At 51.9% G+C, this 109,513-nt stretch overlaps 1 protein-coding gene across 9 annotated transcripts; it reads right to left on the bottom strand.

Annotated features, from left to right (window-relative positions):
- Positions 1-3,409: 3,409 nt before the first annotated feature.
- Positions 3,410-101,805, bottom strand: CHD6 (chromodomain helicase DNA binding protein 6). 9 transcript variants are annotated; one of them, XM_077187413.1, is made up of 38 exons: positions 101,545-101,805; positions 60,032-60,087; positions 47,571-48,064; positions 43,856-43,994; positions 43,209-43,358; positions 40,366-40,431; positions 39,856-39,914; positions 38,925-39,042; positions 37,692-37,778; positions 37,323-37,472; positions 36,920-37,041; positions 36,051-36,294; positions 35,448-35,624; positions 33,770-33,913; positions 32,762-33,017; positions 32,098-32,308; positions 31,398-31,593; positions 30,712-30,876; positions 30,137-30,316; positions 29,273-29,383; positions 27,783-27,985; positions 27,179-27,381; positions 23,731-23,890; positions 23,058-23,147; positions 22,002-22,105; positions 21,277-21,406; positions 20,978-21,032; positions 20,257-20,314; positions 19,348-19,567; positions 17,213-17,421; positions 14,517-16,073; positions 13,773-13,921; positions 13,280-13,486; positions 12,187-12,633; positions 11,355-11,543; positions 9,475-9,594; positions 8,315-8,419; positions 3,410-6,365 (listed from the first exon to the last, which is right to left on the bottom strand). In XM_077187413.1, the coding sequence occupies exons 2-38, from the start codon at positions 60,062-60,064 to the stop codon at positions 5,475-5,477; spliced, it is 8,199 nt and encodes a 2,732-aa protein (XP_077043528.1). In that variant the 5' UTR covers positions 60,065-60,087; positions 101,545-101,805; the 3' UTR covers positions 3,410-5,474. The 9 variants fall into 9 exon arrangements, with proteins under 9 accessions (XP_077043528.1, XP_077043526.1, XP_077043527.1 ...); XM_077187411.1 differs by having other exon boundaries at positions 20,978-21,038; positions 101,545-101,804; XM_077187412.1 differs by having other exon boundaries at positions 20,978-21,038; positions 27,182-27,381; positions 101,545-101,804.
- Positions 101,806-109,513: the final 7,708 nt, after the last annotated feature.

Here is a 109,513-nt window from a genome sequence, read left to right as displayed (position 1 = left end):
TCCGCAGCGCTGGTTCGGGGATGGGGAACGGGGCTCTGCACCCGCCTGGCACCGGAGGACACCGGGACAGCGTGGGACGGAGAACGCTCGGAGCGCCCGGTGCGGCGGATCCCCCTCCCCGGTACCTGCGAGGATGCTCAGAGGCGCGTTCAGGACTCGGCCCCGCCGCACCCGCTCGCTTGGCAGCCCCTGCCCTGCCCTGACCTCCATCTTACCCCACTCTCAGATCCTGGGGTTGGTTTTCTTGAAAATGCCCTTCTGCAAAGCGCAGGGATCAGTTCATGGGATCCACAGGCTGGTGGGGCCAGTCCCTTACCGAGAATCAGATCAGCTCCGTGCTTTCCAAAACATTACTCTCCATAAAATACAGCCTTAATCCAACATCTAAATCTATGTGGAGAAAGATTGGCCATAAGAGCATGGAAAACTGCCTGTTATAAGCAGACAGGAAATGTATTTCATTTAGGATTTCATATTGAGGCTTTGGGTCCCACAGGCTTATTTATTCCTTCTGGAGAGATGTTTCTTCCTCAAGCTGAGCCAAGCTTTGTTCTTCGTGCATCTCTTCTTCTATCAGAAATCTCTGTCCTTTTCTGGAGGGAAAAAAAGTCACTGGGAGGTTTTCCTTTAAAATTACATTTTTCCAAAGAGTACAGGCAATTCCTGTACAATGTCTCTCTGTGCTATAGCACAACCAGCTGAGAAACTTGACGACCAAGGCTTGGCAGGAGCCCAGAGAGAGGAGAGGCTGGAGCATCTGCCATGGCTCTCACTCTTCGCAGCTGCTCCTGAAACAGGTCCAGGACACTGCTATTTCTTGAAACCCTCTGAAGGCTCATGCTGGGCTTGCCTGAACTGATGTGTTCAGGCAGGCTGGGACAGAGTTCCAAGTTAAACCAGTAATGCCACATCCCATCCAGGCCACTGGCAAATGGAGCCTGGTAGTGGTGCTGTATGGAGTTGTTCATGAATTAAAATCCCACAGGAGGAAGAACAAGGCCACATAGGGAGTGGGACTGATCTTCTGCTGGGCTGAAGATCTTGCATTGTTTTATACCTCTTGAGGTGAAACCTTGATTCTTCAGGAATGAGTGTCACCTATGGCACTGCATCTATAGTCTTCAGCCACCCCTGTGAGCACCATGAAACAACCAGCACCCCAAAAAGCCACATGGGAGGGTGAGGATGATGTTCCTAGGCCTGCTGTCCAAATGTACAGGGCACACTGTGCAGATTGATGGGAATGAGATTGAGAGAGAAGCTGGATTTCTCTTCCCTCCACTTTTCCAGAGCTGCTGCTCTGCAGCACTGGCAGCAGTTTCCTGGCAGCACTGCCTGCCTGTCTGGTGCTCATGGCCGAGCACGGGTGCCATGGGCAACTGGGCACTGCCACACGGGCGTGAAGCATGTGGGGACTTTACCTGAAGTGCCCAGAAACTGCTCTGAGGATGTAAAATGTGAGGAGATTCTTCACATTTGATCTTGTAACTCAGCCCTTGCTCCAGAGCCCTGGGGCTGAAGTGGCTCCTGAAGAGGTGAGGAGAAAAACTGCACTGAAAAGCTTAAGTTTCAATAAAAAACAGATGTCATTAGAGAAACTGCCTTCTGCTCACTGCTGGCCAAGATTTCCAACCGCAAATCCTTTCTTGTAACTGTCAAGAGCCCAGATTTGGGGACATCTGCACCTGGGGTAAGTAAAGCTGCCCCAACCATGGCTCAGTCCTGAGGAAAATTCTTCCCCCCTTTTTGTGACCATTGAGGGAATTAGAGATCCTATCTAAATGTGTGATGAGACTTCTCTGTGTCTGTCAGATAAAAACCAGGCAAGGACAGCAGGGATGTGCAGCTGTGCTTGTTTTACTCCCTTTCCGGGAAGGGGCACTTGTATCCTATAAAACACAACAGGGAGCAAGCTGTGCCCACAGTGCCCATCCTCCACCACATCCACTCATTGCCACCAGCAGGCAGCACACCTTGTCTGAAGAGACAGAGACACTGCAGCCACCACTGATGTGACAGCCCAACGCCAGCACATGCTCGCTCCTCCATGGCTCTCCTGCTGCAACTTCTGCCAGCAAATATCCTGCATCATGGATGCCGAGGTGTGCAAGGATGCAGTGTGTGGAGCCAGATTTTAAAGAGAGACTCTGGAACTGGAAATTCATAGTTCACACTACCATTTTGCCAGTCTTTTCTGCAGGACACCTTCCTCTTTTTCTTCCCCAAAGCAGCAACAAAATACCAAGACAAGGTGCTTAAACAGGGCAGGTGGAGCAGTAAAAGCACTGGTTTTACTCTGTATCCTTTTTCCTGGATCTTGGAAGAATGGAGCTGGTCCTGCACATCATTCTTATGAAACACTGACAAACGCCTGCTTTGCTAAAGCCTGAGATCCTTACACAGAGATTTAGGACAAGCATTTCACAAAACTTGGGGGTGCAGAAAGTGCAGGGAGAGGAGCCCAGCACCCTCAGTAGCCCATCAGCTGGGAGGGGCTGTGCACATGCCAAGGGGTGTAACTGCTTGGAGGGTGGGGTGTGTATGATGACTGTGGCAGTCTCTGGGCTTCCACCCACCCTTGTGGAAAGAGCAGGTCAGCAGAGAGCCCTTGTGCATCCTCTGTGCTTTAAACGGTCCCTGGAGCTTGGGCTGCTCCTGGCATCTTGCAAAACATGTGGAACAGGAGTTCCTTCAGGCTGGCGAGTTCAGCCAGGGTGCTGTGGGAGCTGCAAGCTCGGCCCCTGACAGCGAGCAGCAGAGTAACACACAGGGCACCAGGAGCAGCCTAGAGCAGCAACCAGGCTGCTGTTTTCAACAGCTTCTCATGGGATCATGCTGAGAAAAAGGCAAGTCACGTTTATCACTGAGTCAGGTGAATTAAACATTCACATATATTTGCTGAAAAAAATTATATACATCTGTAGCAAGGCTCTCCCAAGTCTGAAAGATAAGCATCATCTAGTCACTAAATTAAAAAAATAAAAATCTGACTTTTAAATATTTTTTCTTTTTATCCATGTTCAAGAGCACAGACAGTTTATTTTGTTAGCACATTTCGTGAAGGATGTATGCGTGTGAATAGCCATGAAAACCAGTGAAAATTTGGCGTTTGTTTGGGATATGATGGAAAAGAAGAAGCAGCCACTTAGCGCCTTACAGTCTAAATAATCCACAGAGTATATCGGGTTGCAAAAGGGTCACAAAGTAGCAAAGAGAAGCCTAAACACCCAGAGACGTAGCATACATGTCTGCTAAGGAAGAACAAGGTATAGAGCATGCTGGCTAATTAAATAAATTTCACTTTAGACCCTGTTCCTTATGCGTGTAACCCTGGAAAAATCATCCCATAACAAGAAATGGACTCGGAAGAGATTTCTGTATCCATTCACAGTAAGGCTTTGAAGATATATGAAGTTTTATAGCATTTGTATTTTAAGGATTTAGGGCAAGTACATGTTCTTCCACTGAATAAAAACAAAGTTAGTACTTAAAAGGTTCAAAAATATATCAATCGTGACTTTTTTTTTACATAAATAAATTATATTGATTTTGGATTTAACAGCTGAAAAAACCCTTTCTGCTTCCACTGGAGGCAAAAACTGAACAAAATGTTAGTTAAATAGAGATAGCAGCATTTCTAAGAAATCTGTCGATAGTGATACAGTATCTATGCTACAAGAATGTTATTAAATAGAACACAATTATTGGGGGGGAGGAGGATTGCATTATGATTGGCTAAATCCTTTAAAAAAATCATCCAATCCAGTAAACTGGGAATAAATTCTGCGAAAATATAAACCAGCTGGTTTTTTTGACCACGGGTAACAGACTTCTTTGAGATGCTAATTTTAACATGTACATAATTTATAATCCCAAATGTATAAAAGACAATGACAAAAAGCATCATAAATAAATAATGCAAACTGAAATAGTTATGTCAAAACATTTGGACCATCTGATAAATTAGCAAAACTGCAACAGAAAAAAAAAGTAAAAAATACAGTAAATTGTGACAACCAAGTGTGAAACTGATGAGTAGCACACTCCAACTCCCTCCCCGCCTGGCCTTCACTCACTGCTGCACCACTGTGGCTTTATTCAATTCTCAGACCATGAGCTGCAAGTAAGAACCCCAAGAGAAAGAAGAATTAAAGGAGTGAGGGGAAGGAGAAATCAGAAGAGTTGCCTGTGGAGGAATCTCAGTACCCAGAGCTGGAGTGGAGGGCTGGCAGCATTAAAACCCGTCCATTTGAAATGCAGATGCTGAAATCATTTGGAGGACTGGAAATACTGTTCAACAGCAAACGGAATGGGAAGAAGCCAAAGTCTTCTCTTCACAGTCCACCACTAGAAGTAAGAAACTCAGGCTCTGAAAGTCTCAAGGGTCCTTCTCAGAGGACTCCCCAAGGAGGGAAGCTGGCGTACAGCCTTCTCCGTATTTGCTGAAAGAATGCCGCTTCTGGGGTAAGGAGTGGAAAATATAAAAACTCAGAAAGCCTAAGTGTTCATATAAGAGCATTAAAATTGGTGTGGTCTGTTCATGGCTGGAAAAAAATACCTTTAGAGCACCTGTAATGCCATAGCTGAGAACTAACGCCAGAGAGGAGAACTGAAGACAAGCAGAATGATGAAGGAACTGGCTGCTACAAATACAGTAACCCCAGAAAAGTCATGCAAGTGTGCAAAACCTTTCCAGCTCAAGCTGGAAAGTTCTTGTAACTACCAAGGAAAGGGCAACTAAATTCCACATAACATAAAACCAAACGTTGGTTTTAAAAAACACAAAAGAATGTCTACATCATTTTTTCACTCTCTGCAGTTTGTCTCCAAACCTTTGAGGTGGGGTGATCAAGAAATTATATCACTACCAGTTTATGCTTTTCCTTTCAAAGAAATGAATATATGCATTTTCAATTATTAGTTATATACTTCTGTCTATACTACTATTCTAGTAACCATGATAAAATAGGGAAATACTTTAAATCAAAAATACACATTAGCACTTACTATAGCTGTGCTTTTAGCCCAAATATAGGCTTTTTCGTTCAGTGTCGCTGTAGACAGAAATACCCTTGTCTGTGTGTTAGACCAAGAGATAAACACTTTTCTTTTGCTTTTGTTTTTTTGCTGCTTTTTCTTCTCAAAGGAGTGAGCAATTTGCGGGGGGTGACCAAGTACTGGATTTGCTATTGTCAGCTGGGATGATTGACTGGAAAAACAGAATGAGAATTCGGTGCCTCCCATACTAGCTAGACAACACTGTTTATCTAATAAAGTGGCAAGACCCTGCAACTATTAACATGTAGTATGTCACCAGTTTTTTCTGACAGGGAATTAGGTAGATAGTATTACTCATGGAAACACAGGTTTATGAAGGTGGAGCAGGGTGGGAGGGGAAGTAACAAAGAGTTTATGGGATAAGAAACTCACAAGCCACAATCTTTTTGTGTTTTTCTTTCAATGAAACAAAAGGTCTAATCGGTATCGTGAGCTGCTTGGCGCTCCTCCTCTGCTGGTCCGTCCTGCTCCTTCTCTGCCGCCGCTGGCGGGCTCTGCTGCACACAGTTTTGACTGTTTGCAGCTTCTTTTTCCGGCAGTGAGACAGTTTCTGGCTCTGGATTTGCCAATTCCCCTTTCGCTTTCTTCCTCTTCCGCTTCTGGCTCTCCAGGTTTGCCGCCTCCGAGTGCCTGGTTTGCTGGATGCCAGGCAGCGCCATGCCGATGCCAGGGGAAAGGAACATGGAGGGATAGATCAGTCCAGGAGACATCCCTGGGATAAGAAATGGGTTAAAAGCTACAGGACTACTGGTAGTTATTGCGGATTCTGTCTGATTAGAAAATGAACTAGGACCAGGCTTATCTTCAGTGAGAGGTTCCTTTTTCCCATCCTGGCTGCCCCGTTTCTCCTCATTGGCTTTCTCGGCGCTGGCAGTGCCGCCTTTCGTTGTGCTTGTTAACGAAGTCGGAGCAGTGGCGGTGCAAGTTGTGGTCATCGGGGAGTTGAGGAGCCCTCCCACACCGAACATCTGGGGTACGGTCGCCATGCCCGGGAGCATCATGGGCAACATGCTCAGGGTGCTCTTCACATCCTCACCAGAGGGCACTGCTGCAAAGCCAGCAGGAAACCCAACCAGCCCGGTCAGAGGGATCCCTTGCATATTTCTCATGTTCTGAAGTCCCACTAGATCCATCCCTGCAATTAGTCCGTTCATGAACAGTGGTCCCATTCCAGTAGAAGAATCTGCTACAACACCAGGGCCTTTAAGGAGTTCATTCCGGGGCCTCCTCCCTCTCCGGCGTGGCCCAGTGTCCCGGAGCACAGGCTCGGTGAGAATGCGATTGAATTTGTTTTCGGGTAAGTAGCCCTGAAAATGAGACATAACAGAGAACACCTGACAGTTACTACTGCAGCGAAGGAAATCTGGCTTGTCTGTGCCCACATCTGTGTCCCAGATGGTGTTGGCACAGAAATATTTGCCTATGTGATATGGAATTTGAGAGGTACACACAACTTTTCCCCAAGAGATGCTGCCAAATGCAAAACACCCTTGTTCTGCCCTGGCAGGATCCTGCACTCTCTAATGCTCAGGGAGGGGAGGAGGAAGCATGTTTTTACCCTGTTTTTCACCCCAGCCCTCAGCACCAGCTGCTCCCAGCGTGAGAAGCACCAGGGCAGCATGGTGTCAGCTGCCCATTCAGCTCCCTGCCCAGCTCTAATTGTGCCTTCAGCAACAGGTGAAAAAATCCTCTTTGAGATGGGAAGGGCCAAATTTTCAATGCTCTGCAGGACAGCAAAGCTCATGGGATGACACAGAGAGTGGGTGTGCTGACTGAGGACTTCCTGGCCAGAGCTTCACAGAGATGTCAGGGAGCATTCAGAAAGGTCTTCTGACAGAAGAGACATAGGACCAAAACCCAGCAGCCAGAAGTGGGTGAGATCATCTGGTTACACAGAGCAGTTCAGGGGGATCCACAGCACAGCTTAACACTCCCTTTTTCAGCATCCTCAACAGACATTTAAACATTTCCATTTGTGGTTCCCTTAGGTATCAATATCACCACTCTTTGAACTATTTTGAATAATAAATTTAGGTAGGAAAAGTATTTCCTGTTGCCACCTGTAGTGCAGAAACGTGAATTAGATGTGCCTGGCAGTCTGCTCAGCACAGCACCTGCCCAAGGAGGGAGAATCTTCTGGGAGCATCTCCCACTGGCACGTGGGAGAAGCTACACAGAGCCATGAGTGTCCCCAGGCTCTGTGGGCCAGCCAGCCCCAGCTCCTGCTGGCCTGAGCGCCCAGAGCCGCTGGCCATCCTTCTGCATCCCTCCCCTGCCAGGAGGGTATGCATTCTCCAAAAGCTCAGTGTCCATGGGGTGGGAATGATCATGGGATGCAGCCATTGGAGCAGGGCACAGGAGAGGTGCCCAGGCAGTGCCAGGCACACAGTGGTTTCTGTGGCAAAGGGATTGTCCCCTCAAGTCAGGGGAAGGAAGAGCTGTCAGCTCACCCAGGGCTGGCTGCAGAGGTGGGGCCCTGATGCCAGCCTGGACATGGAGCCATTTCCTGGGCAGTGGGACAGACCGTGCCAAATCTCCAGAGCTAAGGAAAAACCAATTTGAGAGCAGCACAAACCTCTAAAATTCACCAATAGATTCACCCTCCAGCCCTCTGCAAGGCTGTCACACAAACCACTGCAGCCCAAAACCAGGCAGCAGGTGAGAGGGACTGCAGGGAGAAGTCTGGATCAGGCCAGCCCACGGGGCAGGGCAGGACGATCTGGCAGTGCCAGGCATGCCGGAGGGGAGAGGCTCCTCACAGGCTCTGCCACACAGCAGGGCAGGGATTGGTGGATGGACAGGGTGGATGAATGTGGTGCAGGAGACTCCGCCCTGCCCCTCTCCCTGCCTGTGCCTGACCCTTCAGGCCTGGTGACCTGTAGGGCTTTTGGTGGGCCCACGGCTGTACAGGCAGAGCTCACAAGAGCTGATGAAAAGTATCAACTAGAGGTGTTTTTGAAAATTTGACCCATGAGAATGTTTTGTCCACACCCTTCCATCCAGCTCCTAGGGCATTCCTCTTGCCCCTGCTACCCTAAGCACGCTGAGCCCTGCTCCCGGGGCCTGGCCCCTCTCTGTGGCCACGGGGCTGGCACTGGCACGGCCCAACCTCCCGCTCTGCAGCCATCCCCTCCCACACACCCAGCCCAGGGCCTGCCTCGCAGCCCCCAGATCCTCACTGGAGAAAGGTTGTGGGGATGGGGAGGGGAAAAAAAAAGATGACATGATACAGATTTCTCCAAAAGCTCTAACTTACTGAAAGCTTAACAATGTCAGCCCAGTCAGCTGCAACAGCATACTCCAAGTTTGCATCAAGCCACCTTGGCAATTCCTTCAATGCTGGTGCCGTGGCTCCCCCTAACTATAAAACACAGCAGAAGGATGACCTCTATTGCAGAGAGAGTTATGTAAAATAATACAAAAAATATGATTACACTTCCCCTAGCTTCTTGCTTTGGGCTGCAATTTGGCTGGGGTGGAGACTCTTGCCTTGCTACACTTGCCTTTCTGCAGGATTTAAAGTGTGCCTGCTGCCTCCAGACACACAGCTCAGGGAGAAAAGGCAGGCTCAGCCTCTGTGGCCCAGCTCACTGCCCTCTCAGGGACCAGTGATGGGGACAGAGCTTCTGTAAAAGCCATATTTAGAACTGGATAAGTCTCCAGCTCACCCAGAAAAGGCCAGGCATGGGGGCAACAAAGGGGAACACAGATGTGGCTGAAACAACCTTTCTGCCTCACTCTTTAGTTCTGCTTTTAGATGGGATTAATGTCACATCACCTTCTGACCTTGTACAGTCCTGGGTGTGTTTAAGAACTAATTTTGGTGCAAAGTACTCCTGAACACCCCTTCTTGTTCAGAGAGGCGAACCTCAGTGCCCTGGAGATTAAACTGCAGACAAGTAAATCCAAGCTCCATGCTCAGAAAGCAAGAAAAAGCCCTTCCAACCCTCGACTTTCTACAAGCCCAGCAGCGGGATGGGTATTGGTGTGCTCTAGCCTGTACCTCATAAGGAGGAACAAACCAAAGGTACTTGTGTGGCAATGTTACAGATTGTGGCATATTGCAATGAACTCAAGGGGAACAACCAAATCTAGGATGGAAAGCACATGACACAGCTGTGCTGAGCGTGGCTTTAAAGCCAAAGGCTGTTTCCCATTGCCACTGAGAAGTCTGTGCCCCCTGGAAAGTGATGACACTCCCACATCCCTTACTTCACACAGACAGTCACTTATTTCACTGGTCTGCATGTCCCTGGGCACACATGTGTCACAGGATAATGTAGATTAAGAGACCTCTTCCAGACTTTTGTCTCATCCATAGGCTTCTCTGGATTAAATCTCCCCCACAGGTGAGCTCAAAGTCTGCTAAGCATTTTGGGACACTGAGGGCAGAGCACAGAACAGGCCTTTGCTTACCCGCCGTCCGGTACCCTTATGTACCACCGGCACCCGCTCCTCTCCCGTCAGAGAGCTAATGTCCAGTTTGTTGGGGTCCTTGCAGCGCTGCCTCCTCTGCTTGGGCTTGTCTGAAAAATTCTGGAGTGCAAACAAGACAATGTTAATGAGACTAGATGGCTTAATGAGCCTGGCTGGCTACAAGCCCTGCAGGAGAGCAGCAAGGATGGGCTCCCAAGGGACAGGGAATCCCTGCAGGCTGGGGCAGGAGTAGCACCAGCAGCACAAACCGGTCCCTGCCACAGGATCAGCTCTCAAATAAGCAAAACTGATTTTTGTAGATATAAAGGGGTCTCCAGTGTACCCCACTTAGAGCGCCCTAGCCCTTTCTAACTCTCCTCCACTCCTGACACTGCAGGTTCTTATACATGCATCTGTAAACAGGACACTGCATACACCCAGTAAAGAAAGAACAGGTCTGTGTGTGCCACTTGTCACTCTCATACAGCCACCTGCTCCTCACCACCCATTTTCACGACAGAGATGCTGCACCATGTTTCTTTGGGATCAGAGCCCTCTGAACTGCAACCTACCGAGTTACAGCCAAGTCACTGCACACCCCCTGTCGATGTGCCTGCAGGGACAGAGCATTATAACCAACAACTTGGAAAGCCCAGATTCCTGAGAGTCAGAAAAAAGCCCTGAGTGCAGTTCATCCTTTGAACTGAACTACTGCAATACCCTAAAGCCTCTCTCAATCCATCCTACACGGACAGAAGAAATCCTGCAGGGCTGGCCTGAGGCATTGGGGCTTTCTGGGAGCAAGAGCTTCACCAGAGGCACAGTCAGACTGGACAGGCTCCAGTACCTCCCCGGAAGGCAAGGGTGTTGGGAAGGAGTGGGAAGGCATCTCCACACCTGCTCCAGTGAGGCCCTGGCCACACAGCTGGATGTGTCTCTGAACTTTGAAAAGAAACGCCATCCTGCTGAGCAGATGTTGGGCTCCTCAGCTCTCATCTCTAACAAGCTTTAAAACGCTCATGTCTTGCCTGTACTTCAAGCTCCAGAAAATCCTCGCCTCAGGCACATGATCCTCCAGGACCAAGATGCAGTCTTTTCTGTTTTACCACCACATTTCTTCCTGCTCTGTTTCATGGTCTGTGCTCTGCCTACCACATGGTCAAACAGCCTAAATAAGCTGAAACCTGTAGCAAACCAACCTGTGAAACCAAGAGCTGGAGGTTTCTGAGAGAGCAGGAAGAATCAGACAGACTGTGCACCTCACTCTGAGCCACTGCTTTCTGAGAGCATCCATGGCCACATGGCCACAGCCTGTCAGCCTCCAACACAGCCTCTTCGGTCTGGCTCTTAAAGAGAGCATGTTTTCCCTTGCCTGGGAACCTTATTTAGTACAACAGCACTGCCTATAATTACCGCAGGTGAAAAAGAACAACATAGACAGACCTTGAACACCTCAAATCCATTTTCTCATTTCTGTCCCCATCCATCCCTGGCCCTTCTGGAACACACTGTGCATTGGGCAGATAGATGCACTGCAGCTGGAGAACCGACCTCGGGTAACAGGGCTCAGCTCCTGGAGAATGCCAGACAGGTCCATGCCCAGGGAACCCTGAGGGTACTGACAGTCCCCCATCTGGGCATGTTTGTGTTCTGGGGGAAAGCAGAGGAGTTCTTCAGCAGCAAGTGCCTTTTGTTGCTGTACAGGGCAACAGTGCTCACCTCTAAAACATGTAATGAATCCCTGAACAGCCCCAATGAACACCACAAACCGTGTTACAAGAAAGAACATAACACAAAGGGCAATGCACAAGGCAGGCACACACAAACACACACAGACACACACACACACACACACGTGTGCCACTGAAGGCCACCCTTACTGTGCCAAAGCTGGGGACATCGAGTGTGTAGTCAGACTGCTGCCGGAGCCAGTCAAGGAGACTCTTATTCGGGACAGCCTTCTCTTGGCTGCCTACAGCTGGGACTGGCTGTGGAGCTGAGGTAGCAGCAACTGGCCCATCAGGGAGGGGACTGTTCTGAGGAGGCTGTGGCTGCTCTTCCTGAACGTCCTGCCATGGAAGGAGGAGCAGGGACAGCCCATCAACAACTGCAGTGATGCATGTGCACCCCGAGAAGCCCAGCTCCCAAAGCAGATCATCTGCTCCCATCACACAGGCTAATCCAGATACGCCCAGTGCCTGTTCCTTAAATCACCACCCATCACCACATTACATTTCCACTCCATCCCCAGCACTGGTGGTAGGGAAGGCACAGAAAGCTGAGATATGCTTCTGAACTCACAAGGAAACTCTCCAATCACCAGGAAGACCAACTTCCCCTCAGATCACTCCTAAAAGTGGTCTAGGGATGCTGGTCTTGCTCTATTCTTTGAGTGGATCCCAGGAGAGAAGGAGAAAGGGAGTAGTAGGATCTTGTCTTCCTCATCTTCCCTAAACCTAAACATTCCCTGAGGTGGGACAGCTGCTTTTAATAATGTTTAAAAGGATTCAAACACTCCAGAGTGCTGTAAACCAGAGGGGCAACTTCCTTTCCTCCCTGTAGTATCTACTCCTACCTGGTCCTGCACAAACCAAGCTGTCCTGGAGGAAGCAGTGCAGTGTCATGGACAGCAGAGTTTGGAGGGGGGAACTGGGCCATGAAACAAACTGCTGACTCCACTGGGTTCATGCGAAAGGGGGAGCATCAACCCACCTGCAGCCTGTTTGGAAGAGGCCTCTCCTTCAAGAAGATGAGGTCCATCCCTTCAACATTTTTCCTCCTGCCCCGTCTCCTCCTCATGGCAGCATCATCTCTTCGGAGGCTGCCATTTACAATCTGTCCAGTGACAGGATGGATTAACCCTGCCTGTAGGATGCCAGACAAGTCCATGCCCAGGGAGCTCTGGAGGGCATTCACGGTCCCCAGTTTGGGCATGTTTGTGTTCAGGGGGAAAGGAGAGGAGCTCCCTGGGGACCCATCAGAGCCTCTGGACAAGTCCACCGCTGCCTCGCGCCAGCCGTTCAGCACAATGGGTGGATGGGCATGGGCTGCTGCCAGCTGCTCCAGGCTCCTCTGTTTGGCATCTCTCTCCATCTCAAATTCATAGGGTCTCCTGTGCTTCTGCTCATCTTTTGCAAAGGCAGGGCTCAGGAAACCTTCCTGTGTGTACCAAAGGCACAGAGGGTTACAGCTGCTCCTACCCTGCCCAGGGACCACAGCTCCTCACACCAGCACTGAGCTAAGAGTCATCCCTGCCTCCCCAAGGAGCCCTGAGGGATGTCCTTTCTGTGGGCATATCATATCTCTTTCCCGGTGTGGGGGTGGTGCAGGAGCACCCTTGCACACACTCAGATATCCCAAGGTGTTATAACCATGGCTGCTCTGCCAGCTGCTGGGGCCCCAGGCCACCAGCTCCTGTCTGTCCAATGTGACTGTTGGGGACTGGGGCACTGGGACTTGGGAGCTGGGGACTTGACAGGGCAGTGCTCCTCGCACCCCTTCCTTTGGGATACCAGTGGGATGTCCCCTTTGACTATGTCAGCCACTCCAGCGCTGACTCTGGAAGCACCTTTAGAGCCACAGAAGCTGCAGAGCTGCCAACAGCAGCTGCCTTCCAAGGAGGGGGGCAGGGCTGAGAGCATGGGGCACCCTCCAGGACCTACTGCCAGGGGACCAAGTGGCTTAAGCCATGTGTTATACACCCCAACTGGCACCAAGGGGCCACACTTGGGAAACTCCTGAGTACTTCTGGGCAATGTCTCACCCTAGAGTTCTGAGCCTTTCACTGCCTGAGAGCCCCCCTCACCTTTTGTACCCGTGACATTAAGACCCCGTTATTGAAGGTGGAATCGGCGGCTTCTGACTCAGTAAAGCTGCTCCTGCTGCCGGTGCTGCTGGCCATGGCTGGGGCTGTCAGCAGGCTCTGTGCCTCAAACTGCTGGCTGGAGGAAGGCCACTTGCCCTTCAGGATGGCGTGGCAGATGTTGTCAATGCGGTTGATGATCACACGGTCCTGCAAACAGAATTGGATGGTGGCAAGCTAAAACTGGAATGAGTGACCTGTATACAACAACAGCTCAGGATTAAAGTCAAGCCCAGCCCAGGTGATCTCAGCTCAGCAGGGAGCTGCTTTGGGGGCAAGCATCTCCACGGCACAGATGCTTGGGAAAAGCATGTTGGCCAGAGCATCCAATGAGGTCTGCAGAAGAGCAGGAGGCAGAGCTGGAGCTGTGTGAGCTACTGCTGGCCAGGGCTACCTAGAAACACTTTGATACAAATTGTGTTCATTTTAACCTCACCTTAGGCCACTCAGAGAAGGAGTAAAGCGTCTTCTCCTGCAGCAGCTGGGCAATGGTTGGTGCCCGGGCATCCTGAAGATCATCAATCTCCCCGGGCAGGACAGAAGCAGAATTCTTGTTCTCTTCCTCCAAGTACTTCTCTGGACCATCTAAAAAAGCAATGGAGAATAGAGCCCACAACCACCCTGCCTTTCTTCCCATCTAGAGGTGGGTATCTCCTTACACATTCCCACCCCAATGCCCAGCTAGCTCCACAAAGGTCCAAAACAGTCCCCAAGTCTCCAAGAGAAGCAGCAGACTTGGACCAGGGCAGGCAGTGCAAGCTACTCAGGAAGGACCATCATTCCCCTGAGCTGACTTTGGGGGGCTTGAAGTGCAGTAGCCCCCATGTGTGGCCATTCCCAGGTGGGCAAGAGGGAGGGCATATGCTTTTCCAAAGGGAGCTGCTCAACAGGCAGTGCTCTGTGCCAGAAAGGGAAAGGCATCCTGCATTCCATGGCATGCTCTTAGCAGAAGGGCTGCTGGAGCTCAGGGTGGAGAGTTCTGGTCAGCTCTACTGGCAAATGCAGCCTCCAACACCTTTTGCTCCCAGTTGCAGCAGCTAAAGGGACCTCAGATCCTACAGATGGGAGGCCACTCCACGGGCCGGCCAGCCCCAAGGTTTGGCTCTGCAGGGAGGACAGCAAGGCCCTCCCACCATAGCCAGAGGTGACTGTCAACCCGAGGGAGTTCTCAGGACATTACCTTGGCTCTGGTTGCTGCTGGCTTTCCCCCCGTCATCTCTGTTCTCACACTCTTCTTGCTTTATGCCCTGAGGCTCAGGGTGCAGGGTCTCTGTGCAGCCTGTCTGCCCCTCAGCATCTTGGCCCAAGGGCTCCTCCCTGACACAGGGGGCCTCTGCCCCCTGAGGCCTCCCCTGAGGCAGAGGTGTGGGCAGGCTGAAAGGCTGGCTTTGAGCCTGGTCCAGTGAGTGCTGCTGCTGGGTGCTCTCCTCATTCAAGCCACAGTCCTCCCTGACCTCTGTCACGGGCTCCCCCAGACCCAGGGACTCCCTCTCGCCATTTACATCTTCTGGGCAAGTGTCCTCTGGTGTGGGGAGACCAGAGCTCTGCTCCTCACACCCCAGTTCATGAGCTTCGGGGTCAAAATCAGCCCTGGTCCTGGGACCATTCAAGCCTTCCACAGCATCTGCTGCTGCCTCAGAGTTATCATCGTCTTCTTCTTCCTCCTCATCTTCCTCACTGTGGCTCTGACTTGGCCCCGACTTTGCCTCCAATCCTTTCTCCTGCAGCAGACTGATGAACCTCTGCTCAGGAGGGACCTTTAGTTCATAGTTATGGAGACTGGGACTGTAGAGCCCCACATTTAGGACCCTTTCCACGGTGCCATGCTCAGGCAGCCCTGCTGCCGGGCTGGCAAGTGCTCCATTCTGTTCCAAGCCTTTGCTGAGTTTGGCTGGGGCACTCTCTGGAGGATTGCTCTCGGGGGTAGAAGGTGAAGGCTCAGCTTCTTCATTCTGATTGTCCATTCGGTCAGAGCCCACCTGCAAACCCTCCAGGAAGGGAGCCTCTCTCATGGCATCTGCATCGCAGCTGGATGGATCCTCATCCCCCTCCAGCTTGCCCTCAGAGAGTTTGGCGACGCTGTTTCCGACATCCGTGCAGCTGGGGCTGTCCCTGGCGAGGGAGCTCTGCTCGCTGGGACAGGCCTTCTCATCGTACATCATGCACACCAGCGAGTCTGGCAGCGAGCTCTCGTCGTAGTTACTGGAAATGATGTCCCGGACTTCAGACATGAATGTTTCACAGTTTGTGTCCAGCGGGCTGCCCCCAGCCTGGGACATGGTGCTGTCCACGGTTTCTAGCTTGATGTGACTCTCAGCTTCATTCTCCAGGGCTTCACAGGACTGATCCATCTGGCTATACATGGGGGAACTGTAGAGTTTGGAGTTAGACTGGTAAAGGCAGCACAGGGTTTCTGGGCCTGGGAGCCCTGTTCTTTTATGCTGGGCATAGTTTCTGTATGCATCTAGAAAGGACAGCTGGGGGTCATTCATGATGTAGTAGTCAGTGCGGTTCAGGCCGTGCTTGGCAGTGCCGATGAGCAGGTCCCGGTCGTGTTTGCCACACTCCCACCACACGGGCAGGTAGAGGCTGGGCTGGCACAGCTTGAGGCGCTCGTGGAGCTGCGGGCACTTGAGCACCTGCTCGCGCACCTTCCGCAGCAGCTCGATGCGGTACAGGGTCCTGGCAGCACGCTCCTCCGTGATGGGCTCCACGTAGATGTCAGGGTCTGGAGGACCTGCAGCAGGGACAGCAAAACCAAGGACACATTATTTGGGCTGGCAGGAGTTCCTCAGAGGCAGTGATGAGCAAGCTGAGTTTTAACCTTGCTCATACTGCAGGTGAGGTGGGGCCAGTGTTTGTAGCCACTGCTGAGGCCTCTTTTTCCAGCCTCAGTACCTTCCAGTCATATCCCACCAAATGGACACAGGGAGTAAAACCCCCTGACTTCAGCAGCTGGATCAAGAGCAGCACCAGCTGCAGAGGATTCCAGAGTCTTGTCTGAGCTCTGCTCCATCATCACCAGCAGTGCTGGAGCTGCCTGAACCTGCAGGCAGACTGGCTCCCAGCACTCTGAGCCTCTGGTAGCCCTTCAGCCCATTGTCAGGGAAGGGCAGCTCGTGCAGCTCTTCTGATGAGGAACAGCTAAGGTACAACACACACACACACACACACAAGGAACTGTGCCTAAGACCAGACTACATGACAGATCTGAGGCAAAATATTTTCTGCTGTTGTTGGAAACAAATCACTTTGTGCCTAAATAGCCTCCAAGGAGCTTTTCATCTCTCATGTCCTGTCCAGTGCCAACGTAGGACCTCTGCAGAGCACTCAAAGAAAACAAATGCCCTGTGTATTGGCAAGGCTTCCTGAGCCTCCTGCAGTGGATCCAGGCTCCATTTACCATGCAGCAGAGCTCCACAGTCAGCACAGGCACAGGCATAGATGGAAAGGACTCTGTCCAACAGAGCAGAGGGATGCTTGGAGAGCAGCAATACAGCTCACCCAAACAACCCCCAGCTCCAGCATGGAGCTGTGCTTTGTGTGTGCTGCTTCTCAACTTGTCTCTCACCTATAGAGGTTGCTGTCTTGGATAAAATGTTGTGGTTTCCTGTGAGAACTCCAAGAGATTTGTGAGAGCAGGGGCACGAATCCACAGGGCTGTTCTACCCTCCCTCTGTGCCAGGGAGGCACTGTGTGGTGGGGACAAGGCAGCCAGAAATGCATGACTGCTGCAAGCCCATGGCCTGCCTGGCGTCTCACTGCTTCCAACTGTCTCTGAAGCTCCTCCCTTGTTCTCCTGCTCCATGAGAGCAGTGGGATCCCTTCTACATGACCTACCAGTACCCCTCCATAGGCCATGCGATTTCCACTCACCATCCTCTTTCCACAAAGGGAGACCACAGACATTCTTGCACATGGCCACAAAGCTGTAGAAGTACTTCTCCAGGCTCTCATCTGTCTTCTTCTCCAGTCGAGAGATGGCTCGGAATTGGGCCCAGTCAAAGATTTTTTTCTCTTGGTCGTAGATAACCCCAAAGGAAGAGACAGTGCGGTAGAAATCTGCCTGCTCCCTCCTGGTCCACCTGTAGAGCAGGAAGGAGAACACCACTGAGACACATTCTGGGCCCAGAACAGGCAAAGCACCAGGCAGAGAGGCTCAGAGAGCACTGTCTAGTTACTGACCAACAGTTTTGAGGGAGCTGTTAGGAGGAGCACACTGGGGAGACCGCCACAGCACTAGATGCTCTGCCCTCTGGTGCACAGGGAGGAGGAGCAGAGGCCACAGGCCCTCTGGCTCTCAACTAATTGCTGAAAAAACCCTCTTGGTTGCTTCAAAAAACCCCTGAGTGCAGCTCTGGGCTGTGCTGCCAACAGTGAGGCACAAACCTATCCTATCTACTCCCTTCCTGCTACATCAAGCTGTTTGACTTCCATAGTAAGGTCAGTTCTCTGTACCAGGAATTACAAAGGAAAGATATGCAGACACCGTTCTCATCCAGCCTCTTCCAGAGGAAAACTGAGACTGGGGCTTGCTGCTGTAAGGGTCCCAGTAACAAACACCACCCACCTTACTGACTCCTGTGGACTCCTGAGTGTCAGCTCCTCCCCAGCAGAGAGCAGCAGTGGTAAGGGAGGAGTTCAGTTACAGCACTCTTAGAATACAACTTTCATGCTGGCTTGGACCCTCTGAGCTTTTGCCTTATGGGGACCACTCAAAGGACGCAGTTGGTGAAGTGTCCTGGGCAAATACTGGCCCAGGCAGAGCCCAGAGGAAAAGCCATAGAGAACAGACCTGGGTGCACACAAGAGTGCAAGAGTAGAAAAAGGGGAGCACTGAGGCCTGAAAAGAGCTTCCAATAAAATCTCAGCCCCTGAATTGCAGCTCTGAGCCAGCACCAGCAAGCAGCTGAGACATGTCAAAGGAAAGTAGACAGGGTGACAACACCCACAGCACTCTCCAACTGCCCAAAATACACCTGGGCCAGCATTGGGGCTGCAGTCATGTTTCATTTCAAAAATGAGAACAACAAGAAGGTTAATTAATAAATATATTAACAATCCGAATCAAGGAGCTCAATGGTGAATTTGTCAAAAGGCCTCAAATTAAAGGCCAGTGGAAAACTCCTGTAAGGCAATCTCCCCTACAAAAAGCCCAGAGAATTAAGGAGCAGGAGATACCAGGCTGCTGTGATGTCTACAGCACAACCATTGATGCCCCCATCTCGCAGAGGGGACGGTACAACTAGAAGAAGTCCAGAAAAAGAGGAAAGAGAAGGTGGCTGGAGCAGCTTCTACACAAGGAGGCCAAGAACAGAGCACACAGCAGCACACATGCCATGTGGTTATGTGGGGTCCTGCTGCAGGGACAGGTTCACTGAAGGCCATCCCATTGAGGGCTGGTGACCACAGAGAGTCCCAGTCCTGGGGTGGCATGGGATACTGGCAGCAACAGCAGCAGCATCACCCTGTGCACACCCTCTCAATGGCTGCAGAGAGCCACTCAGGGTGCTGGGACAGTCCCAACCCCCTCCCACTTACTGGGACACAAATGAAATGGGAGCACAGTGCAACCAGGGTATGTCACCACTGGGCTCCAGTGGCCATGAGCAGGAGGCAAAGCCAGTGCTGTGAGAGCCACAAGGGTTGGAAGGGCATCGCTCATGGGCTGTGACAGTGCTCATCGGTCACCCTCATCCACAGTGTGTTCCAGGGACACAACTCTCCTCTGCTGAGGTTGACTTGACCCTGGAAACCTGCCCCCTGATGTCCTTTCAGTGTCACCACCTGCTACCCACAGTAGAGGCTGCTCCCCGGCTAGGCTGGCTGCTGGAGCAGCAAGGCTCCCATGGCTCAGAGCATGTTCCCTGCCCAGCAAGGACCCATGTGACTCCATGCCCTATGCAGCTGGCAGCACAGACAGCTCTGGTGGCATTTACCTGGGTCACTTCTGGGGCCAAGGAATTCAAGTGGGCTAAATCAGCTTTGTAAAGGCTCCCCTGCTGCATTACCTTTTCTGCATTTCTTTGTTCACCGAGTCCATCTCAGAGGCTCTCCGGAACATCTCATCCTGCAGCCAGTAGCCATGGTTACCGGGCACCAGCATCTCAGCACGGGGAGGCAGCTCCTTGCGGTTGCAGCGCTGGTAGACGGTGACGAGTCGCCGCAGTCTGGCCGTGAGAGCAGAGGAGACAGGCCAGCAGGATCTGTCTGAGTCGGAGCCATCCTGGGCTTCAAACATCAGCAAGGACATTAGTATTTAGCACACACGCAAAGCCACAGGTTCCCACATCCTCTGGCAAGCTCCAAGAGCTTCCTCCCACCTTCTGCCTTCCATGGGGAGCATGTGCAATCACAGTCATGAATAGGGGGCCATGTGACCTCCTGGGCCTGCTGGCTCACAGCCTCACCATGTCTTAGCTTCCTTCAGAGAGTCCAGAGGCTGAGATCAGGGTAGGAATGACGGCTCCAGGCCACACCATGTATGGGAGAATGCAGCTCCCGGCTCAGCAATGGGGCCAGTCAGCCCACGGCATGTGCCGATACTGCCCACTGCAGAGACCTCACATGCTCATCTCATGCAGGCAACTGCATGGAGGAGAGCAGACTAATGGCTTCCAGTCACCCTGGAAGCCTGGGTGAAGCTACCTGAAGCTACCCTGGGTAGCTTTGGCTGGAATCACTCGGAACCCTGTCTGGAACCCCTGCCACAGGGCCTATCCATGGGTCACCTGTGAGTCTGTGCATGAGGGCCCCTGCCCAGGTTGAGCTGCCTCATCCACTAACACAGAGCAGAATGTCCCTCCAGCCCAGCAATGTGTTCCTCCTACCAAGCAGTGCCTGGGGTAGCACTCAGGCTTGGCTGTGCCACCCCAAACCCAGGGAAGCCATGGACCACACTGCAGGAGACATGGCCTCACCTGCCGCTGGCTCGTCCCGCTTCTCACTGGCTTCACCCACCCCAGCAGTCACGATGTCCTGCAAAAGGAAACAATCAGAGAGGGCTCAACCCCACACAGAACGCCCAGCACCCACAGCCTACCCATCCTTGATAGGGTGCAGGGTGGTGGGATGGGCAGGGTAGTGTGTCCAGTGCCCTTGGGCTGCAGATGTTGTCTGTGCTCAGCACACAGGAGCAGAGGTGACAACTCAGAGAGGCTATTTTGGGCCTGGAGGGAAAGATCACCACAGTGACAGAGGCCGTAGTGCCACTGCTCAGGACAGTTGCAGTGTGACTGCACTCCACTGTTCAAACAACCCTTGCACTCTCCTGTGCTGCCTTGTTCCCTGATCTTCCTCTCCCCCAAGGCCATTTCTTTTGGGACATCCCTGACTCCTCTGCCAGGGCCCCATGTGGCTCCTGAAGACTGAGAACCAGCATTCCTGGGCATCCCCAGCCCTCAATACCCTTCAGCTCCCCCCGAAGAAGATGCTGCCCACATCCACAGGCAACAACGAGAAGCACAGCAGACGCTGTGCTCCAGGGAGCAGAAGCAATGCACACAAGATGGGGCACAGACAAGGCAGACCAGCCATGCTAGCTCCCTGCTGCCACGCAGCAGAGCTGATGGAGCCAAGCCTGCACCGCAGGGCAGGCTGGGCAGTATCAGATGTGCATTTGACACTATGAATCCCACTCACCTCCTGTTTTGACAGCCCCTCCAGCTTTTCTCCACTGCTCTCTTCTTTTTCCACACTGCTCCTAGGTGAGAGAGTTAATAGTCCCTGGTAGTGGCAGCACAGCTTCTGTGGCTATACCAGCTCTCAGCACCAAGAAGCAAAGAATTGGCGCTCATGCCACCTCGCCATCTCATACTGGGAACCAGCTCCCTTCTGCCCTCCCCTCTGCGCTCAGAAGCACAGCCTGCTCCCTCCCTCTACTGCACTGCCCCAGGAGTGAGCCAGGTTGCTGTGGGAGCTCGGATCCATCCCCTGCCCACCTTTCGGCAGCATCCTGTGCCCCATCGCTGACGCCCTGCTCGGCAGAGAGCAGCTTCTCATCGGGCATGCCCACCTTCTCCAGGAAACACAGCGCTGGGTCCGCCCGCATGGCGTTGTACCGCTCGTAACCTGCCACAGCCGGGACAGACAGACAGCACAGAGCAAGGCCTGAGTCTGGTTCACAAAAACCTCCTACTCCTGGGACACAGCTCCCCACCCAGCTCTCACTCCCTCTGTTCTACCATGAGAGCAGTTCTCACCCCCAAAAACTCACAACACTTTCCCAAAAGTGGCTAATGGCTCTGCAGCCCCTGGGTGGCAGGCAACGGGAAAGGTCAGCCCTCCCATCCCAGCCAGCAGCAGCACAGCCACCACACAGGGTGCAGCTGGGGCCAACAGCCCTGTGTCTCCTGGAAACTGCACCAGGACTCCATGACGAGGCCAAGAATAGATCTGTGCCTTTCTCCTTGCCCTCACACAGCAACTGTACACTGCTCCTGGGAAACCAGAGTCTATCACGAGATCTGGCATGGCCACCCTGGGCACTGTGGGGTGCCTGTTCCCCACCCAAACTTGCTGCTGGCACCTGGGGAGGGCTGTCCTGGCCCTGTGTGGCTGTGGAGCGTGGCCACAGCTCTGTCCCTTGCACTGACACAACATTGCCTCCAGCGGCAGAGGTGCTCATTCCCCCACACACCAGCACCCACCAGAGCTGGGTACACACCGTGCTTGAAGACGCCGATGAGCAGGGATTTATCAGCTTCGGCATTCCACCAGTCCACTGGGATCTCCACGTAGTCAATGTCAGGCAGCAGCACATCCAGCTCCCTGTGGCAGACATGGTATGAACACCCCTCTCCCAGCCTCAGCAGACACTGAGGGGCACTGGGCACTCCTCAGAAGGGACAGGGGGAGGCAGGAGCCACAGCTTGCTGGCTTGGGCACAGCTAATGAACGCTGGCCAGGGGCCCCACCATGACCATGGGTATACTTCTCCCTGGGGTCAAAGAACTGGAGCCTTGGCTCCACCACAACCTGCTGCCCTCCTGCTCCTCCTTCTCCAGGGCAGTGGATGCCCTCAGCCTCTCTCCAGCCTCCCCACCCAAGCGGTCTCCAGAGGACTGAAGATCCCGTCTGACCTGAACAGCATCTCTAGAGGTAAAACACTTCACACCTACCAACCCCAAAAGAACAGAGTCTTCTCACATACATTGGTGCTGATGGAATTGTGCTGGGGAAGGCAGCAGCCCCTACTTGGGGAAATCAAGCTTTTAAGTTCAGCATATCACACTTCTCTGAGAAGCACTGAGAGCTGAGTCTTTGCAGAAAGGTCAACAGCTGGCAGGCTGCAGACTCAGTGCCATTATAGAGCCTGTGGGTCCCACTGTTCCCAGGACTGGGAGGGACTGCAGGCCACAGTGATGGGGTGTGCTCTGCTCTGAGGCCTGGCCCTGAGACTTGGAGCAGTCTCTGTAGACTCCCAGTTTGGATAAGGGCCCATTTGTCAAGCAGCACACAGAAGCATTTTCCTGCAGGGTGTCCCCCTAAGTCCCCACTGCACCCAGGCTGGTGCTACAGTCTCAGAGTTGCCTCAGCAGGGCTGCTATGGCTGCAGTCTCTGCACAGGCAGGGTGGCTGCCTGAGGGTGAAGTTTTGCCTGAGGAAGACCTGGGATCTGATTCATCTGGAGCTGCAGAGAGCCCAGATGTGGCTGGGTCAGACACCTGTGGCAGCTCTCAAGCCCAAGAAGCCTTGCAGGGGTTCACCATTAGGTCCCTACCTGGCAGGGGTCCCCTCAAAGGCTTTATCCGCAGCCTCCCCCAGCACTTCAGCCTTCAGGTAGTAGAGCATTCGCACCCGCAGCAGAACCCTGTCCCGGGGGGCAGAGAGGTCAGCAAAGCCAGCAAAACCTGCTCCACACCGTGTTCTCCCACATGGAAGGACCCACTTCCACAAAGCAGGGTGGGCAGTGACCAGGCAGTGTCATGCCACACTGCCCATCCCTGTGACCCGTTGGCCGGAGGGTCGCTGCTCAGGACATGGCTTCCATGAGCTGGAGGGGAATGAGGGTGGTCCAGCAGTGGGAGTATGGTGATCTTTTGTGGGCTGTGAGCCCTTCACAGCTCCCTCCCACCCTCCCAACATTAAAGGCCCTCAGTCCACTGTCTCCATGAGCCAATGTGGGTTCCCACAAGGGGGAATGGTTTTAAATTATAAGAGGAGAGATTTAGATTGGATGTTAAGAAGAAATTCTTCACTCTGAGGATGGTGAGGCCCTGGAACAGGTTGCCAGAGAAGCCATGGCTGCCCCATCCCTGTTCAAGGATAGGCTGGACAGTGCTTGGAGCAACCTGGGATAAGGTAAGGTATCCCTGTCCTTGGCCAGGGTAATGTAATAAGATGCTCCTTAAGGCTCCTTCCAACCCAAACCACTCCATGATTCTATGACTCACTTGTTGCAATGCTGTTTGAGGTGCTTCTTGTAGCTGTCATCGTGGAGCACCACCTCGGGGTTGCAGGTGGCGAGCCAGTCTGCGTTCTTTATCTCAGGAAGCAGCATCTGGTTCTTCGTCTTCTTCCCCTTCCTGCCTCTGGGCACCGGTGCTGACAGGCCTGTAGGAGTGAGTGGCAGCCAGTGAGCACCGCGGGCACGGCCGGGCACTGCTGCCAGGCACCTCTGGCACTGCAGGCCGGGTGGGGCAGCAGAGCTGCGAGCTGCAGGAGCCCGGCCAGAGCTCCCAGCTGCAGCCTGGAGAGCCAAGGAGAGCAAGTGCATGGGGCAAACGCAGAGTATGGAAGAGTCCATCTCTGTGAAAAACTTGGGGATCACCACAGAAACCAAACTGCTGTGTGTTCTCAGTGCTACGTTGAGCTCAAATGATAACATGGCCCCATGTGCAAAAATATCACACGGAAAGGAATGAAGCAGGGAAGAGACCTTGGTCCTGGCCATAGCCCTTGGAGACTTAGACAGTACAGGCACCTCTAAAGGTCACTCTATGGGAACAGTTTTTTGGGACAAGAGTTCAAACAAGAAGCTCCCAAATGATCAAAGAGCAGCAGACCTGCTGATCTGCTCTGTAAGGGCTGTTTCTTGTACCATGCATCTGGAGCAGGGCTGGGGGGAAACTGCATGGCTGCAAGGGTGCTAAGGTACCAACTGGAAATGGAATGCAGTCCCATCTGCCTGACAAAGATAAAATGAGATCCAGTGGCTGGAGATGAAAATTAAACAGAGTTCAACCTTGAAATAAGGTGTGAGTTCACAGCAGAACATGGAAACAACTCCTGGTGGGGTCACTGTTGTTTGGAGTCTCCAGAGAGGGATAAGCCGCCTCCCTGGGCAGCTGCTCTTGAGGTAGGAGTTGCAAACATGAAGGGGAAAGGATGCCTGGGCAGTCCCATCCCATCTGTCTGGTCTTGTAACACCAGTGAAGAAGAGAAAGCGTCACTATGTCATCAACTCCTGCATAAAATCTGCACCTCCATGACAGGACAAGGGCTGTGGCCCAGCTGCCTGCTGGAGGCCTGCACAGGCACCAGGCCTCCTGTCCCCAGCACCAAATTGGCCTGATGAACTCTGGGCAAATGCTGCTTCCTCAGCAGCTTGGCCTGTTCCAGGATGAAAGGCAGGAATGGTGCTGGATCAGAGCAGAGCTCTGAGTTGGACTGTCTGGGTGTTGTGCCCACCCCTTGTGATCACATGGATGAGGGATGGAGAAGAGCTCCAGGATGCGCCAGCAAGGGTTTAAGTTTGTTGTTCCTTTCTGCACGTGAGGGATGGGGCATGACTTGTCCAGTCAGTTCTCTGCAGACACGAGTGGTACCTGAGGCTGCCTGGGGAACCACAGCAGTTACTGCTGAAGGCCTTCCTGACAGAGGAAGGAGCACTGCTCTGCCCTCAGTGTTCTGCTGCTTCTGCTCTTCTCCAGCTCCTGACGTCAGGCTGAGGTGTCGCTGCTCCTCTGGCCCAGACAACACAGAGGTTAAACAGGTGTGAAGAGCCATTCTAAGGAGTTGATGGAGAAGCTCCTGGTGGCTTTGCTGGTCAATAATCAATGCTCTTGCACTAAAGCAATCCTGACCATCTGCTGAGACCATGGCTTGTTCATTAGTTGGCATTATCTAAATCAAGTCCACTCACAGCAGTTTATTTGCTTCTGACTCTTGTTCTGCTCTCCACAGGACTCTGAAGCCCACTCCCAGCTTCAGAGCAAGGAAGCAGCAGGGCAAGAGCAGGAAGCAGCACTGCCAAAGTGACTCCCATTGCAGGAGGTGACTGGAATAACTTAGAGCAGACACCAAAAGCCACATCCTTGGAGGTCACACTGCAAAAGCCAGTTGGACACTTCCAAACAGAAGGAAATGATGATGTTGGTTTTAAGCACCAACTATGGTGCACTTGGTGCTCAGCAGCATCACCACTCCAAAACAGCCTTCCCTGTGCTCCACCATCTGGGAACATAAGTCCCAGGTTTCAGCCCAGCTCCCTGATATCAAAAGCAGTCTGGAGAGTTCCAGCCTCGTCACTACTCACCTTGTGCCACAGATCACAAGTACAGAACAAACAGCACATGGCTGCTGGGCTCTGACTCCCTGAGGGACACTGTGGCCTTCCCCAGCCCCACTCACCTGTCCTGAGAGCCACAGGATGCAGGCATTGTGCTGCAAGGTCAGCCAGAGCCCTCTGGCACAGCAGGCAATGACCACATGTCCCAGGCCACAAGCCCAGATGCAGGGAGCCAGCAGCCACTCTGTGCTCACAGATAAAGAGCCCTGTGGCTGCCTCATTCACAGGGTGGGCTCTATGGCTGCCCCAGTCCCAGGGAAGCCTACAGAGAGCAGGCACTGTGCTGCAGGTGGGGAGGCCAATCTGCAGTGTCCATCACTGAGGCAGAGCTAGAGCCAGAGGGAGAACAGGGCTGGGAAGTCTCTGGGTGACCTGTCTGAAGCTGAGGATACACTGGGAACTTCTACACAACACCTCTAGCCAACAGATGCAATTACAGATCTGACATGTGACATGTGAACTTCAGACATACTGCCTCTGAGTAGAGAGAGCACAGCCCGGCCTAGGACAAGGGTCCTGCTACACAGAGTGAGAGAAGACATCTCCTGGGGAGCACTTATGCATTGCATAAGTCTCAGGACAAACCAACACTGCACCTCCACCCATCAGGGCAGGCACTGCAGACCAGTAGGTCAGGGACAAACACCATGACGAGGGGAAACAAAACGGGGGAAAAAAAAGGGAAATCACAAAATCACAGAATATTCGGAGTTGAAAGGGACCCATAAGGATCACTGAGTCCAGCTCTTAAGTTAATGGTCTATATGAGGACCAAACCCACAGACTTGCTGTGAGATGGATGCTCAGCTGCACCCCCAGCTTTCCCTGGTGCAGCTGCCCATGCTGCCCAGAGGCAGAGGCAGGGCCCTGCACCACATCCATGCTGTGCCCTCTGAGGCCCTGAGGAGCAGCCTGAGCATGTCCATGCCCTGAGTGGAATCATCACCTCATCCCTATCACACCCAACATGTTCATACAGTCACTGGTGCTCATGAGCTCACTGCCCGCACCTCCCTGTGCAGGGGAACCACAACAGTATTCACAGGCCAGAGGAGACTTTGCAGCACCTCTGTTCCCACCACAAGGCACTCTCTGCACTTAAAGACAGAAAACAGCCTCCCTCACTCAGCCAGCCCCTGCTGCTGGCTCTGAGGGTCAGTGTGTATGTCAGCTCCATGGAAGCTTCTTTCTCTGCACAGAGAGAATTGCAGTGCTGAAGCACAAACACTTGCAGACTGTTTCCATCAGCTCTGCTTTGAATTCTGCAGCCTCAGTCTCACAGACTGGCACAGGGCAGCGGGTACAGATGCAATGGCAGAGAGAACACGCAATACCTGAGTGATTCTGCAGAGCCTGATTCTGGCCATCCTTCGTCGGCGTGATGAGATCCCAGATAAAACTCTTTATCTTCTCATCCCCCTTGTAGTGTTTGACGCAATACACCAGCAAGGCCCGACAAATCATCTCCATGTCCTTCTCATTCAGGTGCCACTTGAACCGCCCGTGGGTCAGGATATCTTTCCAGCGTCCCCAGCTGAAACAGCAGGAACACAGAGTGAACACTCCTGTGCAATTAGAGACCTTGCTGGCACCTCTCTCAAGGAGCTCCTGTGGGGGCACAGCCCTGCTAGATCCCCTAGACGGGGACGTTTTGCCCACACGTTACAGGAGCAGAGACAGAGAGAGGTTTGCAGGACTGAACAGGGAAGAAGCAGGAGCAGACTCTGGAAGTGCCAATTGCCAGCTTTGTCCTGCTAACTCTTCTTCCATCCCAAACATTCACTCAGAGCCCAGGTCCCACCAGTGGGGTCATGGCTGGAAGGAGGCAACACAGCAAGCAGGACAGGCAGGAAGTAGCTGGTGCAGCCAACGGGTGCACATGGGCACTGGGGCAGCTGGAGGCTGTGGCTGTGCTCTCACATGGGTGAGACTCACCCAAATATGAGCAGGTTCTTCTCCACACGGAAGCACTCAGCCCGCAGGTACCGCCGCGTCTTCTCGTTGAAGCGCCGTGAGCGCGTGGGTCGCTCATCCGAGTCACTGTCCAGCTCAGAGAACTCCATCAGCTCGTCCTCCTCGAAGGAGTTGTAGTGCTTGGTTTGCTTCCGCACCCGGGGTCTGTCGATGACCAGGCTCTCCTGTGATGGACAGAGCAGAGAGCACTCTCAGGTACAGGCAGAAACACTTTTATGTGCTCTTCTGGCTCCTGTCACCTGGGGTCTGCTCAGCCTCTGGCTCTTGGCTTGCCAGTCCTGCGGCTGACCATCACCTTCCCACTAGGATGCCTGCTTCAAGTTACCTGTGTGCAGTTCTGCCTGCACAAGTGACAACTCCTGACCAGCACAAAATTCAGCCTGACTGATGACAGGCTAAAATCAGTCCCCTTCTGTGTCCAAATGTCTGACTGCCAGCAGCTGACTCAGCTCTGAGTCACTCCTGGCCCTCTCTGCAGTCCCTGTGCCAAGCACTGTGCTCTAGGCAGTGTAATCTCTGCATCAGGGGGACAGGTGGGCTGGAACAGGAAAAGCAGCTTCCAAGAAGGTGCAGCAGGAAGCAGTATGAAATTAAATAGCATGTACCTGCCCCCTCTCCTTACCCCACCCTGTTGAATGAATTAATGTAATGTAAATCTGCCTGGATTTCAGGCACATATGACACACACACACACACACACACACACACACTCTCTCCCATCACTCCAGCTTGAGCAGTGAGCTCTGCAGAGTTGCAGGACCTCCCTCCTGCTGCTGTGTAAAACCATCTCTTACAGCACTGCTGCCTTAGTTGGAATTATGGCAGCCTCGGGGCCGCACTGGAGCCAGTGGCAGCACCCTGTGCCTGGTGGAGGAGCTGGGAAGAGAGACCTGAGCTGCAGCCAAGCCCATCACCTCAGCAGGGCCAGCAGAGCACTGGGATCCCATCTGTCCCCTCCTACCTCCTGACAGGCAGAGGCACCAGTCTGCCCTCAGGAGAGAGAGCAGAGGGGCAGGCTCCAATCTCTATTCTCTGTGACCAGGAACAGGACCCACGGGAATGACTGGAGCTGCATCGGGAAAAGGTTCTTTCCCCAAAGGGTGGTTGGGCATTGAACAGGCTCCCCAGGGAATGGGCATAGCCCCAAGGCTACCAGAGCTCAAGGAGCATTTGGACAATGCTCTCAAGCAGAGGGTGAGATTGTTGGGAGTAGCTAGGAGAACAGACTGAGTACCGTGAAAGATCAGGGAGACACAGACCAACATGTGGCTAAATAAATCAGGGCTTTAGCCAGCCTTTGTGGGTCAATCTTCCCTTGCAGTAATTCTTGATGCCCAACACAAACCTCTTCAAGAGCCTAGAGGAAGCATGCAGCACCCTGGACACTTGGACACCAGGCCACATTGTGTCAGATCAGTTGCAGGGCACACGGGCCACAAACTGCATCCTACCTTCTCATTCTTGGCATCTGTATCGAGCTCTGCTATCTTGGCCCACTTCTGCCAGAAGTTGGGGTCATCTAAGGAAATGTCAGTTCTGTTTCCTGATGCTACAAAGCTGGCCTAGGAGAGAAAGAAGAGGAGTGAACGGGGTGCAACCCACCATCCAGGTGTGCCTTCTCCCATACAGAGATCCCCCAATGCCAGTCTGAGTGCACAGTCTTGCTGCTATGGGATGTTACACCCTAAGCTGCTACATGCCAGAGGGTTCTTTGTTTGCCTGAGGGAGCTGAACTCCTCTGTTTTGCAGTCATGCCTGACCCACTGTAAATGGAGGCTGGGTTGTGCAAGAAGAGGAGAGCCCTTAGTGGTCCCAGCAGGCACTAGCCAGAGCATAGCACAGAGCTCTGGGGGTTTTGTCAGGCCCCACAGCACACAGCTTCCATGGCACAGCAGCACCTGGCTTTGGGCATCATGCAGCCCAGCAGCTGGGTCCTGCCACCATCCAGCCCTCATGGCTGAACCCTTCTAGGCAGCCTTCTATCACCTGCCAGGCTGGTGGCCCCTCCTCAATACTCTACTGACCATCAGAGAGACAGGAGACCACACCAGCCCCAGCACAGCCTCAGGTCTCACTGGCACACTGAGACAGCAGGGCTTGGCCACCACGTGGACATGTCTCCATACACAAGTAGGAGGCTGGACAGGTCTCCACACACACAGGTAGGAGGCTGGACAGGTCTCCACACACAGGTAGGAAGTTGGACAGGTCTCCACACACAGGTAGGAGGCTGACTGACCACTACTGCCCTGCATGTTCCCATTCCTCCGCCCCTGAGGGAAATCCCCCTTCCCTCCCACTGGAGCACAGCATACCTTTGCAAATGTGGAGCCCTTTCCCTCAGACTGGATCGTGATGGTCTGTGTCCTGCGCTGGAGGATCTGATCAATGTCTTCCTCACAGAACTTTGACCCCTCATCCTCCTCATCCATGAGTGCACCGTAGGCACCCTTCCGCAGCAGGTCCTCCACCTCCATCTTGGAGAGCTGCTGAACCTGCCCAAAGCACAGGGGCATCACCAACCTGGCCAGCAACCATGACCACTGCACAACAGGAGAAGGCTCCTCCCTCTGCTTCAGAAGAAAGGGCCCTAAGCCAATCCAGACTTGCTGTTGTTAAAGCAAAGAGGTCACTTCAAAACTCTTCCTGAGGGACTGTCAGGAAATTCAGCCCACACCACTCCGGACACAGCATCACATGTCCCCTATCCCCATGGCAGTGCAGGAACAGTCTGGCAGGCCAAAGGGCAGCAGTGCGAGTGTGTGGGACTGGGCTCTCCCTCCCCAAAGGCTGCTGAGTCCCTGCTCTGACCTGGCAATGACTTGCAGGGGGAGGAGGAGAGATGTCCTGCAGAGGCTCCCCTCTGGCCCCGCTCCAGCAGCCAACCTACCCCATTGGTGCTGCCCTTGCGGTTGATGTCCTGCAGCACAGCTTTATCCAGGCCCAGCTTCAGGCTGGCCTTGTCGAACATCTCCCGCTCATAGGAGTTCCTGGTGATGAGGCGATAGACCTTCACAGCCTTGCTCTGCCCAATGCGATGGCAGCGAGCTTGAGCCTGTCGGTGCAGAGGGCACAGTGTCAGCACAGGGAGCCCAGCTGGATGAGGACCATGTGGCTTGTGGTACTCTGCATCAGCATCTACACTCACCCACCTAACCCACAGCACCTCCCATCCACCACAGCACTCTCATTCCCTGCCTGTGGCTGACATGGCAGGGTCTGGCACAGCCTCCACAGCTGTGGAGCAGGAATGAGAGATCCCAGCACCCTCAGGCAAGGACACAGGGTTAAGGCTGGAGCCTTGGCTCTCTACAGATGTGGCACACAACACTGCACCCACTCCAAAAACAGGTATGGGCACAGTGTTGCCTACTCTGTGGCACATTCATCTTTTCAGAGCCACACTGTGATCTCTCCCATGTCTTGCTCCCCCTGCCCACATTCCTGCCAGCCATGCTGACTGGTATCTCCTGCCCAGTACAGCTGGTGCTGCTGCCCTGTTGTCCCTGCCTGGCACAAGTGATAGAAGCTGTGCCTCAGGACCTCCTGACAGCCTGGCCCTGCCCAGCCCATTACCTGCAGGTCATTCTGTGGGTTCCAGTCGGAGTCGAAGATGATGCAGGTGTCAGCAGCGGTCAGGTTGATGCCCAGCCCGCCTGCTCGCGTGCACAGGAGGAAGACAAAGCGATCCGAGTCGGGCTTGCAGAAGCGGTCGATGGCAGCCTGGCGCAGGTTGCCGCGCACTCGCCCGTCAATGCGCTCATAGGTGTACCTGCTCAAGAGAGGGAGAGCTTAGAGCAGAATCACAGCAGGGCCCCAAGAGTCTGTGGCCTTCAAATCCCTTTCTGCTCCTTCTCCCAGGCTGTGTAGGCACACCAGCCAGGACTTACTGGCAGGACCTGTGCCCAGGTGGAGGCGCAGGCCCCATCAACCTGTGTGCACTGTGGCTGTTCCCAAAAGTTGTGCCTCTTATGATAACAAAATCATCATAACCCCATGCATGGTGCATGTATATGGGGCTCATGGGAACCAGGACCGAGGGAAGGATCTACTTTTACCTGGTCACTCTGAGGACTAGCCCTAGACTACACAGAATGACAGATCTGAAGTGCTTAGCTCTGCGGTCTCCACACCCACCAGTAGTACATGGTAAAACAGATCCATCAGTATGTGGGCATGGAATGGCCAAATCCCCACCCTGTGCTGTTGCCACTCCATGTAGAGTGCATGGAGGTACTGTGGAGGAGCCGTGGTGAATGCTGGAGCCTGTACTAACCGTCTCTGGATGAGATAGTCCTCCAGGATGTCAAGGCAGCGCACCATCTGCGAGAAGATGAGCACCTTGTGCCCACCAGCAATCAGCTTGGGAAGCAGCTTATCAATGAGCACCAGCTTCCCAGCTGCCTGGATCATCGCCTGCAGCTGGAAGTCTGGTGCCTCTGGACAGTGTGTTTTGCGGAAGTCTTCCAGGATCTTCTCCTCTGCCCCTGCCAGGTGAAAAGGGGTGTGAGCTCTTGGCAAGCCTGGCAGTGCAGCTGCCCAGGGCAGCAGCAAAGGACCGCATGACCAACAGAATCCATACAGTCAGAGCTACGGAGGCTGGCTAGAGACCTCCTGCAGACCCTCCACTCCTGGGACTAAACTTCTGTAGGGCTCACATCAGCTCTTGGCACAGTAAGTCAGGCTGGGACACTGGTCCTGTGTTGGAACACCCCCAAACACAGTGAGCCTCAGGAGACCCTAAGGTGCCCATCAGCAAGCAGCCCTTGGAGGGAGCTGGGCTGCCTGGGAAAGCAACAGGACAGAGCTCTGCCACATCATCAGCAGATGGCACAAGGCCTGAGCTGGCTCCCCAGGTAGGCAAGCTCTGTTGGGAGTGAACAGTAAATGTTGCAGTGATACTTGTGTGTCCCCCCCACACTTCTGTGCACAGCCCTCACCATTGATGAGGTATGGGTGATTGCAGCACTTGCGCAGCTCCATCATGGTATTGATGAGGTTGGGCATATTGTGCTGGTTGGCACCCTTGGAGAGGAAGGAGAAATTCTTCTCCAGGATGGCCCGGTAGTATTTCTTCTGGATATTGGTCAGCTCCACCTCAATGATGGTCTCCTGCTTGGGTGCCAGATTCTTCTCTACATCATCCTTCAGCCGTCGCAGCATCATGGGCTTGAGGATGGACTGCAGCTTCTTCACCTGCAGAGCAAGCACAGACACTCACTGCCCTCCCTGCACGGAAGCACATGGGCCAGCAGAGGGGTCTGCTAGACTGGAGCCTCCCCATGCTGCAAACCCACTACAGGTGACTAGAGCAGCTGCTCAGCAGCCAGCCAGGACAACTTCAGGGCCTGGGGTCCTTGGGGCAGGCATGACCAGTCCCAGGCTATGAGCTCCACATGCCTCTGCTGCCAGCAGCCTTAGTGTCTGATGCAGGAGAGCTGAGACTTTGGACGGTAGCTGAGATGGTGGTTGTTTCATGTGCCTGTGCCTGCTCCCACAGAATGACAATCTTTGTACAACTTCCACATTCAAAAGGCAGTGAGACAGCCCAGGCAACTAAGCAGCTTCCCATGACCCACACTCAAGGAGAGCTTTGGAGGAAGGCTCTCCAGGGGAACCTGACAAGGGTTGACGCATGGACCTACTGACCTCCCCATTCCCCTTGCACTCCTGTTGGTCTCAGGGACAGACCAGGTGGGAGAGGCAGGTAAGCTGTTCAACCCAAGCATGCAAGGGCAGCAGGGAGTCAGCTGGGAGCAGACCACTGCCTTGGCAGGGGCAGGTCTCCTCTCCCCAGAACAGCACTGGGGCTCTGTCACAACTTTGCTTCTCCTGGTATGAGGAGTCCTATCCACTTCCATGAAGCACATGTCTGAAAGCATGTCTGGTTTGGTCACCAGGTGTCCTAGTGGCCTGTGCTAAGTCACTGGTATCATTACTCCAGGTACCTGCTCCTCTGTCTTCAGGTCTCCAAACTCTTCCAGGAAGGCTGTCTCTGAGGGGAACTGCTGTGGCTCCAGAAAATTTAGGAGGCTGAAGAGCTCCTCTACTGAGTTCTGCAGGGGGGTCCCTGTTAGCAGCACCTTGTGCTCCTGGGAACACAGAGAAAACAGGTTGAGGGCTCAACCCCATTAGCTGGGGTTGAAGATGTCCCAAGAGCACAATGCTTCTTGTCTTCCAGCCTAAGAAGCACTTTGGATGGCCTGGGACCACATACACACCGAGAGGCTTCCCTGGCCATGGTGACAACCCTGACTGAGCCACTGCCACACAACACTGTCTTGTGGCTCCCAGGACACTCCCATGCACACGTGCCAGTCCAGCTCTGTGCAACAACAGCCAAACTCAAGATCTCACACTGCTCCCAGGCTTCAGCCCTGCCCTGGCACAAGAGCGTTGGGTAGGCCTGTGCTGGTGCTGGACAGGGACGCTGACAGAGCCCAAGCTCCTGTGCAGCTGGGGGCAGGATGTTTGTCTTCAGGGCTCAGACAGAGCAAGAGGGAGCACCACAGAGAGCCATGGGACACCGAGGGGCAGCAGTGGCCTGCTGCTAGGGACAGTCTCAGCAGGGTGCTCCAAAATTAGCAGGGACAGGTATGACTGCGCACAGGGAACAAAGGGGAGCTTCTCTTAGAGGTTCACCATGTAGGTACATGTGCAGTAAAAGCAGATGAGGTCTGAACAATCCCCAAGACCTGGGAGAGTGAGGATCAGATGATCCCTCAAGGAGAATGCTCTCCCTCCCATGACTGACAACATGGGCTTGGGCTTTAGGCACCACCAGGTGCTGGTCCTGGGTGCACCAGTTCCTCTGTCCCAGCACTGTCAGAACCTTGGACTCCCTACTCAGGCTAATCCTCCTGCCCAGTCTAGTGCGGGAAATGTCCTCAGGAGTGGCCTGCTAGAAAAGAAGGGTGATTGTAAGGTGGGAGACTCCCAGAGGACTTGTACAAAGGGAGGTGATGGCATAGAAGGGGGACCAGAAGCAGCCCTGCTTTGACCCAAGCTCACAACACAGCAGGGCACTACACAAGATGAATTATTTTCAGAGGCCTGGCCCAGCTACAAGTGAGTGTGATGGAGGCTGAGTACAGCTGGAAGATCCAAAAGGCCTGCTGGTTCTTGGTCCAGCTAACAGCAATGCTGCTTTTCCCAGGGCTGGAAAAGAGCTGGACATCCAAATAATTTCTCAGAGCAGCTCACTGATCCCTTTGTTAACCCACCCCTGGCATGGAGGAACATGTTTGCATAGCAGTAAGAAACTATCTCGAACACCACAGCCCTTCCCAATGTAGGGCGCAAGACACAGTATGGCCAAGGGTATTGTGCAGGGCTGGCCAGCAACTGCCCCCATGTGCTGCAGCAGCTTACACTGGGCTGCAAGGATGTGCAGGGCTCTGGCAGGGAGCACCCCCACGTGGGAAGGCACAGGGGAAGGTAATATTCCACTCTGGCAAAAAGAAGTTTGTGAGGGCTGCAGGGCACCAGTGCCCCATCCATCAAGGGGCCCTCTAGATGGTTTTCCTCTAACCTGGCACAGGGCCTAAGCTGCTGACAGTGGCATCTGACTGCTCAGCATGGCCATCTCCAGCCCACCCTGCTCCCAGGTGAACCTGGGATGCTCACCAGGGCCATGAGCTTCAGCCCCTCCAGGAGTTTGCAGTTTCTGTTCTTCAGGCGATGCGCCTCGTCAATGACCACACAGCGCCACTGGATCTTCTTCAGCTCTGGACAATCAGCAAGGATCATCTCAAAGGTGGTGATAACCACCTGGAACTTGAAGATCCCAGGGAGAGGGTTACCCTAGGGAAACAGAAACCAGAACTTGAGTCCTGCAGGGTAGCAGCACACTGTCAGACCTCCTGCCTGACAGTATCAGCGTGAGTCAGTATCTGACTCTGAGCTGGAATTTCTCCAGAATAATCTCTCTCAAGCATTGGGCAGGTTTCTGCAAGCCTCCTTGATGGCCACAGGCTGTGTATCTCTAAACCAGACACTGCCCCAGGGCAGGCACATAGGCCTGGACAAGAAGCTGCACCCTCACTGCTCTGCATGAGTTGTGCCTGTTCACTCACAGTGCAACCCGAGCCCATGCCAGCAAATGGGGCTGCAAAGATCATCTTTCCTTCTCCAAATGAACAAGCTCCACAGGCAGCTCAGTGCTTCCCAAGTAAAGGAAGGCAGGGCTGGGGGACACATGCCAGGAGGGCTGTGTGCATCAGTCAGTACCTGTGTGTCCCTGTACACCATCTCGTACTGCTGGATCATCTGCCGGCTGATCTGGCTGCCGTGGTACACGATGGCATTCATCTCCGTCCAGGTGCGGAACTCCCTCTCCCAGTTCGTGATGGTGGAGAGAGGTGCGATGATGAGGAAGGGGCCATGGATGCCCATCAGGAATATCTCTGAGAGGAAAGTGATTGACTGGATTGTCTTCCCCAACCCCATCTCATCAGCCAGGATGCAGTTCTTCCTGCAGAGACGGACAGGGTCAGGTCAGGGTGGCTCTTGGGGACAGAAACCACTCTGTCACCAACTCTTTGATGGGATGTCAGGCACACCACCTCTGCCCACACTCTCTGATCCTGCAGCATGGAGCGTGGGGCGACTTTGGTATAGCAGCCCAAATATGTCTGGGTAAGCCAGCCAACTTCTTGTAACATCATGGATTCAAAATCAGCATGAAAGATGCTGTTTTTCAGGTACACATGAGCCAGGGAAAGATGCATCTGATGGCCTGCTGCAGCCAAGAACATGCATATTCCCACCTGCCTGCTGCACAATCAGTCACCAATAGCCTGGCCAGTACCAAAAGCCCAGGTGTACCTTAGAATCATAGCTAAGCCCTACTATCTCCAAGACTCATCAGCATATATACCAGGGAGAACCATTCCTAAAAATTCAATTGCAAAGCTAAAGCAAATACACTGTTTCTGGCAGCTGCCAGCCAGCTCCAGCAGTTGAAGGACTCAGTGGCTGCTCTGTCAGGCCCATTTGTCCACTCTGCTCCCCAGCTTCACTGTTCCCATGACAGCACACACAGGGCCTGCTGCCAGTAGGACTGCTCATGGCAGCACTGGGCTCCTGCCTCTCCTCACCTGTTGTACCAGTTAAAGAGCAGCCAGTTCATCCCCTCCAGCTGATACTCCCGCAGCTGGTTGCTGTTCTTGTACTCCCGGGACTTCTCCAGCTTCTGCCAAGACTCGGACGCTGGGCGCTCCTAGGAGGGGACAGCAGGAACAAGGTCCATGGGAGATGCTAATGCCCAGTGAGGCCAAATCCCACTGCTGGGGATGCACATCAGGGACAACACTTCAAAACAGTCACTGACAGCTGAGTTATAGTAAGGGCTTGGCCTCTGGAACCCACCCTCCAACCTCCAGAGGGGAGGATACAGGGCTTGAACTGCAGCACCTGGGACAAGGTCAGCACTGCTGGACTGTGGCAGAACACAGCCAGTCCCTGCGCCCAGGGCAGAGAGCTGCCAGCTGGGTACGTTACCTCAGGGTACGTTACCATGTGCTTGATTTCTGGAGGGATTTGGAGGGCTTCAAACTCTTTAATTTTCCCTGGGTCAACATCCTCCTCCAGCTCCCAGGTGCTCTCCTCATAGGGCAGTGAGCACCACTTCACCAAGTAGTGAGTCACCTCCTGCAGCACAGAGGGAAACAGGCTCAGAGACAGGGAGAGTCAGCATCCCTCCACCCACCCTGGGCCAAGGGCCCTTGGAGACAGGGAAACCTGTGCAAGGGAAGGCTGGGAAGGCTCAGGGTGCTCAGAGATGACCCACAATGTACACCATGGGGCCGGGCATCCTGCCACGTCTCCCTCCTTCCCTCCATGGGGCAGGCAAGAGATGCAGCCTCTCACCTCCCCAGTGTCAGGGTCCTTTGTGTGAGCCACCTCCAGAATTCGATCTACCTCCACGTAGTCAGGGTTGAACAAATCCTCATCAGGCTGTGATGGCAAACAGTAAAACAGGAGGTAAGTTCAAGGTGATTCCAGGGTTAAACAGATGGGCACAAGTAAACAGCTGCGGGGCATCTGTCCCCAGGATGCTGCTAGCTGTGTGCAACACACCAAGTGCCCTGGACACAGGTACAGACATCTGTCTCTGGGCAGGGAGGATGCAGGAACCTGGCAGAAGGCAAAGCTCTTTCTTTAGAGCAGTCACATGCTCCGTGCTGCCCTTGCTGGGAGGCAGGAATGTCCTCTCCAGCCTATCTGGCCCAAAGGTACAAGTCCTAAGCTGTCTGCTTCAGCTGATGTGCAGCATCCAGAGCTGTGACCACCACAGTGCACAGCACCCAATGAACCCCATGGCTGCAAGGGGTGACACCTTGGTCTCTGTCTCTGCCTCCCTCTTGCCCCACCTGGCATAGTCCTTGGAGAGACATGGCCTTAGGCTTGGGAAAGAGAAAAATCAGGCTTCTACACTCACAACTCCCCAAGCCCCAGTTAGTTACAGGAAAAGAGCATGTGCTCCTTGCTGAACTGTTGGTGGTACAGAGTGTTCCAACACATGCTTTTTTTTTTGCATCCTGAGAAAGACCCCAAACAGACTCGTGAGTGAGAAATTTGACACACACCCCCAGCTTTCCAGCTACAAAGAAGAAATTTTCATAGCCTACTGGCCTGATTTATACTTGTAAGGGACAGTTTGAGGAGATCCAACAACTATCTCTGGAGCAACAAGATAAATTATAGAACACCTTTCATACTAAGCAAGATTAATCTGCTTATAGAGCAGAGCAGGCAGGAGCTGCCCTAAGCCCAGATATTTATAGCTCCCTCTCTCCCACAGCATCTCTGCTCCACCACAGAAGCACCTCCAGCCCTATATGCTGCCCTCTCTACCACCAAGCAACTCTTCCAGAGCTGGCATTGCCTCGCAAGGGACACTCATCACCATGCTCATAATTCCACCAGTGACACTAGAGGTGTCCAGTGCACAGTCATGGACCCTCATCTCCAGCCCTGGTGCCTTTGGCCCTGGAGACAGACAGGTCTGGGCAGCAAGGTGTCAGGGGCAGCTCCTGGCCTGCTCAGCCATGGCACTGGGCTCAGAGTCAGGCACCACTGCTCACTGTGCTCCACTCTCACCTCTGTAAAAATATGTTTCATCTGAGCCTGCTTGTTCCGGAAGCGCTTTATCTTCTGCGAGATCCTGGGGTCCTTCTCCAGCTCCTCCAGAGTTGCCCATTTACAGTGGAGGTAAGAGCTGCAGGGGGAAAAAAAATCAACATGTGACCAAGAGGCCTTTGGTCCCAAACCATCCACCACACAGAGCAGCATGGATCTCCCAGTGATCCAGAGAATGCCCAGTCCATGCCTATGCCTACGCCAAACCAAATTGGGGAAAGCCATACCCCAGGATCAGGCTAAGACCAAGCACTGAAGCTGCAGCAGCTTCTCTGCTTTCCACCACAGCTGGCTCAGGACAGTGGTGCCTTAAGTTTTAGCTTTAATATTTTCCAGTATTTTATTTTATTTTTTTTTATTGCAGATTCTGTACTGCATTAGTATATAACTCTGAACTTCATCGAAAGTGTTAGCAAATTCTCTTCACAGTTTAGTTAGACAAAACAATCCTTTTCCAGCCTGAGAACCAATGACCCCATTGCAGCTTCAGGCCCAAAAAGTGTAAACAGCAAACTGAGGAGAGCAATCTGGGAGGATGTGACTTCATAACCTGAAGCTGTAATTGGACAATTAACCAAAATATATAAATGGACCAAAATTTATAAAAGTGTGAAACTCATGACCCCATCATCCATCTAGGGTGTAGCCTCAGCCAGGCTCTTGAACTGCCCAAGGTGTATCCTTTGAAGGCCCTTTTAATAAATCCCTACTTTATTCCTTTAACACTGTCCAGCCTTTGTTCTAGGTAGCTTCTCAAGGCATCAACAGGGATAGGAAAAAGGGATGCTGGGGCTGCAGCTAGGGATGGGACAGAGGTGGGAGTGCACAGTCCCTGCTCCTGCATGCACAGGGCCCACAGAAAAAGGCACCACAAGTACAACACTACACGTACAAGTTCCTGTACTTGACGTAGAACTCCTCTGTCTCAAATGCCAGGCCTCCAGGATGAGTCTGAAACCAAGGGAAGGAGAGTCAGTGACAGTCAGAGGCTGTGCAGAAGCTGGGGGGGCATTCTCAGCCACCCCCTGCCTGGCCACAGGCTCCAGGGACTGAGCCCCAGGGATGGTGAGGACAGGCAGGCACTCATTGTGCTGCTGCTCCAGAGGTGCAGTAGCCCTGGGGAACACGACACGAGACCACCCTTGAGCATGGGGAACTCCCAACACTTTCTGGGCAACAGCCCAGGCCAGACTCTTCAGAGGCTTTCTGGTGCCCAGGACAGGAGAGGCACCACATTGATCCACAGCTCAGAAAGGTGCCAGTCTGGGCATACCCCAGCACCCCACCACAGAAGCAAGAGCACCAACTGCTGCTGTCTCGTGTCCCTGCTGCACAGGGCAGCCAGGTCCCACCTATCCTCTGCTCAGGGACTTCTAGCCCCACTGACATTTTTGCCACTCACCTCTTTCTGCACCATCCTGGAGGCAAGGATCTTCTCAATGATATTGGCATCATCCTCGGGAGGCTCCTGGGGACAGGAAACGAGAGCTCTGTTTTTCTGGCTCATCACAGACCCCTGGCATTCTCCCAGCACTGAACAGCTGCTTGCTCCTCTCCCAGTCCCCCAGCCAGGCAGAGTTGGCACTGGGAGCCAGGAGAGCTGCGCTTGGGGAGCCCCTGCTGGGTGTGAGGGTGTAGGTGCTGCCAGCCCAGCTACACTCACCCTCTGCCTGTCCTCTTCAGGTCAGCCAGGCCACAGCAGTGTCAGGTTTGCTGTGTGGGTCCTTCCAGCTACACCAGGGCAGCCAGATAGAGTGGAAAGTCTCCCAGAAGAGGAGGGAGCTTGGGCACTTCTGCCCATGGACTCAAGGAAGGAATTATGCCAATATGCACATTCCTGCTCCAAGGCACTCTCTATGCCACATTCTGGTCATGCCTTGGCAGTTATACAGCCCCATAGTATTGTGTGGCCCCAGGGCCCCTGGAGAGCAGGCAGCATGTCTGTCAGGCCCTGCCACATGTCACTCACACGCTGTCATCTGCCCATGGCCACAGGACATGGGCAACAGCACCTCACCCCACCTCTCTCCATGCAGTTCTTCCTGGCAGGCTTGAAGTGCTGCCTCCTTCTCTTTGCAGGCTTCTACCCATAGATACCCTCTGCTGGCACCCAGGGGCTCCAGCACAGCTCCTCTCACTGAGCACAGGCTTGCTGCAGGTGGCCCTAATGCTGTCCTGCTGCCAGCTCTGGGGAGGTGGAGGCTCTCCTGGCTGTAGCTGTGCCAGGATCAGCCCCACCAAATGCCAAGGGACAAGAGAGCCAGACTTGTGCCTGTCTGTGCTACAGAGGAGACCCACAGAGGAAGATGCAGGGGAGATGAGGGACACCAAAAACATGGAGCCTGCTTGAGCATTAGAAATATCAGTTCTGCTTTGGCTAGAAGAGAGTACAGCAGAAGAAGGAGCCAAGTGCAGAGCAGAAAACAGGACTCTGTTCATTCCCTTCTAACAGAGGTAGAGTATGGGCCAAGGCAAAGCAGCCCTGAGGTGTCACTTTGCAGACTAGAAAGTCTCTCAAAGAATGGCATGGGGCAGGCTAGGGACGGACAGACAGGGCACCCCACACCACTCATCCCGAAGTGTCTGGGAAAGCCAAGACCATGCCCAGGGCCACAGCAACCCTTCCATCCCCAGCTCAGAGGTGATTGCTGCCTTGGCAATGTTCTTGAGGGCAGAGCAGGATGCTGAACCCAGCACCACAACGCAATGAGCAGGGAAGAGCAGCTCTGCCTGGGCTCCTTGGCTGCCATCTTGAGGCCCAGAGCAGGATTTCTGCCCTGTCTGGGGAACTCTGCCCTAAACTGGGTTAAGACAGCTGAAGGGAGCATGCAGAAATGCTCCTGCCAGTCACTGTGCAGTGCCTGTTCCCCTATGCTCAAGCACCTGCCCTGGCACTGCTGGGCTCTGCTTGATTCTCCCACAGAGGGTTGGTGTGAACATGGCCATCCAGCAGTGCAGTGCCCTGGAGCTGGGAGCTCCCATGCTGATCCACAGCCCTTACAGAGGCTTCCACTGGTCTGTGGATCAGTGGCTCACTGCTGGCTATCTGAAGGCTGCTGGAGGAGCCCTGCACTGCCCAAAGAGCTGTTTAGGACTCTGGCCAGGGTGCAGGGGGAAAGCTGCAAGACCAGGCCACCGAGAAAGCAGCCCTGAGGCTGCAGCATTCACATCCTGTCCTGCTGTCAGTTCCTGGGAGCAGCCACAGGCAGGCTCAGCTGGGCAGGATGGGCAGGCCTCAGAGCAACCATCCAGCCTGGCTGCTTTGGACATCAGCTTTAATGACCCATCTGGAGCAGGAAAAACTGAGATGAAAGTTTAGGACTGAGAGGAGAACGGGGTGGGAGCATGGACACATGTCAAAGGCAGCTCACACCTGCTGCTTTGAAAAACTCACTTGGAGAGATGACTGCCAGGAGCCCAGCTGGGACACAGCTTCAGGCAGAGCTGAAGCAGCGCTGGAGCATGTTCTGTGGGTGTGTGGCAGCCCCAGGCCAGGCATGGATCATCAGGTCAGGGCTTATCAACAGAGCTAATACCCACCAAAACCTTGGGAAGAGGGGACTAGAGAGGGTAACAGAAACACCATGAAAACAACCAGTGACCATTATTAATATCTGACAGCTTTGTCAGTGACCAGAAAGATGGAAAGAGCTGCAGGATTCAACACACAGTCACAGACAAGGCAGGAAGGAGCAGCCAGCACTGAACCAGTGGGCAGAGGCAGAAGGACAGCAAGGCCCAAACCGCAATGGCACTGGGTAGTCCCTGCCACGCTGCCCAGATCCCTGCCATGCTGCCCAGCAGATCAGCTCAGCTGGCAAGGGTCAGGCTGGCATCACTACACTCTGAGGCACTGATGGAGAGCAGCAATGCGGGCAGAAAATTATGACATGGCACCTACAAAGCCCTCAGCTGGCAGGAACAAAATAATAGAGCAATCATGGACAGGAGCTACAGAGACCAAAGCCAAAGGTGGGCATGGGCAGTGGGTAGAACATGTCCAGCTGCGTCACACATTCCAGAGGCCTTAGTCTCCAAGCAGGAGGGGGACAGTTGGACCAGCATGCCTCTTGTCCATCTCACAGTTCCTGAAAAGCCAGCCTGAACCCTCCCAGACAGTCGCTCTCCCACCCCATCCTTAAGCTGGGACCCACCACTTCCTCAAGCCTCAGCACTGACATTTTGGAATACTGTACATGAGGTAGATCCCCCAGTCCCACACCCCCAGCCCCACCCCAGCACTACCTCTGCCTGCCATGCCAGAGTAGAGGCGGAGAGTGCCGAGGTTCGCCCAGCTCCCAGCACGGCAATTGTCTCGCCATCATCATCCACAACCTTGAAATCCAGGTCCTCATTGTACTTCCTCCTCTTCACCTGCCGTCCTGAGCGCCGTTTCTGTACACAGGAGGAAAAAGGGCAGTGCCAGGAGGCACGGACAGACCAAATACCTCCTCCTTGCTTGAGTGGCAGCGAGAAAGCCCCAGGGCTGCCAGAATTCCTTCCAGGCCCCAGCAGGATGGGGGTGGTAGGAAGAACAGGCACTCCTTGCAGCACTGAGATCCCCACTCTGATCCCCAGAGCCCCACCAGTCCCCAGGACGTGAGGTAGAGGAGCCCTGTAGAGATGCAGGGCATGCAGCCCCCCTGTGCTGGCCAGGAAAGGGAGCTGCCCAGAGCTGTGGTGCAGAGGGACACTCAAGGCTGACACACGCAGGGCCCAGGGAAGCAGTGTGCATGCAACCCTGGGCCAACAGCTGATTTCAGGCTGACAGAAGCTGACCACAGTGCTGAGCATGTGCTCTGATTCCTGTGCACAGAGGCCCTTGTTGTGGTCCCACTGAGAGGCAGCCAGGATTTCACCCACCAGCAGCCAGCTGAGGGCTTTGGACATACCTGGCTGTCAGCTGACTCCACAGACTCCTCTGGGCTCTGTACAGATGGGCTCTGGAGATCCTGATCCAAATCCAAACTGTTCACTGGTATCTCATGTTTCCTCTTCCCTTTCTTCTTCTTCTCCAAAGGGGTGTCTTTGCTGCCAAGGCAGACTGACAGTTAGATCATGTCCTGAGGATCCCACGAGAGAGGCAGCAGGCTCCACACAGAGCACTGCTGCCACTAGATCACCCAGATGCAGCTCCAGGCTCCTGGGACCTCCCCCAGCACTGGGGATCCTCAGTCATTGATGCTCATTAAGCACACCAAATGTTTCTCCATCCAGCTCCAGAACACTGGCATAAAAGGGTCCACCTGTCCTGCCTGATGTGGAGGCTGGATGCTCTCACCAGCCAAGGGAACAACCCCACAGGGGCTGTAGGAGCTGGGGTTCAGCTTACAGGGTCTAGCACAGGCACAAAGAGGATCTCTCCATCACCAAACTCAGTACACCAAGGCAGTAAGGTGCCTGCTCTGATCACAGTGCTCCCAAACACATCCTGTGGTGACCAAAGTCAGAAATAAAGTTCAGCAGCTTCAGAGGCAACCCATGTCCTGGCACTCTGGAACAGAACCTTCAAGTCCAGTCTTAGGAGCACTGGCCACACTGCTGGCCAACTCCTGCGTGTGCCACAGAGCTCTGCCTGACCCCAGTAAATCTTTACACCAAGCCCAAGCTACTCCAGCTCACAGTTTGTGTTCCTGAGTCACAGCACTGAGCCCCCTCCCGAGGCAGCTGAGCAGACTGGTGTGGAGGGAGTTAAGCCCTGTGATCGCCACAGACACAGGAGGATGCAGATCCAACTCCCACAGATGCAATGGCCCATCACAGCAGTCACTGCCCACTCCAAGGGCCCGCTGGGAAGCTCTGTCCCACCAGGCAACTGTTCTCCATGTTCAGGTCACAGAGGGGATTTGGGCTCTGTGCCCATGAATCCCACCACCTTCCTGAAAAACACGGAAAGACAAGCCCAGACCCATGGCATGTTCTCAGGGTAAGGGCCACCTGCACCTCTGCCTGCACAAGGAAACAGGACCAGGGAGCACCACAGCAAAAAAACAACTGCTCCCAGCATGCCAGTCCATCCTTTACCTCTGCAACAAATACTGTTAAAGGAATGGCTCCAAAGAGCTGGTGCATGTCCCAGAGCTGAGCAATGCCTCCTTCCTCTCTTCCAGCCCCACCACTCATCCCCTCCACATCCCAGATCTGCACAGTGGCAGAGGAACCATTAGTTTCAAAGCAATGTCAAGATTTTAACTCCATTTGATAAGAAAAATTTCTGCTTGCCTGTGACTAGTGAAAAATAAAGGTAAAAATCTGTTGTTCAGGCCAAAAATGCCCTGGCCATGCATATATGCCTAAATTAGAGGCCCTGAAAATGCTCTGTGAGCAGTGCTTCCACCAAGCAATAACTCCCAAGATATTGATTTGTAAGTCACAATTAGCAACTGCTTCATTCATGAGTCAGTCATTGACTATGATTAGAAATAATTTAGAAGAAATTATGCCACCATTATCTGCCACTTAAGAGGACTCACAGCAATCATTCCATCTGCACAGAGTACAAACTAAGCAAATCCTGCTGCTCACCTCTCCCCTTCCTGTGCTGTCAGGGCCCCCCAGGCACCTCCCCAGCTCCACATGGCCAGGGGGCACAGGGAGATACACAGCCCTGCTCCCTGCAGAGCTTCCACCCTGACACCCATGGCCATCCCTCACACAGGGGGGTTTGCTGGTGGCTGACCCAGAGCCCAAAGCAAGTCTGAAAAATGGCTCAAAGACGGGCTACAGAGGCAGGGAAGTTGTAAAGAGGACTGCACTCCCAAATCCCATGGGCTGGACTTTCCAAGCTGCAGAGCTGGAACTAGGCCCTCCTGGAAAGCACAGATGATTGGGAGGAAGCACCACAGGCTCAGGCTATACTGGGATAGAGCATAAGGAATGCACAGAGCTTTGTGGAACTCCCAGATTCCCACACACAGTTTCTTCTGGTTGCATGATGTGTTACAGTTATATTACAATGTGTGGTTTGCATTAAGGTGGCCTCTCCCCTGGGGCTCTCCTGGTACCCAGCACAGCAAGTTGGCTGCCCTTCAGTCTCTGGTGGTATGCCCAGAACCTGCTGTGCCCAAGTAGGAGAGCCAGGGTTTCCAAATCTGCAGCTGGGGTTACCCTGCCACAAGCCCCATCTCTGGCCAGGGTGATGTGTCCACCAGCTACTCACAACAGGTTGCACAGTCATGGGCTGCCCTGTCTGTAATGGTCAGCACCATGCAAGGCATTGCTGGCAGCCAAAGGACCTACAAGAGCCATGAATGCCTTCACAAACCTCCATGGCCTGCTCTTCCCCTGGGTTCCCCTGCTTTGGTGTAGTTTCCCCTGCTGCAGGGGCAGATCCCTGTGAACTTCCTGCATGGCAGGTCCTTACTGGTGGAGCAGAAGTGTCATTAGGAAAATCAGATAGCGGCATCCCTCATCCCAGGACCCTTCTTGGGGTGCAATGCTGCATGCACATGGGCTTCATCCTTCCCTCCCCGGCCTGCAGCCCATCTCCTTCCCTCTCCACCTCTATCCCTCTGCTGCAGCCTTCCCTGGGGCCTGGAGGAGCCCTCCCCCTCCCTCACCCTCCCAGCAGTGACCGCTTGATCCGCCCATCCTGCCCATCCGCCTGCCCAGCCCTCTGCTCTGGCTCACCAACTCATGACGAACATCCGCAGAGCCCTGTGCTCGAGGAAGAGCACAAGTGACAGCACTGCACGGCTCAGGGATCTGCTGGGGACATGGCACCCAGCTCTCATCCTGCTGAGCAACCCACACCTCCTCTTGTCCATAACCAGCCCATACCAATGGCACCGAAGGCCACCCCAATGGCAGCTCCACAGCCATGGCCTCTCCAGGATCTGGCTCTCAGTGAGCTCTGAAGGAGGAGGGTTCTGGAAAACCAAACTAAATCAGTGCTCTTGAGACTTGCTCTGCTCCCTGCACACAATCTCCATTAAAAAGAAACCAGAGCTTCTGGCCAACCAGCCTGTTAATTAAAAGGCTGAGGAATTACCAGAGGCAGTGGTGCTGGCCTGTGCAGGACACGGGAGTCCTCAGGCCTCCCTCCACTGCTGGCTTTGACTGTCAGCACAGCTCCACAGCTGCCAGAAGGGACAAGTCTTCCAGGAGAGGGAGAGGGAGAGGGGATGGGATCTGCTCCACCATCCTCCCAAACCCAAGCCAAGGGGAGGCAGGCTGCTGGCCCTGGGTGTGCAGAGTCCCTCATTTGCACACAGTCCAGGGCCAGGTTTTTCTCACTCACATACCCTCTGCCCAGGCCCCAAATCATATATGACAGGCCCTCTGCCACACAGTACCTCACTGTCCCGGTGGGACATCTCCCTTAAGTCCCTTTTTCCCCAGGATGTTCGGCACAAAGGCCAGACCAAGGAGAGGCCAAGACTCTCTGGTCCTCTTATGGATCTCGATCACGGGGCCATATCCCCCAAACAGCACCTGCCTGTCCCATCTCTGTATGGCCAGAGAGCTCATCCTGGCATCCCAACCAGCACATCCAGCCTTCAGACCAAGTTCCTGCACACCCAGTGCTGCTCTCTCCCAGATGCAGCTCATGCAAGCCCACAGCCCTGTCCACAGCAGGCACAGGGAAAGCGCCACACCACCACCTACCTGCTCTTCTTGGATCTTGATCTGGGGGCTGGCTCAGAGCCACTCTTCTTGTCTTTAGGCTCCTTCGGGGCTTTGGGTTCCCGAGGTTTACGGGGTTTCTTAGCCGCCTCCCTCTGCTTGGGCTCCTTCGGCTTCTTAGACTCCTTCACCTTTTTAGGCTCTTTTGGTTCTTTAGGCTCTCTCCTCCTCTTTGGTTTCACCTCCACAGCTGCTTTATCTCCCCCTTCCTGCTCTCCCAGATCCTTTTTCTTCCGTTTCTTCTTCACCCCCGTGCCCCCGCTGTCCTGCATCCCGTTCTGGTTGCTTGTCCGCTTCTGGGCAGCCCCATTGGGCTCCTCCTTCGGGCACTGGCACTGGCCACTTGTGTTTGTGGCTGTCACTGTCACCTGGTGTGGCACCTCGTCCTGCTCTTCACTGCTGGCAAAGGTGTCCTGCGTCCTGCACTCCCAGGCAGACGACATTGGGGAGAGGCTCAGTGCTTTCAAGCTTGGCGGCTGCGGAGAGAACGCAAAGCGCCAGGTGAAGCAAATGGCACAGCTACAAACAGCAGGTGCCCCGGGGGAACTGCAGCCCCACGAGGCTCCAAGTACCCAGTGCAGCATGGCAGCATCCCTCAGCATTTGGGGACCATGGCTATAACAGCCATCATGAGCAGACACAGCTCAATAGATGGACCCCCCCCGTCTCTGCCCAACAGAGGCTGACAGACAGAGGCCTTTTGGCTCCCCCCAGCCCATGCAGGTCCAAGCCGAGGTGGCTGGCCCCAGTGTGTGCCTCAAACACTGTTCTGCCTTTGATCAAACACTCCAGACTTCACTTGGCTAAGTCAAGAGCAACCTGTGCACCCACAGCACTTCCTGCCTGTTGCCCCGTGCCAGAGATTGTCTCAGCAGGGCAAGGAGAGGGAATTAGGGATACCTAGCAGCCTACAGAAACAAAAATAGGGTTCCCAGGTCCATCTGGGGCAGAACTTGAGGCAGAAGAGAAGGGTTAGACTAGCACTGTTCACAGAAGCTGCTGTGTGCCAGGGCTCCCTCCAGGCCAGGAGAGAAGAGCTGTTCTTCCTCCTTCAGCACTTCCTTCATTTCCTGTGCACTTTCCAGCACTGAACACTGAAAGGAATTGAGCAGCCTCCTGGGCATGCTTGGCCACAGCAGCACTCGAGGGCCCCACTCTACTCGAGCAGCATTAGGAGTGCCTGTTGTGAGGACCCAGGCTCAGTGTGCAGCAGCCTTCACTCCAGAAGAGCAGCCCAGGCTGGCAGGGCAGGCAGGGGACAGCCCAAGGAAGGGAGCTGTGGGTGACAAGTCTCAGTGGGAACTGGAAACATCCCTTGCAGCAGCTGCCAGAGCAAGAGAGAGCAAGGGATGCACAAAGGAGCAGGCAGAAGCCCAGCTGTGTGCTGCACAGATGGGGAGAGGAACATGTCAGGCTCCATTTCAGCTGCTCTACCGGTCAGTTTCCATCCCCAGTGCCCCAGCTCCTCCTAACACATGGCTCAACCATGCCCAGAGGGAAGCAGTGGCCACTGCTGGGCTTGCTCATCACTAGGGGGCTGGTAGGGCAGTGCCAGACCAGGCCCAGCGGCACGACCGGGGCTGGAAAGCTGATCCTGCAAGTGGGGGCTGGTGGCTGTGCCATGAGACAAGACATGGGCCCTTCCCACAGCCTGGAGGTGTCAGCTCCTCGTAGGGAACCTGTGGGGCAGCTGGTGAGTGGCCCAGGAAGTGCCAGGCAGTATCTCCTCTGCCTGTGGGTACGAGGGCACTGTTTGCCCTGCCATCTCACATGCACAGCTGCCCCAGGCCAGGGGTACTGCTTCCTTCACAAGCCCTTTCCCTGGTGCTGAGATGGAGGTGCCAGTGCCTCTGGCAGCAATGCCCTCGCTCTGCAGAACCTCAGCACCATCCAGTCCCTCAAGACACCTCAGAGCTGTGGGAGAGAATGCAAATCTTTACAACTTACAGGCTGAGGGCTAGAGCCCATCCAGGGTTGTCTAGGCACAGGGTGCTCTGTAACACTTGAACTTCTGGTTTGGATTAGATGGCAGCATTAAATGAAACAGACTTCAAGTGGAAAGACCCCTGATGCCCCTGGAGCCACCCACGAGTGGGGCTGCAGGCTTGGCTGGTGTTGGTCAAGCAGGCTGCACCACCATCCCTCCCCACATGCAGCCACCTCCAGCCCTGGCTGCTGCTGCTGTCTGCCCCTGCAGCCTGGAATGGGGGAGCAGCCATCCTGCCACATGGAGTAGCCATCACAGGGCACTTTAAGAATTAAAGGGAACCTCTTCAGGACCAGGAGAAAATCAGCACTATTGATGCTGCTTCTGAGACCACTGGCTGCCCAACAGGATCAGTCCCAGCCTTTGCATTCCTCAGCTCTTGCAAGATGGGGACCAGCTGTAACAATTTAGAATCATAGAATGGCCTGGGTTGGAAGTGACGTTACAGATTATCTACTTCCAACACCCTGCCGTGTACAGTGACAACTTTCACTAGACCAGGTTGCTCAGAACCCCATCCAACCTTGACTTGAACACCCCCAGGGATGGGGTTGTTCAGCTTGTCTGAGCAACCTCTTCCAGTGCCTCACCACCCTCACAGCAAAGAATTTTTTCCTAATATCTAATATTATATATATATATATATTTGTGTATTTCCTCCTAATATCTAATCTAAACCTACTCTCTTTCAGTTTGAATCAATTCCTCTTTGTCCTGTCACCATATGCTCTTGTAAAAAGTCCCTTTCCATCTCTCTTGTAAGTTCCCTTTATGTAGTACCCTTGATAAGGACAGTAGAACAGAACAGCATTTTACTCGCTTGATAAGAGCAGTAGAACAGAACAACATTTACTTTTGTCAAGGACAGTAGAACACAACAGCACAGCCTTGTAGAAATAGATAAAGAATGCAACTTAGGCAAACAAAAATCATGTGAAGTGCAAGCAGGATGCCAGCTCAGCTCTACAAGGCTGACAGAGTAGAAGTAGGCAAAACAACGATATTGCATTCACTCAAAAGCAGGGGTTGAGGAACAGGCACCTAAAATGGACACCAGAAGTTGTCCATTTGGATCCCAAATGAAGTTGTCCAAGTGGACCCCAAAGAACCGTGTAAGGACTTCTGGTAAGATGTGCAACTATGTAAAATAAAGCCAAGGAAGCGGGGATATATGTAATATGTATATGTATATGTATATCTATATGTATATGTATATGTATGTGTGGGAACATGTAATCAGTGTGCATGATAAAATCCCTGTTCACCCAACACTCATCCCACTGGAATGGAGGAAGGATCCCCCTGAGTGACCAGCATGCTGCAATAAAGAATGTCTGCTTCTAATACTCAAAACTGTGTTACAAAGTTTCTATCCAGACAATTTTGGTATCACTCTTTTTGGTATCACTCCACTCCTAAGCCCTCCTTAGGAACTGGAAGGCTGCAATTATGTCACCCCCTAAGCCTCCTGTTTTCCAGGCTGAACAAACCCAATTCTCTCAGCCTTTCCTCCTAAGAGAGGTGCTCCATCCCCCTGATTAACCTGGTGGCCTCCTCTGGACTGGCTCCACCAGGTTCGTGTCTGTCTGGCACTGAGGACTCCAGAGCTGGATGCAGCACTGCAGATGCTGCAGGGCCTCACCTGAGGGGACTAGAGGGGCAGAATCCCCTCCCTTGACCTGCTGCCCACACTTCTTTTGATGCAGCCCAGGACGTGGTTGGTTTCTGGGTGCCAGCACACACGGCCGGGCGTGTGCAGCCTCTCATCCACCAGCACCCCCAAACCCTTCACGTCAGGGCTGCTCTCGATCTGCTCCTGCCCCGGTCTGGATCAATACTGGGACTGATACCCAATCTAGATGTCCTTAAAGATCTGCCAGCTCTGTTCCACTTCCTTGTCCCAAAGGGCAGTCTCCCAGGGAATCCCACTGACGATCTCCCTGAAGAGCTGGAAGTCTGTTTCCCTTAACACTCAGTGTCAGCACCTTGGCCTGGGATCCCTGTGGGCATCAGGTGTCCCAGCCTGCCGTGTCCCAGGAACAGTGCTGGTCCCAGTCAGCAGCGACTGCTTCCATCTGGAGCAACTAGAAGCCTCTGGTGCAGGCCCTACCACAAACAGGCCATCAAATGCCAGCCTGTGGGACCCAGGCACACAGCCAGGGCTCACACAGGGAGCACATAGACAGAGAGGCAGGGAGACCAGGCTGCTTCCCTCCAAGTGCTGTCAGCACAGAAACCATACTCCCAAAGCTGGTCTATTTTGAGGGGAGAATGCTTCATGTTATGCTCCTGAAGCCCACAGCAAGCTCTGGCCATGCATGTAGGACTCTGCTGCCAAGTACAGTCTGCAGTGAGAGCCTGGCGCACTGCCACGAGCCAGGGAATGGGATTTTTCTACTACCCCTCGATGAGGTTCAGTTTATCCTGGCTTCTCGTCAACAGGAAAAGCCTAAGAAAGCAGAGCCAGGTTGTGCTCCTGCATGGCTCCAAAACACCCTCAGTGCTCTGCCTGCAGCAGCCTGGCTGCTTCCTCATGGCAGGCAGGAGCTCAGTGTCCCTGTGCAGCTGCTGCTGGAACATCGGCTGCTGTCCCTGTGCCACAAGGGTGCTTCCAAAGGGTGACAGCCTGAAGGGCTGGGATCACACTGGTGGGGACACAGCACTCACTGCAGGGAACTCTGCTGCAGCAGCAGCAACCTTGACCTGAGTGGCCTGAGATGCAGGTGTCCATGAGCCAACAGGCTGCCCACTGCTGTGACTGGGCTACTGGTCACTGTGTCTGCAGCCATGGCCAGCACTGACATACCACCATACTCAGATCCCCTTCGCAGGAGAGGAACACATGCAGGAGCCTAAACCTGGCAAATCACAGCCTTGGGATATGCTGCAGCAGGGTAAGACAGGCTGCTCTGGGTTGCTCCGAGCAGCTGGGAGCTGCTCTGGGCAATGCTGACCCTGAGGGGGCAGGGGTGGGGCAGGGCAGGCAGTATCTCTGTATGCCATCTGCCCAGGCTGGTCCAGCACAGGCTGCACCCACACCTGTAACCCTGGGTGCCAATGCACCTGGGGACATTCAGTACTTTGTAGTACTCATTAGGTAATACTCCTAAGATATTGGGGAAAACCATTAATTTTGGTTAAATCCTGCTGCCCTCCTAAGTGGCTTCTACTTCTCAGGTGTGAGGGGGTCTCCTTGTCACATGCTCTGTACAATTCAGTTTTGCCATTCCTGCAGAGCTCTCTTGGCCCAGCTAAGGCATAGGTGACACGTCACCCTCTCCTCCCAGATAGGCTGTGCCAGCTCTCAGGCCACCTGTCTTATCCTGCCCAGAGCTTCTTCCAACCCCACTGCTTGTGGGGTGGCAGTAGGAAGCACATAGCATCAGAGGTACCACAGAATAGTACGAGGGCTTCTGCTCTCTTCCTTTTCCCTTTACAAACCACGGAATGCACACTGGAACAACCTGTAGGCAGATTCCAAACTCTGCCAGTGCTTTACAGTCTCCTCCAGGAGCAGGGACAGCCCCCAGTGACGACACATGCATGGCTGGTTCTCCCATACTACCAGGAGCATCTTGAGACTTTCCTCAACTTTTCAGCCTCCCTCTCCATTTCAGCAGCTCAGGTGACTGCAGGAATCAACCAGCACCTTTCTTCCCCTATTTGTGCTGTGAAAGCAGCAGCATCTTCCCTGTATTTGGCTTCAACCAGTCACTATTTTACAGAAAGACCTTTAATCAGGACAACACTTCATGTGTTTACAAGCATTTGGTGAGAAACCTCCTCAGATGCTGGTTGGGAGCCCATGAGCCTTGCACCAGCCCAGCCCAACTTCAGCCCTGTGAGCCAGTTATCTTTAAAACCCCCAAGAGATTGCAAGGACTAACTCTGCTTTGCAAAAGTCATGTTGACTATTCACCAGTGTAGTATTTTCAGAAACAAAGTGCTTAATTATTATAGTTCCTAACTATTTACTCAATACCTAAGTGAATCTATTGACCTTTAGTTTCACATTTACTCCCCTTTCCCCTTCCATGGCCCTAATGGGTGATGGCTCCAACACTATTAGCAATTCCCAAATCTCACAGTGTTCCTTTACAATTCCATAGTAAAGACCCTCAAAACAGGTGGCTTATGGGACTTTGTTCAAAAATGTCTTTGCCACACCCTTTAAGGGCAATCTTCTGATGCCTCTGGCATCAGAGATGGCTCTGGGTAGAGAGCCTATTTAACTGAGCTGTTCTGCCAACACTCACTTTCCATGAGCCCTCACTTGATCTCACCCTATTTACTCTGTGACTCCTCTTAAAGACTTTTTAAATCCCAAAGGAGTTGGAAAAAGATCTGTTATTAGACTCCATGTCTTCAGCGATTCCTAATGTGATGCCCTGCCTTGCTACAGGGTTACTTTTAGATTCACAGAGTATGCATCCTTTTTCTTACTATCACTTTCTTAAACTAAATAGAAACATAATTTTCCATTCAACTGCCCATTCTACATACTCATTTTACATGTATCCCTAAGCAAGCAGCTTTGTTGTTTCTGGGTATTTTGGAGTGGAGAAGAAGTAAAGATGATGACTTCCACATTTTGGTAGAGGATGCCCATCTCTGAACCTCTGGTAAAACAATCCAAGCACGCTCTGCTTCCCCAGAACACTTTTTATCCCTAGAACTATGCTTTTTGCACTGTCTCTCCACCGGATTTTTTTTGGTGATGATTGTAATAAATTCACATTTCCAGAATACACATTGTGATTTTTTTTTTTTATTCACAGAGGAATCTTCTATAAATTACATTTCATACAGTCCTTCAGCATCAGCTGGAGCAGGAAGTCTTGGTCCATGTGTCTAACTACTGTCAAATAGAAAGCCAGGAAAAAAAAGTGTTTAAAACCTCCCCAGAGAGCTGCGGAGGCTAACAGAGTGCACTTCTAATTGTAAGACCCCATTCTGGGGCAAAGCCAAGGTCAGGGTGGGCCTTAATGGTGTGGTGTGTTTCCTTAACTTAAAATTGTTTTGTTTCATTTATAGTCTCAATTTGAATGCCAATTTTTTATTCAGGATTTGGTGGAAAACACCACCAGGAGGTAGAAGGCAAAGCAGCTCCTGCCCCTGTTACTCAAAGAGCTCCCTCCCCCAGACTGCTGAGCCTGTGGGATGCACTGGCTGCTCCAGCCCACGAGGTTCACACAGCACCCTGGATCCTCTGCCAACCCCATCAGCAAAGCTGGGTGCACAGGCATGCAAAGGGACAGTTAACAGCATGGCACATGGCACATGCATGGCAGCTGAGGAGCAGTGAAATTCAGCAGTGTTTGCTCCACACCTGCTTAGGGCAAGGCCAGTGGGACTGCCCATGGTGAGCCAGGGACGAAACCCACAGCCTCACCTGCCTACAACAGGTACCTGCAAGGGGAATAACAGCAGAAAGAGGGAACTGCTGCCCCAAACAGGAAGTGCTGATTTACACAGCTTATGCACTTTCAGCAGCAACAGTAATAATAATAATAATAATAATAATAATAATAATAATAATAATAATAATAATAATAACAACAACTGTGAGAGGCAGGAGCAGAGAAGCTCCTCTGGACCCACATGGTAGAAGTCACATGCCAGCACTGCCAGGAGATGTGATGGGGATGAAGGAGATGTTGCATCCACACTGCTGGGTGCTGGAGCCTGATCCATATTCCAAACCCTGCACTATCCAATGAGTTTGGGAGTTTGGGTGCGGGAAGGAGAAAAGACCAAAAGCTTCATGCCCAGCCCATAATCCATCCTGCAGGCTTTCCTCTCCAAGAGCAGTGTTCCCAGCAGAGCAAAGCTCTGCCACAGCCTCAGGATCTGAACGGCAGCTCTGTCTAGTAAGAAGGCCACAGATGAGCTCTTCCAATGGTCACAACAGCAAGAGCAGATCCACCTCCTCTGGCAACCAGGCTCAGACGACATCCACACAACACAGCTTCACCAGGCAGTGTGACCACAGCCAGCAGCACATGCCACCTTGCTCCCAGCTGCTGGGACCATTCAAGCCCTGTTTGTTGCATGCTTGGCCAAGCTTTCCTGCAGCACACCAGGAGAGCTCTGCAGAAGCCTGCATTTGGGTCTAGGGCATGTATCAAACCCCACAGAGATCTGTTCTGTATGAGGAGAGTCCACAGGGACCCTGACTGCAGGGGTCATAAAGGTTTCCATGCTCTTTAGGCAGAGACTGATGCCTGGGGGTTGCACACACCCCCCTTTGGCAATTTCCCCCTCAGCACTAACCGAAGCCACCAGCCAGCCTGCCACTCCAGGATGGGCAGCACGACACAGCTCTGCCTCCCTGAGATGGTCAGGCTGGCCCCTCCAGCCCAGTCTATCCACACAGCTGGCTGCAGAGCCCAACAGGAGCAGAACAGGCAGCTTCTTTCACAGAGAGGGTTTTGGCAGGCTGGTGAGCCAAACACAAACACTCCAGCAGCCCCATCCCCACCAGCGCTGTGTACAGCATGGGCTGTTGTGCTCAGGTTCACAGTGTCTGCACCCCTTGTTTCCAGCTCTTAATCCAATGCAACAAGAAGCTAAAAATAAACAAGTGCCACCTTCCATCATGTCTCTGAGCAGGCTCTGCAGTCACCATGGCATGTGTGCAATGGAGGTGGGGCCTGGCTCTGTTCGCAAGATGCTCCACCACAATGCAGCTCTCAACAATTACAGCTCTGAAGCTCTGTCCGGTGACAGGGCCAGCCCTGGCAGGGGGCACACATGTCCCCACCACCCTAGCAGAGGGAATGGGTGGGGCAGAGGGCAATGCTGCTGCCCTGGGCTGTCCAGGCTGTCCTCCCCACTCAGGACGAAAATCTGTGTAGCCCTCGGAGCTTGGGGGGGACCCAGCACTTGTGGCTGTGTGTGCAGGAGAAGGGCACCCTGGCAGCTCACTGCTCCCCTGCTCTTCACCCTTACAGAGTGAGTGCCCAAAACTCCACCCCAGCATCAGGGGGTCATCAGACCTGACAGTGTCACCATGACAAAAAAGGCCACAGACAGCCTGGGACAGAGCTACAAGCGCCCTCGGGCTTGGACAGCCCCACCCCACCGTGCTTCTCCCACTGCTCAGGAGCCTGCCCCAGCCTCGGGGAACTCTGGTAAAAACCCCCAGCTGCATTTGCAGGATATGAGACAGCAAAGCTCTCTTTCACATAAACAGACCCATAAAATTCAGGAAAGTCCTTCATTTTATGCAGTGAGGGCTTGAAGCAAAGGCAAGCAGAGCTCCCCTAGATGCTCCCAGGGTCTCCCTCTTGCAAGGGCTGCCCAGCAGCCACAAGATACCTGCAGCCCTGGGCTGTTCCCAATGCCTCCCACTGCTGTCTGCAAACTGCAGGGGATCCAGCCATTCCTGCCACTTCCAAGCCCAGGCTGGAAAGTCAGAAGACCCCTCCAGGAGAAGGCTGAAGGGTCACAGGACTTTCCACCTCTCTGTCTCAATGCAATTCTGCTCTGCTCTCACAGTCCATGCAGGATGGGAGCATTTTCATGGCTGTAGAATAAGGAGATTTAGAGGCACTGTAGGATAACTGCATTTATTTTAGCTCATTATTTATCTGGCTATTTAACAAGTCAGAGTTTGGCAGAAATAAAGAATAGAAAAGACCCTTCAATGCCCAGGGACAAGCAGGACACAGACAGGAGAGACGGTCCAGGGAATGATGGTGCTGAGCCCTCAAAGGAAATCCATCATTTGTCATTGCTTTCGGGGGTAACCAGGCAGTCCTGTCCCACCTCCACCAGCAGACAAGGCACCCTGGCATGAAAACTTGTAAGCGTCATGAGACAAGTGACAGGTTTCACGAGTTAGTCACAGCTTGATGACAAATGTACCAGATTTTTGTGGATCACTAAGGAAAAAGAGTTGTGGAAACACAGCCCCTGCCTTTGCTAACAACAGCCCCTCACATGAGTGAACCAGTTGGCAGTGCCCTGTAACCCAACCCATCATAATTTGCACAGGAACAGAAGCACTGCTACAGGGGGCACCAAGGGAGCACAGAGACGAGCTCCTTCCAAGACAGCCCACTTTGAGACCCCATCTCTCCAGCCCAGATTCCTAATCCACTGGCAGTGGACAAAGGGAAGACAAAGCACTGGCCTAGGACAGCCAAAGACTAGGGAAAGGAGAGAGCACATCCAATATTTTTTCCCTAAGGCAGTTGACAGTTCCCCTGCTGTCACCATGATATTTTCTGAAAAATCCCTTGGCCAGGATTTCTTCTCCTGGCAAGATGAGAAGCCTCAGCTTCTCCATGTTTTGCTCCTCTGGAATGTGATTTGGAGAATTGTTCACCCAGCATGTGAATTGTTTTAACTTATTCACCAGTCCTAGTCCATTGGGACTCTGGTCAGTCAGGACTCTGGTCAGTCACGAGTTTTTGTTATCATTCTTGTTCTAGCTTTCTGATGTCTCCTTTCTCTTTCTTTAGTACAGTTTTAGTATATAATTTTCTTTTAATATAATATCATAAATCAGCCTTCTGAGAACTTGGGAGTCAGTTCTCATCTCTCACCTTGTCCTGAGGACTCTCACATCAACACCACAACATCCTGCCATCCCTCACCAATATGAGGGGTACCAGCATTTTGCCAACCTTTTCATCCATGGGCCTGATCCTACACCCTTATGATGACCAACATAGAGCTTCTGCAGGTGAGAGGCTGCCAGGGAAACACATGACTTTTGAGCACCTTGGAACCACATAAGCATTTCATCTTCTCCAGAGAGACTGCTCAATGGAAGGCAACAGCCCCTCTTGGTGCCATGAGAAGTCTGTTTACAAGGTGTGGGCACTCCTCGGCTCAGGTGTCCAGAGTGATGCAAGTTTTGCCCCAGTGCTGCTTATCTGAGCATTACAGGGATCCACCTACCCCTTCACCACCTCAACCTGGCACCCAGAATCCCTGCAGGAGCCCTGCTTGGCCAGGCTTTCTTCCAAACATTGCATTTGGGAATGCTGCACCCCACCCCATGACATGCTGCAAGGTTTCTCCTTGACTGCTGCTGGCTTAGAGATCTCAGGAGATGAGCAGCTGGAACTCTATCCCTCCTTCCTCACACCACATACCTTTATCTCCCTCCCAGATTTTATCTGCAGCAACAGCTATAGAAAACAATTTTCAGCTGAGCCCTCTAAAATCTCCAAATGGTGGGGGAGGATGGTTTTGCCATGCTTAAACCCCATGTCATTTCAGTAATCCCACTCCAGAACACCCAAACATGCTATATTAGCCCAATGAGTGGCATCAATTTCTTACCTGGGCTTTGCTATCAGAGGAGGGAGATCACCAACCCACACCCCAAAGCATCCTGCTCTCCTCCAGAGGCCTTTGCTCTGCCCTATCTGGAGCAATCCAGCCATGCTGGTACACAAGACCTTCCATGATCCCTTGCTCCTCTTCCTCACCTTGAGGCTGGCTCTGCTTCTTCACAGTATCTTCAGGACACACTGCTAAACTCATTACTTCCTACAGTACTGGTGCTCCAAACACACACCTTTCAATATCTGCAGCATTTGCCTTGCTGGAAGCCCAGAACAGCACACTGACCTCTTCAAAACACTTCCTTCCCTTCCTCCTCCCATTAGCCTGCCATGGCAGTGTGATCTGGGGTGCCCTGAGTATCACATGCTGCTTCAGCACTGGTTAGAAATGGCACAGGCTTGTGCTCTCAAGCAGATTTATCCCTTTGCTCAGTGCTCACTTGAATGGTTTCCCATTAAAAGCAGCACGGACACAAATTAGCTCCAGGCAGACCAGTTTGTTTTATACCTCCAGCTATATTTCAGCCCCACAGGCAGAGTGGCTCTCCATGCTTGTAACAGGTCCTTTCCCCTCAGCACAGTGTCACCAGTCAGGCTCTTCCCCTGCACACACTTAATACAGAGACCACTGGCTCATAAATCTCCTCTGGGAGCAGCAGGCTGTTATGATCCAATGCAGCAATACAGAAATGACAGCTTTGTGAGATGGGATTTTTTCTGAGTAAGGGAAGAAAATTCCCCCCTGTCCAAGCTCTCACAGCTCCCAGACATGATCTTCCTGAACCTCCCAGCTGGTATTAGTCGTGGTGTATCATGTTAGCAGCAGCAATCACAGCAAACATGGTTTTGTGAGGAGATTACAGCAAGAACCAATATTGTGGACTTAAAGACAAAAAGAAGGGCTGTTCCTCAACTGAGGCAGCATTAAGAGCATTTCCACTGCTGAAGATAAACCCCACCTTGTTCAATGGTCCCATCAGGCTCACCCACTCTGGGGTGCAGCTCAGCTCCTTGAAATTTGACCTGAGCTGCACCCCTGCCTGGAAATTCAAGACAACACTTGCGCACCCCACATCAGTTGCAACAATTTCCACATGGGACATGGTCCTCAGGCCTTGAGAGCTGAACTGGGAGAAGGAGAGAGGGTCACAAACCTGCTTTTCTTTTTTCTGTATTTTCATTATCATCAAATCTGGGATGAATGTTATTTCTGCAAGACACAACACAAAAAAAATTCACAATGATGAGACTGCTGAATCTGAGGCACTCCATCCTTCTATTCACCCCTCCAGAAGGCTGAGCCTACCCTGGGGCTGCTCAGAGCAACAAAGCTGCCAGAATGAAACTCTCAGGGACAAGCTTGGGGATATCTGCTCTGCTGAGCCACGGCAAGAGCCCAGCCACAGTTATCACCACAGCTCAGCTGCCTGAAACCCACCAGCCAAGACCAACATGGCAGCCACAGTCTCGGCAAGAAGCGGCACGTCTGGGGCTTGCACAGAACACACTCCATCTCCTCAGAGCCCCAGGAACAGCCCAGGCCCTGCTGAGAGATTTGTTGGACGCTGCCAGCCCTGCAGCAGCAGAGGGAAGTAAACAAATCAGCCTCTGCCAAGCAGCAATGACAGCAGCAATAGACTGGAGAGGATGCAGGGACTTGCCGTGGGCTGCAAGCCCTATGATCGTGACCAGGGAACAGCTGCTATGGGGACAAAGATGGGCCAAGCAAGGAGGAGAAGGGCCATGTCTCCCCACAAGCAGCCCCAGGTGCAGTGCTGGGGCTGGGCTGGCTGTGTCCCCAGGCCTGTGCCCCTGCAGCGGGGAGGACCCTGCATGAGTGGCACCCACCTTGCAGCCCACAGGGAGGATGGGCTGAGAGAGGGCTCATTTCTAAGCAAGTCCCCCACAGCAGGCCTGATCAGAGGGGCTGCAGTTGCAAGTCCAGCTCTTAGCAGCACCTTAGTGCGAGGGGCAGCCAGGTCCCCATACTTTTCTCCCATGGCAATGCAGCACCATGATGTGACAGCTACAGGTGGTCTGAAGCTGCACAGATAAATTGGCCATAACGTCTCGACCAGCCTAAGTTTGTTAGAAAATAGAGGTAAACGAGTCCTCGGGTATGATAATGATAGGTCGGATTCAAATTCAAACAGGGCACCCCAGCAAATCCCACTTAATTACAAATGCAGACATATCATCGGCAGTGAGCTGGGTGGTGTTAAGATCCCAACCAATCAGGTGTGTAGGCACAGGAAATTTGAAGCCCCTATAAAAGGAGGCGCCAAACAATAAACTTTGGCTGCTGTCACATGAACTTTGGTGTGTTCTGTCGCGCGCCTGTCTCCAAAACTGCAACAAGCGGTGACCTCTGACGTGATACCACAACTGCCACGGGTAGAGCAGGAAGAGAGGGCAGCGGGGAAAGCTGCCTGCAGCCTGTGGAGCTGCGGAGAGCAGTGGGTAGAGCCATTGTATTCCCAGTGGAGCAGCAGGTAAAGCTTCGAGCAGCACGGAAAGCTGCGAAGAGTGATGGGGAAAGCCTCATTGGTCCAGACCCTTTGTAAATAGAACAAGCCGCCAGGAAACATAGGAGCATGGGCTTCAGTGAAAGAAAGAAGACCATGTGATAAAGGTATGGACCACCCTCTTTTTATCTGAATGAGGGGTAAATTTTGTGGAACAGGCTCTGGAAGCTGTTATGGATGTTATAAAGCCCTGGGAGACTTGTGGAACAGGCTCTGGAAACTGCTACGGACAGTATGGACGTTATAAGGCCCTAGAGACTTGTACTGGATTTGCTGCGACAGTTAAAAGATGAGTCGGACGATGGTGGTGGGGACGCTGCAGGCTCCGCCCACTCAGGCATGCACAAAGACAGGGCACTGGGTAAGGCAGCGGGAGGCAGGGGTGTCGCACCAGACGCGTGGGACAGGAGGGCGGGCAAGGCAGCTGCGTCGCGCTGTGAAACCGTGCCACACCGCGAGGCCGTCCCGTGCTGGGACGCCTCACCAGCGGAGAGCGCCGCAGCCGAGCGCTGCGATGTCACGTCAAGCCATGAAGCCTCGTCTGCCACCGAGCCCTGCTGTGCCGCCGTGTCAGACGAGCACTCTGCAGCCATGCCCGACCGCACTGGCTCTACAGCCGCACCGCAGCGGCGTGCAGCCCTCGCAGCCGCGAAGCGCCCTGCAGCTACCCAAATGCACACCGAAACGTCCTTCACCACCCAGATGTGCTTGGAGCGCCTCCTCCCAGGGCTGGCTGGCTTGGCTCTGAAACTGCACCTACGACCCAGCTTCCATTGGGCTTGCCCAATAACCGCTGTGACCCGTGGGCGAACCCTGGAGATACATCACCATGGATACCCATACCCATCGCCTATGGACGCCATTCCAACGTCCTTCCCAGAAGTAGCGGCAGGACGGAGGATCCCAAAGTCCCAGTGCCGCGAGCGTTGCTGTCGCCACTAGCAGAGCTGGAACCACCCCTTGTACACACGCTGGTAAGGGACTCGACACACAGACACAAGAGATGACGCCTTTGCCATTATCGAGTCAGCGCTGTGCTGCAGTTTTCCATTTGACCCTGGCGGGTCCAGCTGCACCGAGTGACGCAATCTTGGGGAGCCCTGAACAGCCGCCACTGCACTGGGACCAGGGGAGCCCGGTGGGCGGGAGACAGCGACCTTCTCGTGCCCTCTGTGCAGCGCACCTTCGCGGTGACGAGGCGGCGCTGCCACCACCACGCGGGGGGAAGGTGCAGTTCCGATCCGCCGCTCCAGCCAGCTGCTGCTGACGAGCCAGTGCTGCGACCGTGGTCTCCATCCCGGCCGGCACCGAGGCCGCTCCCGCCACAGCCGCAATCCCATTGCTGCTGCCTGCAGCAGCAAGAAGAGGCAGCAGCACAGCCGAGTGGTCACAACCATGTTGGGGAAACCCCGAGACTGAGGGGGGCAGCAGGCGGGGCCATCCAGCTGCCGCAGCCCACTGTAGCCGTGGCTGTGCGGATGCCCAGCTCCCAGGGCACACCCAGAAAGTCTACCCATGGAATTGAGAAACATTAAAAAGCTCCTTTGGTAAGGTTTTCAGGAATCAGACAGGACAAATGGTTGCCATGGAGACAAGTGCCCATCCTAATAATGGTTTTTGTATATACCTACAACAGATTTAGTCCTCATGTTATGACTGGCAGCACTGGATCCTTTCCTTTTCAAATGTGGATTAGAATTTCAGCAGAAAACTCTGTAATATTTAAGGATCATAGTTCAACTTAATAATTCTCTTCCATATAGGACTCACAGTAATTTTCCAGGTTGTTTATATCCTCCAAAGAAAAAGAAGCATTAAAGTATTTATTTTTCTCTTCCAAAAATCTTACAGTTTCAGTCATGGGATTTCCAAATCTAAATTAAGTTTTGTTCATTTAAAATTGTGCAAATATTTTATTCAAGGATGGGGGCTATTGGCTATTTTTAGTTTATATGACAATTATCAAATCTATTGTAAACCAGCCAGACTGACAATATAAAGCTCTAAAGCTTAGAAGGCTATTGAGACAACACCAAAAGGAAACCTATTGAATATACTTGTAAGTGGAAAGCTTTATTATAAAGCTTAGAAGTTTGCAATGTTTTTCTCTGACTCTTCATAGTAAACTGTTTCCAAAAAGGAGTCATACTGATACATACACTATATTCATACAATATTCAGGGTAATATTTACCTGGACTTCATCACCTTCATCTGTACCTTCATCACAGTACTGATGTAAGGTACAGATGATAAAACCCAGTATCTGACTGGACATACTTTGTAATAACTTTGGATAATGGCAACATAACACTTAGTTTTGTCATCCTTAATTTGATAAATAATCCTTCAAGAAAAAAAAAATATACCATGCAAAGTAAATTCCAAGGCACAGATTTCTAAATCCTTGTACTGTGCCATATGTCCCCTGCAACTAATGTCAGCCTGCAAAGATAGCCTAGTACGGAGTCCCAAAACTATAAATTGTGGAAGTATAAAAACTTTTCATAGAATTTAAGTCTGAAATAAGTCCAGAATAGAAAAGACTGCTTTGTTCTTGAATTCGACCTTTTCTATTATATTTATGCAATTCTTATAGTTATTATCCTTAAAGGTCTTGTAAAATTCTTAGCATTCCAAAATCATGAATCAGAACATAAGATGATTACACAGAAGACACAAATTGTTGAATTTTTCTTTCTATCTGCACAACACAAATATTCAGCATAGGGGATTAAAATTCATTACGGGTTTAAAATTAGATCAAATAGAATTTATTCCAGTCTTATCATCTCTGGAATGCAGTGTTTGAGGTTTTAGTGGGGAAGACACTAGTGTGTTGCTTTAAAGGAGGTTTTCTTGCTAAGAATAAAGGTGATGCCTTTATTCCAACCATATTACTAATATTTTAATACTTTAATTTCAACCATCTAATATTTCCCAGTGATGGACCTTCTATAAACAGTTATCCTGTATTTCAGAAGTACTGCCCTTTATTATAAATTCAATTTACTCTGTCAGTGACCCAACCAATTGCCCAGTGAAGAGAGGTGGCATATATAGTATTGCCAGTCCCTTTGTGACAGCCTCCTGCTACTTTCCTGCATCAGACATAAGGCAACTTCACTGAGACATAGACTTTCTTAATATTTATGACATTTTAGAATTCAAAGACACTTTTTTAAACGTCCCCAAAAGAACACTCAAAGTTCATTAAACCAAACACAGAGGTACTAATTTAGGAGAGAAGGTGTTTGTGCAATTGGATAACAGGTTGCATGTTTACAAGTCTTAGTGGATTTATTATGTTTGTGCTCACCTTGTTTGAGACAACAAGCACAACATGACCTGAGCATACCTGGCACCATGGTTTAAGATTATATGCCTTGAAGGTGCAATACTTGATTTGTAATCAAAGGGGAAATGTACCTGAATTTATTACAGTTACCTTGCAAATAGACTGATACAGAAACTTAACAACTTTAAAGAGTAAAATCCCAAGGTTATAAGGAAAATGTACATATGCTTTTCATTGCTTTACAGAATCTTCTTTGACATGATTTGATTTTTCTGAAACTTGACTTGTAAACCTATAAATACATTATATGGGTCTTGATAAATTTATTTCAAAGGTATCTGAGACAGCAGGAGTAGCAGTAACATTTTGCATTTCATTTCAACAATGACTGTTGATTTTCTTTGTACATAACTCCTAGGCTACTAATTTCTTCAAAGTATGATTTAATTTATACAGAGGAATGTTACTGTTGTAGTCTACAACTATTACCCAATATTTAGGTTTGCAAAATGAATGCTCATGGAAGTGCTGATTTGACAATTTTAAGTACTGCAGCATTAAAAGTAAACAGAGACCCAAACCAAAATGGACACTTGATATTCACTTATCTAATGAGATCCCATTAATTAGGGTAGACTGAAGCCAGGATCTGAAACCTTTTCTACCAGATATTATTGTCCATATTTAATTAAGCCAGCATTGTATTCACCACCTCTGCAAATGACAAGGATTATGTTAAAATTGACTTCTGGGGAACCTGCAGTGTGTCATCTCTTACAGTTAATAACTCAGTACAATAGCTGTGTGAGTAACTTAATTCCCTCTGACATCAAGAAACAACTTCATAGGTGTCTCTCTGTTCTGTAATGTTGCAAACTACCTGTATTTAAGGAGACAGATAACCCAACTGATTTTGCACTATGTTTTTGGTCTTGTGACTATGCAAAGGGATTCTACAAATACAGCTAAATAATGTTACCATTGTATATACCCATCAAATAATAAACTAAGATCACACCCAAGTGAATAGGCCTTCGCAGGGGAAGTCCAAGGGCTCCACATATACACCATGGACCATCTGTGGGAACCCTGTAGTGACAATTCACTCGTGACTTTACTCAAGAACCTTGAGAATCAAATATTTTAAGGACATTACTAACACAAGGATGTGTCAGTTTTAATCATAAACCAGGATGTGACCTGAAAAACCTAACCAAGACACAGGGATGGTTTCTTTGATGGTTTTGAGTTGGCTTGTTCATGGCACTTTCAAAAGGGGATATATATATATATGCATTGTTATAGTTATTTACAGGCTATTTATAATATAATTGGTTATTTAGATAAGGATATATGACAAAGCCAGCTGTTCTGTAAGTTATTATTGAAAGATTTCTTTTTAAAATATGTTAGGGAAACCCTCCCATCCTGGGCCTTGGCTCTGGCCAAGGCTGGCAGGGAAAGCATGCCAACAAACCCAGGCGTTTCTGTGCTAAAAGTGAAAGCAGGTCACTTTTACTAGCTGCTTTGGCTTTGCAGAAGTTGGACCCTTTTCCTTTGAAGTAGCCATGGAAGCCTAATCCAGAAAAGGCTCTCCAAGTCCCCATTGTGAAAAGGGGGCTCCTGGATAATGACAAAGCATATAGGCAGCTGTAAATTTCACCTTGTTAATTTCATTCAAAAGTGCGTGTTTCGTTAGTTGAATTATATTCCTGTTAAGTTGTAAAAATAAAGAAAGGGGGAGTGTGGGGTGGATGTACACCTCCCCCTTAAAAGTCTTGGGTGTTCTCATGTTTTTCAATCAAGCCATAACACAACCTAGCAAGCCAACAGCTTGTTGGAGGCAGAAGATTATCAACAATAGTAAGACAATCTACCCATCACCTTACTTGAACACCAAGACAAACATTGGGAGACATCAGTGGCAGAAGGATGTGTGCTTTTAATCGAGATGGTTTTGAGTTGAATTGTTTCTTGTTTGTAGTGTAAAGTTGTAGTTTGTAAATATATTTAAAGATATGAGGACTTAAGAATATTAACTATTTAAGGAATGAATTGCAAACCTGAATGAAGACAAATTGTTTCTCCTGGTAGTTGGTTTTCTCAGGGTTCTAAAGTTGAAATGTTTCCTGTTTGTAGAGTTAAGTTGTAAAATTGTAACTTCTAAGTACCGAGCCTGTGGCCATTTTGAAAACTTGTATTGCTGGTTTGATAGCTCCTGGATATGAATGCTACCCCTAGCTGGGAGGAGCTGAGCTTGTCCAGTTGGGTGGAATCATCTGTGTCATCAGGCTGTCTAGTCATCCTGTCCGCAAAGGGCACTTGCAGAAGGATGACAAAGAGAACTTTGCATTTTTAAACAGAAAGGGGGAACTGTGATAGCTACAGGTGGTCTGAAGCTGCACAGATAAATTGGCCATAACGTCTCGACCAGCCTAAGTTTGTTAGAAAATAGAGGTAAACGAGTCCTCGGGTATGATAATGATAGGTCGGATTCAAATTCAAACAGGGCACCCCAGCAAATCCCACTTAATTACAAATGCAGACATATCATCGGCAGTGAGCTGGGTGGTGTTAAGATCCCAACCAATCAGGTGTGTAGGCACAGGAAATTTGAAGCCCCTATAAAAGGAGGCGCCAAACAATAAACTTTGGCTGCTGTCACATGAACTTTGGTGTGTTCTGTCGCGCGCCTGTCTCCAAAACTGCAACACCTTTGCCCCAGCTCTCTGGGGCAAACAGAGTGTTCCCTTAGGCTCTCTGCAACAGTGGCTGCGGTCCAGCTCGGCCAGCAGAACTTTTCAGCCTGTGTCTGCAATGGCCACAGCTCCCAGGCAATGCCAGAGCAGCTAAACCCAAACACAGAGGAAGAGCCCCCAGCAGCCCCTCCCGGGCTTCATGCACTCTTAGGACCTGGCAAGATGGTGAGCTGACACACACCTGCCCAGGCCTGATTTCCCTGGGGACTGGGCATAGGTTGGACACTGCCAGATGCAGGAGAAAGCTGGCTTCACTGCCTCCCTCCCTCCAGTGTTGTGGTGGCAGGAAGGCCAGCAGCAGCCCTGCCACAGGCAGGGTCAGCATCAGAAACAGCGTCAGTCTTGGGTGGATGGGGCATTGCTGTAGCTCCTCACAGCATGCTGTGACAGTCAAGGGGACAGGGTGAGGCCGTAGTCTGTGCCCTCCCCACTGCTGCTCTAGCCAGGGCACACTCAACAGAGCTGTCAGCAGTAGATGCTTTTTTGGGCAGCCAACCGTCAGCAGTTGTCCGCTCCACAGTACGAACAACAGGTGCCAAAGACCTCATAAGTATTTGACAAGTTTTTTAAGACAGAAATCCCACAAACACCTGCCTCTCCTTTCCCCGGTACCACGCAAACCCATTCCAAGAGGCATGAGCTGTCAGACTCGCTGGAACAAGGGCACAGCTGGCACTGCCAGCCCACAGGCCAGCCCCAGTGACCCCCCCCATACCCCACTGTCTCTCCCTCCCCTGCAGAGCTTCTGCTACCTCTTGCTTGCTACCTCTGGGTGTGCCCACCCTGCCGTTCCAGATGCTGCGCAGAAGTTCCTGCTGCAGCTCCTTTTGTCACCAGCCAAAAGTGCAGTGGGACCGGCAGGAACGCCAAAACTCAACAGGTCCTACAGGTTGGCAGTGCTCAGGGTGACCAATTCTGCATGCTGACACTGGTCCATGGCTCATGTCACCATACTGAAAAGAAGAGGCGAAGGCTGCTAACTCTGATCCTGGCTGCAGGGCACAGGCCAGGCCATCCTGGCCTACATCTAAGTCAAGCTAGGTGGGAACAAGTAAAGGCACCCAGCGCCACGAAATGAGCAGGGAGGAGTTTCATGGCATCTGTGAACAGGATGACACAGATTACAATCTTTCTCATTACAAAGTGTCATGGAGATGGTTTATTAACCAATATAATTTTGGAGGGTTTTGATTTGTTTTGTTTTGTTTTGTGCCCAGGCGTGGCTGCTCTCCTGGCCCCATCCCCATTCTCCCTGGCTCCAGGACTATCATCATGAATGGGAGCCAGGCCAGGGTTCCCAGAGAGAGCAGGGCCGAGGCGAGGGGCAGTTCTTCCCTTTTCCGCACAAGCTGTTGGACTGACCACGCAGCTGGTGTCTCTGACCAAAAATCCAAAAATCCTGCTATTTCTATTGGGTTTGGTTTTATCCTTTTCTTTTTTTTTTTTGCTTTGGCTCTGTGACTGGACTTGCCAGCTTGCTTTTTCTGCTGTTCTGCTGTGGGAAGCCCAGAGCCAATACATGCAGCACAAGGACATGGGAATACCCTTGCTTCCCCCCTGCACAGTCCAGACCTAGAGACCAGCCAGTGCTGGTGAAAAATCCTGCAGAGACTCTCTCTTGGCCTGCTCTGGAGCCAGGCTGCTGCTGTCCAGCACACCCCGCCCCTGCCCCTGCTCTGGGCTTTTTGCTACACTTTTCACCCCCAGGAGGTCTCGCAGTCCAGCTACAGCTGCAGAGCTTCTGCTACCTCTTGCGTGCTACCTCTGGGTGTGCCCACCCTGCCGTTCCAGCTGCTGCGCAGAAGTTCCTGCTACAGCTCCTTTTGTCACCAGCCAAAAGTGCAGTGGGACCGGCTGTCCCTGAGGGTTCCAAAGGCAGCCCCTTCTCCATCCATTCCACCCTCGCCCACCATTGCCGTGCGCAGAGAGGCAGCCGAGCTCGCGCCACAGCGCCCCCTGCAGCCCCGGGGGAATCAGCGCCCCGCCCTGCCGGGAGCCAGCAGCGCCCCTGCTGGCTGTGCCCGGAACTGCACCGCAGGGGAAGGTGCCTGCAGCAGGGACAAGGCCGGGCCGGGGTTTTGGGGGGGGGGGGGGGGGGGAGGGGAGGGGGGGCAGGGCAGGGTAGGGTTCCACAATTTCAATATCTAGCATTTAATCAACTTTGTTTTTCTTTCTTTTTCTGTGCCTTGCAGGCAACCCTTTTTTTTTTTTTTTGTTAATAACCCTTTTTTTTCAGTTTCACCACCTAGTATCCATTTCTCTTACCGGCCGAAGAAAAGGATGTTACTGAAGCCCTTTCTCTTCAGAGGAAATGCTCATTCCAGGGTGTTTTCTCCTGAAATTTGTCTCAAAACCAAGACACTAAGCCTGTCCTGTACAGTCCCTCCTGTACTGCTGCAGATGTGTTCAAGGAGGGCCCAGAAAATACAGTACTAGATCAAGATAGAAGACACATGCAGCTGCAATAGAGCTGCTTTCCAGGAAGGACCACATAGAGATTTCAGACCAAGTGAGTGCAACAGCTCAGAACAATCATGCTGGGCTCCAACAGGGACCAGTCCCATCCCAAATAGCCAGATGTGTAGGAGACCTGGGTTTGGTTCATTTTTCACAGTGGTCTCTGTGCTGCAGAAGGCTCCAAGGTGCTCAGCTTACCCCTCCTTGCCAGGAGCACATGAGCACACTGGTCTTCCCCCACCTGCCTCATCTTGGCCCCCAGCAGGCCCTGCCATCACCCACCCAACTGCGATGCTCCTACCCCAGCTCTCACTTCCCAGCCCTCTCCTCACAGGTTTTAAAAACACCAAATCATAGAATATGCTGAGTTGGATCGGACCCATCAGGATCATCAAGTCCAACTTGTGGCCCTGCACATGTCGCCCTAAGAATCCTGTCATGTGCCTGAAAGCATTGTTCAAACACTTCTTGAAATCGAATGGGCTTGGTGCTGTGACCACTTCCCTGGGGAGCCTGTTTGACTGCTCAATCAATTTTCTGCTGGAGTAACCCAGAAGATGGATCTGGGGCACTCCAGCTCTTGTGAGAATTAGCACTCTCTTCCTGCTCTATGTTTTCATTCCATCATCAAAAGGCTGTCAATTCCCTCAGAACTGTGGCAAGGCATGGGATGCCTCCTGTGCTCAATGAGGTCTCCCCCCTACTGCCCTGCCCCAAAGAAACACTCCATGACACTTAAGTACCTGGCACACCCCAAGGGTTTTTGCAGGCCTGCCAACCTGCTGCTCCCAGAGCCAGAGCAGAACTTGCACCACTCAACAACTTCCAGGCTGTAGGCTGAGCCCTGGCACTTAGCATTACAACTCTAAGGTGCGTGTGCATGTCTCCAGCTGCAGGGACAGCACCAGGACAGAATCCAGCAGCACAGGACTCTCCCATAGCAGGAAAGCAGGACACTGGTAGCATCCATCTGCACCCCTCTGGGAACCACTGAGTCTCACCAGTGCAGCTTTGTCCACCTTCAAGGCCTGGGGAAGGGCCACTGCCAGCCCAGACAGACTGGGGGCATCTGTAGCCCTCTGCTCCTATCCAGCAGACCCAAGGTCCCACATGGAGCACACAGGAGGTTTCAATGAGACCCAAGAGATGCCAGGGAAGGAGAAAGGCTCACACATTGTCTGCACAGCAGCAAAACTTCTGGCAAGATAAGGTCAAGATAAATGCCTTGCTACAAGTTCTTCATAATAGGGCTAGCCCAGGCTGGAAGTCTCTCATTGCATGGCCCACAACAGGCCTATCACTCAACTCTAGGTTTTCAGGGTGCTTTTAATTTTTTTTTAATAAAGAATCAAATAAAAAACCATATATTGTGCACCACACACATTGAGTGGCCTAGGGCCCAGCATGCTCATTGCCTTTTGAACAGGGTTAACTCAGGCAGCTGCAGCAGTTGAATGAGGGCTGGAGGACGCCCAGACATTTGGTGCTGCAGTGAGTGGCTCAGCTCTGCTGCCTCCAGAGCCCAGCAAAGGGCTGCAGGACCCTGCTGCCACCAGCCCTGGTGCTGTCACACAGCCCTGGCCCCTGCTCCCGTGGGCTGCTGTTCTAGCACCACCCCACCTGTTCCTTCCCAGGCACCCAGTACTCAGGTAGGGCAGGATCTCAAAGAGGTGGCACTGGGCTGGCAAGACAAAGGCTCTGGGCAGGGAGGAGCAGCCAGTGCCAGGAGCCAGCTGCCCAGAGGAATGACCTTTAGCTTTGCTTCATGAGCCTCAGCAGCAGCGGCAGAGACCAAGCACAGCTTCTTCACCAGGATAGGGAGCAGGCAGCTGGCTCTGCCCCACATCCAGTGCTCCTAAGAGTAGCTGTGAGGGACAGGGATGTTCCTGGGCTCTCCAGAAGAAAGGAGAGCCAGGCCCCCACTGCAAAAGCAGCCTCTGCCTGTAGCCTGACATTCTTCTTCCCAGGTGTATTGGTTTTGCATGGCCTGGTTTTAGGTAGCAGGGGTGCCAGAAACTGCTGGAAGCTTCCACCATGTCTGGCAGAGCCAATCCCTGGTGGCTCTGAAGATGGACATGTTACCGGCCAAAGCTGGCCTAATTTGAGAGGTTGGTAATGCCTCTGTGATAACAGATTTAAGAAGAAAATCAAAACCAAGGTGCAGTTTTTTCTTTCAGTCCCAGAAGAGGAAGAGGTGAGAACATGTGAGGGACATAACATGGTGACACCAAGGTCAGTGGAGAAGGAGGGGGAGGAGGTGCTCCAGGTGCCAGAGCCAAGGTTCCTCTGCAGGCTGTGGTGAGGACCACGGTGAAGCAGCTGTGCCCCTGCAGCCCACACGGATTCCCAGGGGATGCAGAGATGCAGCCGCAGCCCATGGGGGGAGATGCTCACACTCGAGCCGGTGGATGCCTGGAGGAGGCTGTGATCCAGTGGGAGACCCGGTGGAGAGAGAGGGCCCTTGCTTCCAGGCTGGAGCAGCCTGTCCTTGGAGGACTGCACCCCGTGCATGAGTGATCCACGCTGCAGCAGTTTTGGGAGGACTGTGTGCCCGTGGGAGGGGCTCACGTTGCAGCAGTTTTGGGCAGACTGCTGCTCCTGAGATTGGTAAGCCACGCTGGAGAAGTTCACAGAGAACTGTCTCCTGTGGGAGGGACCCCACGGTGTCACATGGGAGCAACTTCTCTCCTGGAGAAGTAGAAGAAAACCTTGAGTGATGAACTGACCAAACCCCCACATGCTGTTTCCCTGCACTGTTGGTGGGAAGGAGGGAGGGGTTGGGGGAAGAAAAGGTGTTTTAAGGGCTTATTTTACTTCTCATTATCCTACTCTGACTCTGTTAGTAATAAATTCACTTTGCAACTTTAAGTTGAGCCTGTTTTGCCCTTGAAGTATTTCTCATGGTCCTTAACTCATGAACCCTTCATTATTTTTTTCTCTCTTTTGCCCAGCTGAAGCAGGAGAGGGTGAGCAAGCGGCTTCTGTGGGTGCTAGGTGCTGTGCCAGTATCCACCGTATACCCCTGTATTTCCACAGAACTAGAGCCATCTCTCTAGAGAAAATAAGGCTGGTATATCAGATCCAGAGGAGACAGTTTAACCTCAAGATCTGCTTAGTCTGCTCAAGGGTAGGAAGGCTCTACAGAAACACCTGGACAGACCCAATCAACAGGCTGAGGACAACTGTGTGAGGTTCAGGAAGGTGAAGTGTCAGGTCCTACACCCGGGTCACAGCAATTCCCTGCAGCTCCAGGCCGGGGGAGGAGTGGCTTGAAAACCATTTGGCAGAAAGGGACTTGGGGGTGCCAGCAGTGTGCCCAGGTAACCAAGGAGGCCAATGGCAAGACTAGTACTGCCAGCAAGACTAGGGAAGTGACCAATCCCCTGCACTTGGGACTGGTGAGGCACCTTGACTACTATGTTCAATTTTGGGTCCCTCACTTCAAAAGGGGACAAAAGGACATTTTGCTCCTGGACCATGTCCAGCAAAGGGCAACATGGCTTGTGAGGGGTCTACAAAAAATGTTTTAGCAGGAACGGCTGAGGGAGCTGGGTTTGTTCAGTCTTGAAAAGAAAAGGCTCAGAGGAGGAACTCATAGTTGCCTCCAAGTCTCTGACAGGAGGTTGTAGTGAGGTGGGGGCTGGTCTCTTTTGCTGTGCCTGCAGTGAGAGAACAAGAGTAAAAAATGACCTTAAGTTGAGACAGGGGAAATTCAGGTTAGATATCAGAAGAAAATTTTTCACTGTTAAGAGTGGTCAGGAACCAGAATAAGTTGCCAGGGAGGTGGAGTCACCATCCCAAAGTATTTAGAAAGGGGCTAGATTGGGCACTAGGTGATATCATTTAGGGGTTGCAGTGGTAGTGCTGGGTGGACCATTGGACTTGATGATCTTAAAGATCTCTTCCAACTTGGATGATTCAATGATTCTAACCAGAAAATCCACTCTGACCATGTGCAAAGTCTTCCAAATGCAAGAAGAGGCCCTCCAAAGCCCCACAGGTGTCAGGAGAAAGCCCTTGGCCTCTTGTCTGCATATAGAGCTGGCCGCAGAGAGGGCACCCCGAGAGGATGGCAGCACCCCAGCTCCTCGGGGGCCCTGCTCCAGCTCCCAGGGTGACATGCCATTCCAGTGTGTGGAAGGCTTCTTTGAACTGTACTGCCAGGGGCCAGAGTCACTGCAGCCAGCTGTGACCCCAGACACCAGGGAACCTGCGGCATGTAACACACCATACTATGCATAATGCTCACTTGGTTGAAGCATGGTGTTAATAATGCCAAGGTTTGAGTCCCCATCCAGGCCATTCATTTAAGGGCTGGACACAATGATCCTTGTGGGTTCCTTCCAACTCAGAATATTCTGCAATTCTGTGATAATCCTGTGGAGCAAGCATCTCTTCCCATCATCTCCTAGGGGACAAGCAGGACAGAAGAAAAGGGACACAATCATGTCTGTCTCCTGCTGGTCTGCTTTTGCCTGCTGCATCCAGAGCATCCTGCCTGGCCTCAGAGCCAGGAACTTGTCCATCATCCTAAAGGGAAGCACACACCTGCTAAGGAGCACCACCACACTGCTATGCAGATATATATGCACAAAGAACCCCACATAACAAGCTAATTCCATACTAATTAAGAATTTGCAGATTAAAGAGGAACTCTAATCTCAAATGAGACAGTCCAATTTTCTAAATAAGTTTATGGTTTTCATACAGAGATCAACATGTTCTCACCAGCACATCATGCAAGCGCTGCAGGTTTACGGCCACAGTCACAAGTGGGGAGTTTTCATTCTCCATGCTCAAGTTTTTATGTTTTTTTTACACCTTTTAACTGATGTGTGCCCTACCCCCATGCTGCCAGCCAGCAACACCCTGCACCAGGCAGGCATCAAGCACTTTCAGCAGCCAAGGACAAGTCCTCCATGAGGTCATGGCACAACCTCCTCAGCAAGCCCCTAGTGCCAGGCACCATGCACACGCAGTGAGCACACTGACATTGCACACACTGGCAGGCTGACCAGACACTAGGAACTGTCTTGTCACATTTCAAGAGACAAGCAGAGCAGTGCTGAAAGCTGTGCTTTGTCCTTCTCTGTGACCAGCCCAAGCTGCTGTGGCACAGCCTCTACACAGCATCTGCTGCTAGCAATTACATTTTCAGTTATACAATTTGAGGCACATTAGGTTACTATCCTCCTCTCTTGAATTTATTTTTATTGTTCTGAAAGCACAAGCCATCCTGACACCAGACTGAGTCCACATCATGCCATTATTTCCTTTTGCTCTTGCCTGGGCTCCTCCAGGAATCGCAGGATGACTGAAGCCAATGTGTAGAAGCCAATGTGCAGAAGCCAAGAACACCATCATTAATTCCACAACTGATCCAACACCAATCCAAAACTAAGCATTGATAATTTGTTCTCCCTCTTCTACCAGCCTTCCCATATGAGTGGCCAAAGTCTCCTCTGCAGCTGGAGGACTGATTTTCCCCGATCAAAGGCTGAGGCTCACTCACATGTACTCCCAGTATCCTCTGGACATGCACAGTACTCCAGCCATGCAGCCATGCAGCCCCAACACCAGTACCACGAGCACTCTGTGAAAGCAACCACAGCTCCCTGGAAGGTGAGATCTGTCTCATTTGTACACACAACTCCATCCAGCACACCTCCTGCAGAGTGGTTCACCTCTGTTTTCCTTCAGAAATGGGAGATCTTCTCAATATGATCTTCAGAGAAAAACGGGCACTGAAAATCAGCTAAGAGCAAAGGCACAGAGAAGCCACAGTGGCTCTGACTAGTCAGCCTGTAAAGGGACAAGATCTCCAGGGCTTGAGAAGAACTTTTAACAGGCATTGCAGAAACACACTTGCCAAGTCTGGGAGAGGAGGTCAACATATGAAGAAAAAGGAATAAAGCTCTAGAGCGGTAACAGAGATAACAGGGTAACAGGGATATATACCCAAAGGCATGTGCAAACTACTCCTCTCAGCCTGGCTTAGCTACAGTGCTTACAGAGCATCCAAGCTGGAGCCTTGGGAGTGCAGAGCATCAGCCAGGGTGTGCTGCCCAGCACCCCTACATGATATTAACCCATCCACACAAATCAGAGATGAAGGAAAACAATATTTGGAAGCCACAGCACTTGGGAGGTAGCACTGCCTTCTGGAACTGTCACAGACAGCTGTGAGCAGCCCCAAGGACTGTCCCGGACAAAGCCATCACAGATGGGCCACTGCTGAGGATGCTTTTCAAGATCACACCTGATGGAAAGACAGACTGCCATTGCCTACATCCTGCTGCATGCCAGAAGGAGAGGTGGATGCTATTTCCAGACTTTGCACCATACAACATGTCTCTACACCAAAGTATCCAATTTCCTGCTTGCTCAACACCACCTGCTGAAAATCTAGCTTTGAGCAAACAAAACTTGTGCACTTGATCTCAAGTGCAACCCGACTGTGCCCAGCATATGCTGGGCAACACAAGCATAGTACCAAGGACTCCATTTGCACGTGTAGCTGCTACACCACTACTAGACCAGGAAACTTGTGCTCCAACAGTCACCCAGCACAACGAGAGCACTAAGATGAAGCCAAGCCAAGAGATGTTCTGAGCACCCTTCTGCACATGGTGGGAGCAGGCATCAAATGTATGGCACCCAAGGAGTAGCTGAATAATTCAGTTCAGAGCACATCGAACAGGTACTAATGCACACCCCAAGTGCAGGATCCTGGCAAGCACGACTCATGACTGGTAGGACTCACTTGCTCCTAGAGGGTCCTGCTCTGCCCTGACACCTGCCCCTTGCTATCACTGTCCTGGGTGTCCCACGGGTTCCTTTAGCAACCCACAGCAGTGTACACTCCTGCAAACACAGCCTCACACACGCCAGGCAAGGATTTGACAGCTACACAGGCAACACATCCTTCCTGGCTCCTATAAAGCTCTGAAGCATAGAAATGAAGCAAGAGGTGCTTAGACAATACCTTGACAGCATCAAACCTCCTCAAAGAGACCAGCTCACATGAGCTGCAGTTCTCCTCACACCTTCGTCCATTGTTCTCAACCACCATGTTCCCTTGAAATTCGCTGCCCAGGTGACACCCCAGCCTCAGTTCATGATTCTTCTACTCAGACATCTTCCAACAGCCAAGCTATGGCACCATTCAACACCAAAGCTCCTACTGGGGCTGTCCATATGTCACACAGCACGGTCCTGCTCCTCTGTGCTTCCGAGAGCCTCCTCTCCCAGCTCTGTCCCGAGCTCCCATGAAGGACAGTGCTGGAACAGGAAGCCTGGCTTTCTACATCTACCTTGTTCCTGTCCTTATACTATTTTATATTGAATGTTTATTTCTATCCTGTACAGGGGGCTAAAATGAGCAGACAGGCAGCCCCATGGTGCAAAAGCAGCAGGAATGCTGCATATGATGGATCCTGGCTCTCCTGCTGCTCTGCATACCAAGGGTTGGGCTTTCAGGAAGGCCAACCTGAGGTCAGAGAGGGCTGAAGGTGGAAAAAGCACAGCACTCACCCTTTTCTGCATTCAATTCTCAGGAAAATCCAAAACAAAACTGCTTGGAGTGACCAGCACATCCAGTGCTTGCAAGGGCTGGCATGACTGAGCAAATGGGGCAAATTCAGGAGGCTGGGGAAGGCTCAGAGTAATCGGTACCCTAGGGAAGAGCTCCTCACCAGATCAGATTGTCCAGCAGGAGGGATGCTGGGACCCACTACACCTCATTTCAGAGCACATTGCCAAGAGGAGGTACACCAAGCCCTACCAAAAACAACTTTCAGCCTCTTTTCTCCAATTGTGCTCTCCCAGTGAGGAAGTATCCCTGGCTTTTTAACAAGCCTCTGGAAGCATATCCCTGGCCACACTGCCGGCCCAGAGCAAGGACCAGCTCAGAAGAACGTTTCACCATCCCTCTGTGAGTCTGACTATCTACCAGTGTTAGCACAGCACCAGGCCAACCCAGCACACTTTGCTCTCAGGCCCACATTTGCCTCAAGAGCTGAACATGTCTGAAACATCAGTGTTACCATCTGATCTGAGAAGTCCTTGGGCCACAGCAGGCTGGGTGAGAGGCATCTGTGGCACCACCCTCTGAGCAGGTCCCAGTGTCCCCATGTGCACCCACTCCAGCGTGTCCCACACAGTCACTGCTATGGCATGTAAGGTCCACAGAGAAACTCCCAATGCTGCTGTGACCATGAGCGTGTAAAAAGCATTGTAAAGTCACAGTGCTGGAAGCAGGAAATCCAAGACAAACTGCCACAGGACACCAAGAAATCCTAGCATGTGGTTTGCAAAAATAGTTACAATGCTATCATGCCTGCAACTTGTCACAGCATGGAAACAACAGCTCTTCAGGATCCCCCTTGGCCCACAAACAGATCTCAGAGAACCACAGACACATCCCACAGCAGTCTCAAATCCACAGCTCAAAGAAATCCCCTGATTTAATGTGATATGCATATTCTTGGCCAGGTTTTGAAATGTTAAAGACAACGGAATTCCAAACAACACTCTCTAATATTGATTAAATTTACATACAACATAGTTATCAATCTGTAACCACAGCAAGTAGCATTCATTGTTTTGCTACTTCAGTCTAGCTGGGAAGATGCTGCAACACACACCTCCTTGCCTGCAGGCTGAGAGCAACCAGAAGGAAATCTTGATGGAACAGGTCCAGCTACACAAAGCTCCTATACAAACATTAACGTGTCAGCCCAACAACTGCATCCAAAACTGTCAGTGTTTAAATTACCACAGAAGAATAAATAATTTCTAATATTTATCACCTTATGTGACAATAACAGTGAGCTCTGTGTGAAGGTTGCCCAGATCCAGATCATTTGGGGAATGGCACCGCAAGTGAACCTGCACAGGTGGGGACATGAACTGCAGGAGAGTATGCACCCCAGCCAGCCCTGCATTGAGGGCTGCTAACAGAGCTCCTTCCAGAACCCAGCCTGGGTCCCCCAACCCAGGACCCTGCCCAGGCCAGCTCTTAGCTCTGAGAATAGCTCAGATCAGCTGCAGAGGATCAAATAATTGCCCTGAGGATAGGAAATACCTACTACTTTGAGTTTTCTGGGAGCACTGTTGGGCCAGGGGAGGGAGGGTGCTGGCCACCCAGCCTCGGGGGAGGACGGCCTGACAGCTTGTTCTACACTCTCTTTGTTGCTTATCCCAAGGAAAGGAAAATGTTTCCAAGAAGTTTAAACCTCAGACTTGCTTTTTTGAAACAATTTTCCAGATTGCAGTTTTTATAGGAAAATATAAAATACACAAATTCTCCACCTAAGGCTCAGTCCTGACTTGTGCCACCCCTCCTTGCAGAGCAGCAGGGAGCAGGTGCAGCCCTGGTGCAGGGGGCACGCAGCACTGCTGGCCAAGGCTCCGAGGGGCAGCCTGCATCCGAGCTCATACCCCTCACCACAGGCACTCAGCAATGTGCTCTTGGCTCCTTTTCCATCAAATCTTCACAGGGTACCTTTAAAAGCCACATAAGATCCCTAAAACTGTTTTACAGGCTGAAAAACTATTTGTGTCCATAAGGAAGTTGCTTATGGCAGCACAAAACATCAGCTCCAGACTCTACTGCCTCCACGCCAGGGAAGCAGCAGAAGCATCTGCTGCCCACCTCTCAAAGCAGCACCTCTCCCTTTCTCCAGAAGCCTGATGTCTGGGGTGCCCATGGATTTTGCAGTGTTTCAACCACACCATCTGACATCTCAGGAGGATATTTAAAGGACACTGATGGAAACACTCAAAATTAAAATACCCCAGTGAAGGTTTAACAAGCACTATTAACTGAACTTCTGTAGGCAGCTCTTCCACAGGAATAATCCTGCCCACCAATGCTGCATGCAAGTAGCAATGCCAGAATCCAAATCTGAAGCTTGGATGCAAAACTGGGACAGAGCAGCCAGTGTGTGCTAACATCCTTCAACAGTCCTGCTGACAAAAGGCATGGCTGCCTGGCATCCCCATGAAGCAAACAAGAAGGAAGGGGAAAAGTGAGTTAATGTTGCCCAATCCCTGTCTGACTTTGAAACAGCAGTTTTCTGTCAAAAAAAAAAAAAAAAAAAACAAAAACAAAAATAAAACCCAAAAAAATCACAGAAATATGCAGAAATAAAATTTTCAGAAACCCCAGCTCAATTCTGTTTTGCATCTGGCAAGCTCGAGGAACAGCTACTCCATGTGCACAGGACAGCTGTGGGAGTGGGGCTGTAACAGCACTGTGATGGCAGAGAACACCTGGCCTGAGAGAAACTTCCCCTCCTCCCCTGGCAGCCCTTGGCTGGGCTTCAGATGTGAAATTAGGATTAGGGCTGAAGGAAAGCCAAAATTCATAGCTTGAGAGGGGCCAGAAAGGGCCCACTAGAAGAAAGTAGGGGCTGCTAAAGACCTGAGTTTGCAGACACCTTCCTGAAGAATGACCTTGGCAATAAGACTAGGGTTGGGATAATGACAAAGTCCAGAGCTGGAGCTGGAGCAGGGCTGCAAAAGAACATGGCAGCTTCCAAGAATGCTGTGCTGAGAGGAAACACTGGTCCAGGCAATTGGTAGAAAACTTCTCTACAGCTTCTCAGGAAAATCAGGGCTATGGCTAAGAAAAAGAAAACCCAGAAATGCAGAGGCAGCAGAGCTCACCTATGCAAAGAAGGACTTGAATAAGGCCTTACCTGGGAACAAGCCTTCATGAGGAAAAAGGCTGGGGAGCTTAGCTAAGGCTCTGCTGGAAAACCACCATAAGGGTCCAGAGTCTAGCACTCATGTGGGGCTGGAAAGGGATGGCAAAATATAAAGAGGCCAGCCCAGGAAATGTTTTAGAAGGTTCCCTACAGCTCAGCTGGAAAATAGCTCAGGTCAGGGTTTGGACTGAAAGGACAGGTTACATGGCATCTGGGGAGAGGGGCTGCCAAGAGATCCATGTGGATCACCTTTTGCCAGGAAATGGCTGTGGACCCTTCCTTATATCCCTTCCTCACAGTCCACAGGCAAGCATAGGGTCAGGCTCAGAAGCAGAATGCACACTGTTACTGCTGGAGCAAAGCTGGAAAGGGGCTGCCAAACTCAAGCAAGAGCAGCTCAGAGTCCCAGGATGAGCAAAAGCTTTGGTGTGACCCATGGGCTCGGAGTCTTCCCTGCAGTTCTTCACAAAAAATAAGAAGCCTGAGTAAAAGCCAAAGCTTACAGCTGAGCCAGGCTTCAAAAGCCAAAGAGGAGCTGGCAAGACAGCTGGGCTGGGTCAGTTTTCATCCAGGCAATGGTTGTGGGGCCTTTTCAATTGCTCTGTGGAAATATGAGAGCCAGTGCCAGGATTAGGGTTAGTGCTGTGAGAGGGACAAAGCCTAAAGCTGTACTTGGACTGTGGCAGGAAAAGGGCTGCCAAAACCTAGTGGGGGCTGCCAAGATCCATGGGCTGGAAGAACTCTACCTGGATTTCCAGCTCTAAGGCTCAGATGGAAAGCAAGAACTACAGCTGAGACTGACAGAAAGTGAAAGCTTAGGGTTGCATTTGGAACAGGGCTAGAAATGGTACACCAAAGATTATTTTAGTTTGTCAGAAGCCCTCGTCTGGGAATCACCTTTTGTATAGCAGTTCTTGTCAAAAGGTTCAGGTATAAAATTAGGTTCAGTGTAACACTGATGGACAGAAGAAGCCTTGACATACAACTGAAACAGGGATGGCAATGGGCTGCCAAAGCAAAGTGGGGGCCTGCAAAAAGACTGGGGCTTAGAGAAACCTTTGGTCTGAAAAATGGCTCAGCAGCCTTCTCTAGAGCTTCCCCAGAAAGAAAGAGCTAGGTTTGAGGGAAAGCCTGGAGCTGCAGGCAGAGCCAGGAAGGGGCTACCAGAAGGAAATGGTAGGAGACCCAAGCTAGAAAAAGTTTCAGGTCTGCCTGCATGGCTTCAGGGCCATGTCTACCCATTCTCAAGAAAAGGAAGGCTAGAGACAGAGAAAGACATTTCTCCATTTAGAGCAACACAAAGCCTGTGGTTTGAAAGACAGGTGTCTGTCAAGGAAGGTGGGAATCTCCCTTGGAATGCAGAATATGACCCCCTTCCCTCTGAATTATTATAACTTTGAAACGATGGAACTTTCAGGCAAAGATACCAGAAAAGGAATAGCAGGTCCTTACTAGCGTGTGTGTGTATAACAAGGCAAGCCAACACCAAGCCCGGCAGCACCGACCAGCAGACGCAGAGCCCCAGGGCCGGCCTGGTCCCGGCTGCAGGGACCTTCCCCTGCGGTGCAGTTCCGGGCACAGCCAGCAGGGGCGCTGCTGGCTCCCGGCCGGGCAGGGCGGGGCGATGATTCCCCCGGGGCTGCAGGGGGCGCTGTGGTGGGAGCTCGGCCGCCTCTCTGCGCACGGCAATGGTGGGCGAGGGTGGAAGGGATGGAGAAGGGGCTGCCTTTGGAACCCTCAGGGACGGCCGGTCCTGCTGCACCTCTGGCTGGGGAAACGGACTGCAGCAGGAAGCTTGGAAGCAGCTGGAACGGCAGAGGCGAGCAGAGCCCCGGAGGTGTCAAATCGAAGGGAAGCACTAAGCCCCAAGCGGGGGCAGAAGCAGCAGGGGCCCCGGCAGGCTCGAGCTCTCGGGTTAAAGCGTAGCATAGAAGGCCGGAGCAGCGGAACAGCAGCAGAAAGCAGCGGGGCTGGGCAGAGGCAGGCGGGCTCCCGCAGGCAGCTGCTGCACGCAGCCACGGACGCTCCCTCCAGGAATGGGGAGGGGGCTGGGGTCCCCTTCCCCTTGAGGTCGGGTGTTGGAAAGGTCCCAGTTCAGCAGCTGAAGCTCAGCCCCGGTGAGCAGAAAGCAGCGCAGGACAGAACTCCCCGCTGGCAGCAATTCTCCCCAGGACAGCAGCCTGCCCATGTCACCTCTGAGCCCAAGGGCGAGAGCGAGCGGGGCTGAGCCCAGCCCAGCCCCTCACCGGTGTCTCCGCCCATCCCAAAAGAAAGCCCTACAGCCAGCTGCACCCCTCCCCCGCCATCCTGGCCACTTCTTTTGTCTTTCCTAAGTATCCTCGTTATCATCTCTTAGGCAACAAATGGAAGAAAATTCCCAAAGAGGAAAAAAACCAAACCAAGGGGGGGAAAAAAACAAAAAAAAAAAACCCACCAAAAAACCAAAACAAAACCTGAAAAATCCAAACCTTTACCATGGTGTCAGGCTCATGCCCTTCTTCATTCAGGTGCAAAGGGAATAGAGTAGAGCAACAAAAACAACTTTTAAAAATCAAATGTTTGTTTTCAGAGGCTGATGGTGTGCTGAGGCTGGCTGAATTTTTACAAGGACGTGTAAAAGATCAAAAATCTGTAACCTCTTTCTCAAAAACACCATTCTTGTTGAAACCTTTAAAAGAGCCTGCCTGAGGCACTGCACAGATTTGCACTGCAGAACAGTGAGAGCTAGACAAGGATTATTCCAGCTGCACAGAGGAGCTTCATCACAAAGAGCAACACCACCACCTAAGACTGAATTACATTAAAACATATCTTGTGGAAAGGAGCTGTAAATTAGACTGGCCCACAAATCAGTCAGTCTCCACAGCCAGCAAGCTGAAAACATAGCATGTGTTAACAAGCAAAGGGGACTGTGTCCACAGGTTATGTATCCCAAGAGCAGGAAAGGGGATGCATCTGCACCATTCAAGCTGCTCTCAATTTACGTTCTCCTCGCCTTTAAGGAGACTCTGCTGGTGGGCTCTCACATCTCAAACTCCATCTGGTTTTTGCAGTGCATCCCCAAAAAAGGCTAAATCCCCAATGTAATTCCATTGATTACCAAAATACCTGACAAAAAGGTGTTCCTCCTTGTAATGTAACACCGGTGAGGGTCAGTCAAACAGGACCAGTTCTCAAGGTCCCAAAAGGATGACCACTTTGGGGGGAATGATGCAGGGGGATGGAGCTTGGATTCAGTGGTTGGGCCCCTTGTAACAAGAAAGACCTTCAGAACTTTGAGTCAGGGACCTCTGTTCAGGAAACAAATTCAGAGAAGGGCAGCAGAGCTGGGGAAGGATCTGGAGCAGAAGTCTGATGAGGAGTGGCTGAGTAAGCTGGGGGAGATCAGCCTGGAGAAATGGAGGCTCAGGGAGGACCTTCTCACACTCTACAGATCCCTGACTTGAGTGTGGATCAAGGTAGACTCTTTGACCAAGTACCAGGATATGAACAAATGGCCCCAAATTGCACCAGGGGAAGTTTAGGTTACAGATTAAGGAAAATTTCTTCACCAACAGGGTTGTCAAGCACTAGCACAGGCTGCTCAGGGCAGTGCTGGAGTTACCATCCCTGGAGGGATTTAAAAGACATGTGGCTTTAGCACATGGGGACATGGTTGAGTGGTGGCCTTGGCCATGTTGTGTTTATAGTTGGGCGCAATTGATCTTTTCCAAACTACTTTGATTCTATTCCAAACTTCTTTGATTCAGTTCACTGGAAACCGTGAAACAGCCCCCAAAACCTGTAAGGCACATGGCACAGTCAGGGGCTACCCCATCTTTCCCCTGGGAACACACTCAGACTTGCCTCCACCTTTCCCTCTCTCCAAAACCTACATGCGCTCCCAAGATCCCCACACAACCACTGCCAAGGACAGTGCCCAGAGATGACTTCAGACAAACAGAGCTCAATCTCTGAGAGCAATCTCTGGCATTCTCCCATTGCAGACTTCCACCAATATCTCTTCAAGCATTCTTTGTCTCAAGACGTCCTAACAGCCCCTCAGTCACAGACCTATCAAGGCATTTCAGAAAGGAAGTTTTATTCATAGCTTTTACCGGAGAGCAACTTTCCTTTCCTGAAGGGAAATCTCATCTGCAGCATGGTGATGAAGGTGCGGGTCAGCAGCTCTGAATGCAGTCCTAATTTTGTTTTGCCTTTACTTCCAGGGTCTGTATTATCTTCAAGCCCTGTCCTCTCTTCTCTTCTCCAACAGTTCAGGTGACCCAGGTCCCCCAACCCATAGCAAAAGTGTACATGTCCACATGCCTTGGCTGCAGCTCAGAAGCTCCCCCAGGCCAGCTCAGCGCCAGAGGTGCCCTGGGGCAACATGAGCACAGCCCTGTCTGTCCCCCCGGGTCATGTCCACAGGCTTGTCACCAACAGGCAAAAGGGCCACAAATCCAGAGAAAGCAGAGGCCTCAGCATCTGCAGAAACTAATGGCATTTACCTGAGAACACATCTTGTTCAGAACAGCAGCATTTTTTTTAACTTTATTAGAGAACATTCCTGCAGCACAGTGCCATGCTCAGCTGCCTGCAAGAGGCAGGTGGACAGCCTTCTTCAAAGGGGAAAAAGCACTGATTTCATCTATGGAAATAGGATGCAGCTAGGAAACAAGTGGAGTTAAAACAAAAATCAACACCCTTAATGATCCCCTTCAGAAGGACAAATAAAAAGGGCCATGTGGCTTTCTCCAAGCACAACAGGACCTGGGACTCAAAAAGAAGCAAAGCTCACAAGCCACCTCTGGAAGGACATAGGGCACCCAACAAGCCTGTGTGGGCATGTCCACCTATGTGCCAAAGACACTGGTGATAACCCATTTGGAAAACTTGCACTCTTTCTTTGCCCTTGCTAAATAGGAATTTTGCATTCAAGGACCTCCAAAGCTGCTGCAGCAAAGAGCAGAACCAGGAAACAGCCTTGGACACTGCCAACTACAGCAGACACACGCCACTACACAAAATCCCAGAATGGTTGGAATTCAAAGGGATCTCTTGAGATCACCTTGTCCAAGTCCCCTGATAAACCAGGTTTCACCTTGAACAGGTCTCACAGGATTGTGTCCAGGGAGGTTTTAAGTATCTCCAGAGGAGACTCCACTCAGTACACTTCAGTTCTGGTTTTCAGCCCATACCTGTGGCAGACATTCAATGACACAACCAGGTCACTCAGCACCCTGCACATACACACTCCACATCTCAATGAAGTGATAGAAATCCAGCAAAGGGATCACATTTGCTTCTCAGCAGGTGTTGTGAATACTCAGGCCCCAGGCCAGAAGTGAGAGCCCCGGATCCCCTAAAGCACAAGCTGGGTCCAATGGGATGGCAATCTGCCTTGCACCTCTGCTGAAGTGACAAGTTATTGCAGCAGACACTTTTCCTGAAAAGTAAGGGCACGCTGTGAGCCAGGACCACATAATGACACTACAGACACACAACACTCCACAAACACAAAATGGGGTCCATGCCTCAGCTGTTCACCCTCAGCTAAAAGTGCGCTTAGTTGAAGGTGTCCCTGCCTATGACAGAGGGGTTGGAACTAGATAACCTAAGATTACTTCCAACTTATTCTATTCTATGATTCTTTGATTTAGACATTGGCAGCTTTTCCAGCTCCTTTTCCTATGTGGCAGAATGGAAGCACCCCTCGGTGGTTCATCAGTGACATTCAAGAGGAACAGGAACCCCACACTTCAGTCTGGAGACCCCTGTGCTTATTACAAACCAGAGAAGTGCTCTAATACAGTACACCTAGCTCCACACATCCTCACTCATCCCCCAAACTACCTAGCACTAGCCCACTGGAGATATACACTTTCCAGAAGGACCTTGTCTTCCAGCTCCCCTTCCCAGGTGCAGGAGCAGCATCTGGCACAAACAAAGAAGGCTCAGGGAGGGGAGGTGCCAAGGACAAGGTCTCACTGCAAGCAGCTCCTTTGAGACAGATGCATCAAAAAGTGTCCAACCTCCATCTATCAGCAGGCTTCTGGAAAGACTTCCTTCAAGGTGAGGGATGCAAGCTTTGCTCACCTCCTCATCATGTAGCCCTTCTCTCTCCTTCCTCCTGTAGTTCTGATGAGAAGGAGGATCCCTTGAAAATACAGACCTCAAACAGGCACAGAACTTTGTATGCAGCCCTGAAGGACAAGCAGGAAGATAAAGAATTGCATAGCCATGCTATGAAATTACTGATTTTCAGACAAGTAGGTCTGGTCTGCGAATGTGCCTCCAGAATTGCTCCATCTCCCCAGTGGCCAGGCACAGCTTGAAGGAAAAGAGATGGGTCAGGGGTGTCAGGTCCCAACCTGCTGCCCAGGCCTGCAGGCCAGTAGCAAGCCAGGCTCATGGATGGCAGCTAGCCCAGGGGAAGTTGGGTGGCTCAGCACTGCCTTGCTGTACTGTTACCTGAGGATGTACTAACCTGCCCTGACAAACACTGGCAGAGGTCACAGTACAGACTGATGAGAAGTCTCAGAAATAAGAACTGCAGGCAGCTCCCACAGACACAGCACAAGGGCCCTGCTCAGCCCTGCCAAACATAAGGCAGCGACAAAGGGCACCAGGCAATGGGGCAAATGAGAACTTTCAGAAGCCTGTCTTCCAAGTAAAGAGTCCTGCTCTGTCTTCTGCTTCACACATCAATCCCTGTGCCAGTGTCAGCAGCTGTCCTTGTGTGTTCACACCACCCTGGAGTGGTGGGGACACTCCACTGCCTCACATAAGTTGCAGAGTAGCTATCTTGGGGAAGAGATGCTACTCCAGTCCTGGCTGCCCTAGAGTTGTCCTGCTCTCCACCACCTGCTGCCATCATGGGAACAGCCCTTGGCTCAAACACAGAGCAGTGTCTCTGATAACACTGTTATCAGCAGTGCCTGATAACAAACCCTACAGCCTTGAGGAAAAGAAGTAGCCAACAGCCATTCCCTACCATACAGGGATGACATGAGCTGTGTAATTTCTCTGTCAGGGTCAGGCATCACATTGGACCTTTGTAGACCTGAGACACCAGAACTGCTGCTCTGGCAGGAACTCTCACAGTCCTGACTGGAGCTCAGAGGCAGAGGACCAGCCTCAGTATCTCATGGCGTACCCCATCCCACAGCCTGGAGAGCCTCACACCAGTTTACTGCCCAAAGCATGTCATGCCAAATGGAATCAGAGTGCTGGGTGTATGGGACCAGCCTCAACAAGCAAATGAGACTCATTCCCAAAGGAGCCAGAAAAGGTGTCTGCAACTGCCTGAAGTCAGCTAAGGGAAATAAGGACTGGCCATTGCTCGCCAAGAGGTTTGCTGTGCTCCCCTGCCACTCCTGGCCAATCACTGAGAGCTATGGAGTAGCAGACAACAGATCAGAACTGACAGGAACTGGCAGGCTTTCCCAGGCGAGCTGGAACAGAAGGCCCCAGGCCCTGGCAGCACCTCCCCATCAGAGGAACCTCCTCAATAGCTTTGCAGTTGGTAAGGCAGACAGAAAGCCCAAGGACAACCAAGCAGGGCCCAAGCACCAGCCACCCTCCTCACCTGATGCATCCACATTGCAGGTGAGCAGCAGTAAAGGACTCACAGGTCAGGCAGGGACAGACCAAGAGTAGAACCTGGTTCTGTTCTTCTTCTGCTTGTCTTGACCAACAGTGTTCTCTGAGACCAAACAGCAAAGACACACACATTTGCAGTCCTCTGGTGCTGTTTGAGCCTTGCTACCTCATCAATCCCTGTTCCTAAGCAGGGCTGCACAGACACATCTCAGCCAGCAGAGCCACTGGAGCTTGAAACTTGGGGGTCTGCTGCAATCCAGAGGGACTCAGGGAACTAAATTCCTGAGGGCTGCATAGAAAAGAGGCTCTGCAGAAACATCTCCCTGTCAGCGGATTTAGAGAGGTGTTCCCATCACTCGGGGAGTTCCAGGCAAGGGAGACTCGCACTGACAATGCAACTGCCTGCAAAACACTAGAGGCAGAGCTGGGGGGGGGGGGGGGGGGGCGCAAGAGTGACACCTCTCCCTGGCTCCTCCCCAACAGCTCTCTGCAAGTTAAATTAGGGAGGGCTACATGGTTCAGCAAAGCCTCCTCCAGAAGGCAAAAGAGCAACCCGGCTAGCTGCTCCTCCACAGCACACTCCATCACCCAAGAGCATCTCTGCAGGATACTCTCGGAAGGAGGTACACAGTCCCCCTCAGCAGCTATCTGTCTGCAGGCTGTCACGCAAGCAGCCTGGCAGGCAGAGCACAGCTCTCTCCCCACAGCCTGCTGCAGCAGGATTTGTTTATGTGTCTGCAGCTGCTCTGTGCCTTCGCCATGGGAATCCAGGCTGAAGCTCCATCCGTGCCGAGCAAGAGGCAGCCTCGGCGCACAGGCTCTGCGCAGCCCGGCAGGCACAGGGCTGTGGGGGGCAGAGCCCCTGGCAACGGGCCCGCTGGAGCGGCAAGCCGCATTCCCAGCCTCCGCAGTGCCTCCCCCACATCCTGCCTCCAGCCCTCCGCTGGGGGTAGAGAATGCCAATCTCGGGTTGTAATTTTTCCAAGTTAAAAATAACCCAGTAGTTTAGCAAGAGAGAAGCAGCAGCAGCCATGCAGGGGGCTGTGGAGTCTGCAAGCTCACTGCGAGGCAGCACAGCACACATTCTCCTTCCCAGAGGCTGCGGAGAAGCAGCTTCCCAGCTCTGCTCACACAGCTACAGAAAACAAGACTCCCTCAGCAACCCATCAGGAGAGGCTTCGCCAAGCAGCCAAGTGGTCTTCATTCCAGAGCTGCCGTAATGCTCCACGGCACCATGGGGGAAGAGGGCACAGGCCCCACACTCCTAAGCAGGACACACAGCACGATGAAGGAAACACGGGGGAAGAGGAGAGAACACAGAGGTCCAAATAACCCAAAGTAAGGGAGCAAACATGCATCAGGCAGGTACACATGTCCAGGACGGGCAGAGCATCACACCAACAGCCAGCCCCAAGGGACACAGCCATGCTGCAAGCAATTTTCTGTTTTCAAAATATTCTCATCTTTAAAAAAAAGAAGGTAGGGGGGAATGAACTATGTTCTCTGTGGGGCCAGGAGAGCCCAGAGATCTGCTGATAAGGACACCAAAAGCACATGGCGAACCTGCAGTACCTTCCCAAGACACCCAGCACTGCCACCCCACAGGTGAAGAGGCAATAAGACTTTGACAGGCAGGCAAAAAATCACCACAACCTCCTTGCCACTTGCTCCCTTGGAAAAGGAATATGGTGATGCTGCACAGCATTCCCCTCCAGAAAGCCTGTTCAACACCAACACTCCGCTCCCAAGCTCTCAGCCCTACAGCAACAGCCACATCAGAGACCCCAGGGAGACACCTGGGCTCGTGCCATTGCCTGTTCCACAGAGGATGCTCTGTTGGCACCCAACAAGCAAGAGTGCACATGCAGGCTGGATACAGCCCCCGGTAATGCAGCTTCAGTCAGCTGCATTTCATGACTCTCATGACAAGCTCACGTGGCAGAACCAGCAATAGCTCCTTTTTGGAGGGTTTTCAAATGAAGCTTCTAATCCAAGACCATAACCACAGTGACCTTCAGCAGCTGCACAGTGCCAAGGGGACTGAGCACCGAGGGCTCACTCAGAGTCCAGCGAACACAGTAGTGAGTAGGGAAAAACAGCACAAGGGAAGAGAAAGCAGCAGAACAGCTGAAACCCCTTCAGTTTGTTCAGTGAAGGCACGTCATGAACACAAAGCCATGCCTGGCCATTCGACATGCACACAAAGAGAAGCACTCCAGCTTGCTGCTAGAGAGAGGGAAACCACATTTGAGCTCACCATAAAATGTATTTTCCTCATCATCTTCATGAACAGTCCAAAATGAGGGGACACACTACTCCCATGTTGCACAGGCCTTGCAAGGTGGCTGTCTGCAGAGCAGGGATGCACCAGTGTCAGCTGTACCCCCTTCCCCATCATGGGGATGCACCCAGCATCAGCTGTGTGCAATTTTCCATGTCATCATCCTGCTACCCTGGTATGCAGGAGCGAGACAGGTTTCTCACACCTACTGTGTCTGTTGCCTTCTGATCTGCTGGCCAAGAGTCTGACTCCAAACAGTTGTTCATAACCCTCAGGCAGTGTATTTTAATCCTCAACATCAGCAAGGCAAAAAAACCCAGAAGAAAACCAAACCAAATCGCTACAATGCAGTACCTACACAGCCAAGAGAGAAAGGAGACAGGCCAAGCTTGCCCAGACTCGTAACTGGCACCAGCAGGCCGGACTCCCACAGGGACAGGCATCTGACCACCCTCAGTGCCAAGAGGCATGATTTCATGTGCAAGGGTGCACTGGTGTGCAAGAACATGTGCAGCGCTCCTACACACATAGGGGTCCACGGTGGCTCCCTGCACAGCAGTATCCCACCAGCACGATTCATGTGCCTTGTAAAGAGCATCCCCAGCTCAAGCTCCTGACACATCAGCAAAGCCCACTGCATGTCACTGATGTAGCACTTTCCAGACATCTGCTACCCACTACACACAAATATGGCCCAGTGCGGCATCCAACCCAGGACACTACACAGCTCAAATTAACTGCCCAGTCTGCCAAATCTTAACAAGCCATTCTTCCATCACCAGTGCCAAATTTTCCTTCCACTTTATTCACCAGCCTCAGCATGCCGACCAGCAAGCCAACAAGAAAGGACACGAGTGGAGTGTCTAGGGAACAGACAGTGACAGTGGCCATAAAGCCTTCCCACTTCATCCATCACACTCCCAGCACCTAATTTCCTACTTTAAAATGAAAAAAATGCAGTATCTGTATCCACATGCTACAGGAGTCCCAAGCTCCAGAAGCCAATAAAGCCTATGGCCAAGTGTAACTTCCACAGCATCCTGCACAACTCTCCTACCCCACTGACCCTGGTGCAGGCCAGAAGCAGCCAGCTCACAACCCCTCTCCTGGCCTCTGGGAGTCAGAAGCTCACTGCTCACAGCAGCTCAACACAGTGGCATAACCAGCCTGCTGGCGACCAAAAAGATGCCTGGTGGGCAACTCCTCTTAGCCTGGGATGGTCCACCCAATCTGCTCCTTCACAAGGCAGAGGGCCTTGCATGCCAAGGCAGCATGCTTGTGTGCTTCAGCTACCAAGGAGGCTGTGGAAAGCCTCTGGTCAGAGTGACAACACAACCCTAGCTACATTTTAGATGGAAATGGGGAAAGAAGCTCTGAGGACACAGTCTCAGTGCTGGAAGCAGGTTCTCTTCCCTGAAGTGCCTGGCTGTTACCCCTGGGTAGAGAGAGATTTGTAGGCTTGGCTCCTGCTGGCTTCCTGGACCAGCAGTCATGAGGAGCCAGACTTCCCAGCAGTGTAAGGAAAAAGCCTCTGATGAATTACTGGGCTCAAGGGAGCACAGGGGTTACTGTCAGCTGCTTCAAAGGCCTCTTGCATCAGGGCAAAACATCCAGCTGCTCTCCAGCTACCAGGAGGGATATAGATGTTTCAGCAAAAACCAGCAGCCTGTGCACTCTGCACATTTTCCTGCTGCCTTTTATGTCTTACACACAAGTGTTCAAAGCTTCACTTAGCTGTCCAAGTCCATCTCCAAGGTCACTGTCCCTACAAAGAAGCCACTAGGCACATAATTTAACCTTTATTAGTAAGAAAGGTTTACAAATCCAGCCTTGACAGCTAGCCAATGCAAAGAACATTTTATAAGGTTGGAGAGCTTTACACCAAACTCATACTATCCCAAGGTAGATGGCCAAAAAATGAGATGGCATTCTTGAAAGTACAGATCTTCTCCTCTTGCTGTTGTTAACATCCTGCACAGCAAACTCCAGCTGTCAGAAAACAACTTTGCCACACTGCAAACAGCTCCTCAGAGGCAATCATAACCCTATGTGCCTCTATTTTCTAATGCTAGAATAGAAACCAAAAATCAACATTGACATCAGGGAGAGAAAAGTGAACACATGCAATGCACCTCAAGACTTGGCTGTGGACACATCTGACACCCTGATCAAATTTTGTGCTGAGAAGGCACAGCAACACTGGCCACAGCTCCACAGAGTGATGGAGATCCCACTGCAGAGTCCAGTCATGCTGAAAATCATTTCTTGAGGAATTTCTGTCAGACTTCAGGCAAGTCTGCTCCAATTGAAGCTCCCTGCCACAGACCTCCACAGTGGATAACTCTTACCCCACATCCCTGTTTGCTCCTGTTATCTGCTGACTAAGGTATTCCCCACTGTTCTTCTGCTATAACCACGGTAGAGAAAAAAGGTGAAAGAAAAAGTTGGTGCCCTCCTGCCAACCTCCTGCTTCATCTAATGAGTAGCCCACAGGAATGTGCCCAAGGAAAAACATCCAAGGAACTGAATGAAGCATGGCCAAGTACCAGCAGCTGGGCCACAGGAAAAGAGTTAGCATTTCAAACATTTCCAGGCCCTCACAACAGGATGGACACCTCTGCTTTGCCAAATGCCTCGTCTGTGCACAGGTGGCAGAGTGGCAAGGGGTGTACAGTGCCTGAAGGGAGCTCAAGGCCAGCCTTGCTTTGCCTACCATGGCCACAATCTCAGACTACAGCTTACGAGCACAGGCCTTGAAGGCTGACCCCAAGGTACAGGTATCTTAGTGTGTGAAAAGTGAGCAGCTCTTCTTTGGGCCAGGCAGCACTTTATCCTGGTCCTAGGGATCTCAAAAAACAGGTGATAAAGGAAGCTCAGCTTGGTCTGTGCTCTCACACACACTGAAGGCTGGGGACATAGAAGGGATCTCCAGGAGCAGAAGGACATTTTGCTACACTGCTCGCTCCCCAAGCACAGGACAGCTCCAACACCAGCTTACAGAGGCTGCTTGACTGATGCTGCCCTGTTGGAGAAGAGCTCCTGCACCCACACATGCTGCACCTGTCCTGCTAGCATTGCAAACCCAGGCCACCCACTCCAGGGCAGGGCAGAAAGGCTGGCTGGCAAACCCCTGCCTGCAGCAAGGCAAGGTACTGGGGGAGCCAAGCTGTTCCTTAGCACCCAGAAAGATAACATCCTAAATAACCACAGTCTGAGAGTTTTGTATGCTGTAGGGAGGTCCCACAGCTCATGGCATCTGTTCTGCCTGCACATCCTAACAAAATCTAGCAAACCTCATTCCAAAATAGCAACAGACAAAATCTGCTGTTGTCCAGGCCTGAGAAAGTACTTTGAGAGAACAGTCTCCAGAGTTCAGATGCCATCTGTAATGAGACATTCATCTCAATCATCTCTGTTTCCTTGCATTTGTCTTTTACACTATCCCAAGAAAGACTAAAGTATGGGAGGCTGAGAGCAGTGCCAAAGAGAAATTCTTCAATTCCTCTTGTGCAAATGCTTGGGATTCAGTGATGCCAGCTCCTCAGCTATAGACTGCTTTAATACACTTGGCTAGCCCTTTTAAATGGTGAGCACACAAAGGCCTGCCCAGACACACTGCAAGTAAAACGCTACCAAAAGCGCATATGGAGAGGTAGCCCCTTCTTGCTTCAGCTCATAAAGCCCTTTAGTCAGAGACCAGCTTGAGGAACAGTGAAGAGAGCATCAACCTCGCCAGGCTGGAGAGCCACACCTGCATGAGTAGGGAACACATGGGCAGGAGGGCTTCCTGCCAGAGGATGCCTCGCCACTGTCACTAACACTGACTGCAAAGTCCCATCTTTGCAGAGTCCTTTTTTCCAAACAGAACTGGAACCCAGGCCACACCAAGCTTCTTCCAACAGCACATAGGCAGAGCTGCTGTGATCTCTCCTGGACTCAAGCTGAATTCATTCAGGGCACAGATACAGAAGATGCCCTGGACACTCCTGGCCAACCAGCACCACTGTCATAGGGTCAGCCAGAAAGCAGGCAAGCACATGGCATCAGCTGCATCAAGCTACCAAGAAACTCTTGTCCCTGTTTGCCCAGCAGGTCTGTAGACATCAGTCTCCTCTGTCATGTAGCAACATAGAAGCCAGGTTAGCAATCCCTGGACAGAACAGGAGAACACAGTTCCCACCGGCCCACGTCCTAGCCTACTCTTACTGCACATACCTGTCCAAAGTCCAAACCAAAATGGTTTCCATATCTTCTCTCCCTCTGTACTTGGATAAGCCACTCATATTTTGAACCCTTTCTTCAGCAGGCATCTCTGGAGGAACAATCATGCAACAGGGTCCAGAAACCCATTTCTGCTCCATGTCTGTCTCCTCCTTCCAGCTAAGGGGAGCAGAAAGAGCAGGAAATAGAGCTGGATCCAGGAAAGGGTTTAAGAATATTGTCCTCAGCCCTAATGCCCTGCTCCACTCAGCAGAGCAGCCAATGGAGAGCCTGTCTAGAAACTGGAAAGCAGTATCTGCAGATAACCACATTTCCACACACAGCATGCCCTGTCAGATGTGGGCACAGCTGTACCTATTCAAACACATAGGTCCTACAGCCTGCAGAGTCACACCTCAATTCACCTGAATTGAAATTACAACTACCAAAGCCTCAAGGAGCCTGTGCCCACAGTAACACACTCCTTCCTTTGCCTTTGGGATTCAGGACTCTGGTTCTCACACTCAAAGCATAGTGTGGGACTGGCCTAACTCCAAACCAGCAATTTTATTCTCTAATAGAAACTCTCACCCTCCAAAGCAAGGCAGTGGAGAAGTCACTGTGACTGGCCCACAAATCTGCAATCACAAACCTCAGCACCTTCACAGAAAGCACAAGCCTTGTTTCAGCCAGCCTTCCCGCACCATCACTGCGCCGTAAACAGAGCACAGCCTCTGCTGTCTGCAGTGGAGGAGAGAAACCTGCTTTTATGTATGCACCAAAGTGCATGCTGGGAAAGGCTCAGATACTCTGGTGAGGGGCACCCTGCAGGGACTGAGAAAGATCACTGAGAAACAGGGCTTTGCCTGCCCTAAAGCAACAAGCAGAGAAGCATACAAATAGGAGCAATGGGCTGTGAATTCACACACCCCACTGCACTCCTTCCGAGGCTAAGCAAGCACAGTGTACAGCAAGGATGCACCAGCCATTTAATTAAGTCATCAAAAATGGCTCTTGTTGGATCCTCAATTAACACACATTGAACACTTAAACTTCACTTTATCTAAAGTATATTCTAAGTTCAACCAAAGCAGATGAAAGACTGAGGGTTAAAAGTGCTCTGTGCATAAGACCTAGAGAACTCAAGGCAGTGGCTCACATAAAAATAGCAGCTTTTGCAGCACATCTATAGCAAAGCACTAATGTTTATTCTTGTATCTAGGACTAATTTTAATTCTGCCTCAATGCACATATATAACAAGGCATTAATGTTTCTTAAAGAACCAATATTTCACCTACCTATATATCAAAGAAGTGGAACCCCCTGCAACTTTGCAGCACCCTCGTTCCTGCCTGTAGCTAATATTAAGTGCTAGAATTCACTTTCCAAGGCAGCCATACATTGTAAGTTGAAGTGCAAAATGAAACTATGTCCACAAAACAAATACCTATTTCCAGTGCAATAGAGAGGGAGAACAACTCCCTTTCTATTGGAGTTGTTAGTTGCAACCACTCTATAGCAGTGGTTGCTAACAGGGAGGGCCTGATAGCTAAAGTCCTGCTTCTGCCTTCAAAGAAATGCTAATGAGGTATCTCCTGGGGGAAGAGGTGGGGGTCTTACATCCCAGGGAGTTTTAACACTAAAGGCAATAAGTTCCTCACACAGGTCCACTGACAGCCACAGGGACACAGCTTTCCCCCAGCCTTCCTCACCAGGCTTTTGGCTGGGGTCTCCCACACGTGCCTATTGCCCTTCCCACCTATTTTCCTGTGCCAGAGCTCTCAGGCTGTAATTCAAACAAGTAATTTAGGACAACATCAGATAGTGAATGAAACAGACTTGCCCATCTACTGCCTACCTGTCCCTCCCTTGCAACAGCAGGCACGTTATAACAGGACATGCAGCCAGCTCAGGGGCCTAGAGTAACACCAGACTGACCCCTGATACAGTCTCCTACTCTAATGCAAAGGAGGGCTCCACAGATCCCACACTTTTATACAAACATTTAGAAAATACTCTGAAAACTGACACTGCCAAGCATAACTTTTCCCTGCTTTCAGCACAGTCACCCCAAAAGGAAACAATTAATTACCTGCATTTCAACCCGGAATTCCCTTCACAACTGAGCCAAATGGCAGAGAGAACCAGACAAGTGCCTGAAAGCTTCAGAAGAGATCTAAACTTAATCTTACCAGGAAAAACACAAACCAAAAAATTCCCAAACACCACAGTAAAACAAACCATCCCAAAACAACCAGCATAGAATTTTGGAAAAGGCAAGCCTGCAAAAGGAATGCTGTACCTCGGAGGGCAGACATTCATAATATCATGAAGCAGCATCCCTCAAGGGGAAACCAGGGCTGGAAAATATGATGGGCACCCCACGGCCAAGCCACACCTCACCCTCACAGTAACACCTGCACTCCCCGAGCCATACCCAACACACCTCTGCACATTTCCAGCGCCCACACGAAAAGCTAAGAAGGACTGGGACTTGGATCCCATGCTTCTCATTTTCTTTTCTGGACTGAAAGAGTGTTTTGCTCCTGTTAGAGCAGAATTTATACTCACTACAGGCTGAGAACGCCTTGGAGACAACAGGCTGCAGTACAGAAACAGCATGCACCCCTTCACCTCAAGGCAGTATTTCCTCCACAGAGAGAAGGTCCTCACACAAAGGATATGCCAAAAGCTTTGTGTGTGACCCCCACCTGATGCAAACACAACCCAGCGTTTCTCTAAGCACTGGGCCCAAGGGCAGCACAGAGCAGGAGTTCTATACTCAGGCATAAACTCTCCCAGCTTTTAGCTGACTTCCAAAACAGCCAGTTGTACTCAGGCATTCCCTAGAGCATAGTCATAACCCTTCCCCAGATATCTGCCAGGGACTGGTCTTAAATATTAAAGCCCAGCCAGAGGGTCTCAGGTATACTCTAATTCTTAGGCTGACTGGACACATCCAACATAACAATGCTAAAAATTATTAGCCACATATTGGTGGATTGCTAGGCTGCATCCCAGATTTTCCCATATAAGGGAAAGTTGAAGGCATTGTCCTATCACATGGAAAACATATTACACCAGCCCGAGATATTATGAACAAAATCAGAGTCTCCTTGTGTCAGAAGCTGACAACCAGAGAACCACATTTTTCCCTTTTTGCTGCCGGATTGGTCAGCTTTCCCCAGCTCTATTATTTCACCAGGGGCTGGTGCTGGATGATCACTGGAGGCTGGGACAGACATTGCCCAGTGTGGCACTCACAATAGGTGTTGCACAGAGCACATTGCTTCCTTAGAGGATTTTGGTCTTACCACCACCACGCTTGGCAACGCAGGCACTGACATCTCTCCCACAGTCAAGGGTAATTCTGTTTTCATGGCTTTTTAGGGTGCTGAGAACCCACCACACAAACCCTGCATGTCACTAACACTCTGCCACAGTAAACATTGCTGCCCCACTGCAGACAGGCCCCTTCATCCTGACCATCTTCTCTCCCCTTGAGAGCGCTTGTTGGCCTCCAATGACCACACTGCCTCTGCTTCACAGACCAGGGAGGACCACCAACACCAGAGGCTGACTCCACTGTCCCAAGCAGGAAAAGTGGGGATGAGCAAGGAGAAATGCTTATTCACTGCTACTTGCAGGAGAAATGAAAAAAGCCCTTTTAAGTGCCCCAAGACCCAGTGAGACATCCAACCACAGAGCTTGACATTGTCTCTTTAAGACACCCTCAGAGCAGGCTCCCCACGAATGCCTGCTTTCCAGACTCAACACAAGAGTCTGCATTCCTGCACCAAGCACCACTCTCAGCACGAGGCTGATCAGCTCTTCCCTCTTAGTGATGGTAAGCTTCTCCTGCACACTGATGAGGATGATATCAGCTCTTATCTGTGCAAACCCCAGACAGGGCAGGACACCACAGCAAAACACAAAGGCCCGCTCTGGCAGCCTCTCAAAAAACAAGTCTCACAAAGTCGCCCAGCTCACAAAAACAAGTTCACGTGCTTGTACAAAGCCCTCTTGAAATAACACAAACCACTGCAGCGAAACTCTTTATATTATCCACCTGTAGAAGTTTATGTGTTTGGAGAAACTCTAGATAAAATATTAAAGATCACTCAAGGAAGACTAGATCTTAAAAATTATTGTGATTACATTTTTGGGGTGGAGAGAGGGGGCAGGGATTCACTTCCAGCTGAAGAAATGCAATAAAAAGCAGTCAGAAAACTAGATCCTCTTCTGAGAGCCTCATCCACCAAGCCACTAGAAATCAACAGACCCCAAAAAGACCCACAGCACTGATCCCTGGGACTAACATTGGAACATCTAGGGCCAGCTGCTCAAAGACAAGCAGCATAGTACCCTAAGGCCACCATGGAGGACAACAGAGGAAGAGGTAAACTCCATTAAAAAGGCACATACTACTAAACTAGACAGCAATATTCAGAACAAAGTAACAAGGCCCCTGATAGCACCTTCCCTTAGACATGTGCATTATTCACAGCTGCAGCATGGATAAAGACTGCAAGAGCTGCCTCAGTGTCAGATTCACACAGGGTACCCATACTGGCCTGCAGCAAGGGGCTGCAACTGCCTCCTCAGGGACAGGGCAGCATGTGTTTCTGCTGGGAAAAATGAGAATAAAGGAACAGCCAGGAACAAACAGCCATGCCTGCAGGGTGGGCTTCAAACTTCATCAAAGTGCAAACAAACCAAGATCACTCAAAGTCCTCTCCTTGACTTCAGCTTTTGTTTGAAGAATAAAAACATGTACTTTAACTCTGCTGCACAAGGCACACACATACATTTTGACAGGATCCAGCTCTCCTAGTTACTGTGTTTTTCAGCCTGAAGCACTTGAGGGGCAACATTCAATGAGCTTCACCCAATGCTGTCACGCTGCCCATCTCTGCAGTGAAGGCAGTGCAGCAGCATGTCCAGCACCCCTGAAGGACCTGCAAGAGCAGGCAGCTGTACCAATTCAGAGACACAGGCTGAATTAGCATTCCCAAAAACAAATTTCTACTTTGTAGTGGAAGAGGAAGCAATTTTCAGGAAAGGAACCCAGGAGCAGCCCTAAACCAAAACCAACCCAGCTCAAGGCCAAAAGCCTTGGGAGAGAAACAACCTATTTACTCCAGGAAGATTGCTGTTATTGCTTCATACTTCAACAGTTTGACTAAAACTACAATTTCTCTGCAAAGGAGCAGAGCAGAGTTCCTGCATGAAGGAGGTAAACAAGAGACAAGGAGAGGCAAGACAGTACCTCTTCCCATACCATCACCTGAACAGGGCCCAACAGCAACACTTCACAACAGAGAAAACACCCTCTGAGAACTCAGTGCTTCCTCTCCTCTGGCAACACTCTAATCCAACTGACTCCACAGCACTTAAAAAGATACTCTGCAAATGAAGGGGTCAGGGATAGACATCTAACAAGATAACAGCATCTTTCCGCCCCCCAGGAGCCCCATGCCAGGGAGGCCAGTGCCAGCTGAGGGGTGCTGGAGGCTTCTCCCCAGTCCCATCGGACACTACACAAGCACAGCCAACCATCTCCATCCGTCTTCCCTCATTCTCCAACACCTTCAATATTTGCTGCATTTCCTGAGCAGGACGTAAACAAGAAAAAAGACTGGGCTTTTGGCTAGAAGCATCCGGACTCCCTGAGGAAACAAAGCAAGCATTTTTCATAGCAAAATTACCAAAATACTCTACCATATCAAAGGAGAGCAGCAGACCAGGCAGAACCAGCACTGCATGTGCTGAGTTAGCCTGCCTGGACCCGCGGTCCCCGACTTCACTGCGAGTTCAGTGTATTGTCAGCAGGCAAACTGACAATCAGAGGGAGACCCACTCTCAGGCGGGTGCACGCTCGCAGCAGTAACCCGAGCTGACGATTTTGCTTCCTCCTCCCGTATTCGCGTGCGTGTCTTTCACAGCCTTCATCCTACAAATTTCATCGATCAAGGCTAAAATCCACCTCCACCACCAGTGAAGCCACTGGTGAGCACAGGGGAACCCCACGGCGCGGCCACCGACCCGCAGCGGGTGCGATGACTGCGGCGAGACGCGGCTCTGCTGTGACTGCGATGCCTCTGTTGTGACATGGCTGCGATGTCACAACCGATCCGCGTCTGCTCCGCGCGCAGCGGGACGGAACCGCGCTGACAGGGACGAGTCCGTGGCCCTGCGCGGCGGGAGCGGCCCTTCCACCGCATCCCCCCCGCGCCCAGGCTCGGCGGGACCAGGCAGCGGGCAGCCCGCACCCCTGGGCCCTCCAGAGCGCAAAGGGACCCGCTTCCCCCTGACCGCCAAGTTTAAAGACTTAATTATTGATATTCCTGAGCACCACAGCCGAGATGCCAAAGGGGAACTGCGCCCTGCGGGCGGGCTCCGATACCCCGCACCCGGGGGGGGGGGGGCGCCGCTTCCCCCTCCCTGGCCGGGAGGAGCCTCGGCTCAGCACCGTGGGGAGCCCGCCCCGCCCCCGGCCCCGCACTCCCCGGGACCCGCCGCCGCTGCCGGGGGCGCTCGGCCCCGCGCTACCGGCCGAGAGCCGGCGAGGCCCGGTCAGGGGCGAACGTCAAGGCCGGCGAGACGGGCCGCGGCCCCCCCGCGCTGCCGCGGCCCGGGGGGCGGGGGAGGGCGGCGCGGAGGGACCAGGGGGCACCGCCGCCCCTCCCCGCGGCCGGAGCCATGACAGGGCCGGCGGCCGCCCCGGCCCCCGCCCGTTCCGCGGCCCGCGCCACCGCCGCCGCGTTCATTCATAGCGCCGCCCTGGCGCAGCCCCACCGCCGCGCCGGCCCCGCCAGGCGGGCGAACCCAAAGTTCGGGGCAGAACTTACCCAAAATGGCTCCGCAGCCGCCCCAACACAAACAGCTTTTATTTGGTGAAGTTTAGCCCAGCGCCCAGCAAGGACACCCTAACCTCGCTCGGGCCCGCCCCCGCAGCGAGCCCATTGGCTGCCCAGAGCCGCGCGCCGCCGCCCATTGGCCGGCCGGCCCGTCAGCCGCGCGGCGCTCGCGCCAAGCTTGGCTGCAGCGCGCCCGCCGCTCGCTCCATTGTGCTCCTGTTTGCACCGATGAGAGCGCGGCGCTGATTGGCCGCGCCGCCGCCCCCACGCGCCGCCGCCCCGCCCGCGTGCTCCACGTCCGCCGAGCGTTGCCCGGATGTGAACGGGACCCGAGCCCCGCCCCGGGACCCGCCCGTGCCCCACTGCGACCCTCCCGTGCCGCTCCGACCGGCCCTGCTGTGCCGCTGTGTCTGCCCCGTCCCCGCAACGCACTCCCTGCAGGCGCTGCCGTCCAGGCCCGCCGAAATCCTCGAGGTGCGAAGGCGCCCGCGGGCGGCCCCGCATGGAAGAATAACGCGGGAGCGGCCTCGGAGGCCGCAGGCCCGGAAGGAGGGAATGCCGCTCCCCAGAGGGGGGCTCCAAGAGATGGGCTGGGAGCAGGCTCAGGGCTTGGGCTGGGTGACCCACCTCTCCAGGGAGAAACTTGGCATGGACCAACTGGCAAGGTTCGGGTCCAGCACCAGTTAATGGTGAGCCAAGCCCACCGAGGTGGGTTTCCCATTGGAATTCCTCACAACCAGACTTCCTTGGGATACCTGTTCCTGGTCACACAGTGTTGAGGGCTTTGCGCAGTAGCCACAGTCCCTCCTTCACCTCAGCACCCTGCAGCTGGACCAGCAGCACTCTCGTTTTGGCGCCCGCAGTGCCGTGCCTGCTGTTCTGTCTGGGAAGCTGGGAAAGCTGGGGAAGAGGACCAGGGCTGGCTCCATCCTCCCTGATGATGCAGAGGTGCTGTGGCAGCAAAAGAAACACTGCTGAAGATAATTAGCTCTGCTGAGACTCACACTGATGGAGTACAGGAGAGTCCTCATGCAGCCATACTGCTTGCCAGGCCCCTTGGGAAGCTGGCACAGCCCTGTGCTGAAGCCCTGGACTATTCAGCCCCAGCTGACACTGATGTCTGGTGCTGTCTAGCTAGCATGTTCCCTTTATGCTTCCTGACTTTCCCCAGTTGCTCTCCCCAGAGCTGTAGAGCTCTTCCACTGGTCGTGGAGATCCACTGGGTAACACCACTGGGCAGTGCTGGTGTCCTCTGCATGCACCTGCCACTGCACACTTGCAGATTAAACACAGCCAAGGGACGTGGCTCCATCATAAAGCTACACCCACCCCATTCCTGGGCTCCTCCAAGTCCCCCACACAGACCAGTATACTGTGCTCTTCCTGGTGAAGCAGGTCTTCCTTCTCCATAGCATTCCCCTTTATCGTTTCTTGCTTGCTTCAACCCACATCTCCACCCTCCATCCTTTCTCCTCCCTCAGTCTGGCTCCTTGCCCATGGATGGCACTGGTGGACACTCCTGAGATCTCACATTTTCAAATTCTTTCTGCTTATAGAGGGCCAGCACATGTGAAATATTCCTCTCCAGTGCCTTCCCCTTTCCCTAGTCCTGCCCGCTCCTTCTCTAGCCACAAGCCTTGCCTATATGTGATGTGTTCATCCTGCACCAGGCAACCTTTGGCAAATCAACATCATCCTGTGCTGTATCTTCGCTCTATCTCCAGAGCAGCACTTCAGCCTCAGAGTGAAGAATGCATGTTAACGTGGAATTAATTAGTACTTTATGACCAGGGAACCAAAACACCTTATTCGCTGATCAGCGACTTTTTGCTCAGTTGCTCTCAAAAGGAGTGGTTCATTGCTGTACAAGTAAAATGGCCTGGCCAGAGGTCACGGACCAATAAAGCAAGGCACAAACAAATTCCCTTGCCAGATTCACATGGTAAATATCATTTGGAAAGACATTGTTACAGAATTGCAAAAGTTTTGATGGAATGGGACCACAGGAGGTTATGCAAGGGGTTCCAGAGGTCCCTTCGAAGCACTGTGTTGATGATCAGCACAAGATGAGATCAGCCATGGCTCTGCCTACCTGAGCCACAGCACATCCCCCCCACTCATCCAGTGGCCTCTGTCAAGGCTACACCATCCCAATATTCCACCTTAACCTTTCAGGACTTCGTCGTTACTTAATGTGTCACCAGGCACTGCCAAGAAAGTTTTGAGTCCATCATCTTTGAAATTGCTTTATCATTACTTGCAGACTTCTCTTGGCTCAGGTCCTGCTACCTCTTCACCAGGAAAAAGCAGCCCAGCTCCTCCAGCTGTACTCAAGGGCCCCCTGTCCCCACCTTGGTTGTCCATCACTGATGTCTCTCTTGGCTTCTCAATTTTGTGGGTTCCAATACTGGACCAAAAAAAAAAAAGAATGTATGATTTTATAACAGAAACTCATCTGCCAGTTCAGTCTTAATCCAGGCCATGTCTGTTTATTATTTACAGAGTGGGATTGCTGTGTTTGCTGTGTTTTAGACAAGGTGATTTAGAGAACTCTTCCAGAGTCAGTAATTCATTGTGCTTGCAACCCCCACACAGGACTAAGGAATGTGCCCAATCTGTGGCCTTTCCCACCTAATCCCCTCACAAAGCCAGCATGAGCTTTGTTTTTGAGTGACTTCAGCATCCTTTGATGCCAGCACTAGACCCTCCCTCAGCCTCTCTGGAAAACAAGATTAAATCCTGAGTTTCGCTGTTTCCAAATCCCCCTGGGCTCAGGTTGTAGCCCCTGTGAGTGCAGCTGAGCAGAGCTGGGGTCAGGCATTACCTGGAACACAGCATAGCAGACAGTCTTTGGGATAACTCTCTTCTGATTTGAAGAAATAATAATAATAATAATAATAATAATAATAATAATAATAATAATAATAATAATAATAATAATAATAATAATAATAATAATTTTATAATTTACAAATAGGGACTGTGGTAGTCTTCCCTGGGAAAACTCTGGGCTCAGGATACTTTCATACCTCACTGCCCAGATGGAACCTGCCTCCTTCCAGGGAGCTCAGCCAGTCCTGCACCAGCATGCATCCTTACCTGCATCCTTACCTGCATCCTTACCTGCAGTGTGCTGTGTGGACGCTACATGCGCAAAGCATCCACTGTGGCCCTGATTTACAGGTGTCCCCCACCCTGAAAGAGAAACTCATTACTGTTATGTTCTTCTCTTGAAACCAATGTTACCTGGAATTAGGAAAAGCAAAATGCAAACAAAGGTGGTTACTCCCAGCATCAGCCATCCCCAGGTGGGTGGTTGTGACCTGTATCACATTCTCTGTGTCACTGGTGCAGTGACTCTGCTCTTGCAGCCCCTGCGTGCAGCTCTGTGAGGAGCAGCAAGAAATGGGGTGCCACCAGGGGCAGAGGACCTCAAATGTCACATGCCACTCACAAATGTCACTGATTTTTTCAAGCTCAGATTTTGCAGTAGAAGGTGCATTCTCCCCACCGGAGTGCTGGGCTGAGAGGCAGCACAGCTCTATGCCTGCAGACAGTGCCAAAGGCGCTGCACGTCCTGGCCACAAGCCCCAGAGACTTCCAATCCCTGCTTGAGATGCAGCAGCAGTGTGGATTGCCCAGGCAAACCTCGGGGCTGCAGCATTTTGGCCAGGCAGGTGCATGTGCCCAGCTGGCACACGCAGGTCTGGGCAACCCTCAGGCATCCACAAGCACAGTGCTGGGTATGCCATCACAGGGACAGGCCCAGGCAGCTGCAGGGACAGCTTTGGCAGCAGAAAGGACAGAGTCCCTCGAGGCTGAAGAAATGCCAAGCATTTCCAGGCTAGTCTCATTCCCTTACAGAGAGGGATGCTCCGGAGATGCCTGCATCTCTGCCAGGGCAGACTGGGTTTCTACAAGGGCAGGCAGAATGGGTGGTGTCCCCTCTGACTGATCTCCCACCCTGTGACACAAACCCAGGGAGATAAAGGTTTCTCGGTGGTGGCAGCAGCTCTCACTTGGGATCAGGACAGGTTTTGGAAGCTGGCTGAAGAGACAATTAAAGAAGCAGCTAACTGCTGTTACCCATAGGCACCTTGTGGTAGAGGGACACAGGGTTTTTCCAACTCAGTAAATTAGTCTCAGCTGCTGATGTAGCAACCCCTGGCTTGTTGGGGCCTTCCATATGTTTGCACATTTCAGAGCATCCTTCACTTACCCAGTTCTGGGGAGGCTGGTGAGTATCCAACGGTTATCTGTGGTCTCCTACAAGCCAGTGGCTTTGTTGGAGCTCTGGAGCTTTTACATAAAGAATAGTCCTGCCAGGCTGTGCCGTTTGTCCCAGTATAAGGATCCCTCAGCCCCTTTCTACTGGGCATCTTCCCATGCCAATGAATGGCCACACAGCACCAGGTCCAGGCTGGAAGGGAATCTTGGCTCTCATTGCCACCAAGGTGCTCTGTCTGACATCCGCCCTGGTTTTCCAATGAAGGTCAGAAGTAACTAAGGACCAGGAGCTCCAGTTCTCCCATCCATCTTTGATGATCTATTTGTAAAGCAAGGCAGATGGGTATATTTGTCCAGAAGCTGTCCAGAAGCTGCCTGCAGACTTTACAGTGGACACACAAGATAGTTTCTGAATGGACCATAAATGAGATATGTTAAGATGTACACCAGCACGCAGTGCTGGTTTTACTGTATGCTTCTTCTCTAGATGCAGATTTCAATAGAGATTGTTTATGCTGATAAAAACATGGGCAAAACCACTGGAGTTACTGTGCTGGAGTCATCAGCATGAACAGAACACGTTCTGGCCATAGCACAACGTCACAGCCAGCCCCAGCATGCTGCACCTGGCAGTCAGGTCAGCTCAAGCATCCTCAAGCATACTCTCCCCATACACAGCACAGGCACAATCAGAAAGTTCCAATCTGTCACTTCAGACTGGACTTTGTGTGTCACAGGGCTGTTGGGCTGCTCAGCCTCTGCTCATCTGCTACCTCCATGTGGGCCAGGGGGTTTGTGCACATAGCCCAGTACAGGAGTCCTGTGTCTGGAAACCAGACATAGTGCAGAACCATTTCAGGGTCTGGAGATGCTCGTGGTCTCTGGCCTGGGGTTCAAAGGGAGGGACAAGGAGTAATTACCAGACATCACATAAAATCATGTCCTTTAGAGCAAAACCTAATGTATCTGGCTCTCTGCTCAAACAAACCCCGTTAAGGTGATTCAAGGATATCACAAAAGTAATTGATTTGGGAAAGATTTGCTCTGCTTGAAGTGAAGGTCAATTCCTTTGGAAAATGCTTTCGCTAAACCCACCTCCGCCTACATCAACCATCTCACACCCTTGAAGGGAATATTTTCTAAAGCTGGGCATCCATGGGCCCATGGCCCAGTGCCAGACACAGGGAGAACAACACGTGACCCAGCACCCAGCAAGGCATGGCTCTGCAGACAGGCTTCACAAAGATTTACCAGCCCTTGTTGCTCATGCTGCTGCATCCCAAGAGCAGATGCACCCCTGCTGCTTGTGCTGGTGGCCCTCCCTGTGCACAAGTCCCTTGGCTGTTGTCACAGGTCCACTTCAGCAGTGGAGGATGCAGGGCCATTTCAGAGATGGGAGACAGGAAATGGAGATGGAGGCTGTAGTCATACCAACAGCAAAAGCATCAGTTATATTTGCAAAGGACTTTTGGGAGGATTTACTTGGGAGCACTTGATAGTGGGCAGTGACCCCCAAGCTGCCTGGTCAAGGGGGACATGTAGATGCAGCCACCAGGTCCGGCTGGGTGCCAGCCCCTGCCACACTGCAAAGCAGGTAAGAAGCAGAGCTCAACAGCCAAATGCCTGTGGTGATGCAAACTAGAGGATGGAGCCTTGCAGCCCTTTTCCATCAGCTTCAGCCACAGCTCCAGCCAGATCCAACACAGCAGGAAGGAGAGAGTTCCTCTGATGCTGCTGCAGCAGTTCTTCCCTTCTCTGCTGTTGGAGCACACCTATGCTCCAGTGAAACACAGAGCCTGCAGGCAGCTGGAGGGAAGGGATCCAGTTTTAAAGCTGCTGTGAAGCCCGTGAGCAGCCATGAGTAATTAACCATGTCATCAAGACAGAATTCAACATGTTCCAGAGTGGTGTGGAATTAGGGAAAAGTGAGGTCCAGTGTAAGATCTGAAGAGCACTCCAAACCTAGGTGAGATGCTTGGACACATTTGGGGCACGACAGGACTCCCCAGCTCCAGAGCCGTCATGGCCTGATCCTTTTGAAAACTTTGTGTTTTCACAAAGTCAGGTGCCCTTCAGTGGAGCCAACAGCAAGGAACTGCTCCATGGGCAGCTGAAGGGGTGACCAAACTGTGCAGAGGACTGGAGGTGCTCCAGCCCAGATACCTCTTGGCCCTAGTTGTGCTTGTTGCCTGTGGGGTTATCCTGCCCGTGTTCCCTCTGCCCAGCTGTGGCAGAAGCAGTCAGCCTCCAGCCTAATCAGGAGACCCCAGTGTTCCCTTGGCCTTGGTCTAGGGCGTTGGCAAGGTAGGCTGGAAATTCCTCATTCAAGGACAAAGGTTTCTGTGGATGTGGTTATTTGAAGAAATTCCCTTGTCCTCAAGAGCTTCTATCAGATAAATTATCTGATGATTGTTGTAAATTTTCCTGTGGGATTATTTGGGATTATTAAGTGGTCTCCTGGGCTTTGCTGCTGCAGATAATTGATGTCAGGAAAGGTGGGGTGCTGTGCACAGGGCTGTCACTCACCCTGTCCCTATGTGAGCTCTGAGCTTTGTCGGTGCTCTAAACCTGGGCTCTGTCAACCACCGCGTCCTGCTCACGACATGGGTTTAACATTGTGATGGCTCACACAGAGAGGACTTGTGAGCCTCCTTCCCCACAGGGCTGTCCCCAGAACACAGTAGCACAGCCCACCTTATCCTGCAGGCAAGTATGGAGCAAAAATTACACATAAAACTTTAAATCTATGAAGAATTTATACCTAATCTTTTACTGCTTCTCTTCTGCAGCTGCAGTCCTGGACTGAGGAAGAGGGCTGGTCAGGCAGCTGTGATGTTCTGCATCCTCCTGCCCTGTGCTGTACCAGCCCTGTGGACCCCACATGGAGCTACCAAGGTCAGCTGTAGTGGCAAAAGCTATCATCTTCATCTGGTCTGACCTAATCCCAGGGGCACCTTGTGCACAGCAGCTTTACCTGGGTGGAGGAAGATCCACCACCAGCAGTTTCCCAGTGACATCCCCTGGACTTAACTTTTGTTTGAGTTTTGTGGCCGTTATTATTTTGGAGCTGCCAGCTCGGAGGTGCTTCTGAGCACTCCTCCAATTAGTGAGAGTGAAGGGTGCTTAACATGCTGCTTTTCATTAGCCAGGTCCCTGAGCATCCATCACCATCATCCATCTGTGTGAGCTCTGCTCATCCAGTGTGTGCAACTAAAGCAGAGCCATCAGCCATCACTGCCCCTAGACTGACACAACAGAAATTATTTCACAAATTCAAATTACACAGTCCTTGTCTCTATAAACACTGTTTCTCACCTGGCACATTTTCCTCTTACTGTCCCCAATGGCTTTTGTTTCCAGACAGGTTTCCTCACCAGGCTCCTCTTTCCCCGGGTTCCCATTGAGCACCCAGTATGACAGGAGGTTTTCTGCCCACATGAGCTTCATCTGCATTGTTTTACCCCAACATTTCATTCCTATGAATTTTCTATCTGTCAGTTCCTGGGGGAAGCTGGTTTGATATCCCTAGCACCAACCTCTGTGGCTCTGTGGGATGGTGACAATGCTGCTCCCACAGCCCATACAAACTGATTTAACCTTTGCTTCTTCACAGGCCATAAAGACAGCCAGGCCCCTGCTGTAAGCGTTTTCCATATGCTTGTGCCCAGAAATGGTTAAATCCTGGAAACAAGGGAGCCTTTGGGACCAGCTAATGCTAATACCAGGTAATACC

This window comes from Agelaius phoeniceus, chromosome 17 (genome assembly GCF_051311805.1).
Source record: "Agelaius phoeniceus isolate bAgePho1 chromosome 17, bAgePho1.hap1, whole genome shotgun sequence".
Lineage (NCBI taxonomy): Eukaryota > Metazoa > Chordata > Aves > Passeriformes > Icteridae > Agelaius > Agelaius phoeniceus.
The sequence above is the reverse complement of the archived record's forward strand: the minus strand, read 5'-3'. Positions and strand labels throughout refer to the sequence as shown.

Bases quoted from the DNA above. Each gene is read 5' to 3' on its own strand.
- CHD6 (XM_077187411.1), bottom strand. From the start codon at position 60,064: ATGATAATGAAAATACAGAAAAAAGAAAAGCAG. The intron at 48,065-60,031 runs GTTTGTGACCCT...TTCTCTCCGCAG, and splicing joins TACAGAAAAAAGAAAAGCAG to CCGCCAAGCTTGAAAGCACT. The intron at 16,074-17,212 runs GTGAGTGGAAAT...TCCCTGCTGCAG, and splicing joins CCCTTTGTGGAAAGAGGATG to GTCCTCCAGACCCTGACATC.